This window comes from Bicyclus anynana, chromosome 11, assembly GCF_947172395.1.
Source record: "Bicyclus anynana chromosome 11, ilBicAnyn1.1, whole genome shotgun sequence".
NCBI classification, from domain to species: domain Eukaryota; kingdom Metazoa; phylum Arthropoda; class Insecta; order Lepidoptera; family Nymphalidae; genus Bicyclus; species Bicyclus anynana.
The window spans coordinates 5,425,961-5,570,139 of record NC_069093.1 but is presented as its reverse complement, the minus strand read 5'-3'; the positions used below and the strand labels follow the sequence as shown (position 1 = coordinate 5,570,139).

The 144,179-nt window shown below is 36.0% G+C and overlaps 1 protein-coding gene and 1 pseudogene across 1 annotated transcript in view; one reads left to right on the top strand and one right to left on the bottom strand.

The window, feature by feature from the left end:
- Positions 1-2,259, bottom strand: part of LOC112054062 (ubiquitin carboxyl-terminal hydrolase 7-like) — an 11,490-nt gene extending 9,231 nt beyond the window's left edge. The window contains exons 1-3 of the mRNA XM_052884428.1: positions 2,203-2,259; positions 1,029-1,357; positions 440-609 (exon numbers count right to left, since the gene is read on the bottom strand). Of these exons, the coding sequence (XP_052740388.1) occupies positions 440-609; positions 1,029-1,357; positions 2,203-2,259 (556 nt within the window). The remainder of the gene's footprint in view (positions 1-439; positions 610-1,028; positions 1,358-2,202) is intronic.
- A 73,336-nt stretch (positions 2,260-75,595) lies between these two features.
- On the top strand, positions 75,596-130,215 carry LOC112055194 (uncharacterized; annotated as a pseudogene).
- Positions 130,216-144,179: the final 13,964 nt, after the last annotated feature.

Sequence of the window (144,179 nt, the reverse complement as noted above, 5' to 3'; positions counted from 1 at the left end):
CCTTAAGGCATCGTCAGGAAATGTGTGTAATTTTGCTTTCAAGATTTGATCCACATAATTTTACTATCAGAACATGTTGACCTAAACTTTGTAATGACGGCCTTGGCCTTGGATCACCATGTCCTTGTAATAAAGGCTTTGACACTTTCTACGAATTTACACTGCAAATTTTTAATCTGGAGTTGGGAATTGGCAATGTTACACTCCGTGCCTCAGAAAGCTCTTTAGCCATCGGTCGGGGTATAATCATTATCATCTGATGGTGATCGGTAAATACTTAACCATCGCCCCAAGCTTTCTAATTCGCTTTGGAATAATGTGGTGGGTCTAAACTCCATAACCCCTTTCTTATAAGGAGAGGTCTAGCCCTGTACTTGGGGGGTAAAATTTGCTGAAAATGATGATGACTACCTACGTAGATTATTATGTGATGTCTAACCTACATATCCAGTGTGTTTCTTAGAATCCCAAGAAACTCCGTGAGGAGCTTCAGCGATGACGTGCGCTTCAATTGTGATGGAATCATCATCTTCGTTAACGAAACCATCATCGGGGTTCATCAAGTCTTTCCAGGAAATGAAATGTGCAAAGCCCCAATCGTTTTCTTTGCTGGCAAATATATAATTGATGTTTATAATTGATGTGGATATGACCTCTGCCTGCAATTCCGGAGTGTGTGTGTTCAAATCCGGTCCGAGGCATACACCACCAACTTTTCAGTTGAGTGCATTTTAAGAAATTAAATATCACGTGTCTCAAACGGTGAAGGACCTGCATACCTGAGAATTTTCTTAATTCTGTGTGTGTGAAGTCTGCCAATCCGCATTGGGCCAGCGCGGTGGACTATTGGCCTAACCCCTCTCATTCTGAGAGGAGGCTCGAGCTCGGCAGTGAGGTAACTCTGGTTACAAGAGGTAACTTGCGGGTCTGCACCAACCTACATCCTGGTGTAGCAAACAGCTTCATTTTACGTGCTTTTTTTGTACATTTGGTATTTAGATAATGAAAGGATAGCTAAGTGATCTTACCAGTGATACATGTGGTGGAGTTTCCGACAAAGGTGTTCACCGTCAGTTTTGTGTGAGAGTAGTTTCAATTCACCCATCCCATAGCAAGACCAGCCTGGCGCTTCGCTCCCATCGTTGCATTGAAGGAATATCCCAAGAGCCTTTTGCTGCTGGTGGTCTGGAGTCGAGGTGTTTCGTATGAGAATGAGTATCTTCCACGGCAGACATCTCACATAACAGGGAGGTGAGAGCACTTGCTCTTTCAGTTGACTTATATTTTGCACTGTAAAGCGAAAAGTCGCCTCCGAGCGGGCATGTTCTTCATCGTTTCTCGCTATGTCGTTTCGTTCCTTAAATGTGGATGTTTTGGTTGGATTGATTAAAAATTTCAATAATTTATCATTATAGTAGTGGGGACCATAGTTGTTTGTACTGTCCTCATCATTTTCAACCCATATTCGGCTCATTGCTGAGCTTGAGTCTCCTCTCAGAACTAGGGGTTAGGCCAATAGTCCACCACGCTGGTCTGCGGATTCGCAGATTCTCTGGTATGCAGGTTTCCTCACGGTGTTTTTTTTCCACCTTTTGAGACACGTATATTTAATTTCTTAAACTGTCTGCTCTTAAATTCCTGTCTGTACTGTCCTAATTTTGTAAAATATTTTTTTTTTTATGAAATCGTGAATCCCGATACTGTCGATACTGTTTAATAATTGTTTTAAAACCATAAAGAGACCCAGTTACAAAAACACAAAAATATATCCATATCGGTTCATAAAAATTAAAGATAGATTAGGCCTCGTGGCGCAGTGGGTAGTACTGCTTGCTACATCCACGGGCTTCGGTTCGATTCCCACAACGCCACACTGGAAAATGGAATGGGTGTTTTCCAGGTCTGGGTGTGTACACACTATAAGTATACTAATACTATACTATACTTAGATAGTTGTGATATCAGAACCTACGCTTCATTTGAGACTAGATAGTAATGTGTATTGTTCGAATATATTTATTTGTTATTATAACTCGTGCGCGTGAACTTGACACTAGGCTTTCAAACACAACCAAACAAACAAAGTACTAACGTCATTCGAACCAGGTGTCAAGTTAGTCCGCACGAACTGTATATTACTAGGTACCGGTATATCTATTGGTGCATATCGTTAACATTGGTCACAATAAAATAAAACCTTACTGCATTATTTTGTGGCGAATCGGCAGTTGCATTTTCCACGCTGCCAGTTTGAAGCATTTTTCAGTAGCAATCCAATAAAACTACGGAAGAAAATATTTTATTCCATTTCGATATATAAATCACGGTTCTTTATAGCAGTGTTGTGAACAAAAATAATATTTACCTCAATTTAAATTGTGATAATACATAATGGATGTAGGTAAGTATCAAAAAATATAAATTAATTTAACAAATGTTGGCCGATGACAAACGTCACAAATGAATTTTTGGTTTGACATTTATTTTTTTATACTAGTCTGAAAATAACTAATGAGGTTTTAAAGTACTTTCAATTCTAATTTTATCTATGGAGCACCGATTTATTGAATTCGAGGGTAGTTTCCGCCAATACTTATTTAAATGAAATTGATTATAAGGGTATTTTCTTCTTTATTCCAATACATTATCAGTATACATTCTAAAATAAACCAGACAAGTGAGAACAGAACTCGCCCACCGAGGGTTCCGTACGTAGGTTCATTATAAATAGTTAAGAAATAAATTGCGCAGTTTTTGCCGAGCTTTACCCGTATATCTGACGTCCACTTTTTTAATATTTCATTACAAATATATAAATTTGAGATTTTTCTTGCGATGTTACCTGCTCAAATATGAGTTTTGATTCCATTAAGAATGGAAAATGTGCGTTTTTTGCCGATTAAACGGCTTTTCTAAGTAAACTTAGAAATTTGATTTATCTACTTCATGGGACCGTAGATTAAATTATTATAAATTATAAATTTCAACCCAATACCTAAATAAAGGGTCTGGACAGACAGACAGACAACAAAGTGATTTTATAAGGGTTCCGTTTTCTTCAAATATTCCTTATCGTTACCCTTATGGGACCCTAAAAATAATCCCCGGGATTAGTGGAAAACTAAATTCCACAGTACTATATATTTTAATAAGTGTTACTTCACAGAGTGATACTGAAAACCCATCTGTAATTCTATAGATAGTTCGGTCCGTTTACCAGATATTAATTAAATCCTCGAGTCATCTTGCGACGACATTATTCAGTGTTTTGGGACTGACGGACAGATGCTGGGCCCTTAATTAAAATTTGTAAATGGCCTTCTATTAAAGACAAATTATGCAAACATATTAATTACAAAAGCTGACGTTTTAATAAGGCTTTCGAAACGGGACAAAGGGACAAAAACGTTCAGAGTAATATTAACTTAAAATTGGTTGAATTGTCCAGATTATCATATTATAATCTATGAGTAACATCGAGCGGCATTCGGCGCGAGACCTATCTATAATCTATGGATATTTTTACAGTACCTACCTAATTTATTGCAATACTAGCGGACGCCCGCGACTTCGTCCGCGTGGAATTTACTTTTTCACAAATCCCTCGGGATCCATGGATTTTATACGGATAAAAAGTAGCCTATGTGTTAATCCAGACTACATATTAGGTAGTAGACCAGGCGCTGTGAGGTATTGAGTGTGCATAATTCGAGAACCGCATTCTGTCTACAGTTTTGAAGTCAGAAAAGCATACATTACGATTTCAGGAGGTTTGTTGGTCCATTCTTTTGTTTTACCCTACCCTACTACTCTTTGGTTTCGAGTATACGGACTCAACGAATGTCTTGTATTAGTTTTATTGTCTGTTTTATTAAGAGCATTCTTTTTCTACTAAAAAGCTTCGTTATTTGTGAGTGTCACAGGCTACATTTTGTTCCCGTATTCTCACGGGAACGGAAACTATGCGGGTGAAATCGCGGGGCGTCGATTGTAGATATTAATTTCGATTTTCATAGCCACTGAGAGCGGTTTCAGACTAGCGGTTTATACGCACGTATGAGCTCTTTTTTGGAAACGCATGTAGGCGCGTTCCTAAGCGCCTTTTGGCACACGCTCAACTCGTACGAGCGTTGACGCGGCTTACGCGCTTCTAAACTCGTATATTAAGCGTGAGTCGCGAGAGATACCTCCCAGAGACACTGACACTACTCCGGTTCAAGCGAACACGTCCATATAAGCCGTTTACGCGAGTCTGGTTTTTCGAAGCGCGTAATGTAGCGCGCGTGTAAGCGCGTATGCATAAAATACGCTAGTGTGAAATCACATTAATCCAGACACTTCAATTCTAGCTCAAGTACTAGTAGCTATTTTACATAATTTGAAACATTTTGCGTGTAATTTTAGAGCAAAAGCACATTAACATCATTGTTCGATTACAATTAAACGGCGGTAATGATTCGTTGCGAATTGAATCGAAATTCGCCATCTATGTTAATTGTCGCTCCTCTAATGATCAAATCTATCGAATTCCGATAGCTTTTGTGCCTTAAATATTCGCAATTGTTACCTACTGTAATAACTTTTCAGATAGATATTTTGAGAATAATGGAATAATCAAAATGAAGTTTTAAATTTACTGAAGAAATTAAAATAAAGAGCTGTTTGTAGTCGAAAACCCATGGTGGGTCTTTGTCGGCATTGGTTACGTATACAATTGATACGAACTCTACACTGCGCATGGCCTGACATGAGCTTGGCCAGATTTTTTTTATAAACTACGTGGTTTACTATTTTATTCAACTTGGCTTAAAAAAACTACTTTGAGAGATGTCGAACAAGTTCAAACAAATAAATCTAGTTGCCCAAATCCCTCAACGGAAAAAAAAAAGGCACCGGACTCAAGATCGATAGGTTGTCGGTTCTATTCCTGTTCAAATACAGTCTTTTCCGACTGTTGGTAAATATCCCTAATCTATTTTTTTTAAATTCTACGAATCATTTCACCGCAGCTAGTTGCCTCGACCGGTGACAGAAGGGCTGGCTCATTTTTATTCCAAAGGATCAGCCTGTTTTTCTAGCACGGAAATGTAGCCAGTATTCTTGCCACCATTCCATGTGGGCATGATTTGTATAGTTATTAGGATAAGTTAGCTTAAGTTTCTTATTGTATTCTTTCTCAATAAGAATCATCATCATCATTATCAGCCGATGGACGTCCACTGCTGGACATTGCCATTTCAGCTTCGCTGAGCTATGTCAGTGACTTTTGGTTTGTCTGTGGATCTGATTTGATCACGCTCCATCGCCCGCTAAGTGACTTTGAGCAATCTAATAGTAATAGTATGACCTCTATGGTCCATAGCAACCAAGTCTCGGATCAGTAGATCATTACTGGCAACACGCAATGTTGGAAGACTTTCGTCTTCAGGCACTAAGGAATTTTGGACGTCACTACTTTACATATAGGTCGCATTTAAAAGATATAGCAAATATTTTTTGTAATCAAATAAAAAAAAATAACAGTTCAAATAAAAAAATAAGCTGAGCTCGCAAAAAATAAACAAAACAGTCGTTTCCCGTGAACGCCACTTAACTATATATAAAACGGTTATAAAAGGAAGCCGGAGAGACAGTAACAAGGCCCACTAATTAGCTCTCTCTATATTTCCCCCATTATTTTCACTTTGCGTATATGTACTGTGTACACTACACGTGCTGCGTGCAAGCTTTTGACTACTTTGTGCTAGCTTGTCCTTTGTTCTCGCCTTGATTATTACGTTCAGTGTTACTTTATTACTGTTTTTTTTTTCATTTTTATTAATTATAGCACACGCCCCCGGTTTCACACGCGTAATTCTTGTTCTCTAGCCAATATATGGATAAAATATAGCCTATGACATTTACAAAGAATTTTCAAAACTGGTTTAGTAAATACCCTACAACCTTCCAAACTTTACCTCCTTATATTATTAGTATAGATTATTATTTATTAGCCATTTTAAAGACAGTTTCTCTCACATATTACGTAATATTTTTGAACTTGCTCTTTATCACATTTACTTTCTTCTGTAACGTGTATGAAGCAACGGACGTGGCATGAAAAGTGAGTAAAAATTACGTTTCGAGACATAAGAACTGCACAAGCAATGTATACATACTAATATTATAAAGCTGAAGAGTTTGTTTGTTTGATTGAACGCGCTAATCTCAGGTCCGATTTGAAAAATTCTTTCAGGGTTAGATAGCTCATTTATCGGGGAAGGTTATAGGTTATATTTTATTCCGGTATTTATACGGGAACGGAAACAACGCGGGTGAAACCGCGTGGCGTCTACTAGTATTAGATAAGTAGGCGACTATGGAATTTTGGTAAAAAAAAAACGCCACAGACCACGGATTGCTTTAGCGTTTTCTATGTTCCCAGACCATCAATCATTCAAGTATAAAGCGTAGATTTATTTATATTTTTTCGGGATAAATGTGTAAGAAGAGGAAGTACGTAATGCTTGGTAACTTAATTATTTTAGCTTGTCGAAACATTACAAAGGCTCTGTATTGAATAGGAAAATGTAATAACCAGTACAAAGGACAAATTGGGATCACAGGTTATTGTGTATTGTGTTCTCTATAAATTATTGGAACTAGGATTAACAATGTGAAATGGATTATATATAACTAGAGCTTGCGATAGCTAGATCTTTCTAATTTTATATAAAAAAAAAATACCGACCGAATTGAGAACCTCCTTTTTGAAGTCGGTTAAAAAGCAGTTTTAGCTTCTTCTAAACTTTTAGTTGCGGTATGGAGTTTGGTTTGTTCGCAAAAAATAAGCAACTCTTTCAAAAATGTAACGTAACTACTCGCATGGGGTCACACCGCTCAAGAGCGCAGAGCTTCAGCTTTTCACTCCTGTGACTAAAGCTACTATTGAGCAGTTGCTACTTATTAGCATGTGTATCGCAACATTGCTAATAATGAGCATGCTAATTTCGAGCTTGCTCAAGAGTCAACAGTCGTGCGATTTATGAGCATGCTACTTGATGCGCGGGTGGAAGGGGGAGTGCTTTTAGCGCGACTGAATAGGTTTGCTTATTTAGTATGCTAGTTGATCAGAATCACCTTCATCTCTCCCTGTCTAACACGATACTATAGACAGAGAGCGATAGATACAAATTAGCATGTGTAATTGGAATGTTTGCTTTGAGCATGCTTATTCAGGAGCATACTTAAAAATAGCATGCTTATTGCTAGCAAATGTAAACTGATGATATGCTCGTATAGAGCATACTTATAGCTCGTTTTTTAGCATGTGTAACAGTACCTTGAATCACTGCTAGAATACTTCGACGCGAGTATGGAAGGTACTGGGGGCGCCGGGAAATTTGGGCTGCGGCAAGTGCTTAATTTTTCGTCCAATACCGATTTGACCCCATGCGAGTAATTAAGGGTTAAACCTCCAGACAGACAAAATCTCAAAAAAAAATTTAGTTTAATAACTCTGTTAACCATTTCATTGATCGTCAAACAGGATTAAATCTTGACTTCGCAGTAATTGAAACAAGGGCCTTTTCGAGATCCGATTAACTGTAAAAGGATGCTGACTCGCTCGACGACCCTCTTATTGGGAACATAATTTCCGATAGATACCTATCAAGAATGGCTCCATTTAGGAACTGGGGTGAAAATATGAATAACTAAGTAATTCATATCCACTGATCCTACTAATATTATAAACACGAAAGTTTGTATGGATGTATAATTGTTTGGATGTTTGTTACTCTTTAACGCCGCTTCTACTGGAGCAATTTGGAATGGAAATAGATTTTACTCTGGATTAACACATTGGCTACTTTTCGTCCCGGAGAAATCGATGGTTCCCGCGGGATTTGTGAAAAACTGAATTCCACACGGACGAAGTCGTGGGCGTCCGCTAGTACTCGTATAAAAGTGAATTTTCTAAACTTACTCGTATGTAGGTATATCATCATCATCATCAGCCTATTTTATCAGCACATAATCCAATGGGCGGGGATCGGACCATGACCTTTTAGTGATGAGTGCCGGTTTTTGCTGTGGAATGAGGCTTTGATAGGTACCTATCAAGTAGTAGTCTAAGTAAGTCTAAGTAATGTAAAGTACACTATTCATTTTCTTTTACTTTAATCTTACATTGCAGGTTGTCTGTCTAATAGCGATAAGATCGCCTTTGTGCATATTTCACCATACTTATTTTATTACATGATGTATATTATTTTATAATTTTCATGTGCAATAAAAAAATTATCTATCTATCTATCAAGTAAATAAGTAGTTAGGTACTCGTGTAACGCAAATTGACAAAAAGCCGAAGAAACCTGATATAGGTAGGTAGGTACCTCCCTAAAAATCTAGATCTCGCTTTGTTCGATCTAATCTTATCATATTGCGTCCAATATCTATTTATTAAAGAATCCAATACTTGAAATTTACGAGTACGTTCAATAATAATCGAACTTTCAAATTGCTAAAATTCAATTTCCTTTGAGAATTGTACAAAATAACTTGCTTGAAACACTGTACGAAAAACTTTTCTATATAGCTACGTCTGTGTTTGTTAAAACTATTGTAGACATATTATTATCTTTTAAAGTATATAATATATCTTAGAAAGTAAGTAGTATATATACATTACCCATTTGTTAAACTTTTTAACGTTAAATCATTTTCGATAAGGCAAGAGGCTCTGTAGTTAGACTGATATAAGTAAATAAATATTAATTTTAGTTAAATTAATTTAACGAGGAAATAAATAGGAGTCTTTTATTCTGGAAAATTTCACGGGAAAATTTGAAGTAAGTATAATAGAATTTCGTCTTAGAGTCTTCGACTTTAAGAGTCGCGAGCTATTAACATACCTACCTATATTTTGTAAATGTTTTTTTCGTCTGCTATATTTTTACATATATATTTCAGAGTACCATAGTAGATACTTACCTTAAACTTACTCCATTAATATACTAATCCAGGTTTACTATTTATAATATATTTACAAAAATAAAAATAATGTTTATTTTTGACCCAACCCTCAATCCAATAAGTTATCTATTAAGCTCACGTTATCTACCTATATCTATCTAACTACTAACGCGTAAATACAACAAAGTTCTGGGAAATTTTGTCCATTTCGTAAAACAGATTCCAATTTACGTGGCCAAGCAGACATGTCAAAAGCAAAGAATGTTATTTTCCGAATGAACACAATAAAACTGATCGTCATATCACGGTCCTTTTTGGGAAGCACTTACAAGGCCGTCGCCATCGAAAACCTTGTTCATTCCTTCCAAACAAGTCACTGCTATGTCACTTCCAGGAATTTGTGGAATAAGAGTGAAATGGAACGACACTTTTGTAAGGAATGCACGAGCTACTTTAAAAATGCCCAGCTAAATCACTTCCAGTGTGATTTCGTGTGCCCAGACGAAGATCATGACTAATGCTCATGTACCGCTCCACCTAGTTATTGTTGAGGACTCTGCGCTCGAAATTGTAGACGAATATATATACCTAGGACACACAGTCCAGTTACGTAGGTCCAATTTCGAGAAAGAGGTGAATCGCCGGATCCAGCTCAGCTGGGCAGCGTTCAGGAAACGCCGCGACATCGTTTCGTCCGAAATTCCTCAGTGCTTGACGAAAGTCTTCGACCAGCGCATGGTGCCAGTGATAACTTACGGATCCGAGACTTGGTCGCTGACTATGGGCCTTATTATAGAGCTCAAAGGCTGATAAGGTAAGGTAAGGTGCCCATTTAATTTTGAAGAGTTCTTTTGGTTTTTCCAAGCTCCTATCATCTTCTTTCAGAGAGAAGGTTAAACACATAATAAAACTAATGTTATGAAAGGTAGGCTTATGTGACTTGGCATTGTAGGGAGGAAAATGAAGAAGGTAGATTATGAAAAAAGATTCAGAAGGTGAGGGTAAATTTAAATTTTGGAAGGGAAAAGCAGTAGAGCTAACATTTCAGGACTAAATTCAGGGTGAGTATCAACACATTCTCAAAAATGGCAAGACCACTCTAAAACCCTGAAAAACAGGACTGATGGGAGCGGAAGAAGCAATTAGTATCCAATTGGAAGGATACTAATTGCGCTCTCTGCCTGCCCTAACGGAAATGATGCATGATGATTTCTTTTATATAGTAGAAAAACCTTCAAGGCTAGCGCGCTTTATCTTAGACCTCATCATTGCTTTTCATTAAGTATGATTATAGTCAAGCACAACCCATTACAACATAAAAAAATCGGTTGTCTGTAAAGACTAAGGGTTTAAGGTTTACTAACGATAGTTGAACGTGACAACGTCATAAGAAAATACTGATGGAATGGTTGCATTTTTCAAGAGAAAATGTTCGTTTTTTCTAAAATACTGTTCTAATCTTCATAGACCAGTATATACTTTATTTCTTGTAAAAAAGTTGGCAACCCTAGGGCGGGGGAACGACGCATGACGTCATCTTTTTCGAGCATGCAGCTGGCTTCATCGAATTATAAGACGTTGTCACGTCAAAAAATAAATGTAATTTGTTTGTGTACCTACCTACAAGTTAGGACAGTATAATTGTGAAACAAATACAAATAACGCTTGTGTGTAGGTATTTCGTACCATTTCTAGTAACGCTAACTCCGCAAAACGTGTTCAGTAACTCAATCCCGTGCAAATGGGTGCTCGCAGCCACGGTATTGCGTTACAGAGGCGACATCGGACGTCCATTTCTCGGGGCTGGGGCGCTAACTCAATCACTGCTATAGAATTTTTCCTCTCCGCTACGTGACCGGATAATTTTTATGGACTATACTAAAGGCGCGACTGCGAAGCTTTATGTGTTATGCACAGAGAAATATTCACTATTTTATTATATTTACCGGCTGAGCAGACTGAATACTACTTCTGATAACGGAGAAGCCGTAGCCTCAGAGCAGGTTCTAAGCTTTACGTGTCAAGGATGAAAGATACACAAAGCAAAACTAACAATCATTACTGGAACGAATGCTTAACTTATTAATACAGTTCTACCCTCTTTTTACAATATTGTTCAAGTACAGCGCCGATACTATCACATGTAAACCAGGATTAACTATCATAAGGCAGATCTCAGACTTGCAACTGATGTCAGTTGAATTGAGGGGTCCCTTTACGACATGTCAATGCTCCAAATCTCCGCTCGTGTTGGCTCCCAGCTATGTAACTAACAATGCAATACTAACCGCACTGGACGATAACTCGCTCACTCACAATATTCACTGACTCACTACTTAACTTATAAATCTCTATCACTATTTCACTATGCTTAACAAATGGAAGACGACTATCCATTTCTAAGACCGCGATTACAACTCAGCCGCTAAACTAGCAGACTACAGTGGGGGCAGGGTGCCCTCACTATGTCAAGCGTACCGGTCACCCGCCATTATGGTCGCAATGCTATTGGACCACGTGATCGATCTTTCACAGTCTTATTTATTTAAACAGTAAATAATTAAGTCTCAATTATATAATAACCTGATTCTAATATTATCGCAATAATTAACGTAGATTTTGCTAACCGATCAAATAACTCATTCGCCGACATATTCTCATTTTACCTTTATGTTTTCAACTGGCGATTACTGACGATACATTCTAAGGTAATATTGGGTTAAATTAACTCTTTTAAGTTAGAACACCGTCAGAGCAATAGGTAAAATAAATACAAGTGTATCTAGCTATTGCTACTGCATCATAACGGAAAGATAGGTTTTAAGGATCCTTTTAGAATGCATTAACATTCACCCTGCCCGACATGTTCTCCGTGCCCACAGTAAACAATTTAGGATCAATAATTACGTCACAAAACATTTTAATAAAAAAAATTCAACCAACTTCAAAAACATAAAACATACTGACTAAACTAAAAAGCGAAAAATAATATCATTTTAAATTCTATATATCATATCATGTACTACTTAAAAACATTACTGTACAAAATCATTAAAGCGACGAGCAGCGTGACAGGCTGCTTCTAAAGCTGCTGTTGCTGCATGCTGCTAAATAAATTCAAGTATAAATAAATATAAATATTTGGACAGTTATTTATTAATTTATTTGGTCCACCAGTGACTGTTGCAGCATTTACACAACTACAATATAAAAAAACAGACAAACACAAGGCTCTGCACAATCAAATGAAGGCAGACACGGCATGCACATTTCCGTAATATTAAAATAAATTAACGATTACATAAAATCATTTTACATAAGAAAAAAAATACATTTTACAGTAACAAGAAAAATAAACATTTTACAAATAGATATATATTTTTTTACATACATTTTTTACGCGCGGGCTTAAAGAGGATAAATAATTTGTGTGGTAAGGTGTAGGTACCGCTATTTCCCGTTCGCTTTGTTCGGATCCCACAATAGTTAGCAAAGGTAGCCATGTATACTAAGTGCCTGTGTTTGCCGCTCTTTGGTCCGTGACTACATTGTTGCAATGTTGATCTTTTACCCATTGTACAGGACAGGTTACAGTGGTGTGCACTTCATACAGCCATCAAAGCACTGCATATCCTTTATTAGTATTAACTATTATATTGTTATCGCCGTTTAGTGTTGGAAATAGTAGTCTGTGACGGATATGACGTCGCTCGATCTCGTGTTGGCTTTAGTGTGCTCGTGGCGTTCGAGCCGTCCACATCTCTTGTTGTGTAATTCTTTATGCGTTACTTGGGATAGTCGGGGAGAGTGACTTGAGTGGAAAAGGGGAGTGTTTGTATACAGTCAAAGGATCCTTTAACCCTACTCACATCGTTCACAAGTACGTGACTCCACTCAAGGTCATTCTCTGCCATTCTAGGGCCTTATTTTGGTTACAGTTTGATTTGTTAATTAAGTTGTCCTGACAAGTGTTGTGAATCATAACCTTTGTTCGACATTAGTTTTCTTATATTTGTAATCACTTTTGAGTCCTATAATAATATATGAATCAATAATATCATATGGATTGAGTAGTTATGGTCTTACGTATAAAAGTAATATTAATCAAATATATCAACTTCAACTAGGTACGCCTTTTAAAAACCATTGTACCTAGAAGAATAAAACAACAATATAGAAATGATTATCATGTCTTATTTAATTACTGTAAATTAATGCCAATAGACGTAAAAACAAAATATTCCATAATAACAGAGCAGTATCTTCAAATAAAACCTAAACTGAAGGAAATTACATACAATAAACAACTAAGAAGTTCAAAAAAATGTAAATTGTATGTACCGAACTTCATAAATGGGTATGGTAAGAGAAGGCTGGAATATATTGTTCCAAAAATCTTTAACGATTTTCCGGATGCGATAAAGAATCTTCTAAAAGATACCAATATACTCACGAATGTACATAAGCGGAAACTAAAGAATTATTTTTTGGGACAGCCTGTGTAGCGTCGCAGCACAGGTTCACTCACACTTTTATTTAACTACCTTATAATGATTTTTCTTGGTATTTATCCTCTTCTGTTTGTTAATAATGTTCTGTTTGTTCCTAAATATTGTATTTATTGTATGCAATAATAACCAGTGCACAGTAAAACTAACTGTGGTTTGTGTTGCACTATGGTTAGGCTTAATTTCAATGTGTTGTTTGTTGAATAATAAATAAATAAATAAATAAATAAATAACTAACTACGAGCCGTGATAGCTCAGTAGATATAAACTCTGCATCTGATTCCGGAGGGTTTGAGTTCGAATCCGGTCCGGGACATGCTCCTCCAACTTTAAAGTTGTGTGCATTTAAAGAAACTAAATATCACGTGTCACAAACGGTGAAGGAAAAACATCGTGAGGAAACCTGCATACCAGAGAATTTTCTTAATTCTCTGCGAGTGTGAAGTCTACCAATCTGCATTGGGCCAGTGTGGTGGACTATTGGCATAACCCCTGTCATTCTGAGAGGAGACTCGAGGTCAGCAGTGAGCCGAATATGAGTTGATAATGAATGAATAAATGAATGATATTATATAGTAGACACTATTGTAGTGGAAACAAGTTTTAGTGTGCTTGTTCGCTTTTCTATACATTAAATTAGTAAATCTAATTTCTACACCTAATTATTACAGCCAAAGCCATCATCACAGTCACTTATTGGCCTGCATCATACCATTTTGAAATGCACATAGCTGCAAAGTTAGAGGTGCATGCCCCGGACCGAATTCGAACCCACACCCTCCGGAATCCGAGGCAGAGGTCATATCCACTGGGCTATCACGGCTTTAATTTGTTTTATACTATGTAGTGATTCTCTATTAATTCAATTAACAAATACTTACCTTCTTCATTATCAGCCGATGGACGTCCACTGCAGGACGTAGGCCTTTTGTAGGGTCTTCCAAACATCACGATACTGAGCCACCTGCATCCAGCGAATCCCTGCTACTCGCTTGATGTCGTCTGTCCACCTGGTGGGGGATCGACCATCACTGCGCTTACTAGTACGGGGTCGCCATTCCAGCACTTTGGGACCCTAACGTCCATCGGCAATTCGAACTATGTGGACCGCCCATTGCCACTTCAGCGTCGCAACTCGTTGAGCTATGTCGGTGACTTTGGTTCTCCTGCGGATCTCCTCATTTCTGATTCGATCACGCAGAATACTTACCTAACAATCAATATAATAAATGTTTACAATTTAATGCTGTAATAGGTTAGCTTTCGAACAGTATGTAACCTAAAGGTAAGTAATTCAAACAAAAATGCAAAATGCTACGTTGCTGCAAAAATGCTTTCAGAAAGTGCAGGCGTCAGTTTTTCAAAGGTGGCTCGTGCGTTCACTGCATTTCCAATTAGCGGGCTCGGTTGTGGCCCATTACATAAATGACTGAGAAAATGTGCACTTTGTTAACGTACAGTGTCTACGGAAAATTTTGTTCGAATAGATACATCAGTCGAAGAGAAGGTAGTAGGTAATTGTAGGTCTCATCCTTAATGTATTTTATCGAATACTAGCGGACTTCGCCAGCATGAAATTTAGTTTTTCACAAATAGTTCGGGAACCATGGATTTTTCCGGGATGTAAAGTAGCTTAAGTGTTAATTTAGAGTAAAATCTATTTCCATTCCAAATTTCAGCCAAATCAGTTGAGTTGTAGAGGTGTATAAGACTAACAAACAAACATCCATACAAACTTTCGCGTTTATAAGATAAGTAAGGATTTTGAAGGACCATATTAAAGCTACTGTTACACATGCTCATTTCAAGCACAAAATCATGCCACTATTGAGCAGTTGCTACTTATTAGCATGTGTATCGCAACATTGCTAATAATAAGCATGCTTATTTCGAGCTTGCTCAAAAATCAACAGTCATGCGATTTATGAGCATGCTACTTGCTGCGCGGGTGGAAGGGTACGTGCTTTTAGCGCGTCTGAACAGGTTTGCTTATTGCGTATGCTAGTCGATCAGCATTGCTATTCTTCACCTTCATCTCTCCCTGTCTAACAAGATACTATAGACAGAGAGCGATAGATACAAATTAGCACGTGTAATTGGAATGTTTGCTTTGAGCATGCTTATTCAGGAGCATACTTAAAAATAGCATGCTTATTGCTAGCAAATGTAAACTGATGATTAGCATGTTATTTTAGAGCATGTGTAGCAGTACTTTAATGTTTTGATTGACGTTTATTATGGAATCAGACTGCGATAGATTTAGGTAAGCAGATAGATCGATAGATAAATTTTATAGAGAGGAACCGGGATAAAATTCAAGTGCTGTATTGTAGTATTGAAGAGAAAAGCCGTTATACTGAACGCAGATACTTAGGTATACTCTCTTATGAATGTGAAAGATATTTATTTGCATAGCTACGTATAACTTAAAAAATGGTTTAACTCTCATGTTTTTTTAATGATAAGGCCATCCAGGGAGGTCAGCCAGCGTGTTTTCTATAGTTACTAGTACGTCTCTATTACTACTAAACAACATGAACTCATCGAGTTAGGGCAGTGGTGGATTTACCAGTAGGCTAAGTAGGCTGGAGCCTAGGGCAGATTTTAGAGGGCGGCAAAAACTTTCTCTTCTATAAAAATAAAGAAAATGGAACGATAATTTCAATATTTTAGTACTGTATGTCCTGTACACCCGGTACAGTCCTACTAAAATATTAAAACTTACAATTTTATTGACACAATTTAAATAACTGTATTGATTCGATACCTATCGAATTTCAGAGTTCAGTAGGAGCTGCAAAAATTCAATAGCCTACTGGTGGCAATTTTGTAAATCCGACACTGAGTTTGAGCCCATTTTCGGATCTTTAAATGGGCAGTTTAAATAAAAAGTCAAGGTACCTACCATAAATGAATGTTATTTAAACGGATAAATACCACGATGAAAAGACGAGATTTTTAATGTCGATATTTCGACCCAGTTGCATGGATCGTGGTCACGACGGGACTGAAGAAAAACCAAGAGGGCGCCGCCGCATAATAACAAAAGTGATGTCGTGAGTGTGGTTTGCCTAAACAGCCAAAAACGCGAGGTTGTTGAAAAAAGAAAAAGAACAAGAAAGAGGGTAGATCGATTTTGTCCCTAACAGCTGACTTCACTTCTCATCTCGCAACTTCAGTCCCGTCGTGACCACGATCCATGCAACTGGGTCGAAATATCGACATTAAAAATCTCGTCTTTTCATCGTGGTATGTACCCGTTTAAATAACATTCATAATGAACAACCACGAAATCATTAACCTACCATAAAGCTTCAATAAACCTATTTACAAACATACATTTTTATTTAAACATAAAATACGAGGTACTCCACGGTAATATGTCATTCGTTTGTGTACTCCAGCATCTCAAAGCGTGTAACAAATGGAAACATTAATAATTTCGTGTCACAACGCTACAACGAAATATTTAAACGGAGCCTCGTTATATCCTAAATTGCCCCATTCATTTTCCAGTACAGCATATTAAATGCATGAATCATACCTTGATAATGGGGTGACTGATGCGGGATTAGTGCAGTGCGTTTTACACGCTGCACGAATAACCGACATAAGAAAAGGAGGTTCTGTAAAACTACAGCTATCCCATGTATGTTTAAAGTATCTACGTTTTATTTAGAAACACGCGCCCGCGACTTCGTCCGCGTGGAAATCAATGTAAACTTTCAAGCCCTACTTCACCACTTTAGAAAATATTTTCTAAGGAGTAAAAATTACCATAAATTCTGCTAGTGATTGTAAAAGATTTTAACATTATCTACTCATCAACCCGCATTGAAGCAACGTGGTGGGTCAAAGCTTCATATCCACTCTTCTAGGGAAGGAAACCTGGAACCACAATGTACCTACTTAATATAGGACCGTTAAATTATTCTGACAATGACGATGACTTCTAAAACACTTAGGCAAATTACATAAGTATACTTTGCAATAAAAGATTCATTACGAATCCTTATTTTTTAAGAAAAAAGACAGTTAAATTTGCAGAGAAAGGACAGTGTGTAAGTAAGTTAGCATTTTTACATGCATTTTCCTTCATGTTATATGATCTGATAGTTTCGGCTGGCCAAATTTGAAGTCTGACGAAGCGAATCGCGTAAAGAAAAAAGAGAAAAAACTTCCGAACAGAGAGAAATCGACGAGCGATGATTTTGCAAAAATTTAAAGCGGGCAGCCGGGAGAACGAACTTGCAGTGCAAGCACTTGGGAGATGTAAGTACTTTGTACGTGAACTTAGTAAGCACTTGGGCACTCAGGTAGATAGGTACTACCTGTAGCCTAGGTACCTATAGGTATCTTTGTACTACGTATGTACTCGTATCTACATAATAGGGAAAATAAGTATACTTATTAGGCAGGCAGGTATTGGCGATCCGCTAGATTCGGCTCAAAACCGTGTCCATTGGAAGTCTTTAAGAGACATGTTCAGCAGTGGACGTCCATCGGTTGATAATGATGAATGATAAGGTATTGAAATGAAATTTTATTTGCCCAATACACGTATACAAATGTTGTTTTACAAGTATAATCAAGTCAAAATGTATTACCAATAACATGGTGTGCAAATTTTACAATTTTATAAAGCACTGTTTAAGTAATTATTATTTACTTACAATGATATAATCGTTACAAAATAAAATAAATACAATCAAGATTGTCATTTAAATATACCTACAAATAATTGAAATTAGAAAGTTATTATCAATACCAGCTCACTGCTCTGCACTCGGTGGATCGCCGAGCTAGAAGGCTATTCGGTAACGAGGCGCGAGCGAAATTGCAATCGTAGGAGCATCGCCGAAAAGTTGCCTGTCTGTCTGTTTTCTACAGGATTTATTTCTTTTTCATCCATTCGTAGTTAATGTCCCTTGTACGCGTACGAAGCGTTTCGGTTCTTCGTTTCTGATCCGCACTGCGAAGTTATGGAATGCACTTGCAGCTTCCGGTTTTCGTACCACCTACAACATGGGTATATTCAAGTCAAGAGTAAAGATTTTAGGTAAGCGCGTTCCAAGACAGGCTGCATCATCGCTTACTGTCAAGCTTGACTGCAACCAAGCGTAGGCCTGTATAATTAAAAAAAATGGCCAGGAACGACGGCTTTTAACGTACTCTGCTATACTACCAACTTTTTCCAGAATAGTATTAATTATCTGAAAGAAAACAATAGTTTGACCATGATTACGCCGCTTTGTTGAACGACAAATCGAAAATATATTAAAGTATTTTTACCTTTCCTTTCTCAATAAAGCTTCATGTGATTTAAACAACACTGCTGGAAAAAAGAACAAAATATTAATATGCAGATTTGAGTTGGCAACGCAAAGAATAATTCAAATTGAAGGGGGAAACAGGAGGCATCCATTTCCCATGTAGGTATGGCTTGGTTAAATAGAAATTGCCAAGTTATCTAGGTACTTTAGGTAGATTTTTTTTATTTCATAATGAAAGACAAAACATAAACATAAAGATAAACATACTTACACACTTACAGACACACAAACTTTCGCCTTTATAATATTAGTGTATGTGATAGTGTGACTAGCCGATGCCCCGCGGTCTTACCCGCGTAATCCCGTTTCCTTGAGAATACAGGGAATAAAATATAGCCTGTGTCATTCACAGGTAACGTGGCTTTCTAGTGCTAAAAGAATTTTCAAAATCGGTTCAGTAGATCCAAAGATTACCCCCTACCAAAACGTATAGACAACTCAACTGAGATCGGTTTGGCTTGTATGATCCGACTAGCTGACGCCGCGCGGTTTCACCCACGTGGTTTCTGTTCCCGTTGAAATGCGGCGATAATATATAGCTCATTCGCAGACGCCCGCGACTTCGATCGCGTGGAATTTAGTTGTTCACAAATCCCTCGGGAACCATGAATTTTATCGGGATTAAAAGTAGCCTATGTGTTAAGCCAGGCTATAATATATTTTAATACCAAATTTCAGTTAATTCGGTTCAGTAGTCGAGCCGTGAAAGAGTAACAAACATTCATATCATCACAATCATCAGTTTTGCAATTTTCGGTAAACCATGGATTTTTTCGGGATAAAAATTAGCCTATCTGTTAATCTATTTCCATTCTAAATTTCAGCCAAATCGCTTCTGTAGTAGTGGCGTTAAAGAGTAACAAACATCCAAACAAACATACATCCAAACATCCATACAAACTTTCGCGTTTATAATATTAGTAGCCTTCCTCGATAAATGAGCTATCTAACACTGAAAGAGTTTTTCAAATTACACCAGTAGTTCCTGAGATTAGCACCTTCAAGCAAACAAACAAACCAACTCTCCAGCTTTATAATATTAGTTGTCCCACATGACGATTTCTGGCAGATATTTGGCAATTTCTATTAAACCGGGCCTTACCCGTACATTTCGGCAAAACCCCGCATCGCACTCACATGTAATTAGGAGATTAAAAGATCAGAGATGCGGGCGGTCTCGTTGGGTTTTTATGAATATATGTATACTTTTGTACCACAAAAATGTGGAAATAAAAAGCAACACGGCAAAATAATGCTGGCTTCATTTACCACTGGCGTGCTTTAAAAAGAGAGCTTGAGTTCCTAAACGATTTTGGATCTGTTGCTTTTAACTAGCCAGCGCCTTGGAATTGCAAACGCATAGTTTCGGTTCCCCTGAGGATACAGGGATATAATATAGCCTACTAGTAGACGCCCGCGACTTCTTCCGCGTAAGATTTAGTTTTTCACAAATACCTCGGGAACCATGGATTTTCCGGGAAGTAGCTAATGTGTTAATCTAGAGTAAAAACTATTTCCATTCCAAATTCCAACCAAATCGGGTTAGTAATTACGGCGTTAAAGAATAACAAACATCCAAAGAAACATCCAAACAAACATCCATATAAATATCATATTAATAGGATGAATGATGATGAACATCCATAAAAATATCATATTTATAGAATAATATAATATTAATAGGATGATACTCACAAATAAATCCCTCTCATTCTGAGAGGAGACTCGAGCTCAGCAGTGAGCCGAATATGGGTTGATGACGACGACTCACAAATAACGTGGTTTTCTAGTGGTAAACATATTTTTTAAAATCGGTTCAGTAGATCCAGAGATTACCCCCTACAATACCATAAATTTTACCTCTTTATAGTATTAGTATAGATATACCTATTATTGAAGTTTCAATTGCTCACATTCTCATCAACATTTAAAATATGCTGATGGTGATATTCTGCTAGGCCATAGTGTATATGTATAAACACATGATTGGAAGAGGAAATAATATTTGATGTTTAAAAAAAACTTGAATAAAGTTCCAATATGATATAGAAACGGTGATAGAGCGACGAATGTGAATTAATGGAAATTTTACAATGTCAAAGGTAGAGCCAACTTCAAAGGCATATCAAAAGGCTTTCAGAAAAAGACAATGTACGAACAACACGGTCGTAGTGTTCCGCGAACTACGTGATCTAACATGCGACAATACGACGTATCTCGTTATGATAAATAGACAAATGCCAACCAGCGGCAACACCGGAAAAATCTCTATTTCTTTTATTCCGTTGGGACGAATGAGATGGTACTGGGACTACTCCGCCGCCATTGGTTGAAATTTGGTCTATTTATCGTCACGTGTAATGTCGTGGGTCGCATGCTATTCTGTAGCGATGTATTGTATAAGAAGTGTGTTGAAGAAGTCCAATATCTCAATGCAATCTTCGCTAAAATAAAAATCTCACGTTTTTCTTTTACCGATGTATGCTATCATAATAAGTTCTGGTTCAACGGCACGTAAACTTTATTGCCTTGCAAGTATTAAAATACACTAAACTGATAAATTCTTCAAAAAAATCGGTTGTCTGTAAAGTCTGTTTACTGACGATAGTTAAACGTCATAAGATAATACTGATGGAATGGTTGCATTTTTCAAATTTCTTTTTCGTTCGTTTTTCTAAAATACTGTTTTATAATCTTTATAGACCAGAATATACTTTATTTCTTGTAAAAAAAAGTTGGCAACCCTAGAGCGAGGGAACGACGCATGACGCAGCCGGCTCCATCGAATTATAAGCCTATCCTATCCAGCCTAGGACATGAATCTAGGATCCGCAATCCAAAGCCACACAAGCTACTCACTGGACCTACAAGACAGTCGTCGTTATCGTCGTTATCAATCCATATTCGGCTCACTGCTGAGCTCGAGTCTCCTCTCAGAATGAGAGCGGTTAGGCCAATAGTCTACCACGCTGGCCCAATGCGGATTGGAAAACTTCACACACGCAGAGAATTAAGAAAATTCTCTAGTATGCAGGTTTCCTCACGATGTTTTCCTTAACCGTTTGAGACACGTGATATCTAATTTAATACAAGACAGTGCCGTTACATAATAATAAATCAATACCTACTTATATATGTTCAAAGAACTTACAAGCCGTGTGTATCACAGTCGGGGTAACTGACACAAACAAAAAGTGCAAAGCGCCGCGTCGTTGTAATACTGCTCTGAAAAGTGCATTCCCGAAGGTGGGGCTTTGTGCGTTCATTGCACTTCTAATTAGCAGCATACCTCTTGCATGCTTTGATCAGGGTAAATTTACTTGTCCAACGAGTTATCTAAATATATACATGCAAAACATCACGCAATATTGATGAATAATGTGTGTTCTGAAGAGATGTTTATTAGCTTGACAACTTCGTTCGTAACACTCCCGATAGACCGCGCGGGCCGGGGGGCCTGTAGCGATGAATGAAAAACCCACAAATGATGCACCTCATTTCTCCGCACAGTATTTCTCCCCGTCAGATTGTAAGTCTGTACCTGGCAATGTACATCGATGCTACTACCCTCTGTTTTCTAAACGTAAAACCCACCATGCAACGTAGAAATGTATGCAATTCTCACTATCTCCTACCACCTGGTGGCGTGCACAAAAATTTCAACTAGGGTATGCATTATACGTACAAATTGTAAACAATGAAAAGTTCTTTTCCAAATACAGGATCTCAATAAGTAGTCAATAGGCAGTCCATTTTTTCATTATAATGAAGAACACGCTTGTGCTAAAACCAATTTATCAAAACATTTTTTTCCATGACCTGCTAACTGTGAAAGTAACTCCAATTTTAGCTCTAAATCAATATAAAAACATTTTTAACTAATCAATTTGAAAATTTGTTCCGCTATTCAGGCTATACAAACATCGACTAGGTAATGTTTTCACAAATTCACTTTAAATTTTGTTGCCTAATGGACGCACATATTCTGTAGCTTTATTTGTTAGACATGAAGCTGTGGCAATTGAAACGCGACAGTTAATCTATGAAAAGCAATTTGTTTAGTTTATGACGACCTCTGTGGCACAGTGGTATGCGCGGTGGATTTACAAGACGGAGGGTTCGATCCCCGGCTGGGCCGATTGAGATTTTCTTAATTGGTCCAGGTCTGCCTGGTGGGAGGCTTCGGCCGTGGCTAGTTACCACCCTACCGGCAAAGACGTACTGCCAAGCGATTTAGCGTTTCGGTACGATGTCGTGTAGAAGCCAAAAGGGGTGTTGATTTTCATCCTCCTCCTAACAAGTTAGCCCGCTTCCATCTTAGATTGTATCATCATTTACCATCAGGTGGGATTGTAATCAAGGGCTAACTTGTAGAGGATAAATAAAAAAAAAACATTTCACGCGGACGACGTCGCGGGCGTCCGCTAGTATCTAATATAATAATATTATTTGTTCATTTCAAAAGCTTTTCATTTGCACAATGTTGAATGAACCGAATTATTATTGTGTACCTATTACTACATTGGAAACGAAAAGGGAACATTTCGCGAGCAATTTTTTGAAGTGTGTCGAATCCGCAACAAAAGGATAAACATTTTCATTCGAATTTTCCACAATAACTCGTACAATGGTGTGTTATTAGACATTAGGCTCCCTTTGTGCTTTGTATTGATAGTAATTCTGTTGGTATTGGAACTCCATTTATGAAATGAAATACACCCACGCAACAGAGTTTATGATTTTCGTTCCATTTACAAATTTTTAACCGACTTCAAAAAAAAAAGGAGGAGGTTCTTTTTTTTATTCTTTACAAGATTGTTTACGAGATTATAGTCAAGGGTTCAGTACATACGATTTTATTTTTTACTTTTAAGTTTTGTGATTTTGAAGTCGTTTTAAATTTTTTGATAAAAAGATTTTGTCTTGATTTAGATCACGTTTGTGTCAGAACTAGGTCAGAATAATAGAAAGCGTTATGAAATCACGTAGATAGAAAAGTAAATAGACTGATGCATTGCATTATGTAATCGCTTTACCTCATAAAAGAAAACATTTTATGCGTGGACTCTATAAAAGTGTATACGGTCGAATTGAGAAAACCTCCTCCATTTTTTGAAGATAGTTAAAATACGAAAAAAGGAGATTCACGAAGGCACGCTTAATGACACCAAATTGACGTTGGTGATGGTGACGTTAACTGTGCCAGTATTTCAGTCACAAATATGCAAATACTACGAAGAATAATCATAATAAGAGTATGAAATTACAGCCTCTTTATATTACAAATTATAAATAACAGTTCAGCGTAGTGTAGTATTTAGGATGCCATAATTGTTATATCTTTTGAGTTCGACGGCCCACCAATCATTGTCTATTGACTTCTCTGTCTACGGTTATCTGTGATATGTGTGACATATCCGCCTCAAGTATCATATATTATTTGTCATTCTAACGGGGTGTGTGACATTCAATGTGTCGGTACATTTATGCATGAGAACATAAAAAACAGACAGAGCTACATTTGCGTTATTTTAATATTCGCAGATAATAATGTTCCCAAATTGATACCCAATTGATACGACATCAAAACCAAAATACGTAAAACTGTTAAAATTGGAACCCTTCAAAAACAAACAGATAAAAAAACTGAGAGAAACAACGTTGGGTATAAGCAAAAGCCCTGTAGATTAATACTCTCATTAAAAAAGCGTCCCAGTAGAAAAAAAGGGAAAAATTAAAAAAAAATCCCGTCGTTATCTCTGTATTTTTGCTGCCATCGAATATCGCGGCTCCGCTGTAAGTATTTATCATTATTTTTTTGCGTCATTTGCAACGGCGGATGACATTGAAGCATGTGGAAGATTAATCTGGCTGTGGGCAGATGTCGGGGTGTCGAGGGAGTGTTATGGAAGGGTGCCTGCAAACACATCGACAAATTAGTCGTACAGTTTCGCATACTGACTGAGTGACTGAGTTTTTAGACAACTGTGTGCCTAGTGGGAGTTTTCAACGTTTACTATCGCGCTAACGTAAACGCGTTTTTATATGGAATTGAAACAGTTGTGCAGTAGTGCCATTAGATGGCGCTTTTTCAATTCCTTGCCTACAAACTGCCACTAGGCCCTCTGAACAATACTCGCTTCACGAATGTTCTAGGAAGGGACACTACGGAAGGAATGGCGACGGATAGTGAGGCTTGCAACCACACCTATACCGCCCACGACCACTCTGTCAAGAGTGTTAGCCACAAAGAAGAAGAACAAATATAGGTCTAAGTAACTGATAGTTACTTGTACATTTAATGTCAAAATATATTTTTTACCATCGTTCGTTATTCTCGCGATATAATAAACAGAAATATCTGTATAAAACTGTAGTAAATTTTGTGATACGATTACAACCGATTACAGTTTAATCTGTACAGCATAATTATAAATGTTTACAATAGCTTTAACCAAAGCTAACAGCCACAATTTTTCATCTTATATATTAAAACTAGCTATATTTCTCTAGTTGGGTTTCTTAACTGAAAATAATTTAGAAACTTCGATCGGTGGTACTAGTACGACACTCTCAGAGCCTTCAGTCTAGATTGTTATTTCTAACATCTAATATTTACAGAAACTATTATCATCCGGATCCTTACAAGCCATCCAATACGTTTTGACTCGGGTATTGGGTAGGTGGGTTGTTTGTATATCATTAGTAGTATTTTGACAAATAGCTCTATTATTTTTTTTCAAGTGTTATTAATTAATTTAGTTACGGTTTTCTTTACTGGGAGTTAAACAGCGATGTAAATAGTGTCGCACTACAATTTTGTCGTCCACTTGTAAGCAGCCTATTGATGTCCTCGTCATTTAGTGGAACATTATATCAAGCTTTCGCAGCGGCTGGCGTTCTTTTCAAATTAAATCAAGGAGCATTCAACTGATTCATTACAATCATTATACGTCCTACAAACCACGGTTGAAACTCTTAGGCAGTGTTCACACCTGATATATCTGTCACCATTCTCACTTTCAGCCCTAGTGATAAAATTTATTGTTCCCAATACGCAAAGCAATTATGCAGCAGCGAAAAGAAATTATATATCATACATGGCCACCTATATTCTGAGAACAGAACAAGAAACCCATTTCGATGAGTTTCTATTTGTGTAACCAGCATCGTAGTATATTTTTGGCTTGATATTAATTCTTTTTTTGTACAAGCGAAGTAAGTGTCACAAATATTGAGTTTACAATAGTTGCACATTTTTTCAAATAATATAAAAAATAAACATGACATACAAATATCCGTAACAAAAAAAAAGTAAATAATAAAATATATTATATGCATCACTGTGTTGGCCTTTCACCGCCTTTAAAGTGATCAGAATCTGATGGAGAAAAAAACATTTAAAAAAATATATAAACTGTAACTAACTAACTTTACCTCAGTGTGTATGCTTCCTTACATCACGTTAATTACTATCTTTTATGAGATAACTTCATTACGTACATTCGTACGACAAGAGCATAATGAAAGTTTTTAATTTACCTATTCAGACTTACGAGACGTGATAGTGGATTTGACCTTTGCCTTCGATTCGGAGGGCGTAGGTTCGAATCTGGTCTTTTCAGTTGTGTGCATTTTAAGAAATCAAATATCACGTGTCTCAAATGGTGAAGGAAAACATCGTGAAAACAAATCTTCATACCAGAGATTTTTTTTAATTCTCTGCGTGTGTGAACTCTGCTAATCCGTATTGGGCCAGCGTGGTGGACCAATGCCTCTCATTCTGGGAGGAGACTCGAGCTCCGCAGTGAGCCGAATATGGGTTCATAACCGATACTCTATACTCGTAGGATCCTTTCTATAGTCAAGTTTTGTTTGACGTGTTAGGTCATAATAAGTTTTTATCCAACAATATTTTCTAAACAAGCCCATTTCTTTTACAGAGTTAAGTATTTAATGAGTTACCAACTACTAGTAACAAAGTTACGCCGGAGTAGGAAATGCAGATAGCTTTGGACTAAATTCTAGTGCTTCTCTTAATTCTATTAACAAGTTTCTAGCTCCAACGAGTCCCTGACCGAAGTTCTAACAGGCCTTTGGTGTCCAGCTAACTTCGCTTTGTACTTTGCTAATGTAATTTATTAACTTGTTTAGAAGTGTAAGCTAAACAATTTAAAAATGGAATTGGTATTTAATAGAATGCTTGATTTTATCTATATGCAAAGTTGAGACACATGCATGCATGCAGTTGGAGGAGCATAGCATGAATTTTCTTAATTCTCTGCGTGTGTGTAGTGTGCCAATCCACATTGAGCCAGCATGATGGACTATTGGCCTAAACCCTCTCATTCTGAGTAAAGACTCGGGCTCAGCAGTTTGTCGAATACGGGTTGATAACGATTTATTTATAGTTTATTGTACACCAAAAATATGAACACAGGAAATAGAGACATATTATGAAGAAATATAATAGAGATTATGAGGTTCCTTAGAACCTCATAATCTCTATTATAGCTTAAAAATGGTTTTGAATGGGAAATGGGAAAACTGTATTTTTATGGAAGCTCCGTCAACCTATGAAAAATATAATGAGAATAAAAGAATCATCCATTGGTCGACAAGTCCACAAGACTCTTTTCATAATTATTATTTTTAATTATGAAGAGTCATATTAAATAGTATTAACAACTTAGTATAACTTAGTCATGTTTTTTTGAATATAAATTATAGTATCTGTAAACTCTAAAAACGGACGAGGAATCGAATTCAAACATCTGAAAATCTCGCTCTCCGTAGAATTAAAGAGATAAAATTTTATTTTTAAATACAATATTCGGTGTGTAAATATTTTTGTTTTATTTACCCACCCTAAAACTCAATTATGGCTCGTGTGTTGAAAAATATTGAGATTTTTAAGCGTGCAAAAAATGAAAAGCTATCAACATTTTTTCTAGTTCCGTTATTAAACTGACGGTGTGGCGGAATTTTTCGTGTTTTTTCATATTTGACGAGGATACTGCGGTCCCGAGCGGCTCTCGTTTCATTATAAATGTCTTTTTTCTCATCAGAAAGCGATGTTAATACAGACTAATTAGAAAATTAAGTACCTATCTATTATTTCCATTGTTGTGAATATTTAATTTAATTCTACTTTGTTGTTTTCATAGAATTATAAATACACTTGTACCGAATCGTAAATCTATGGTTGTTTTATTTTATTGTGTTCTGTTTTTGAAAGGAATTTTAGCAGCAGGTGAATTTACTTGTAACACCCTTAATTATATTATCTGCCTAACCATTAGTGTACCTACATAATAGTGTAGTGTAGTAGGTAGGGGTAGGTACCTACTGTATTTTAATTTTCTTGTTTCCAATAGAATTGCTTATTGTAAGTTTTCAGTATAATGATTCCATTCATAAAATATTTTGTCTAACGGACGCCTGCGACTTCGTCAGCGTGAAATTAGTTTTTCACAAATCCCTCGAGAACCACGTGATGAAAAGTAGCCTATGTATTAATCTTGAGTAAAATCTATTTCCATTCCAAATTTCAGCCAAATTGGTTCAGAAGTTGCAGCGTTAAAGAGTAACAAACATTCATACAAACTTTCGCGTTTATAATATTAGTATGATTCATCATAGCTGTTTGTCAGTATGTCTGGGATAATCTCTAGAATGGCTATACCGATTTTAATGGGATATTAGAGGAGGAAGATAGAGGAGGTTCTGAGCAAAATACAGGCTACTTTTTATCCTGAAAAATTCTATGGTTGTTTTGGTTCGTATTAAATGATATGATAATGACAGATATGTACATCTATAGCTTGGCAAGTTCGTTGACACTTCCATGATATGCGGGTGAAGGGGGGGAAAGACTGCGCGGGTGTGAAATCGTGCGCTCGGGGAAGTGAGGAGGTGAATCAGTCGTGGGGTTTTCATTCATCGCTACACGCCCCCCCGGCTAGCGCGGATCATCGGGAGTGTGACGAACGAATTTGCCAATCTAGAACATAAACGGCTTAATATAATTATGTCACATTGAAGTAATTGGATTTTAAAAGGACGCGCAATGTTGCCGGTGTAAAAGAGATTAATTACAGATCGTCGTTTTTAATTAGTTTGGTAATTGACAGCGCATGCCTTCCGCGCGAACTAAAATAAATTACTTTTTAATACAATCACGTGGCGGACTTTGATTAAATTGCTTCGGGATTGGGCCTGGGAGGATTTAGGATTTTGAGTGCTTCCCAAAGTTTCGAAATTGCCCATGTGTGGTCAATTCCGCCATACAACTTACAAGTGACCTGATGTTAATTGTTACTCGACTAACCGATGTTTATTTATTCGTCTATCTTAAGTTGTGCAATCGAAAAATACACTTTAATTTAATATGAACTATAGATTACCAGTTTCACATATTATCAATAACAAAGGTTTCAAATAATATTTCATCATGATTATCGTCATATTATTAGAATATTGGCATTTGTTATTTATTTTTAGTTTAATATTATTTAGTTTATTCTAAACGGACGCCCGTGACTTCGTCCGTGACATTTTTATTATACCACAAGCGTAGAAACCGAAGTGTTTTTATGGAATGTATCTATAGAAGGGAAAAAGTGAAAATTTTCAACAAACAAAATCGTCTGCGGCTTACACAGCGCTAACAATTAGTGGGTTTATTTACAAAAGTTTGGGAATTTCTGATTTAGGCCCTCGTTTATGAGAAGTTAAGTGAAAAAATTGCTTTATTACTGGTTTATTAGGCAAACGTCTATAAACAAAAAGTAATTACTCGAATCTTGAGTAGTCTCTAAGGCATTCCACTTGTTTGGTATAATATATTTTCTATAGTCTGTTGGAATGTCGACTTAATTCTATAAATTAGAGGGATTTTGAAATCATGATTATCAACCCATATTCGGCTCAGTGCTGAGCTTGAGTCTCCTCTCAGTTTGAGAACGGTAAGACTAATGGTCAACCACGCTGGCCTAATGCGGATTGGCAAACTTCACAGACGCAGAGAATTTAGAAAATTCTCTGTCTCACGATGTTTTTTCTTCTCCGTTTGACACGTGATATTTCTTTACCTCCTCCTCCATGTTGAGGAAAATCACCAACTTGTAAGATTATGCTGAAATTGCGATAAAATCGATACAGTCAGTTGAGTCAGCGAAATTGTTAGATTTTATCACTTCGCTTTATGCTTCAACTATATCGGGAATAATACAAAGGGTCTTGAAACAATGTAGATTAAGATTTACTACGGTAAGTAAACATTTTGATTCGATTCTGTAGGGTTATTGTCTACGTATTTTACGTGATGTCTCTCATAATATGAGCTTTTGTTTTGCTTAATTATCTGTCTGTCATAATAATTTGAGCTTCTCGATCGCCCTGGAACAAATATTAATCATTTGAAGGTGAAGAGAAATTTACAAAATGGCCAATGGCGGCAGAATTGTCTCAGTCCTATCTCTTTCATCCCAAGAGATGAAAGAAATAACGGTATTTCCGGTTGCATTGTCATTAGCTGACGTTTGTCTATTTCCATTCACTAGAATATCTCGTTGGTCGCGTGTTAGTGCAATTTCTGGTGACTAGAGATGACCAAAAGTAAACAGAACATTACATATAATTAAAATGTTATTTACATTCAGGCCAGGTCAGGCCTTTCTACCAGAGAGGATGTGGGACTTAGACCCATCTCGTTGCTCTAATGCGGGTTGGTAGGCTCATGGAAGACGACTATCCATTTCGAGAACTCAATTACAATTGAACTGCTCAACTAGCACATTACAGTGGGGGCAGGGTACCTCACCTGTCAAGCGTACCTACCGGCTACGCGCCATTTTGGACACAATGCTATTGGACCTATGTCCAATAGCATTGCATGAAACGATCACGTGACTATTCACGTGATCGTTTCTTATTGGTCGAGCGCCGCCACGTCCGGCATGGTGAAAACCTTTTACAGTGCTATTTATTTTAAACAGTAAATAATTAAAACCCAACTACACGAAAACCTAATTTTAATACTATCAAAATAATTAACGTAGATTTTGCTAACCGATCAAATAACTCACTCGCCGACAAATACATCAAAATGAGTACATACGAGTAATCAAAATTTTAATACGATAAAAAACATTGGGCACGCAGTGCAGACGGGGAAGCCTCGGGCGGTATGTTATTTTTTATTTGAAACGGCCCCGTATGTCGGCGATATAAAAAATCTAATTTTCTATATATTGAGGTGGTGCCCAAATGGAGGCAATATCGGAGTGCTGATTTGTCGGTCCACTGAATATTCCCTGGCGTTGATTCAAATCGGTACGAATTGTGGGAATTGACGTAGTCTACCTATCTGTAGGTCGATATATACCTATCTGTAGGTATCTGTAGGTAGACAGGGCAACGTAACTTTGTGTTATAATGTCAAACATTACTTACATATCTAGATATTTTCGGATTTTGATTAAAATTTTTGGAAATGTACTTATTACACCGAATAATTCCTAACTAATATTATAAGCCCTCATTCGAACGAGAGTTTTTTAACGTTTTTAATTACGAAAAATTCCTTTTCGTAATTCGCAGGTTTCCTCACGATGTTTTTCCTTCACCGTTTGAGACACGTGATACCATGTAATATTATCAACGCGTAACGCAGGCTATATTTTATGCCCGTATTGTCTAAAGTAGGTTAAGTAAGGTTTGTGTTTTATATGACGAGTTAGCCCTGGAGTGCAAGCTCACCTGATACTAAGTGTCGATTCATTTATGGAACTTACTTGGAAGACCTTAAAATTTATTTTACCAATGACGAGTTAGCCCTAGACTGCAAGCTCACCTGATACTAAGTGTCGATTAATTTATGGAACTTACTTGGAAGACCTTAACATTTATTTTACCAATGACGAGTTAGCCCTGGACTGCAAGCTCACCTGATACTAAGTGTCGATTCATTTATGGAACTTACTTGGAAGACCTTAAAATTTATTTTACCAATGACGAGTTAGCCCTGGACTGCAAGCTCACCTGATACTAAGTGTCGATTCATTTATGGAACTTAATTGGAAGACCTTAAAATTTATTTTACCATCTACCTCTTTTTACGCGGCTTTGTACCAGAACGCTAAATGTACGGTACGTCTTTGCCGTTAGGGTGGTAACTAGTCACGGCCGAAGCGTTGGGCTTCGACAATAAGTTATGAAACAGCGGAGCGTTGTTAGTATTACGAGTGTATAGGAAGTTAGAGTGACTTTTTGTACTTCTTTTTATTCTCTACAAGTTAGCCCTTGACTACAATATCACCTGATGATAAGTGATGATGCAATATAAGACGGAAGCGGACTAACTTGTTAGGAGGAGAATGAAAATCCACACCCCTTTCGGTTTCTACACGACATCGTACACTTGGCGGCACGTTTTTTCGATAGGGTGGTAACTAGCAATGGCCGAAGTCTCCCATAGGAGGAGAATGAAAATCCACACCCCTTTCGGTTTCTACACGACATCGTACCGGAACGCTAAATCGCTTGGTGGCACGATTTTTGGATGGTACCTAGCAATGGCCGAAGCCTCTCACCAGCCAGTTGAAACAGCGGAGCGTTTTTAGTATTTTATAAGATGTTAGAGTGACTTTTTTTGTATAATAATATGAAAAACACAGGCGGTAAAGGATTCTTTAAAAGCTTTTGACCTACATCCCGCTAAGTGCAATGAGGGTGTATTTACCGTTACTCATTTGTAACAAACATAATATTTTACGGAACGTATTATGAGCGCAGTTATATTTTAATATATTTTACTACAAAGAGCCTTTGAGATTTATTATAATGAACTCTCTGTTTTTAAATTTAAATTCAAGTACAAAACATATACGAACTGAGTAAACAAATTATAATTATAAAATACTATCCGACGTCCCACGTTTTTACTCGCGTATTTCTCGTTCCCCTGCGAATTCAAGGACAAAATATAGGCTACGTCACTTACAAATAACGTAGCTTTCTAGTGCTAAAAGAATCGGTTCAGTAGATCTAGAGATTACCCCCTACTACACCACAAACTTTACCTGCTTAGAATAATAGTACCTTAAGATTTAAGGCTTTCTATTACATTATAACCGTAATAGCCCAGATGATATGACCTCTGCCTCCAATTCCGGAGGGTGTAGGTTAGAATCTGGCCCGGGTCATGCACCTCCAACTTTTTAGTTGTGTGCATTTTAAGAAATAATATATCACGTGTTTTAAACGGTGAAGGAAAACATCGATTTAGCGTTCTGGTACTATGTCGTTTATAGAGACCGATTGGGGAGTAAATTTTCATCCTCTTTCTAACAAGTTAGCCCCCTTCCATCTTAAATTGCACCATCACTTATCATCAGGTGAGATTGTAGTCAAGGGCTTACGCTGACTTGTAAAGAATAAAAAAGTCCGCATTTTTGTATCCTACCTCTTATTTGTTTGTTATATTGTTTGTTTCCTAGTGGTGGTATACTAATGAAGTATATAAATAAATAAATAAATAAATAATAAATAAATATACTTTTATTTACTATAAAGTAATCTAAATATATAAAACTCAAAGATCTATTAACGCACAGCCCAAACAACAAGACGGATCGGGGTGAAATTTGGCATGCAGGTAGATGTTATGACGGAGGCATCCGCTAAGAAAGGATTTTGATCAATTCTACCCCCAAGGAGATAAAATAGGGGATGAAAGTTTGTATGAAACTTTGTCAATTATGCGGCGATTTGGCTGAAATTTGGAATGAAAATAGATTTTACTTTGGACTAACACATAGGCTAATTTTCATCCCGGAAAAATCTATGGTTACCGCGGGATTTGTGAAAAACTGATATCCACGTGGACGAAGTCGCGGGCATCCGCTAGTATATCGTTAAAAGGTTACACGTGTATTCTTAACTACCAAGTCAATCTTTGTTAACTAATTAGTAACTGATACGAGATAACGATCTCATATCGTTCCACGAAGAGGAGGAAATAAAATAATGCGTAAGTGTGATGTTGGTGTTGTACCTACACATGGATTGGATTATGGCAGGAAATATAAGTGTTAAATATATTTGTTTTTAACCGACTTCAAAAAGGAGGAGGTTCTCAAAGGAGGTCCGATGATGTATTAATTTATTTTAAACTAGCTGACGTCGTGCGGTTTTACCTGCGTGGTTCCCGTTCTCGTAGGAAAACGGGGATAATATATAGCATATAGCCTTTCTCGATAAATGGGCTATCTAACACTGAAAGAATTTTTCAAATCGGACCAGTAGTAGTTCCTGAGATTAGCGCGTTCAATCAAACAAACAAAAAAACAATCTCTTCAGCTTTATATATTAGTATAGATATAGATTAAGAATATTGAAAATTTTTATTTATTTCAGACAGTGCTCTTTCATGTGGTTCTTTCAGGAAAGTTAATACGACACCGGCTTAGCATCGTCTTCAAACTGATCAGGAGGTAGAACATAATAATATTATGATCTTATTTTTCGCTGTTTAGTTTAGTGGGTACGTTTTTAGGTTTTGAAGTCGGTTTTTTTTTATTTGACGGTATAGGTTACTTAATCGATATCGTACTACCTAAACGAGCTTATTGTTTCATGGTTAAATACCGAATAATATTTAATTATTTTCTATTGCTTAAAAGTTTTATTGTTTAGTTTATTAACTCTTTTAGAACAGCGAATGTATATAAAAAAATCGGTTGTCTGTAAAGTCGGTTTACTAACGATAGTTGAACGTGACAATGTCAGAAAATACTGATGGAATGGTTGCATTTTTCAAAAGAAAGAGCGAGATATACTTTATTTCTTGTAAAAAAAGTTGGCAACCCTAGAGTGAGGGAACGACGCATGACGTCATCTTTTTTCAAGTTTGCATCTGGTTTCATCGTATTATAAGACGTTGTCACGTCAAAAACATTCATAGAACTTCCTCCATTTTGAAATCGGTTAAATATACAATCTGTTTCGATTAAAGATTGTATTAAAAACATTGATTAATAACCGTTATCTGATGCACGCACTCTTTGTATATTCTGTGCAAGAAATAAAATACAGCGAGAGGGTTATATAGTTAGCAAATGCCAATTCGGTATAATGAACACCCAAAAGTTGGCTGTTTAATCACAGGATTACCCGGCCAAGTTGTAAAGGCGTTGGTACGGCAAAAGCTCAACTTTCCACTCGGCGGTAATTGTAATCGTCCACTTTGGTCCATTAGCTGCTCGGTAATGGACCGCACTTTGTTCCAGCCACGGTTCGGATTGCCTTTGTCCGTGGCCCTGTTATTAGCTAAACTGCCCTTTTACTAATATAAGTGGATATTATGTTATTATTAAACATGTCCTTCTTGCTTTGCTATGGTTGAGATAAAACTAGAGATCACAATTTTTTTTAATTATTACTGACTTAGTACGCACGGAACGTAGTAGGTAGGTTCCGGTACGATGTCGTGTATAAACTGAAAGGAGTGTGGATTTCATCCTACTCCTAACAAGTTAGCCCGTTTCCATCATATATTGCATCATCACTTACCATCAGGTAAGATTGTATTCAAGGGCTAACTTGTAGAGAATAAAAAAAAATAAAAAAAATATTAGTATTCAAATCTTCTAGGTTAACGCTACAATCTAGTATGGGTACATCTGTGCCTCCTAAATATAAGACATATGAGTAGGTAGGTATTTGGTAGATAGAAATTGGAAATGAAAATAATATCGCTTAAAGAAGTAAAAGCAGACAACGTAACGAACACTAAAGCTATATAAAATACATAAATTAAGTAAGAGTGGAAATTTTAAAAATTTTATTACTCACGTCAAAAAGCGGCGAAATATTAAAAAAGTTAGACAATGGATTAGCTTTTCCTTTCACTTGTTCTTGATAAGTAATTCTGCGACGTGAAAAATCGCAAAAGGGTTTTAAACTGCTACGTAAAGAGGGGGTGGGTGGGGATTAAATGATTTGGGGGTAAGAGAAGGGGGGGATGAAGCTCGTTAGCGACAATTTTTCTCAAAGCTCCCCCTGGAGAATTGTCACAATTCCGATTGTGACGAATTACGCTAGTAACAGAGCGTCTCGTTCTTTTTGTTCAATTAAACATGAAATTTCTGCACGGAGATAAAAAGATTTGAAACATTTTACGTTTAATTAAGTCTAAATATTTGTTTTCGACAAATAGTCGAGATCTGTTCAATTGAGATAATTGGGTGGGCGATTGTAATCGTTTCTTTTCCAAATAATTTTGTATAAGAATTTATTATTTCTTTTCGTTTATAGAGTCGCCGCCTTCAAACTGATCAGAAGGTAGCACATATATAAGATGTTATTTATTGCTTTTTAGTTTAATTTAATTTTTGAATTGGAAGTTGGTAGTTTTTTTTAATACCTTCTTTTTCCATACTTTGTTTCAATTGAAGTTATATTAAAGAAACATGTGAGAAATTCTGAATATCATTTTATTTGTCCCATTAACACTTCTTTTTCGATTTAATTTTCTATAGTTATTGAATTTCTCATTTTTTCAGACCCAATGTCGTAGCAATTTAATCAACGCTCAGCGCGCGTTTGTATAAAGTAATTCATTTTAGTTCGCGCGCGGCATGCGCTGTTAATTATGAAACTAATTAAAAACGACCATCTGTAATTATTTTCTTTTGCATCGAGAACATTGTTCTTCCTTTTAAAATACAGTTTAACTTGGTTATAATAATGCAATATTTTGCAGACCAATAGGTATTTTAAATGAAAAATTTATAACACAATAGTTGTTTTCGGCATGCATTGAAATCATAAAAAATAAAATCTAGGGCAGGGGTATGGTAGGGGTAGGGTAAGTTTAAGCGAAGCTTGACTGGGTCCTTTAGTTTTTTTTTAATTTTTTTTTTACATATTTTTAAACATATGAAATTGAGCATATTTAGATGTTTATTTAAAGAAGGAATGCAATAAGCTATTATTTTATACATATAAAACTAGCAGATACCTCGTGATTTCACCCGTGTAGTTCCCGTTCGCCTGTAATACTGGGATAAAATGTCGCCTAAGTTACTAGGTAAAAATGTAGTTTTCTAATTACGTAAGAGTTTATAAAATCAGACGAGGTGTTATCTAACTACTCTATTTTCAACTAATACGAAAACACCTTTGTTGTACTTGTAAATAATTATAATTTAAAACAATATAGTCAGGGATCAGTAGAACATTTTTTTACAATTCATTATTAACAAGTTAATTTTTCGTGAGCTTCATCTCGATGAGACGATGAACTCTTTTATTTACGAAAATTCTTGATTTTAGTAGCTAAATGATGATTCAGTTCAAAAAGTTGATCGTCTCATCGAGATGAAGCTACTTATCGTCATCATCATCATCATCATCATCATCATCATCATATCAGCCGATGGACGTCCACTGCAGGACATAGGCCTGTTGTAGCTAACTTCTAAACATCACGATACTGAGCCACCTGCATCCAGCGAATCCCTGCGACTCGCTTGATGTCGTCAGTCCACCTGGTAGGGGGGTCATACAACACTGCCCTTTTCTGGTGCGGGGCCGCCATTCTATCACCTTAGGATCCCAACGGCCATCGGCTCTTCGAACTATGTGCCCCGCCCATTGCCACTTCAGCTTCGCGACACTTTGAGCTATGACGGTGACTTTAGTTCTTCTGCGGATCTCCTCATTTCTGATTTTATCACGCAGAGATACTCCTAGCATACTAACTTTGTAAATGAACCTACTCACGAAAAATTAACTTGTTAGTAATCAGTTGTAAAAAATGTTCTACGGATCCCTGACTATACTGATATAGTGATGAAAATCTAGACGCTCATAATGTCTAATTTACCTTTATAAAGTTATACAAAGTACTGCTTTACACAGGTCGTAAATAAATTAATAAGTGCTCTTTGTAATCGCGGTTAGCTGTTTGCTACACTGGTGTGGGTTTAGTGAAACAATGAAGCTTTATGAACAAGGTATAAATAAGACCTTGGCTATTGTTATTTAAAAGTACCTGCCCCCCTAGCCAAGTGACACGTTGATTCTCTGAAAAATGAATGGAAATGACATTTGCTATCGACAGGTCACGTGATCAAGATCTGTCTGTGATCTGTTTTCGAAGCGTTAGCGATCGTAGAAAGAGAATCGACGTGTCACCTGGCTACAGGGGCTGATTCAGTTATTTTTCAGAAAATGCGCGTTAGTTTTTAATCTATAGGTACTATGTTATTTCTGAGTCTCTCAGGTTATATTTTATCCCAGTACTCTCACGGGAATAGGAACTACGTGGGTGAAACCGCGGGGCGTCAGCTAGTTAAATATATCATCATCATGAACGGACGGATAGACGTCCACTGTAGGATATAAACCTTCCAAACATTGATATTGAGTCGCCTGCAGCCAGTGAATCCCGCACGAATTCGAATCAGCGAAAGAAAAATCAGGTAAATTATATTTTATAACACATTTTTTCGTAAAGTATCGTTTATTTTATTTCACCAATTTCAATATCGTAATGTATTATTAAGCCGTAATGTAAAAAAAACTGCACATGTGCCGTAACCTTTATCATCCGTCTAAAAACGAACGGTACTTTTTAAATCTTGGCAAAGAGTTTTTATGTCAGAAAAGTGCTCAACATTTTATGAATAAAATTAACTTTGTGAGCTAAAATATAATAAAGAAACATTTAATTCTTTAATTTTAATAATTTTGACAATAAATGTCAACTATTTATTTATCTGTATCAGAAACACAAAAATATTAATTTACTTTATTAGTAATGCTGGCTGTTTTGATGCATGCATGCAAACGCTGGCTTCGTTATCTGTGCAAAAATGACAAGCGTATCAAAATGTCATCATATGGAAAATAGGCAAAGATGAAAATTAATTTTCAGAAAGTGTGTTCAAAGTGCGTTTCCTCGCAAATGTGTTATAAAACGTCGTATGACATACTTGCGCTTTGATAATAATATCAGTCTCTGCTTCCTTAATATATTGCAGCTCTCACCTTTGGCTAGAGCTGCAATATCGCCTCGGGTGTAATTTTCAACTTACTGCATTTATATCATATTGTACTATTATGCTTTGGCCGAGTTTTTGCTGTGCCGAGTTGTGGTCCTCCTCGTATTCTAGTCTACAGCAAATACATATAGTCTTAAAAGAAAAATTATGCCTGTTATCTCGATAAAACTAGCTGTTTTAATAAAAAAAAAAAACTGATGAGCACATCCTGAGTAGTACCGCTTGAAATAATGTTGCATCTTTTCATCTTTTGATATTAAAAAACCAATAAAGCACCCACGGTACTTTCGTTCGGTTCATTGTTTATAGGCACAGTACTCGAGCGGCGATGTATACGTCGCAATAATTACGTTATGGTGGCATCATGGAAATTATAATATTGGTAGAGCGTAACACAGTTTTCGAATGCAGTGTTCTGTAGTATCTATAATTATAATAAAATTTAACGGACGCCAGCGCCGTCTAGAACACAATACAATTGTACATTCTGTACATTGAAGATATTTTGTAAATGGTTTAGGTAAATGATTTAAGACCATAATGCGGAAAAGGTTATAGGATATTTTATATTGCGAAAATATAAAGTATCTCATAACCTTTTCCGAAAAAGAAATGGGTGAAATAGGGATTGAAAGTTTGTATGGAAAGTCTACATTTTTAGAGTTACAGTTTAAAAATTTGTTCATAATTCATGAAATTTCATAAAAGAAAAATACGAAATATCATGGGATTCAAAGATTTTTAAAACTTATAACTTATTTCCCTGCGGATGAAGTCGCGGGTGTCCGCTAGTATTTTATAAAGTTAAAGTTGTTATAGCTGTTATCTTGGCTGAGTGTGTTGTGGGCCCTTCTCGGACCAAGGCGCATTTGGAGCCCTCGTAACTATTATTTTAAGTTTAAGACTTTTGTTACCACCATTGAATCATGCCATAAAGTTCAAAAATGTTAAGTAAAGTAAGCCTGCACCGCTTTCAAACTGATCAGAAGGTAGCACATAGGCAAGATGTTATTTATTGCTTTTTAGTTTAGGTTATTTTTTGGGTTGGAAGTCGGTTGAATTTTTTTTATTATTTATTTTTTTAAGTTAAAATCCCAATATAATTTTCAAACCACATTTTTTACTTGTAGCCTTCACTTCTGTTTGGCCCATTGGATGGTTTTCTAACTTCGATTGTGGAACCATGAACATAGTTTACTAAAGCTTCCTCAATATCCATTACTGAGCGACAGGTATCGTTGCAGTGCTGTGCCAACAACAGCGCAGTCAGTTAATATGTGGTATAAGTCACAAACTTACAATCTAGTTCCTCCATCTCCATTTATTTAATTATTCAGGAAAATCAACCGCTTATACATTAAGTCCATGCCTACATTTATGTGTATTATTAGGTTAAGTGGTAGTCTTAAGTCTGTAAGTCTGTAAGTAAGTCTATGTAAGACAAAATATTAATTTGTACAAACGAAAAGGAGATTTAAACCCACGTCTTACTTGGCACAGGCATAAGTTAATTATTTCTGCATATCGTCTCCAAAGAGTAAAAAAATCCTTTGGTAGTTTTGTTTGTACTCTTCTATAACAAGATCTCCCAAGACTATGATGGACCTGCCAATGCATAGCTTTAAGCAATGTGGTAAAAGCATTTACTTAGTCGAGGTTACTACTACACCATTGATGAGTTCCTTAAAGATAAGGGCGCTTGGAGGCCAATAAATCAGCTTCCACCTTCACACAGAAAGTAAAACTATAAGAAATTGTAATGTTGTCATCAATTGTAAATTATAAACCTATATGATTTTTTAAAAAGAGCAACGGTTGAGTTTCTTGCCCGTTTCTCCTCAACAGAACCTGCCTTCCGAACCTGTGGTAGAATCTTTACAAATAGTCAACTGACGTGACAAAAGTGCTTGTAAACTGAGCCTTCTAGAAATAAATGATTTTTGATTTGATTGGGAATGCTTAGCTACTAAGAGATTTTCACAACGTTCACAATTTTACCATAGAACAAATAAACGACGTAAAAATTGGCATCGTTTTGTTGTTGATATCTAGAACATAGTTTTTTCTATCGTCCGCTTTCGCATGAGGCCCATAGTTAGTGATTATAATTTTAAGCCGTAAGTCATCCGTGGCAATATCCATTCATCTTCAGGCATTGAGGAATTTAAGGATGTATGTGTGTTTGTATGTGAGAGCCGTGATAGCTCATTATATACTCATATTACCCACACTCTCTGATTTTGGAGGGTGTGGGTTCGAATCCGGTCCGGGGCATGCACATCCAACTTTTCAGTTGTGTGCATTTTAAGAAATTAAATATCACGTGTCTCAAACGGCTCAAACATCGTGAGTAAACCTGCATACCAGAGAATGAAGAAAATTCTCTGCGTGTGTGAAGTCTGCTAATCCGCATTGGGCCAGCGTGGTGGACTATTTCCTCTCATTCTGAGATTAGACTCGAGCTCAGCAGCGAGCCGAATATGGGTTGTTATTGATGATGATGATGATGTGTGCTTCCCATTAGCTGCCCAGCCGCGTTATGTCAGGCTGTTGATCCTAGCAAGATGAGTGTTTCTAAATTGAGTGTACTTTTACTTTAACCCTGCACGTTAAAGTCCGCTATATCGTTTGAACATGACGCTATTAACTTGTACCAAACCCTTAATTTAATGACACTGCAACATCATATTACTGAAACAAAATCATTTTATTATTTTTGTTTTAGTCAAACGACTTTCGTTTGACGGTTTTTACCCGACTGCGTCAGAAGGAGGGTAATGTTTTTCGAGCTTATGTATGTGTGTGTTATGTGTATGTATGCCCAAATTTTCTTAATTGGTCTGGCTGGTGGGAGGCTTCGGCCGTGGCTAGTTAACACCCTACCGACAAAGACGTACCGCCAAGCGATTTAGCGTTCCGTTACGATGTCGTGTAAAAACCGAAAGGAGTGTGGATTTCATCTTACTTCTAACAGTGAATTTCATCTTACTACAAGTAAGCCCGTTTTCATCTTAGATTGCATCATCACGTACCACCCGGTAAGATTGTAGTCAAGGGCTAACTTGTAGAGAAAAAAAAAAAAAACGTGTTTTGATTGAATAATCTCACAAAGATAAGATAAGATTAGGTGGTACTCGTATATACACATGAACTTTCAAATATATGTATGTACCAACAATGTACGAGTAGGTACGTACCTTGTTTATTGTGGAATCAATTTAGGAAATTGAAAAACTTAATAAACTTTGTGTTTATTAAAATATAGAAGTAAATATTATTTCTGACATGTTATTCCATCACATTACTATAAAATTTAGTAATTTGTCAACGCTATAATACAATTATTGAAAGACTGTGTTAGCTAGATCTTCGTGATTTTTACGTGATGACAAGTGGAAAAATTGTTATTCCATTACTATAGGTAACTACCGTAAAACAAAGCGCTTAAGTACCTAAGTGGTATATATTTTAGGCAACTACGGAGTTAACACCCTGGTGGCTTTGGGAGTTAGGTATCAGGAGTTAGGTATCAAGGATCAAAGAAATTTAATTACATTATCTGTATTTTTTATATTTCCCCCCAGCATCTTATCCCTAGTTGCCAGCTAAACAACGCGGTTAAGCCGGTGAAACCCATAAAAACCAAACGTCACGCGTCTCCTTGACATCCGCACAAAAATGCTCCATCTTATTTCTTTAGTTTATATTAACAGTTTTTAAAATATTTTGAAAGAAGAAGCCATTTTTCATTCATGAATAATGTTGAAAATTACTGATGCGACGCTTCGTGTCGTACTGACTCGAGAATGTATTCGTTTTTGAATTTTATATTCGGAGCGGCTATGACACTGTCGTGTTCCGAGCGCTCTATCTGCATATTCTTCTTTAATGTGTGTTATCAACATTTAGGCGAGGGGTCACCACGAAACTGAGTGGCTGGAGACTGGGGATTTTTTATGATATCCCGTTGAAAATATAATAAAACTACACTTGATGGACTTGGGAAACTGAGGGTGAGGAACCTAGTAGCTCCCAAAATCATCACGGTTCAAGGCAAGTTTGTTGATGACACTCTCATGATATTCGGGCGACCGGGGGAAAGTTTACGCGGGCGTGAAATAGTGCGTGCGGGGAAGTGAGGTGCGTCAGCCGTGGGTTTTTCATTCATCGCTACACGCCCTCCGGCCCACTCCCGCATCGGGAGTGTTACGAACAAAGTTGCCGAGCTATAATCAAAAATCAAAAATCAAAATTCATTTATTTCAATTAGGCTTAGTTTACAAGCACTTTTGAAAGGTAAGCTATCTATCAAAATTTAATTTAATTTAATGGTGGTAATAATAGACGAAAACTTAAAATTAAAGTTACGAGGGTTCCAAACGCGCCTTGATCCGAGAAGTGCCCACATCAAACTCAGCCATGGTTTATTTTTTTTGTTTACCACCATTTTACAAACTTATTTAAAACTAAGCACACAGTCGTATAATACAGTTTAACACCAAGCTTTTTTATATTTATATACTCATTAACACTATAATAAGACTTTACTAATAGCTTGCGTTTAATAAACTTTGATGTTTTATAGAACAAAGGTCTGGACACGACAGGCTCTAAGTTCACTATAACTTGCACTTAACATTATTCATTAATGAATTTCAGTAATCAAATAAAAGACATTAGTTATTGTTACCACATCATTTGGTTTCCGTAACTCCGTAAGTCAGTACCTTTGAGATTATTGTGAAAAATGAAAAACAAAGTTCTAAAATTAGTGGTATTTACCAGCAATATTTTGTGTGTTTATAGAAATTATTTCTCATTTTCATTCATCGGCCGATGTTTGATATGGTTGAGAGTGTTTATCGAATTCACTGCGATATTAATCTGTAAAACAGCATTTGTTTATTATTATGGAGGCCAAAACAAACAACTGACATATTTGTTTATGAGTTCCTTCAGCTCTGTTTGTTTTATTCTACTATCATTATATCACAGTAAGAATTTCGACAGTCTTATAAAGTTTATCGAGGTCACACACGCCTATTTCATCAATGATAAGGTGTACAACGAAAGTTTGAATAAACAATTCAAGAAAATCATCACCATCATGATAATTTATATGAATGTAATACTTGGTGTTGTAATATATATCCATATTTCGTACATTAGTAGCATAAATAACATAATATCGTATACATTGGTCACTATAAGTTCATATTTGTGCAATCTGCGTTATTCGTTTGAATGCATCGCTATTTGCTGTCTCCTGTTCATTTTGTATGAGCAATTGAATTGTATTACGCGAAGAATTAAAAAGGAGAGACATGTCAATTTGATGGCGAATAGACGTAATGGTATACCACAGTATATTAGCACAAGTTTGCATACAAATAATGACATAATACAGGAAGTAACCAGCTTTGAAGATTTAACGTCTTTATATATGAATATCAAACAATGTTCAAATTTAATTAATACGATTTTCGGTGTGGAGGTCAGTATCAATTCACCCGCGTTTAATTATAAGATAAGTATATTGTTATGTGTGGATTCGAGGATTTGAAAAAATAGCACCAGATGGCTGATGACGCTCATGAGACTAGTTACCAGTAAGTACTCATAATGCCGGCTCCACATTAGTGCCTTGGAGCTCAGTGAACAGGCGCGAACGTGAATGTGGACGGTTTTCGTGGGGTGCTCGTTCACGCCTGTTCACAGATCAACAGATCAACAATTATGTAACTCGGTGTACCGTTCAAGTAATCAGTCATTACATCGCTTTCCATCGTATTTCAGTTTAAACTGATATTTACGTTATTTTGTTGAAATATTCATGTCAGACGATTGTTAAAACAAAACATCATTGCCACTTGTTGTAAAATGGCGTAGTAGTAATTTCGTAGAAAGAACTATATTAGATGATCACAAAAACGAAAATTCGACGAAAATCGATGTAGTGACTCATTGTTTGAATGGTACACTGAGATACATATTAAGGCCCCAGAGTCGCTATTTTGTCAGGCGACAAAGGGTTCGCGCTTCTTTCGCGTGGCATTCACGCATACACATCCACATTTACGGCCCATTTAAATAGTGGTATAATGACACATCAAACAAAGTTACTGCTGCAGCAGATTCTACGTCCAGTTCGCGGCAGATTTCAAACGAGTGTGAGAATCCCGTGAAAGTGGAGGGTATGGACTGGCACTAATGTGGATCCGGCATAACATCAGAGCGCTTCAATCTAAAGCTGACTGTGAGTGGTCCCTAATGTCAGCCACTGACGATCAAGTAATCTCACATGCCCGCAGCGTTATAATAGGTATAAGAGACATAAGGTCGCGTATTTGTATCGGCTCGCAAACAAAATAAATGATCGAGAATTTCTTTAGAAGTAAATTTAAATAATTTTATTATAACGTTCTAAGGTTCACTTAACACACTAAAACGGGCTTAACCTTAAAAAAGCATCATCGTCATCATGGAAATCTTTAGTCTTTTAAAAAACACTAAAAATTAGTTAACTGTGAGATTAATTAATAATAATTAATTAGCCGACGCCGAGCGGCTTCATTCACAGAGTTCCCGTTCCCGTGAGAATACGGGAATAAAATATAACTATGACGCTCACAAATAACGTGGCTTTCCAGTAATAAAACAATTCTCAAAATAGGTTCCGTATTAGGAGATTACCCCCTACAACACCTCAAACTTTACCTGTTTTAATATTAGTATTAGTAGAATAATTATTAGTATTAATGAATCACAAAAATTATTATTTCCAGATTACCATAATTCTCACAACTTTGGTGTTATACCTTATAATGTTTTTGTATGAACTTACATATATTTCTGTCAAAGTAAGTAAAAAAACAAAGTAAGTATATAGTTAACTTAAATTTTATTTTATTAATTTCGATATTCTTGTTCGAATCCGGTCTGAGGCATGCACCTACAACTTTTCAGTTGTGTGCATTTTAAGAAAGAAAAAAATCGTGAGGAAACCTGCACACCAGAGAATTTTTTAATTCTCTGCGTGTGTGAAGTCTGCCAATCCTAAATGGGTCTAACCCCTCTCATTCTGAGAGAAGACTCGAGCTCAGCAGTGAGCCGAATATGGGTTGATATGATTTAACATAGACATAAATGCGTGTATATTTTGCAGGGTATGGGTGTGCGAGTCGATTTTATGTCGTACATAATTAGAATCGTAGCATTTTTGCTGGCGTTGTACATATTATCTTGGAGTGCACAAGCTGTGCAAAATCAAGTAGACGACTTGAAACGTTGCCTTGGAAAGCTTTTGATTCATTCTACTGAAGGTAAAATACATTTATATCGAACTAGTAGACGCCGCGCGGTTTCACCCGCGTGGTTCCCGTTGTCGTAAGAATACGAAGATAAAATATATACATAGCTTTCATCGATAAATGAGCTATCTAACACTAAAAGAATTTTTCAAATCCGACCAGTAGTTCCTGAGATTAGCGCGTTCAATCAATCAAACAAATAAACTCTTCAGCTTTATAATATTAAGTATAGATTTGTAACAAACTCCGTCCGATTAAAATTCGGGTGACGACTAATTTATATTGCTTCTCGTATCTTACGAGGTACTAAAAACCGTGTTTCATAATTATATTAATATGAATAACACACACGATAGTTTAAATTCTAAAATGATGAAAACTGCATGAGAATCCATTCTGTACTTTTTGAATCATGAACAGACAGAACTATCTATAGGTAGATGATGATATCTTTATTTTTCATGATTTGAATCTACAGATTTTTATAAATTATAGCTGTGTTTTTATTTCAGATATTGTCTGTTACAAGGAGACAAAAAACCTTTTACATTTAATATCAAGCCACCCGATCAGGACTCAAGCGTTTGGTTCCATTTGCGTCAACATGACACTTCTGCCTAAATTTGTGATGTTCTTCACCTCGTATACTGTAATAGCTCTTCAATTCAATAATGTGGTTTAGTTAATTACCATATTCATATTGGTTGTATAGTCCTTTTCATGAAAGAAGTCCCCCAGACGCGGCGCTAATGTCTTAATGGCGCTTATTGTCATTTGGTAATGGCGGTTTTATTGTCATTTGTGTAAGGCGCTATCAATTTTAGTTGAGGTTTTACCCGCGGGACTTCTTTCACGAAAATAATTTTACCCAAAGATAATAAATAATTGGTTGTACTATAGACAAAAGAGTATTTATCACTATTATTGAAAAAATAAGCACCGCACTTAATTAATTACAGTCCACTTTTTTATATTTTTTTTATTCTTTACAAGTTAGCCCTTGACTACAATCACACCTGATGGTAAGTGATGATGCAATCTAAGATGGAAGCGGGCTAACTTGTTATGAGGAGGATGAAAATCCACACCCCTTTCGGTTTCTACACGACATCGTACCGAAACGCTAAATCGCTTGGCGGTACGTCTTTGTCGGTAGGGTGGTAACTAGCCACGGCCGAAGCCTCTCACCAGCCAGACCTGGACCAATTAAGAAAACCTCAATCGGCCCAGCCGGGGATCGAACCCAGGACCTCCGTCTTGTAAATCCACCGCGCATACCACTGCGCCACGGAGGCCGTCAAACTTGTTAGCTGCTTGATATTTTATGATAATTGTAAGCCGCTATACCTGTTGAATTATTTATCCCGATTTCCGCAAGACGAAGCCTAATAAAAATTGTCTTGAAAATGTATAGACATTTCTAATTAGAACGGCTAAGATGTGGAATGCCCTTCCGGCGTCTGTGTTTCCTGACACCTACAATTTATGCTCCTTCAAGGCAAGAGTGAATTATCATCTTCTAGACAAGCGCCTTTCATCTTAGACCTCATCATTGCTCACCATTAGACATGATTGTAGTCAAGCGCAAGCCTATCCAAGATAAAAAAGACGCATTTCCACTAACAGGTCCCGCCATTTAGCTTTATTGGCTCCCCTACTATCATATTCGATAAAGATACCTAGTTAATTCTTGCAAGGTATTCCCCTTTATGTTCTTCGAATCTGTTTTCATCAGACACAACTTTAACAATTGTTTGTGTATGTGTGGTTTAAAGCTTCCGTCATGTGACGATTTCTATCAGTTTGCTTTACAGTAAACTGCATAAAACTAATTCATTATAAAAAAATACTTGAATATATACAATTAATATTAATACATATAGATAGGTACAAAGTGATTGATTGATGTAAAGATTAACGATATATAAAAAGTATATCCATTCAATCCATTTTATAGATTAACTGATTGTATCTCATTCATTGTTATTACAGTACTTGAATATAGTTCTATCAAATACATTGGAACGTCACAAACATCAAGTCGTCTTGGCATTTGAAGCTGATTAAGTATAAAAATGGCGAATAAAATCATGAAACTCATTGTGAATATTGAAAATATATTATGTATATATAGAAATTATTGTTCATATTCAAGAAAAAGTCAAATCATTATATGTCTGAGAATTATTCTTGAATTTATAATGTATGTTATTTGTACCATTAGAACTGGTAGCAGTGTAACTAAAACTGTGGTAACTTTTTCCATGAGTATTTCATTTTTTATATCCATGCTCGCTATATATAGCTCTAAGGCATTCGGAACACTTTTTACTAATATTGATAGTATACATACCTATTTTAACAAAGACAAAGAATACACAAAGGCGATAGATCAAAATTATAAACATTTATATTTTCTCTTTATCGTTTTATCATGTATAACATTTATTGTTTTGCTGTTTAACGGCAACAATATATATTTAGTTTATGGTGAGACTTTTTATGTATGTATATATTGTTTTTGTTCATTTATGAGTAGGTGTAAATATGTTTCTGAATATATTGAGTTGTACAGTATTCTAAAGGTTATATCTGAACAAATTAAATGTATATCACGAGCTATTTACAAGAAGGAATCAGTAAGTCTTATGCTAAGAGGAGAAATAGATGAACTAAATAATGATATTATAAACGATTTTGATGAATTGAGCGCAACCTACGTAAATATTAACGAAAGCTGCAATTTATTTACCTCTGTATTTGGATTGGAGGTGAGACCCTTTTTATATTACTATTTTTAATTATTGTAGTTTTAGCAGACTCAGAAGTGGTTTACAAATACTAAGAAAATCAATGTCGAACAAAGGTTACAACATTTTGTCAAGACCACTTAATTAACAAATGAAACTGTATCCAAGACCCTAGTATGGCAGAGAATGACCTTGAGTGACGTCACGCACTTGTGAACATTGTGTGTAGGGTTAAGGGCGCCCTTGACAGTTAACCAACACTCCCCTTTTCCACTCAAGTCACTCTCCCCGCCTGTCCCAAGTAACCCATAAAGAATTACACGACAAGAAATGTGGACGTCTTGAACGCCACGAGAATACAGAAGCCGATCACCCAACGAGCGCCTTATATCGCAAGTCGTTCCCGCTAACTGATGGCTATCCCTCTCTAAATCCCTACTCTTTAAGCGCCACCTAGCATCGGTACGAGCCAACACGAGATCGAGCGACGTCATATCCGTCGCAGACAACTATTTCAACAGTAGGTAATATTTTGATGAAACACACCGCCTTTCAATCGTACACTAAAATTTATTTATCTCGGTGTACGATTCTAAACATGATATAGACTCCGCGCCACGAAAGAAGTCCCGCAGCTAAAACCTGAGTTAAAATTGACAGCGCCTTACATAAATTACAATAAGACCGCCATTATCAAATGACAGTGAGCGCCATAACTACATTAGCGCCGCGTCTACGGGACTTGTTTCGTGGAGTCTACTACATTCTCTCACGAATATCGCAATATCGAGAACGAAAAACGAAAACAACGAACGAGTAGTTAGTGTTTTGATCATCATGATTTGATCGGTACACTGAGTGACTGAGATACATAATCTATCTCCTATGGCTTATAGTTACTAGCTAGAGTTATTAGAGATTACTACTAGCTAGTTTTATACTCAATACTGAGAAGCCAATATTCGTAATTCAAGGCCCACCCGTATGACTATTAACATACGTCTCTACGATACACACAGCGTCGGCCCGAAGCAAATTTTAAAATGGAGCGAGATCCAATTATGGCGCCTCTCCTGTTTGCTCCTAATAATATGTCGATATGTGACCTATACCAAATTATGAGTGTAAAGTAAAAATGGAACGCGTAGATCTCGATCAACTCTTGGATCAATAAGATCTCGATCATACTCTGGCCAATTAAAAAATAGTCGCAGTACCGTATATGGTTGACTAGGATTATCATTTAGGCGCTCTTTAGGATTTGGCGCCTGGAGCAATTGCTCCGTTCGCCGTATGGACGGGTCGGTTCTGGATACACAATCCTACTAGTGGGAGTAGTAAATATATCCTTAAAAAAAATTAAAGGAAGTTCTTATGTTACAGATTACCTTGACGCTCAGCGTATTGATTTATTTGATTATATATTTTTTATATGCGATAACAAATACCATCGTTCACGTAAGTCCACCAATTATCACCTTAAGCATATAAATATAGAAAACCCTAGTTTACACTAATTACTAGGGCTTTCATAAAAACCGCTCTAGGATGCCTGACCTTGTAGTGTGCCGTTAGGCTTAATGAAGACGATGAAAAAACTATATTCGAGTTTTAAAAACGCATAATGCAATATAAATAAATATTACTAAAGGTGACTGATTGACTGACATAGTGATCTATCAACGCACAGCTCAAACCACTGGACGGATCAGGCTGAGGCATGCAGCTGCTGATGTTATAACGTAGGCATCCGCAGATAGGGTTTTGATCAATTCTACCCCTAAAGGGATAAAATAGGGGATGGAAGTTTGTGTATAACTATGTCAATTTTAAGCCGATCAGGTTGAGACTTTCAGGTTGAGCATGCATAAAACTATACGTACGTAGGCATCCTCTAAGAAAGGATTTTGATAAAAGTCCCCTAAAGGGATAAAAACCGGGATGAAAGTTTGTATAATTCTTCTTAGATTTTCTATTTCGATTATAGAATTTGAAGATTGGAGCTACTCTGATGAAATTTTGGGAAATGGGCATCCTTTTGTTGTCGATGTCCAGTCGAATCGCACACAACGTTTCGCATCGACGTTTCTAATAAGAACAGCGAAGATGTGGAATGCCCTTCCAGCTTCTGTGTTTCCTAACACTTATGATTTGTGCACCTTCAAGACAAGCGTGAAAAGGCATTTTCTAGGGAAGCGCGCTCCAACCTAGACCTCATCATTGCTTTCCACCAGGCATGATTGTAGTCAAGCGCAAATCTATTATGAATAAAAAAAAAACATTCGCTTAAATAGGATTTTGATAAATTCAACCCCTATGGGGATAAAATAAGGGTATACTGGAGAATCTCCTTTGTGTTGCGGCTACTGAAGCGATTTAGCTAAAATTTGGAATAGAAGTAGATTTTACTCTGGATTACACATGGACACATAAGCTACTTTTCATTATTTATAATCATTACAATTTCAGGGTATCGTAATTTGGATTGCTTTGACTCTACATGTAACCGTGTTATTGACTTTGCTATCGGCTTTATATGCGGTATGCCGAGGCGCTCAATTGGTTCTGAACAGTAGAGAAGATTTGAGAAGGTGTCTTGGAAAACTTTTAATCCACTCGACTTCAAGTGAGTACAATATTCGATGGGCATGCATTATTATCAAGAGACTAGCTGACGCCGCGCGGTTTCACCCGCGTGGTTAGCGTCCCCGTAGGAATATGGGGATAAAATATAGTCTGTAGCCTTCCTCAATAAATGGGCTATCTTACACTGAAAGAATTTTTCAAATCGGACCAGTAGTTCCTGAGATTAGCGCGTTCAATCAAACAAACAAACAAACTCTTCAGCTTTATAATTATAATATATTATTAGTATAGATAAGTTTATAATTGGAAAATTAGGTGCAGTAGAAAGCGCACCCACTGCATCAATCGTTCATCGCCCGAGTTTAAAAGAAAACATGTATATTGGAACGAAGTTCCTTTTCGCGCGTTGCGAATGGGGACTAGACAGAAAAAAGTAAGACCAAAAGTTGTAACGACACTTTTTGCTATAGTTGTAAACCGTGCAGCGTGCGCGTGTTTCTCTGTCTGTCTCTCTCATAGAAAGCAAGCAAGTTATTTACGTTTCGTCTTTCTATTTCGCATTGAACAATGTGGTGTCGCGACGATTATTTTTGCAATGGGATGGAATGGGATGGAATGGTATGCGATGGGATTGGTTGGGACGGGATGAGATGGAATGTGATGGGATGGGTTGAGATGGGATGGGATGGGAATAGGATGTGATAGCGATAGTGATATCTAAGAGTTTAGTGATATCGATAGCTATTGTAGCTAGCTATAACGATAGGAATAACTTTGTTCTATGCGGGTGTCCCTTGTTGACACCTTTCAAGTTTATTTTTATTTATCTTTGTCGGGAATAAACATTTTTATTCATCTAATAGGTAACTGACGCTTGAGATATACGACAATTAATACTTACAAAATCGGATTTTAGGATTTTTAATTTTTCAAGTTTTGTTTTTTCTTTCAGATATTAATGTCTACAAGCAGATTAAGAGCTTTTTACACTTGGTATCCAGTGGAAAGAAGATTCAAGCTTTCGGTGGCATTGATATTAACATGCAGCTTTTGCCAAAGTTTATTATGTTCTTTACTTCTTACACTGTCATCGCTTTGCAGTTCAATAATGTGTTATAATTTGTTAATTTTTTTTAGTGTCTGTAGGTATTAAATTGAAAAAAAAACCAAGATTTCAGGGTGCCCCGTAATTAATGGATAAAACGTAAGTGAGAGATACGCCACACCACCTAATTAGCTAAAACTAATTTGGTTAGATCATAAAAAATATTGCTTACAACTGTTACAGCTTATTTTTCTAAAGACTCGAGTCTTTTAGCTCTTATTCAAGGCTAAAAGCCGAAAGTGCTCTGAGCCCTCGTGCAAAGTTTAGATTTTTTTTATAGTGAAGAAATTTTGTACTCACGTTTAGTATGGTTGATAATGCATGGTTAGCTGTGTGACGTCATTCTAAAACAATATGGCAAATACCCAAGATGGTGGACATTACGAGTAGCCTTAATGTATTCCTACAATATGGGTATCAAATAAAAGATTTTGCCAAGAATAACTCGAAAATTTATGTGACATCACTTTAAATCCAATATAGCGGCTTTCTAAATATTGCGGACTTATGTTCAATATGGGTATCTAACCTCCTCCTAACAAGTTAGCCCGCTTCCATCTTAGATTGCATCATCACTTACCATCAGGTGAAATTGTAGTCAAGGGCTAACTTGTAAAGAATAAATGAATAAAAACAAACTCGTAAATTAAAATGACGTCACTCTTGAGTTTGAATTTTTTTTACAGAATTTGTTTTCGCACTTTCATGCAATGCCCAGATATTTTGAACGAAATCGGTGCAGGAATAAGAAATATAAAAATACACACCAATTTACGGGTATTGGGTACATAATTAGATACCGATTTCTGGCAATTGACTGAAAAAGACATAAAAGAACTTCGTTCCAATAAAAAAGCTAGTGTTAATGTAAAAAATAGTGCTAATGTTAATTAAGACTAAAGTCGAATCTTTTAAAGCACTAGCTACAGCGTTAAAAAAACTGATTCAAGAACAAAAAATCTGAAAAAAAAAATACTTGGTCACCCTACGGAATTTTTCATAACTAACCAAATTAGTTTTAGATAATTAGATGGTGTATGTATCCACTTAGGTACGTTTTATCCAATAATTACGAGACACCCTGTTTATACCCTTCGTTTTTTTTTTCAATTTAAAACCCGCAGAGGCAATCTTTTCAATGTAATAATCCTTTCAGTGTGGCTTTATCGGCTTATATCCTTGAACTACGAGTAAGTAATAAATTGATAATATTGTAAGTCTATAAATTATAAACTTGTGTGTGGCGTTATTAACTTATGTACCATCGAGCTAAGTATTATTATTAATGTTAAAAGATTTTATAAACGTTACTTTGTGGCATCATAAATAATTATTATTTACCTACGCTAAGTATTACCTACATTGATAGTATCGTAAAACTATATTAAGTTTAATGTAGCATCGACTTGTGTACATTTTAGTTAAGTATGACACTGATGAGCCGTTATAATCCAGTGGATATGATCTCTGGCTCCGATTCCGGAGGGTGTGGGTTCGTATTTGACATGCACCTCCAACTTTCCAGTTGTGTGAATCTTAAGAAATTAAATATCACGTCTTTCAAACGGTGAAGGAAAAACATCGTGAGGAAACCTGCATTTATATCAGATAATTTTCTTAATTATCTGCGTGTGTGAATTCTGCCAATCCGCATTGGGCCAGCGTGGTGGATTATTAGCCTAATTCCTCATACTGAGAGGAGACTCGAGCTCAGCAGTGAGCCAAATATGGGTTGATAATGATGTTGATGATATAAACTTCGGTGTGTGACATTACCTACTTGTACACCATTGAGATAAGTACGAGTATATATTAATAATATAATACAATACAATACAATCCTTTATTTGCTGATACAGTTTACAAGGTCTTAACAAATAAATATAATCTGTTCTGTATCACGCCCGATTGGCATGCAAAATATTATATTAGTTACATTTACAGTAAATATTATGTCATTCCAGAAATATTGTAAGATTATATCATAAACATAGGTGAGTAGCATTTTCTTGTGTACCATTGAGCTATGTATTACATTGATAATATTGTAAAACTATGTAAACTTCGATGTGTAATAATATTGTGAGATAATGTAAACTTTGGCGTGTGTTATTGTAAACAACGCGTTTTAGCACACTAGAATTATTGTAATTTTATTTTTAGTGTTTTTGTCGAGTGTGTTTTATTAGTGTGATAGGGGCACATGAAGTATACATATATACTCGTATTTTTTTAGATTTATTAAGTAAATCACGGTTGGTATAATAAACACTTGTTTTTTTTTAACCCGCTAGTGATATCCTGCGTAGAATATATTACCATTGAATTAAAGGGATAAATTATTACGTACTTACAAGAACCGTGATCGCCCAATGGATATTACCTCTGTCTTCAATTCAGAGGGTGTAGATTGTAAACTGGTCAGGGGCATGTACTTCCAACGTTTCAGTTATGTGCGTTTTATGAAATTAAATATGGTGTCTCAAACCTTAAAGGTTAAACATCGTGAGGAAACCTGCATACCCGAGAATTTACTTTTATTCTGTATTGAGCTACGTGGACTATAACCCTCTCATAAACCTAACCCCACTCATTCTGTTCGTGTTGTTAGTGATGATGTACTCGCTTATGTATAAGGTTCAGAGAATTAGTTAAATACAGTAGAACCCGTTTAATACGACTTCGCAGGGACCCAACTAAAAACGCGTCTTAGACGGGAAAGCGTATTAAACGGGATATGGGTGGGGGATAGTGACAAATATAACGACTAATCTACACATACATTATACACATATATTATTACAGTTATAAAAATTAGTGTATTTGATGTAAAGACTACCTAATAATGGTACTTAAAATAATCACTTATATCTGGTATGGTAATTATAAAGTATCAAAAAATTTTGATGCATTAGCAATTACGAAAATTTCAATTAATCAAAATTTTCAGTTTGGAATCGCATCATGTCAAGGGTCGTTTGCTGTCAGGGTATTTCAGTTCCTTAAGTTATCATGTATTAGTCTTGTCCTGGCAACCTTGTTTAGGGACCTTTATGATGTCCTGATCTATCTGTTGTAATTTATTTGTCGCATTTGGAATTACACGCGTGTGACATGTAGGCGTATTTAACGGAATGACGAATCGTATTAAGCGTTAAGAAATGTATGAAAACTTGTCTCAAGTTGTAGGGACTGGTGTAAAATGACATCGTTTTAAGCATGATCGTCTTAAGCGGGTTCTACTGTATTTTTTCTAAGGTATTCTTCTAAGGTATTTTTTCTTTTCGATTTAACTGTGCAATCATCACAACCCCGTATTGTGTCGTTAATTTAATACTATAAAAAAATATATATATTGATGCCTCACAAGTCAGAAGGTTGACGCTATAAAAATGACATCACCATTTTCACATTCAACATTGTACTATGGCGGATGTAAAGCTGTGTGTTCTTTTCCTGCCCATTGTTATTTTTATTTCAGGACTCCCTTGTCGACGGGTTTACAGACGACCTTCCTGTGTACTCACATACATACACTCTCATTTAACTTCTAAACATAAATATACTCAATACACGATCTTGAAGTAGATACAATCTTTGTCCTCAATATGCGTATTTTTTTTTAAATTATTTACAAGTTAGCCCTTGACTGCAATCTCACCTGATGATAAGTGATGATGCAATCTAAGATGGAAGCGGGGTAACTAGTTAGGAGGAAGATGAAAATCCACACCCCTTTCGGTTTCTACACGACATCGTACCGGAACGCAAAATCGCTTAGCGGTACGTCTTTGTCGGTAGGGTGGTAACTGGAGAAGTTCTACGGACAGTTATTCACGTCTACTCAGCAGCCTGTTGCCAATTTGGCTAAATACACCAGAGCCAAGTTAACCCGAAACTATACCGAAGATATCCCGGACGTCAGCCTATACGAGATTAGTGTGGCTCTCAAACACCTGAATAACAATAAGGCGCCAGGCGAAGACGGAATCACAGCAGAACTCCTGAAAGCGTGTGGAAAACCGATACCTAGTCCTTCAGCGATTTTTCAATTCCCTCATTAACGAGGGCACGACGCCTGAGGCGTGGCATAGGAGCGTGGTGGTTTTGTTCTTCAAAAAACGTGAAAACACCTTGCTGAAGAATTACATCTTGGGACCCCAACGACCATCGGCTTTTCGAACTATGTGGCCTGCCCATTGCCAAATCAGCTTCGCGATCTATATCAGTGACTTTTGTTCTTCTGCGGATCTCCTCATTTCTGATTCGATCACGCAAATAAACCCCAAGCATAGCACGCTTCATCGCCCGCTGAGTGACTTTAAGCCTTTTTATGAGGGCCACTGGCCAGGTCTCAGATCCTACAATAATCAGATCGGTATAATAATACAAAGTTAAGTTAAATAATGTTTGTACATCAAAATGTATCGCTATTTAAGAATATCGTAATTCATTATTGGTGTTTTTAATTCAGAAGGATCAGCTTGGAATTATATCGATCTGTTTTCGCTCCAAAAACGCGGGCTCAAAGAGAAAAAAAGCGTAAATAGTGGAGGTAGAGCCGAGCCCGATAAAATGAAAATGAGGGGGCGAGAGGCTCGTTAGTCCGCGACTCACAGCGCCCTCTGCCGATTGTCACAGTCTCAATATTTACATTTGCCTCCAACGCAAAAGGGACTCTATAATTAACGCGTTTAAGTATAAATTAAATATAACAACGCACGTTGGAAATACTCACGGAACAAAGAACGCATAAAAATCTGCAATACAAAGGATTTTCAGAACTGTAACTGACATAATGTCTAATTAGATGATTCGTTCCTGCTTTGAGGATCGAAGAGAAACTTTTTGAAATTTAATTGGGATGAGGATTTTGTCGTGCTGTTTTTATTTTTTTTTTTCCAATTAATACTTGTGTGGTTTCTTATTTCATAAGTTACAAGTTACTTATTTCTACAATTAAATCTAATAACTAACCTGATTTCGTCCAATTAGTGTTTATCTAGTATAAAAAACCCTAAGGGAGGTACTAAATAATTGTTAACCAAACTTATGAATAAGTTTGGTTTACAATTAATATTATTTTTTATAATTACTCGTACAAACTAACAAAGATAGTTTACGCAATAGCTATATTTTATTAACATTAATTAATATTCTCCCTTAATTATATTCTCACATTGAGGGAGAAACATTTAAATATGGCCTTTTACCAATGATTTTCTGAAAAAAAATCAACATTCAGCACAATGTTTCAGGCGTGTTAACCCGTCAGAGCAAATTAGGTTATACGATGATAAGCTGCTTTACACCACGACGACACGATATCGATTTGACGCTTTCTGATCTAGGGATGATAATAGTTTTTTAAATCACACTAATCACATCACACTATCACACTAATATCACACTTCACACTATCACACCAATATTATAAAGATTATTTTTTTATTCTTTACAAGTTAGCCGTTGACTACAATCTCAACTGATGATAAGTGATAATGCAATCTAAGATAAAAGCGGGCGGGCTTGTTAGGAGGAGGATGAAAATCCACGCCCCTTTCAGTTTCTACACGACATTGTACCGTAACGCTAAGTCGCTTGGCGGTACGTCTTTGTTGGTAGGGTGGTAACTAGCCACGGCCAAAGCCTCCCACCAGCCAGACCTGGACAAATTAAGAGAACCTCAATCGGCCCAGCCGGGGATTGAACCCAGGACCTCCGTCTTGTAAGTCCACTGCGCATACCACTGCGCCACGGAGGCCTTCAAAAATTCTGACTAATTTCTTTGTAGTGCTGCAGACAAATAATACTTTCTAATGGGCAAGGAATGAAATACCAATGTTTGTCACCACACGCGGCAACATAAAGAAATTAGTCAGAACTTTATTTAGATCAAATTGTAAACAAGTATCTGTACACGGTAAATGATACTTGTTTTTCTCTTTTCAGTTCATTACGCTTAAGCAGTCGGGTTTTTGTTTTTATAATAATACTAGCTGACACCGCGCGGTTTCACCCGCGTATTTCTACGGGAACGGGATCCCGTTCCCGTAGAAATACGGGGATAATATATAGCTTATATCCTTTCTCGATAAATGGGCTATCTAACACTGAAAAAAATTTTCAAATCGGACCAGTAGTTCCTGAGATTAGTGCGTTCAAACAAACTCTACAGCTTTATAATATTAGTATAGATTTTTTCAATTTCGAATCAGTAGTAATGTAGAGTTACATTCAATCGAACACACAAAAACATTTTTGATTTTGTATAAATTTTATATTAATATGTTTTTAGTATTATTATTTTACTTTTGTTCGAGAGAAAGAAGATTTTATTGGAGGAATGGGGGACAGGGGTACTGCACCTTCACCACCGATCACTAGTGACGTCAACAAATCGTCGTCCCATATAAACGACTGATTCCGTGAACGAGTTATGCAAATCGAATCATCCGTTTCCCAGCGTCCAGTTAATACAGTTCTTTCTTTCAGTACGTGGCAGCGGAAAATTGTGCTGTTTTGCATTTTGATGAAATATTTCGCAAGTTTCTCCCCACCAATACCGTTGCATTTCTGAAGTTGAATTGCATATCATTTTATGGACCCTTTTATTTACTGCGACTAACTGGATAAAAACAGTGTTTATATGATTTCATACAATTAGCATCATAATCATAAGCCTATTTTTCTCCCATTAGAGAGTCGATAAGTTTCTATACAATAAAAGCTTTATTCTATAACAACGTTTTAAAACTAGACAGTATGAGTTTTCAATTCATCTGTATCTCTTTCTCTCTCTACGTTGTTAAATGTTGTACAAAAAGAAATAGAGATGACGTCGAAACTCAAATTGTCGAGTACAGCGGTACAGAAAGAATTTGTAGTTTCAACTCACTACACTGTCGATTTCAGACCGGCCGCATAAACGTCTTGTTTTCCGTATTCGTTTTTCTAATGTGTTATTTTGATTTGGAATTCCGTGAGACTACCGCAGACCGTTGTTCTTCATTCGGAATGTTTAAAATCGCAAGGGCTCGCATTCGTTATGTACGCGCAGAAGGTGTTCCATTTGAAAAAAACGAACATGTGCGTCAGTTAATATAATTATTTTATATTGATTTGCATTGCATGCATTCGGTTTTCTGTACACGGTAAATGGATATGGATAAAAATGAAATGTATGTGGCCTTCCTACAATGTTTGACTTTTAGGGGCACGCTCTTTGAGGCATGGGATAATAATATCAGGAACTTTAGAATTCCGGGACGCTGTTGAGAATTCTTTGGAATAAACTAAATCTCAATCTACATTAATATTATAAAGGCGAGAGTTTGTGTGTGTGTGTGTCCTTGTTCCTCCTTTGTGTTGCGGGTACTGAAGCGATTTGGCTGAAATTAGATTTTACTCTGATTTAACACATGTGCTACTTTTCATCCCGGAGAAATCCATGGTTCCCGCGGGATTTGTGTAAAACTGCATTCCACGCGGATGAAGTTGCGGGCGTCCGCTAGTTTTTCATAATCCGATCCAAATTTCGAACCGGGATCTCATGATCCGAAGACACATTACATTGAACCAACGAGGCCTGATTATGGGTACACCCATAACATCCAACTAAATTCATAATCATATCTTGTTTATTGACATCAAGAAACCTGACACAAACAAAAAAAGATAAAGTTAATCTAAATAGTTTAGCACTTAATTCCTAATTGGACAAAATTACTTAATTGAACAAAATTTTAGTTAAGTCTTTAATAACTTGATGCTGTACTTCGTGAATTATCTTAATATTTTGTTGACTCATTAATATATCACGAACTTTATTACCTCTTTACAATATCATTAACACGTCCATAAGGAAAGAAAGAAATCTTTAACTGGTTCTTTATTGAGTTTTGCCATGCCAATAGTTATTCTAAATTATACTAACTCATACAATAATTTTTATTTTGGTAGACACACAGGTGGATTTTATATTACAATACAAAATTTAAGTGTAATGTTTCAATTTGCTGATGATACTTGCTTAGTGTCCGCTCATCACGACATCCACGAAGCTTTGTTCCAGCTTCAATCAGATTTTGATTCACTATTAAAATGGTCGCATGACGTTGGCCTAGTTATTAATGTTGATAAAACTAAAATGATGTACATTAGTTCGAGTCATAACAGATACAATGGTATTACAAAGCTTATAGCACATAGTCATCAATGTATGCATAAAAACGAGCAACATTTTACAAAACGGACATCTAATATTTGTAGTTGTGCTTCCGTTGAGACGGTCTCCAGTCAACGATACCTAGGATTAATTATCGATGATCGTCTTTAATGGAAAGAACACATTAATTATGTGTGCGATAAGCTTCGTGCTCTCCTGGCTAAACTATCATTGATCAATAACAAAGTTCCATTTTCCACCTTACTAATGATGTACAAAGCACTAGGTGAATCAATAATATCATATGGATTGAGTAGTTATGGTCTTACGTATAAAAGTAATATTAATCAAATATATCAACTTCAACTACGCCTTTTAAAAACCATTGTACCTAGAAAAATAAAACAACAATATAGAAATGATTATCATGTCTTATTTAATTACTGTAAATTAATGCCAATACACGTAAAAACAAAATATTCCATAATAACAGAGCAGTATCTTCAAATAAAACCTAAACTGAAGGAAATTACATACAATAAACAACTAAGAAGTTCAAAAAAATGTAAATTGTATGTACCGAACTTCATAAATGGGTATGGTAAGAGAAGGCTGGAATATATTGTTCCAACAATCTTTAACGATTTTCCGGATGCGGTAAAGAATCTTCTAAAAGATACCAATATACTCACGAACGTACATAAGCGGAAACTAAAGAATTATTTTTTGGGACAGCCTGTGTAGCGTCGCAGCACCGGTTCACTCACACTTTTTTTTTAACTACCCTATAATGTTTATTCTTGGTATTTATCCTCTTCTGTTTGTTAATCTGTTTATTTATCCTCTTCTGTTTGTTAATAATGTTCTGTTTGTTCCTAAATATTGTATTTATTGTATGCAATAATAACCAGTGCACAGTAAAACTAACTGTGGTTTGTGTTGCACTATGGTTAGGCTTAATTTCAATGTGTTGTTTGTTAAATAATAATAAATAAATAAATAAAATAAGTATTCCAGTTTTCTTTAATTTTGATATACATATTAATGTAGTTATGTATGTGTGTTGTTGTAATTAATCTAACTAACAAAGAATACCGTTCGCAAGTAAAACAGGTAAGGAAAATTTAAAACATCGTATTTTCCGCCAGAACCCTGCCACACCGTAGCAATAAAATGGCTCTCATAAAGCCAGGCCGGCGCACATTACTCCGCAGATGTTATCACAACATAAAACACCAAAATTAAAACCTATAAAATATCGAGGACATGATTTATATCATACATTAATGGGGACAAATTGTGCCCATGTTACTATGTCGTAAAAGTCGTTCCCGCTAACAATGTCTAAATCATTCGCAATATGCCCTTTGCTTGGCCCTTATTCCCAATCCATATAATACTATCTTTATTGTGATAGGGATCGTAGTATTCAAACAAAATTGGGATCTATAGATCCGACTAAATTAGGATAAATTTTAGCTAATTATTCGAGTTGTTTGTATCAACCCAAACACTTTTTATAAACGTATCAGTTAATTTTATGACTTCCAAATTAATAACCAAGATTTTCACGATCACGAATTAATTAATTAATCTTCTATACTTATAATAAAACTGGTCGATATATTCTATACATTTATTTGCAATTTGAGATTTTACTTATACCATTTGTAACACCAAACGTTACCGTGGCATAGAGTACTACTAGCGCCATCTAGTATCTGTACTTATAATACGAATTCTGTACATTTTGTACATAAATCAAATCTCAAATTGCAAATAAATGTATAGAATTCGACCAGTTTTATTATAAGTATTGATTGATAGATAGATTAGCCTGCTGGACTCTCCTCGGTGGTGGCAAACGCACGTAACTTACATGACGACTATTCTAACACTTTAGAACATAACTCTAGATGTTCCTTTTACTCGTATTTAGGCGAGATGGTTACAATTAAAGCCCAAAGATTACCTGGTATAAAGCTGAAGAGTTTGTTTTATTGAACGCACCTAATCTCAGGAACTACTGGTCCGATTTGAAAAATTCTTTCAGTGTTAGATAGCCCATTTAACAAGGAAGGCTATAAGTTATATATTATCCCCGTATTCTTACGGGAACGGGAACCGCGCAAGTGAAACTGCGCGGCGTCAGCTAGTATGCCTATAAAATGCGACGTTATAAAAGGTTCCAATACAAATCTAATAAGCATACCTAATATTATGATACGCTACGTTTTTTAAGCCACTTCATCCAAACTTGTAACTGTTTGCGTAACTTTACTATAAGAAAATATAAAACTAAATTTAACTTCGCTGTTTTCTTTCGATTTACTAAACTGATAAAACAGCTTTGGGATAAGTACTTCATCTTCTCTTTATTTTACTTTAGTTATATGCCTACAGTTTTATATCTTTATTTTAGCGCTAGCTATCTTGAAAGATGCTATGTGCTTTCTAAGTTTTTCACGAGTTTCGTAAAACGAGTAAAATCTAATTAAGTTGATGGAACTTATGATTTATATGTTTACTAACGGACCCGGTCAAGCTTCGCATTGACAGTGCACTTCTTCCCTATCCCTACCCTACACTACCCTACTCCTACCCCTACCCTAACCCTACCCTCAAATCCAATAAATCAAAAACCATGCAAATCGGTCCAGCAGATCTCGAGTTATAAGTGTTGTAACAAACCCGACTTTCTTTTATATATATAAATACAATGGAAAAGAGTGTTATAAGAGTATCTATTATCTACTAGCGGACGCCGGTGACTTCGTCTGCATGTTTTTCTCAAAATCCCGCGGGAACCATAGATTTTTCCGAGATAAAAATAGACTATGTGTTAATCCAGAGTAAAATCTATTTTCATTCCAAATTTCAGCCAAATCGCTTAGATAGCCGCAGCGTAAAAGAGGAACAAACCTACTTACACACTTTCACACTTCATACACTCAAAATTTCGCCTTTATAATATTAGTGTGATTAACGGAGGAATAGATAAGAAAGATAAGCCTTAAAGATTGATCTATGACACCACATACTTTTTTGTAGGTCTTTAAAAGAACAATTATACCTCGAAGGGATTAGGCGGCTTGACTTTTTTAAAGTTTTTTCATAGTGCCGTTTTTACTTTGTCTGTAGTTTGTACTTGTAATTTATTACAAACAACCTGACTTTTCGGTTGGTTATATTAGTAGGGATGGTTCTCTTTAACAACATTCCATCCATTACCTGAATTACCTAGCAAGCCACGAAACGTTAATTTCCCTAAGTATAGGCCCAAACTGAAAGCCACGTGTCGCTTGTTCGCTTTTCTAAGCCTATACATCTGTTGGTATAAAATTTTCATTCTACCCATCGTATTATATGACAAAGTTGTAACTTAAAGTTAGACTAAGTCACTTAGTCTTTAACTTTACGATGCTCTATTACGATGAGAGCTGTGGTAGCCCAGAGGATATGACCTCTGCCCCGGATTCCGGAGGGTGTGGGTTTGAATCCAGTCCCAGGCATGCACTTGCAACTTTTCTGTTGTGTGCATTTTTTAAGAAATTAAATATCACAATCTCAAAAGGTGAAGGAAATACATCGTGAGGAAACCTGCGCTCCAGAGAATTTTCTTAATTCTCTGCATCTGCCAATCTGCATTGGGCCAGTGTGGTGGACTATTGGCCTAACCCACTCCATTCTGAGAGGAGACCTGAGCTTAGCTGTGAGCCGAATATGGGTTGATGATGATGATGATTATGACGGTGATGATGATGATGATGATGATGATGATGATGATGATGATGATGATGATGATGATGATGATGATGATGATGATAATGATGATGATGATGATGATGATGATGATGATGATGATGATGATGAGTCAGTTATTAAATCAGAGTTATCAAGATTTAAGTTTTTTTTTTTGTAAAAAGAATACTTGCCATATCTTTTAAATATGACCAATATTCCCATTCCCCACCAACTAGTCGGGAAAGACTATTAGGAGTGGGTACGACAATGACTTGACCAACGGGGCGGGGATCGAAATACCACTCCTCGGTGATGAGTCCGACCGCTCTTACCGTTGAGCTATTGAGGCTATAAAAGTTAATCGCCGGGTGTAGTAGGTAGACCTGGGCCGGGGATGGAAATATTTCGTAGAGAAACAACTGTCAAAACGTCAAAATTTCCAAGATACGTAGGTAATTAGACGTTTAGAAATTCAGCTTTAAATATTATATTTTGTAGATTGTTTATAAGAACACTAGTTCGCCGATGTAAACAACTTTATTTACAAATTGCTTACGCCGGTTGAGTTATTAAATTGTAATTGATTATTACTCAGCTTCACTTAACTAATTAGACGTTGATGATAAAAACAGTAAGTAATTTATTATGCTTTTAGCTTTATGAATAGAAAATATACTAGTAATATTACATTAAACCAAGGTCATATAAGAATTAAATGAAACTTATTAGATTTGATTAATAATTGAATATGTAAATAATAGAATTGACTGTTGAATAATTGAATAATGTAACAATTTAAGTAACATGGGAAAAAACAATTGGTTAAATATGTTTGCGTGCGTAAATTAAGTCACACCAATATTCGTATTATAAATGTGAAAATGAGTTTGTTTGTTTGTCTAAATCACTAAAATGATTTAAAAAATTCTTTCGCTAATGAAAATGTACTAGTCAATGAATTGAAAACTACGCGTTTCAAACCGTGGTGTGTACATTAGTATATTATAATACCAAGGACTGTCAATGATAGTATGTACGAGTATGACTATTAAAATAGTGGTAAATATAATTTTGTTTAATTTTGTACAAAACATTCAGATAGCTACGAATCGCGTAGAGTTCCAGTAGCCGATTCGTAGCATTATATTTTTTATTATGATAGACCATCCTTTAATACGAAACGCCGGTAAGTAGTATATAAAATTGTATGACTGATAAACTAGTGTCAAATGAATCTTAAGAGCGCGCAGCGCGTCGGTACGATATGGATAAAATTCGAAGCGCAAACGAGACGCCGAATTATGACTTTCAAGTGAGTGAAAAGCACGGAGCGATTGACGCGCGACGCAAATTTTATGACGTGAGCGCCAAAACCATTTTTACCTAATTGCAAGTAAATTAAACAACATAACGAAAAACAAAATGGCCATGTTCAAGATATATACCTAATTTTCTATACAAAACAAAAATTTAAGAAAATAAGTTTGCTTTTCCTGAGATTGAAAGTAAAATGTGAGCAAAACATGTATTTTTCAAAAAAATAAACTATCGAGAAAAGTTTTACAAATTGTGTATTTTGTATAGTCATAACGAAGCTAACAATTTAAAATATCATTTACCCAAATATCAGGCTCCTAACTTTTCCAGAATCTGAGATCCAGAACCATTTGTAACCACTAAATTACATATTGCGCACTCTTAACTTCTTACAAATATACACAAAAATGCTATGTAGCGCGTAGCATGTTCGTAGTTCGTAGCATTTTCGTAGCTTAGCTACAATAAAGTGACAGCAAAGAACTATGTACATCCAAAATTGGTCTCCTGACAGATTGAATGATTCATATACGCACAGTCAAACTACATAAAATAAACATTTATATTTATAAGTAAACTAGCATATGCTCTGCGATTTCACCCGCGTAGTTCTCATTCCTTTGTGAATACGTAGATAAAATATAACTAGCGGACGCCCGCGACTTTGTCCGCGTGAAAATTAGTTTTTCACTAATCTCATGGGAACCATGGCTTTTTCCGGGATAAAAAGCCTATGTTTTTTTTTTCTTTTACTCTTTACAAGTTAGCCCTTGACTACAATCTCACCTGATGGTAAGTGATGATGTAATCTAAGATGGAAGCGGGCTAACTTGTTAGGAGGAGGATGAAAATCCACACTCCTTTCGGTTTCTACACGACATCGTACCGGAACGCTAAATCGCTTGGCGGTACGTCTTTGTCAGTAGGGTGGTAACTAGCCACGGCCGAAGCCTCCCACCAGCTAGACCTGGACCAAACCTCAATCGGCCCAGCCGGGGATCGAACCCACCTCTCACCTTCAATGACCTCCGTCATTAAATCCACCGCGCATACCACTGCGCCACGGAGGCCGTCAAAAATCCAGATTATTGTTGATGTGTTAATAAAATCTATTTCCATTACAAATTTAAGCCAAATAGCTTTAGTAGTAGAGGCGTTAAAGAGTAACAAACATCCAAACAATCAATTCAAACTATCGCGTTTATAATATTAGTAGGATATTACTCGATAAAGCCTCCTCAATAGCTCATCTACTAATCAGCGAAAGGTGGTGGTTCTATCTCCGTCCTGTTGTCCTATTGGTGTACCCACTCCTAATACAGTCTTTTACGGCTATTTGTAGGGGAACCGGAATATTAATAATATTTAAAAGATTTTAATAAGCAAATATTGATTTAAATAAACAAACAAATCAAATCTTCCTTTATAATATTAGTATGAACAGAAGTATCTACATCAAAAATAAATTTAGACTATTAAATTTTAAAGGTGTGAAACGGGAAGGGAAACTTTACATGAAAGTCTTTGATCTTTTAAGGAAACTCCAATGACGGATAATATTGGACTATCAATTTTGTACAGAATCTGTCTTTTAATGAAATTCGAGATCTGACAGGTTGTTAGGGTCGCCGCACACGGGCCACACGTGACAGCCACAAACGCCGCTATAAGAAGCAAGAAAGGGCCACAAAAGTAGCTGAAGCACGCGACAGCCACTTGTGGCCGGTGATCGACACTTGTGGTCGGTGGCTGCTACTTTTTTAACCCACACATAACGTTATCAACCCATATTCGGCTCACAGCTGAGCTCGAGTCTCCTCTCAGAATGACAGGGGTAAGGCCAATAGTCTACCACGCTGGCCCAATGCGGATTGGCAGACTTCACACACGCAGAGAATTAAGATAATTCTCTGGTATAGGTCTTTCCTCACGATGTTTTCCTTCACCGATTGAGACACGTGATATTTAATTTCTTAAAATCCATTCATGCAGTACCGTAATCGCGCGAGTTGTGTGTGGCGGCGTTAACTGGAGAGTGCGGGCCACAAAAAGCGAGCAGCGACGATTGTACGTGTGGCGGCCATCGGCGTCAACTATGTGCGGCGAGTCCATTAAAAATGTATGAAAACTACAGGAAAAATGCCGGTAGCGGCGTTTTGTGGTTGTGGCCGGTGGCCCGTGTGCGGGAGCCCTTAGTTAGCTCCGTCCCCAATTGAAGGGATCCGGGTGGCTATTAGACCGCGCTCAGATTAAATGGCTGGGCTGCAACATGTGGCCGGACTATAAAAGCGTTATATAAATTGCGCACTGCAGCGTTTTCAGACTGTCGAGGTAAGTTTTAGGGTTTTATTGGTGCGACGTTGGGTCTAATAATAATCTGGATATTTGTTATTATTGCGAGATCTACCTTTGTTTGGTACGAGAAGCACATTATCAGTCTGAATCATTAAGGTGAAATTGTTACTATTATTTTTCGTAAGTAATATCAAGCGTTATAATTTACATGTTTTTTGCAGGTGTTTACTTTACTGCCTATAAACTATACTATACTTACAACTAGCGGACGCCCGCGACTATGTCTGCCTCTTTAATCCAGCCCAATAGCAAAATTCGTTATTAGTGAATACCTACTAAATATAAACTACCTATCCTGCCAAATTTCAACTTTGTATCTCAAGTGGTTTTCGAGATTTCGTGATGAATTGACTTTTCGTATTTATATATTAAGATATGGGTATCTTTAAGTGAAGAGTGAATTATCTTCTAAGCAGAGGGCCAAGTGGCAGTTTGAATTTCTAAGGAATTGAAACAGCAGCATCTAGTGAAACTACAGCACAACTGTTTCAATTGCATATAAATTCGCGTTTACGTTAACGCGATAGTAACAGTATGAACATATTGAAAACTCCTACTAGGCGCACAGAATACCATAAACTGTACCATTGCATGATTGCAGTGAAGCGCCTGCCCCCCTAGCCAAGTGGCACGTCGATTCTCTTTCTACGATCGCTAACGCTTCGAAAACTCGAAAAATGTATGGGAATGACAGATCTTGATCACGTGACCTGTCGATAGCAAATGCCATTCCCATACCTACATCTTTCTAGTTTTTGAAGCGTTAGCGATCGTAGAAAGAGAATCGACGTGGCACTTGGCTAGGGGGAGCTGGTTACAAAAAACCAAAGAATGCAAAGTGACGTGAAAGTCATTGTGGCGAATCATGGTAAAATTGTTGTTACCTATGAACGGAGGACAGACGGACAGACAAATGGACAACAAAGTGATCTTTTAAGGGTTCCATTTTTTCTTTTTGAGTCACGGAACCCTAAAAATCATGCCGCTCTGAGCTTAACTTTCATGCGCGGTAGAATTTTACATTGTTACTTATTATTGTCCGCTGCAGTTACTTATTATAACTAAGCGAGTGGATTATGGGATTAGTTTTTTTATAGTATAAGTTAATGATACAAACAATGTCCCAAATGTACCTGTTGGCCTATTCACTAACCTATTAAAATAAACATCAAATCAACAGAGAAATGTCGTCTACCTACGGTATGCTGTACACGAAGTGTTGTCAGTAGGCTCCGGATGACGTTTGTTACATAGAATGTCACTTTTGTGTATGTCAACAAATATACGTTAAAGTTAGTGAATTAGCCTGTTGATGTTAAATGAAAACCATCGCCTTTAAGGCACATCGCGTAGTAGGTTTATTTATTTATTTATTTAATATCAAGCAATACCACACATTACATTATACAATATAATAATAATTATACAAGTTAAATTTTATTACATAATGCAAGTTATGGATACCCAGTTTGGGCGTAGTCTTTTGTCGAATGAGTGATAGGGAGACCTATTTTATTTTTTGTTTTATTTATCATTCAAGTAGTCATTTACCGTGTAATAGCACTTTTCGACTAGAAAGTCCCTTAATTTCTTTTTGAAAGCAATATCTTTCTCCTCATTACGTATACGGTCTGGAAGGTTACTACTGCTAGAAATTGATTCTAAAAACCGGTGAACATATGCCTTAGAAGAGTCGAAAAAAATATATTTTTCTTTAAGAATCATACTCTTGTTAGACCATTTAACCAGATCCTTATTTATACATCATACTATCATCTCCATATACGGGGGTATACGTAGGTTCTTTGGGCCGACGTCGTATGGGCCGGTGGGCATTCAACTTTATACATAGCGGTTTAACTGTATTCCATAAAAAAACATTCTACAAAAAGCCTGATAAAGCTTATCATCTCCAGATTGTGCTCCGAAAACAAGTACTATAAATATATTACCACCCATAAGAGGTTTGTATGTAAATTTTATTCCAAAATCTTGATAGAAAATGGTCGCTTCGAGTGTTATCGATCCAACCCAAAGGAAGTTTAGGGTAGAATTGATAGAACGTATATGTATCGAGTACAAAATATATCGATTATATTATAATATAATCGTATTTTTTTTCAAGAAGATAATTGTCCTTAACAAGATCCTCAATAACTCTGGTAAAAAGCTAGACTCATCCCCGAGGAGTGGTGGTTCCATCCCCGCCCCGTTGACTATTGTCATATCCACTCTAAATTGGAAGGCGCAGTGTTGGTCGACCCCACTAGGTGGACCGAAGACATCAAGCGGGTTGCAAGGAGCTGCTGGATGCTGGCGGCTCGAGACCGTTTTGCTTGGAAGGCCATTCAAGAGGCCTATGTCCAGCAGTAGACGTCCATCGGCTGACAATGATGAAGCCGCATTTCGACAAGTTTCAAACGGTGAAGGAAAACATCGTGAGGAAATCTGCATACCAGAGAATTTTTTTAATTCTCTGCGTGTGTGAAGTCTGCCAATCCGCATTGGGCCAGCGTGGTGGAAATTTGGCCTAACCCCTCTCATTCTAAGAGGAGACTCGAGCTCAGCAGTGAGTCGAATATGGGTTGATAATGATGAAACCGCATTTAAATTTCGATTATGGGTCGATTTAAATCGAAATAGAACGTTACCCGGTTCTCTGGATTTTATCTGTCTTCAAAGGGATTTAGGTGGAATGGAAAACAATCAGACAGAGTGGACGTTAAAGGACGGAAATCCGATCGTTTACATAAAACGCTTAACGCTCACGAGAGCTGCGCTCTACTGTAAAAGTATAATGGATTCGATCGAAATAAATTTGCATCAATAAATTTTACATCAATAAAGCATTTTAACAGAGCCACGATTGGTTTATTTGAAAAAGTTTTTATATAATAATAAATTAAGTGTTGAAACAAATTAAGAAACGCACTGGCCCACCCTCCGATTTTCATTATTTTTCTTTTTATTTAATCCTACTATAAACGCGAAAGTTTGTATGGATAATTGTTACTTTTTAACGCCACTACTTCTGAAGCGATTTGGCTGAAATTTGGAATGGAAATAGATTTTACTCTGGATTAACATATGCTTTTTATACCGAAAAAATCCTTGGTTTCCCGAGAATTACGTAAACTGATGATTTTAATGATATGAATGATTGTTACTCTTTCAGGCCTCGACTACTGAACCGAATTAGCAGAAATTTGGTATTGAGATATATTACAGCATGGATTAACACGTAGGCTACTTTTTATCCCGAAAAAATCCATGGTTCCTGAGGGATTTGTGAAAAACTAAATTCCACGCGAACGAAGTCGCGGACGTCCGCTAGTATTATAAACGCGAAAGTTTTTATGGATAATTGTTACTTTTTAACGCCACAACTACTGAACCGATTTTGCTAAAAATTGGTCTGGAAATAGATTTTACTCCGGATTAGCAAATATGCCACTTTTCATCCCGGAAAAATCCATGGTTCCCGAGGTATTTGTGAAAAACTAAATTTCACGCGGACGTAGTCGCAGGCGTCCATTACATTTATTAACCGACTTCCAAAAAGGAGGAGGTTCTACGTTCGGCTGTATGTATGTTTTTTTTTGCAACACATGTAGAGTAGCGAAACATATTTTTTACAAATAATATATTTATTATTCACTGTAAATGACTAATAGCATCTGCAACACCTATATTACTTAAGAATCTTTTCATTTAATCTAAGGTAAAAAAAAATTTATTAACGGTTAATTAACAGATGTTATATTCACGTATTAAATCTTATTCCTTTTCAGTGATTTATAATCATTACTGTGTTTAAAAAAAAACCTCAATTAACGTTTTTGACACCTACCGTGTTACTACGAAAATCTACATGGCTACGTTCGGGTATTAAAAATATTTGTTTTAAATGTCTGTACGAATCAGAAGATCAGCAATATGATAAGAAGTGTTAGTGTGCCTTCTTTAGGGACAATTACTGAGTTAGTATTGTTTATTTATATAAAAATGAAAATGAAATGAAAATGAAAAAATCTTTATTCGTCAACTAAGTCTTACAAACAAGTAGCAAGGGCCCCTGTACTAAGTGGAAAACCCGTATCACTAGGTGCCCCGCTCATTCACCACATAGAACAAACGTTAACAAATAACAGAATTATAAGTTATAATATATATAGTGTGTGTGTATGTGCGTGTGTGTATTATCAGTTTGTGTTTTATTTGAAATAATTGCGTCCGTATTTAAGAAAAGTTATCTTTAAGTAAAAGTTCAGTTTGTTCATAGTCTAGGGCCAGCAAGGTATCAGTTACCACCCGTTTCAATTTATTACGAGTCAAAGTAAAAATATAATCAGGCTAAATAGTTCGACAAGTAGAAGACGTTGGGGTCCCAAGGTGCTGGAATGGTGACCCCGTACCGAAAAGCGTGTTGGTCGACCCCCCATGAGGTGGACCCAGGACATCAAGCGGGTGGCAGGGAGCTGCTAGATGCTGGCTCGAGACCGTTGTGTTTCAAAGCCTTTGCATGAGGCCTTCGTCCAGCACTGGACGTCCATCGGCTGTTAATGAAAATGATTATTAGCAGGCTAAATTTAAATTATATGTCTATATTTTATAAAGTAAAATTTGGCAGGGATGTAGTTTAAAGTTAGTAGAGGTCCACAATGAACGGATTTTGCGACAGGGCTGGATTCAGAAGTCTAAGGGCTGGCAAAGTCGAGGTCGTCTACTAGTTTACTAATAACACTTTAGAAAGTCTAACATGAGAAAGTATAGATGATAAGAGCAGAGGCAAAACTTTCGGCCTTAATAAAATTACGAAGACCAGAACAATGACTAACTTTTAGATTATTATATTATTTTGTAAATTCAGTAATTCTATTTGAAACTCTTTTATAACTGAGTTAGTTAATATAAAAGTATTAATACATTTTAGGACGCTAGCCACATCTGCAACGACGCGAGGCAATCTAGCAACTAGAAATAAAAAGCAGCGTTTTAGAGGCCAGAGGCTATGGGAGGGGCGAATTGGGAACATCACTCGAATTGTTATGAAGGGACCGTGGAGTACCTTGTGGCAGGTTTGTGGGAATTCAAGCCGAGGGTCTAGTGGCAGTTTGATACTGTGACGATCACGTTAACGTAAACGCGAATTTCTAAGGAATTGAAGCAGCGCTATCTGGTGGCACTACTGCACAACTGTTTTAACTGAATATAATTTCTCGTTTACGTTAACGCGACAGTAACAGTATGAAAATATTGAAAACTGCCACTAGGCACACTGTATCTTCATATATTTTTTTTGGCACTTTGAGTGATTCACACATCTTAGTAGAGTTTGGCTAAAAAAAATCATTTATACAAATTAAAAATTTGACGGCCTCCGTGGCGCAGTGGTATGCGCGGTGGATTTACAAGCCGCAGGTCCTGGGTTCGATCCACGGCTGGGCTTCGACTGTGGCTAGTTACCACCCTACCGACAAAGACGTGCCGCCAAGAGATTTAGCATTCCGGTACGATATCGTGTAGAAACCGAAAGGGGTGTGGATTTTCATCCTCCTCCTAAGAAGTTAGGACGCTTCCATCTTAGATTGTATCATCATTTACCATCAGGTGAGTTTGTAATCAAGGGCTAACTTGTAATATAAAAAACATGCGTTTTCATAATTTGTTCAAATTATTTTTTTGTATGTGAATACATTACTACCTATACTGTAAGTAATAAACTCAGTTATTCCAATATGATGATGAAAAAGATCATCATCATCATAAACCCATATTTGGCTTACCGATGACCTCGAGTCACCTCTTCGAATGAGAGGGGGTAGGCCAAAAAGTACACCATGGGTGTGTAAATAAAGGATTTCTGTCTTTAATTTTTTATTAAATTTATAAACATACTTGATGCGTTTAGTAGTCTCACAAGAACAATTTTGTATATTTCAGAGTTTTACAGTTTCGATAATAATCTACAAATACGTAATACATTTACTAATCGCTTATTACTTGGAAGAAGTAAACCCTATCTTAGAAGCGACGGCAATTCTCGGCGAAATATGCTTCCTATTCGACGTATTGCTTCACTTGTTGCACATGTTCTGGCCAATCGTACGATTGTATATGAGAGCGTATAGACGGAGCTACATACTGTTGATCTATGACGTCATTAGTCTCTTGCCATTGAGTATTATATGTGAGTAAGCTACGATATCTATGCTTATAATAAATCTGTAGAGAGGTCAATTCTGTACATGAAATATATTTCCAAAATATATCAGGGGGTGATAAGTGATCGATACTGATGCCAGAAATACATCCAGCAAAGTTTTCGTCTGTCTGTATGTTCGTTATAGAACAGAATATATTCTTCATATTCCTGGGCAGGTTACAGTATACTATTTATCACGCAACGATTAATATAAGCAGAGCAGTGAAGGGAAATCTTGGGAAAGCGGGAGAAGATACTACATTTTTACAGCGATACTACTGTAAGAGCTCGATTAAAGAGGTCTAATGGCGGACGAAGTCGCGGGCGTCCGCTAGTAATTAGTATTATATCATCAGCATTAACAACATCATTGTCTCACTGTTGAGCACGAGTCTACTTTGAGAATGATCTCTCATTCTCAAAGTAGACTCGTGCTCGGCTCGTGTTAGGCTTATATTCCACCACGCTAGCCCAATGCGGATTGGAGGACTTCACACAATTAGAGTATTAAGAAAATTCTCAGGTATGCTGGTTTCCTCTTGATGTTTTGCCTTCACCGTTTGAGACACGTGATATTTAATTTCTTAAAATGCACATAACTGAAAGATGCATGCCTCGGATTTAAAACTACGCCTCAGAATCGAAGGCAGAGATCATATCCCCTAGGTTAATAAATAAAAATAAAAAAGATCTTTTTACAGTCAAGTATAACAAAGGGTACAAGATATGGCTACTCATAGGAAGATGCTTAGCAATAGGACGAGTTTACAGATTAATTCAATTTTTTAAAAGCCTGAATGAAACGGTGAGTTTAATACTAAGACCTCATTCGCATGACAGTTTTTGTAGCTAAGTATGAAGTGGTCTGTGATGACTTATGTTTCCAAGCGGGCCCATAATTAACGACTTGGTCGCTAACTATGGGCCTCATATGAAGGGGTAGAGTCACGTAGAACGAGCTTTGTTCGGAGTGATCGAATCAGAAATGAGGAGATCCGCAGAAGAACCAAAGTCACCGACATAGATCAACGAGTCGCGGAGCTGAAGAGGCAATAGGCTGGGTACACAGTTCGAAGAGCCGTTTTTTAATTTTGTACTAAAATGAAAATAACTCAAAATACGTCTTTGAAGTCAGTTCCACTTTTATGTTAAAAAGATTATTTGAATTTAGAATTTAAATTTAAATTACAGATGAGGAGTACTCGCAAGAAAATGTATGTCCTGCAACACTTACTGTTGGTAGGACTGACGTTACACGGAGCTGCGTGTCTATGGTACTCATACCATAGACCTTCACGTAAAAGTAGAGATCCGCATGGATTGGGATTTAATATACCCACCAAAACTATTAAGTTTGACAAGTAAGAGATTATTCCACTTTTTACCTTACCTCATATTTATTTAGATTTTTTCTATTTTTACTTTTTAACGAGAATGGTATACTTCGATGGTTTGGTCTTTTAAAGAGAATGAATGAAAGATGAGTACCAAACGAGTTTTACGAGATAATGGTAAATCGAAAAGTTGGATGCTGTAAGGTTCTTAAATCAAATTCAGGGCATTTTAAATAAAGACCAAAGAGCATTTGACGGAGTTCTATGAAAGGGTGGTGGGTGGAGTTCACGAAAGTGGAAAAAGCATAGGAAATATGCCAGGATCGTAGCAAGAGGTGGGATGTAGTCTTCTTGGAGCATGTAAAAAAAGCTTGTTTAAAAAATGTTATTAAGGTCAAGTCTGATTAGGCGCCAAGTGGGTCCAGTTTAAACTATAAATTTAAACTTAAGGGCTCTTGCACACGGGCCACCGGCTACAACCACAGAATGCCGCTACCGGCATATTTCCTGTAGTTTTCATACATTTTATATGGACTCGCCGCACATGGTTGACACCAGTGGCCGCCACACGCTGCTCGTTTGTGCCCTCCACCTACCACTGAACGCCAATACAGAACGCTACTCCACTCCCGCGATTATTATACTGCATGTATGGGTTAAAGTAGCAGCACCGACCACAAGTATCGACCAACAGCCATAAGTGGCTGTCGCGCGCTTTAGCTACTTTAGTGGCCACTTCTTGCTTCTTGTAGCGGCGTTTGTAGCTGTCGCGTGTGGCTCGTGTGCGGCGACACTTAGATGACTTTTATGTTACAGTTACATGGCGTGTTGGTATTATTGCGCTTGCCGGTTTTTCAACACAATATTTGGAGACAGTTTCCCTTTGGTAACGATAATATTCAGTATAAACTGCTTAATTGGTACCATGTTTATCTTATGTAGTAAGGAATATAAGTAAGAGGTCCTAAGTTTAACTCTGGTAATGAAATCTTGGACTTTATTTTCTTTTAAGAAATTCTTATTACATCCGGACTTAGATCTTTTTAATTTTTCTTAAAACATTTCCTGGGTTTCCTTTTTCCTTAACCACCCATGTATTTTAAAGTGATTAAATAACGCCTTAGTTTTAGGGAGTTTCTTAGGTTTTAAATTCTTTACATATAACCAATTTTGTTGAACTTCATGGTAATTTATGTTTTATATTATTAAGAGCCGTGATAACCCAGTGGATATGACCTCTGCCTCTGAATCCAAAGGATGTGGGTTTGAATCCAGTCCAGGGCATCCAATCCAATCAACACAACTAAAAAGTTGGAGGTGCATCCTCCAACTTTTCAGTTGTGTGCATTAAAAAAAATTTAAAATCACGTGTCTCAAAACGGTGAAGAATAAACATTGTGAGGAAACCTGCATACCAGAGAATTTTCTTAATTTTTTGCGTGTGTGATGTCTGCCAATCCGCACTATGCCAGCGTGGTGAACTAATGGCCTAACCCCTCTTATTCTGAGAGGAGTCTCGAGCTCAGCAGTGAGCCAAATATGGGTTGATAATGATGATGATGATTGCAGGATAATACACAGAAATGGTTGACGTCATCGTTGATGGTATTCGGGTATGTTTGCATGCGCTACCGGTTTATTGGAGACTTGACTTGGGAGATGGTTTTGGAAAATAAGAGATGGTCCATTTTTGTAGAACAGGTGGGCACATAGATACTAGATGTACGAGAAGGTACATATATATATGTTTTTATTCTTTACAAGTTAGCCCTTGACTACAATCTTCTACTACCTAATGGTAAGTGATGATGCAATCTAAGATGGAAGCGGGCTAACTTGGCAGGAGGAGGATGAAAATCCACACCCCTTTCGGTTTCTAAACGACATCGTACCGGAAAGTTAAATCGCTTGGCGGTACGTCTTTGTCGGTAGGGTGGTAACTAGCAACGACCTCAATGAACAAGCCTCCCACCCATTAAGAAAATCTCAATCGGCCAAACGGGAATCTCAGTTTTGTAAACCCATGGCGCATACCACTGCGCCACGGAGGCCAAAACCTTCTATTAATAAACAGCTTTTCACATTTTATACGTTTTTACCCTGGATGAATCGCTGGTCCGTTAAAACTATGATAAAGACAATTAATTTAAATCAAATACATCTACTTTTAATCTCACACTTCGTATTACCTAAAACTCCACATGCAAAATTACCACTTTTCGAAATTTTTGATATTTCATGGGGATTTTCTGATATTATATTTTAATTAAAAGTGTAAAAGAGATAATTAAAAGTGAGAAGGAGTTTTGACAAGACTATAGGACAACATTACGTATTTAGATTTAACATTAACTGTAAGTTCTTTCTAAACCTGGGGTCTGACTGAGAAAAATATTATGAAACTGAAAACATGCCAAAATAATCTAGAAAGAAGCATGCTTCATATAAAAAAACAAGACAAAGTCAGACTCTCTACTATCCGAAGCAAGACCAAGGTCAGAGATGTGGCAGTAACAATTAAGAACCTTAAGTGGAAGTGGACAGGACACTTCATGCGGGATAAAAGGGATAAGTGGACCAGGGATGTGACAGAGTGGTATCCTAGGATAGGAAAAAGGAAAAGAGGTCGTCCCTGCCAAAGATGGGAGGATGACCTCAGACAGACAACAGGAGACACATGGAGAAGGAAAGCAAGAGATAGAGAACTATGGAAGTGTCTGGAGGAGGCCTATGCCCGAGGGCAAGCTGAAGAAAAGAATCAGTGTCCATGATATATTACAATAATATTATGTATATAAAATTCAGTAAATAAAGGCTTTTATTATTATTATTATTATTATTATTTAAGTTCTTTCAGTATCACCACATGATTCAGCATCTGAAGTTTCGAAGAGCTCCATCAGCATTGATACAGCAGGCGATGTTGTACAAGCAACAGCTTTGGAGAATGAAGGACGGGATTTTGACGACGCATCGGGACGGGATTTTGAAGGAACTGCCTGTGCCTTTACAAATGGAACTTATATTCGATATAAATGTTGGACATTTCCACGATTCCTTCCTTTTGGGTGATACCGGTAACTGTTTTTTTACTTTAAAATACGAAATAATGAATAATTACGATTTGTAGGTTTTGTATTTTTTTTTAATTTTTTACAAGTTAACCCTTGACTACAATCTCACTTGATGGTAAGTAATAATGCAATCTGAGATGGAAGCGGGTTAAATTGTTTGGGGGAGGATGAAAATCCACACCCCTTTCGGTTTCTACATGACATTGTTCCGGCGCGCTAAACGGCGGGGTGACTAGCCACGGCTTCCCATCAGTCAGGCCTGGACCAATTAGGAAAACCTTAATCCTGAATTTTTGTTGCTAATTACATGGAACTATTAAAAAATTAAAAAAAAACATTGTAGCAAGGTTTACTCGTGTGGTAATGAACATTACCAAACGACCTGTAGGAATGAATAGCTTTAAAATATGGTTTGAGGTTTTATTTTGAGTACGTTACGAAATGGGACTAGAAAAAGTATTTGGTTTTAAAACATGATCAAAATCTAGATTACACTGGTCTCGATCCCCAAAATATCTATAAGCTATAGATCGGTTACGTCCCTACAAAATCACCGCAAACAGAGATCCGAGCTACAACAGCGCACACAAGCATAATTTTTTATTTAATTCCATTATATATTTACGTATATATAGTTTTTACACTTCCTGAACACACAACTCAACATTGAAGACGATATTTAGGTATTATTTGTTTATATAACGTTCGTTGTTGACCACAACTAACATTAAGTTGTGTATAAATTTCCCCTTTTAAGCGTCTCATTTTTCATAACATATCTAATAATATTTAATATCATTGTGTATAAGTCTTGAATAATATACCAATTGGATGGTATTATAACTATTAATTAATTCATTGATTTGGCAATTTCAACGATATCCATTTAATGGTGACCGTAATTATGTATTATTATACAATAGGTTTAATTCAATAGGTTGTTTCACGTCAATACATTGCATATTGTTAACTAGGTATATTGTATTAAATTGGATAGTATATTTCATTATGGATACTACGCCATGATTATCCGAAAATTGTGATAATAATATTAATAATAAATAACTACTTTACCTACTTTAAATAACATGGATGGAAAATCTAATTCATAGCCGATTGATTAATTGATTAATTGACTAATATCACACTAATCACACTATCACACTAATATTATAAAGGCGAAAGTTTGTGTGTAAGTGTGAAAGTGTGTAAGTATGTTTGTTCCTTTTTTACGCTGCGGCTACTGAAGCGATTTAGCTGAAATTTGGAATGGAAATAGATTTTACTCTGGATTAACACATAGGCTACTTTTCATCCCGGAAAAATCCATGGTTCCCGCGGGATTTGTGAAAAACTGAATTCCACGCGGACGAAGCCGCGGGCGTCCGCTAGTTATTAATTAAATTAAGGTGGTGTCTGAAAATCAGCACTGATATTGCTATTTGCTATTGCTATATGCTATTTGCTTGGTTTATGCAACACAATGCTGAGCTGAGTACCTTTTCCAAGGTCGTGTCTTAGATTTGACTGGTGTTTTGATGTTTCTATTCAATTAGTGAGTTAGTTTTAATTTAATGTCCAAACGGTTAGAGAATCGGAAACAACAACAGTGTAAAGTATTTTTTAATGAGAATTTTTATTTTTTTTAATGTATAAAAAATTTACTAGCTGTCCCTAAACACCAAAAAGATCCATTTCTGTGGGATAACTGTAATAAATGTAAGCGGGTTATAGTGGTTATCGTCGGCTACTGCAAGCTATTATTTAATGTATGTACCAAACATCCAACCACAACCAGAACCGTGGATTCATGTGAAGATCTTATCATCAATAACAACCTATAATCGACTCACTGTTGATCACAAGTCTCCTCTCAGAATGGAAGGGGTTTGGTTGGTTGTGAAGGGAAAACATCGTGAGTAAACCTGTATAAGAGTTTTACTTACGAATAACTTAACCTACGAATTTTAATAATAATAGTACGAATTTTAATTAATAGTTTAACCTACGAATTTTCTTAATTGTGCGAATTAACGTGTGCGAATTCTGCAATTTGGCTAGCGTGGTGGCTTAACCCTTCTCATTCTGAGAGGAGAATCGAGCTCAGCAGTGAGCCGAAAATTATAAAGCTTTGGTTTTTTCAGAGGAATCCTTCATGAGACATATATCACTTCTGATGACACATGAGCTGTATCTTGCTGGACAGTATATTTGGAACCAGGGTGTCGTGAAGAATGGCATGCTCTTCATCAAACGAGGAGTTTTGGAAATGCTGTCTGATGAAGACGACGAAAGTCCAATGATTGCGTTCAGAGAAGGAACTGTTAGTAAAACTGGTGTTTTACTCCCTTATAGAAGTACTAGTAGACGCCACGTGGTTTTACCCTCGTACATACCATTCTTGTGGGAATACTGTGATATAATATAACCTATATCACCCGGGGGTAGAGTAGAGGGGGGTAGCTTCCCATAAGTGAAAGAATTTTTAAAATCGGTTCAGAAGTTTCGGAGCCTATTCAATGCAAACAAATCTTTTCTCTTTATAACATAAGTACCTATAGATTAATAGTTTTTGGGCTCAGGAATAAAATATTTATTCACTAGCAGATGCCCTGCGGTTTCACCCGCATAGTTTTTGTTCCCGTGGGAATAAAGGAATAAAATATAGCGTTTTTGTGATAACAAATAAAAATTGTCTGACAAGGTTCCGTGATTTTAAATTTATTTAATTTTTTTTTTAATTTATTTTTTACGTATTCTGCAAAAAAATACTCTGATTGTTGGGTTACTTATATAATAAATATTTTTTGATTTTAAATTAATGTCTGTTTAAGGTATTAGGGGAAATAAGTCTGTTCTATTCGATACCGTCGAAGGTTACAGTTAAAGCGGCTACTTACGTGGAGTTGCAGGTTGGTACGGGGGTTTTTCTTAATTTTTTTTTAATCTTCATTGAAGAAGTATATTAGTATAGACCCACAACCATGCAACAATGCGTGTTACAAGCTTAACGTGTTATATATTATCTGTATAATATGTTAATGACTGGGATTATTCGCTGTACGTGTTTCTGGCTGGTAAGGCTTCGGCCGTTGCTAGTTACCACACCCTTCCGGCAAAGACGTACCGGCAAGCGATTACGATGTCGTGTCGATGATTCTTAATTGGTCCAGGTCTGGCTAGTGGGAGGCTTTGGCGGTGGCTACTTACTACCCTACCGGCAAAGACATACCGCCAAGCGATTTAGCGTTCCTTTACGATGCCGTGTAGCAACCGAAAGGAGTGTGAATTTTCATCCTCCTAACAAGTTAGCCCGCTTCCATCTAAGACTACATCATCACTTACCATCAGGTGAGATTATAGTCAAGGGCTTACTTGTAATAAATAAAAAAAAATTATGCTGACCCGCTCCGCAGAATAAGATCGGGTGGTAGAAGGCGCCGATATGCGTACCTCCTCCCACCCTTAAAGACACCACTGAGAACGATGGGTGTGTCGGGATGTGAGTGCCTGTTTTCGTGATCATTTCACATACAAAATGGGACGCAGGTGGGTTTTAATGGGTATTCTGCTGTCAGCAATAGTCCCACATACTCTGTCTACTGCCCAGTTCTGCCTGTGCATTTTGCGGCCGTGTTGCGTAAAAGCATGTCCCAGGGAAAAAAGGCAGATATTGGAGACCTTTATTGTACAATTGTAATCTACGTATATGGGAAACGGTTTTAGGTATTACGAAGAACAGATTTTATGCGAGCAATGACTGAAAGCCCCCACATGTTACAAATGATTCGGAATAAAGTCAATTTAAGAATATTAAATTCTAAACAAAAACAGGTAATAATTTTCTAATTATTAGATAGTAAAATTAAATGTATTATATACTACATGGTTTCAATAATTAGGAAGGGAGACGATAAAAATACCTAGAGTAAAGAACGCATAGTTCTTTACTCTAGGTATTTTCATCGTCTCCCTTCCTAATTATTTTATTTATAAAAAGAATATTTACTATGTGTTTTAGGTAAATATGATCTATATATTAGGTATGTCATATAGATTGTTCTAGGAGTACGACACGACTATACATAGTCCAACGGGCGGGGATCGAACCCATGACCTCTCATCAACCACTCCGGCCTCTTGACCGGTTTCAAAAAAGTCGTTAATTCGACGCGTATATTTTTTCATGTATCTCTTTTTTCTTGGTCCGATTTTATAAATTCTCATTTTATTAGAAAGGGTAGGTATAACATCGAAGTTGGTCCCATATAAATTAAAAAAAAAATTTCAACCTATACTACCACCTTACCGCCTGTAGAAAATATATTTCGTTTTAAGTTTCGTGGGTAGGTTTATATCTTTGAAGACGGATGTTTTTGTGTTTTAATATTTATTATAGACATTAACTTCATCAAATTTTCATTAGATGTGTGTGTTATAGTCACGATGATATAGTGTGATTTCAGAGCGCGATAGCCAAATATGATCAAAATGACTCACGACTCATTAGAACACGTTATAGACCGATGAAATTATTCAAAAACCATTTGGCCGGAATCGAAGAAGAAGATCCAACGTTTGTTGATGATTCCCATATGTATTACAAAGGTAATGACATCTAGACTCGCTCGGGACTTACTCCGCGTAAGATTAAACTCTTTACTAAACCCGTGGGAGTCTTGAATATTTTAAGTACACAAAATGTAGCCGATGTTCTATTTAGGTCCAATATCTCTGTACCAAAATTCATTCAAAATCGGTTCAACAGACAGACGGACTTTCGTATTTATAATATTGGAATGGACGTGGATTATTAGATGTAAGAAGATGTACTTAAGACAATTTACCCCCAGAGGTATAGAAATTCAATTACTACCTTCAAATTTTCCGTTTATAACACAAATTACACGTTTTCACACAATTTTTATCGAATTTCAAGTTAGTCACATCTATTTACTTTATTATAAACTATCAAACGCCCGCGACTTCGTCCGCGTAAAACCCTACCTCCTACCGTCCCTACTCCATCCGTCTCCTGGTTCTAAGCTACGTCTCCACAAATTTTCAGCCAAATCGTAACAAAATAGTGTAACTTGACTATCTAGCCTGGACTACGAACTTTACCTGAGTGTTTTGACGAAATGTATTATTTTTATATGGTTTATAGTGTTAGTAGATGGTTGTTTCCAGTCAACCTGAGGATATAATCCTGTATGATTTTTGAAAGATCAACTGTGGAGTTTCTTGCCGGCTCTTTTTAGCAGAACCTGCCTTCCGAACCCATGGTCTTTGCCTACCTAATAGCCAACCTTGGCATTTTTAAAAGTGCTTGTAAACTAAGCCTACATGAAATAAATGATTTTTGTTTTGGTTTTGGATATTGATTGATTGGATTGGATATGTGAATGGATTGGATATATGGATGGATAGGATATATGGATTGGATTTATTTCTCCTTAACTTTTTTGTTTAAGATGAAAACAATATCAGTCATCAGAAATTTACCACCGAATATCTAGATTTGTATAAAATGGCCAGTAATATTTCAACAATTGAAGAGCCTCGAATTTGTCTCCGCGCTAATTTCCCTTGGATATTGGAACCGAATACAGACTTCGTACGTAACTAGAATAAAATCGGCAATTCATGATAATTATGATGAAAATTCTCCTTAATTCGATGATTTTTATTTACAATTGAATACTTAGTACTTTTCTGCATTCCCTTCCACTATTGAAAGAATGGAAGTAAAAAATGTTTTAACGTAAAATAGAAATCCCTACAATCGAACAAAATATTAATCTTTGGCATATTGGTAGGAAAGCCATGATGCTTTTACTATAGCGTGGTGGGAACTTATTAGATTTGGTAGATAAGATAATAGGAAAAATAGGTAGGTACTCTAAATGATTGTCGTTTTTGTATTTCTTTAAATTAAATACTTTTTTAATTAAAATATTAAAAGTTAATATTTTGCATCAAAAAGGGCTTACCCATAAGACAAGAGGATTAGTCTAAGGTTACACATAAAACTTATAACTACTTAAAAATCAATGCAATTTTTACAACAAACATAATTGGTAATTTTTTTAAAGAAATACCGTAACTCGCAAGAATAGAATAACCCGCAATCAATGTGTTCTGACTCCATGTAAGCGTTATACACAGATTAATCAATTGTCGGTATCGTAGCCCCATCAAATACAAAATTCAAAAACGAATACATTCTCCAGTCAGTACGACACGAAGCGTCGCATCAGTAACTTCCAATATTATTCAAGAAAAATGGCGTCTTATGTTTTAAATATTTTAAAAATTCTTCAGAAAAGTAAAGAAATAAGATAGAGTATTATTTAATTATTATATTAATGTACGTAATTGTTGTAATGTCTTAAATTAATATTTTCAGACAAATATGCTCGACATGGCTCACTTCCTACTGGTGTTGTATGTCTGTGTGATGTGCCCACACTCGGCAATCGTCTCGTCTGTGTCTGATTGGGAGAGGGTTCTGGGCGCTATTGTGTTTGCTGGATTGCTGCTGAACATTTACATACAGCTCACTACGGCTATAGTTGAGAAGGTGAACAGTTGTGATCATATTTGAAAGAAGCTCATATTTGGCAAAGACGTGCCGCCAAGCGATTTAGCGTTCCGGTACGAGGCCGTGTAGAAACCGAAAGGGGTGTGGATTTTCATCCTCCTCCTAACAAGTTAGCCCGCTTCCATCTTAGACTGCATCATCACTTACCATCAGGTGAGATTGTAGTCAAGGGCTAACTTGTAAAGAATAAAAAAACAAAAAAAAAAAGAAGCAGATAGTCGCGACTACATCCACGTCAAATTCACATTTTTATAAATCCCGTACCCTGGATTTTATTGATATAAAAAAAAAAGATTGGTCCATGTTCCGTGATAGCCCAGTGGATATGACCTTTGCCTCCGATTCCGGAGTGTATGGTCCTCTATCTTCCATTGAAAGTCCCTTTAAAAACGGTTTAGCCGTGCCAAAGGTTAGCCCAGACAAATAAAAAGACAGACAGAGATACAAAAATTATAAAAAAAGCTAGTTTTGGGTTTGGTATTGTGTAAATAGCTATAAGCAATAAGCAAATGAGGGTATGTCAGTTAACTTGAAGTCGCAAGCACTAGTTACAAGCACTTACATTTTTTATGTACCTTGTAATGATTAGGAAGAAGAAGAAGACTTCATCCACGCAAAACAAAACAGTTTAAATAACAGGCAGTATTGAGTCTTTGCGACTTAATCAGTGCGGATTTTTAAGTTTTGAACTAAAACTACTTTTGCTCACCGGGCTTTTTATTTTTTTTAATAATCAATTACACCCGTTCAGCGCCAAGGTAGAGCGCTAGCTTAAGATAACAATCTTCATTTTACAAAGTATTACATAACAGAATCTTAAATAATAGTTTATATCTAAACAATCTTTGCTCTCAGTACTAATTATACTGAAGTCGAGAAAAGGGCGAAAAATTGCGCTTTTCACTGAAACATTTTACAATTTAAAATTCTCAAAGATACTTCTACCATTTCATTGTTCACTTTTAATATGCAAATTATTCCTAGTTATGATATAGTAGGCTAATTTGAATTGCAGAATGTTAGAAAAGAAACAGTGCGGGAGATAGCGGAGGAGAAAATGTCTGCACTTGGTTTTTACCTCGATGTTGTATCAGTTTTCCCTATATATATATTTACGGATACACTGGACCCACAGGGCGAATCAATAGCTACGCAAATAGCAATCATGTTTCCTACGATACAAATATGGCATATTTGGGATTATATGCACAAATGGCAAAGGAATTTCAGTGACAATGCAAATGTAAGTTTTAAAATAAATACAAATATGTTCCTTGCTCATAAAATGGGAAATAAATTTAATAGTCTACGCAGCGCAGTGGTATGCGCGGTTTATTCTCAATACCGAGGTTCCTAGGTTCGATCCCCGGCTGGGCCGATAAAGGTTTTTATAATTGGTGCAGGTCTGGCTGGTGGGAGGCTTCGGCCGGTTACCCTACCGGCAAAGACGTACCGCCAAGCGGTTTAGCGTTCTGGTACAATGTCGTGTAGAAACCGAAAGGAGTTTGGATTTTCCTACCAAGTTAGCCCGCTTCCAGCTTCCAGCATTATATTGCATCAGGTGAGATTGTAATCAAGGGTTGCCTTGCAAAGAAATAAAAAAATATTATGTATCATTGATTTTGTTTTGTATTTAATTTTAATATCTTCCTGAAAGTTTGTTTTAAGTTTTTATATTTACTATATTTAAAAGTTATTAAATAAACAAACCATGGAGTATACTATGCAGTATTTACGTCGTATAATTTATCATTCATTGAAATTTTGTAGCAAAACTGTGATTTTTAATATAAACGTTATCTATTTCAGTTTTTATGTTGTACGAAATATTGTCTACTTTCATTGATATTCTGCTATTGGTCAGGATGCATTTTATACCTTAGTGCTTGCCCGAAAAACTTATGTGGAGAGGTATAATTTATTCATAATATGAAAATTAAATAACATCCATTCATGTTTTCTTATTGTTTACTAGCAAACGCGGTTACACTCGCATACTTTCTGTTACCATGAAAATACGGGGATAACATAGACCCTATGATACTCACAAATAACATGGCTTTCAAGTTGTAAAGGATTTTTCAAAATCGGTTCGTTTGATCCAGTGATGACCCCCTACAATACAACAAACTCTTTATAATATTAGTATAGATTTCCATATTTTTTAGTATATCTTACAGTTTATAAATGAAACGGAAGCATAAATAGGTAGTTCAAAATAGTAAATAGTGATTATATGTTTGAACTAGCGGACGCCCGCGATTTCGTCCGCGTAAAAATTGGTTAAATTGGTGTAAATTTTCTTTACTTTTTCCTTTTCTTTTCTTTTTCTTTGTATGCATTTTCATATTAGTCCGTTAACTCTTTTACAACTTGACCTTCTTAATCCGGCCCTGTCCCAAAATTAGTTTGTAACGGACGTCTTCCAACTATAAACCACCTCCTTACCACAAGTTAGTAGCATGAAAATTTGAGGACTTTCATATAAACTTGCGAGAGCATTTAGACCTCTTTAATCCGGCCCTATCGCAAAATCCCTTCTTAACGGATACGTACTAACTATTAGACTCCCTTGCAAAATTTCATCTTTGTAAGTCATGCTGTTTTTGAGATAAATGCGAGAGATGACCTTTCGCATTTATATATTAAGATTTATCACATCTTTTTAGAATTCATGGATGTCCTTACTTATCTACTGGGAGACGAAAATATTTGTCACAAACGATGCTAAGCATGAAAGGCCAATGACTTCTTCATTATTTTTTGGTACTTCGGTGTTCACTGGCAGTGGAACATCCGAAATATCACCAGGAACTGAGGATTTGATATTGGTACGTTTTCATTAGAATTATAGTGTGGCAAGTTCGTTGATGACACTACCATGATATGCGGGCGACGGGGGGAAAGCCTGTGCGTGTGGGAAATCATGCGTGCGAAGAAGGGAGGTGATGCACCTCACTTCTTCGCACGCATAGTCGTGGGTTTTTCATTCATCGATAAACGCCCCCCGGCCCGCGCGGACTATTGGGACTGCTACGAACAAAGTTGCTAAGGTTTAGTATTCAAGTATTATCTCGAAATATGATAGTAGCCCACTAATTGAAGTTTGACATTATTATTTTTGAGGTACGTTTTATTTTTAACATTTTTTTTACTCACATACTTTATTTTGCTTACTTGTGTTAGGTGTTTTTTGAATCTATTGATAGTGATACACAATTAAACCCTAAATTGGTGTAGCAACACATTTGCTAAACTCTTATAAATTCGTTAAGTATATTTTAAAGCATGAGTTAACACTAAAAACGCTCGACAGCTAGGACACTTTTAACTTTTAAATATATTGAATAAATATTTTATCGATTCCTTTGATCTCCATTAAAAATAGCTAAGAACCCGGAATGGTTCTTACGTTACTTTTAAACTAAAATCCGTGCCTTAATAATCCATTAAGTCCATTCGTGTAGAAGCTACAGAGGTAGACACGTCAACCTAATTACACCTCTCTTTTTTAAGTTGGGTCTTAAAAAATAACCATAGATTTACGAGACGGTACAAAAAATAACCAACATATTTTGTTCAAATTCTAATTTATTTTGTAAGTTGTTAATTAAAACTATTTTAATAGTATTTTAATAATTTTTATTTATTTACTTTTTCAGATTGTGTTCATTTTAATATTGGGAGCTTATTTGTCATTTTTCTACATCGCCAAGATTTGCTCAATATACGTATTATCAACGAAACGGAAATTAAAATTCAAGGTAAGTACCTATAAAGTTAGATATAAGTAACTTTAAAAGTACGTATATAATGTCTTGTGTTTTTTTTTATTCTTTGCAAGTTAGCCCCTTACTACAATCTCACCTGATGGTAAGTGATTACTGAAATTAGCTATAATTATTTTAAAGTTCTAATGACCTAGGATGCATAAACAACATTTTGAGACGGATAGTGTGCGCAAGACAAATTTTACGCTTGAATTAATATAAAAGTAATTAATTTTATAATCTATTTCACCCCAGGAGTCTATGAGGGAGCTCTTTTATTTCCTCTCAGTGAATCACGTCAGTGTGAAAATCAAGGCACGGGTGAGTTCTTTTGCGTTCAATGGTGAGCTCACTTTACTGCTGACTTCACGAGAATTATTTAAATAGGTCAGTCCTTGTATAAAAAGGATTCTGTTTTATAAAAGTGTTCGTTGTTAAAGAAAAATGTTTCATGAATTGAAAAATTATAATGTCTGTTTCTATGGTTATTATACAGTATTTATTATTATTTCTTATGGACTTTGTCAGTTGGTTCTTAACAGTCCTTAAGTTTAAAAACAAAATATTTATTCATGACCATACTGCTTAAATTTTGTCCATGTGATATTAATAGATAGTCGAACAAAACTATGAATGTAGTAAACCATGGTTTTCCTTTCAAATTATCTTCCAGATTTTTATGCGTCCAATTTAACAAATAAGGCCCTGAAAGTTATCCAACAAGGTCATCACAAGATTTTAAATATCCAATCCAGTTAAAATGGACGTTCTTTTTGGACGGAAAACGCCTTACCGCCATAGTTTGTTACTTTAATAATTTTCTCCGACTCGCACATACTCTTACATGAATATTATATACTCGTCCATAAAATTTGAGCACTATTATGGTATGAATAAATATTTTTCAGGGTTCAAGAACTACCTACTACTTCTATTATCGATATACATTATATTAATATTGGTTTTGCCGCATGAAAATCAGTTATTTACAAATTACGCGGTTATCATGGGCTTTTATGGGATAAAAATTAGCTTGTGTGTTAATCCAGATCAGATTCTTACTATCTCCATTCCAATTTTCAGCCAAATCGGTATAGTAGTGGTGTAAAAAGTAATAATTATACACACAGGCACAAACTTTTGCTTTTTAAAATATTAGTGTTATAATTCTTTGCAAGGTACTACAATAACGCAGTTTCAAATGACGAAATATTCAAAGATATGTCCAGTAACATACAACAAGAAATCCTATCTTTGGAGATGATAGAAACACTATTGTGCTGTCCACTGTTTCAGGTAAATTATTATAAATTGTGACGTAAAGAGTAGCTGCGACAGTGTGACTGTACCATTATTTTGTGGTAGAGGAAACACCTCAAGTAGCTCCCAGGACTTGTGACCCTGGGAATAGGTTCAAGGGATACCTAAAATGCATAAACACTCACCACTCTGCGTGCCGACACTAAACAATTTATGATCGATAATTACAACATTATATATATTTACAGCACGAACATCTTTAATAATTACAACAAACATTATTTCACAAAATCACTAACGTGGCTAGCAGCGTGACGGTGTCCACGCTGCCTAACAAACAACTGAGCATGTCATCAAATACGCTCTTATTTATGGAATGTATAAGAGGGTATTTGAGTAATGTTAGACTGATACCTTCCCTCCACAATAACACATAAATAATGAATGCATGTTAATTGTCAAATTCATTAAGTCAAATCCATTGATTTGAAATCGGCTCGTTTTGAGTAACGTCGCAAACAGTTACGCTGGGTTGCTTGCGTATTTACTCTTATAACATTGTTATATTTTTTTAATCTAAGATGGGTCACTCAGGATTTTTGTGTTTTGAAATCCCTGCAAAATATTCGGCTCATATTAAGATAGAGTTTAGTTCCTATGGTTGAAGATAAACCTGATAGTTGAAACTAATCAAAATCAAAATTTTATAATAATATTTACCATACCTTACATATATGACCAAAATTCCTGTTCCCCTCAAAATGGTCGGACAGAATGTGTTGTTCAGTTTGTGGTTACGACGGTCCAGAGGGTAATCGAACCCGTAACCTCTCATGAACCTCGATAGTGATCAGTCCGGCCGCTTTGCCATTGAGCTTTAAAAGTTTTCTTTAAAACATCAACAAAATAAGAATAAGTTTTAATTTTTAATCTTTTTTTCCATTAAGGATTGTAGTCGGGATTTTCTGCAAACACTAGCCTCCAAATCTAAAACAATAGTATTGCCAGATAATGAGATTGTTCAACACGCAGCGGACATTGGCCGAGACATGTATATTTTGAAAATGGTATTTTTTTTGATTCATAATTTTTCGATTTTAAACTGGTTGCTCTCATTTATAATTACGTTTTTCTTCAATCATGCCTGCATTTCGTTTCATGTATGATGGTGCGTTGATAATAGTACGTATTATGAACGTCGTACAGGCGAATGTCACCGTACCCATACTATCTGATAAACACTTCAGTAAGTTACGAGATCTAAATAGTAGCGCGCTTGACTAGTAGATATCTCTAACTCCTGAAAGTGTTTGAATTAAAGATGGCAAGAAACAACCACTGCAAATTCACGCTTTAGCTGTTTAAATTAAAAATATAAAATGTCTTGTACATCTTGCTGTTAAACGCTAAATATTAATTCGTAATTTTTGTTTCGAATCTGAAAATATCTGTTATCGGACAGCTTTGATAATTGTCATACAAAATGGTTTTTTTTAATTCTTTACAAGTGCGTCCTTGACTACAATAAGTGATGATGCAATGTAGGATGAAAATCCACACCCATTTTGGTTTATACAAGACATCGTACCGGAACGCTAAATTACGTTACGTTTGGCGGTACGTTTTTGCCGGTAGGGTGGTAACAAGCCACGGCCGAAGCCTTCCACCAGCCAGACCTGGACCAATTAAGAAAACCTCAATCGGCTCAGCTGGGGATATTCATCCTCCTCCTAACAAGTTAGCCCGCTTCCAACTTAGACTGCATCATCACTTACCACCAGGTGAGACTGTGGGCTAACTTGTAAAGAATAAAAAAAATATATAAAGATAAATATAATTTTAGGGATATTGTAACAAACTAAATAATCTCGGGAAGGTTGAATCATCTCTTGGACCTGGCAGTGATGTAGGTGTTATCGAAATGTTGTATGGGCTTCCTAAGGTAACTTGTTTTTATTACATTACAATTAAACATTTTGACAAACCCCGAAAGTCATTTCAGGTTTCTATGATAATAGAAAAACGCTCATACATTCGAATCTATCTAATAAATCTAGATCTATCGAATCTGCATCGTATTTAGTCATAATCAAACAATCATGCAATTTTTTTAGTTTTAATTTTTTTTGTTTTATATTTTATTAGTTTTGTTTTTTTGTATACAATAAAGTATTTCTTCTTCTTCATAATCATGCCATCTTTCAAACAAAACGTAGTTTGATAATTAATCATATCAAATATAAGTTTGACTCTCTGTTTTATTTGTCTGTCTGTCAGTTTGCCTGTGGTACCATAGCTCCCGAGTTTGTTTTGTATGAAAGGTAACCTATGCGCGAGTGTTCTTAGACATATTTAATGAAAATCGGTTGAGCCGTTTAAAATTCTGGGGGTGAAAGTGGGGAAGAATAACCGAATGTCTGCAAACATACTCGAGTGGTGTCTCAAATGAAAGCACGGTGAAATAGAATATTGATGACTTGATCGAGAGTGCAATTAATAATTTCATGACCTTCGGGGGTTTTTAAAAATTTTCAATTTTATTTTATTAGTCGATTTCGAAGACCCCGCACTACAAAGCGTAGTGTTGGTCGACTCCCCACTAGGTGGACTGACGACATCAAGCGAATCGCAGGGATTCGCTGGATGCAGGGTCAGGATTGTGATGTTTGGAAATATGATGACGGCTGTTATGATGATGATGATGAGTTGATTTTGAGAATTTGAAAGTCTTTTATATAGAAAACTACAGTTAATAAACTCAATTTTTGCATAATCAGTGTACACAAATGAAAAATAAATTCACTGTTAATTTCTGATTATAATCTATATTGTAGGTATACACGGTGGTGACTACAACAAATTGTATTCTTCTTCATATAGAATACTCTGTTTTGATGCAATGTTGGAGCACTTTTCCCGATATTTGTGAACCCATACGACAGGTATCTTTCATTCATTCATTCATTATCAACCCATAGGCGGGTCGCTCAGCTCAGCTCAGCTCAACCCGTCTCATTGCTGAGAGGAAGCTCAGCTCGAGTCTGCTCTCTTTTGAGAATTTTCTTAATTCTCTGTGTGCGTGAAGTCTGCCAATCCTCATTGGGCCAGCGTGGTGGACTATTAGTCTTACCCCTCTCATTTTGAGAAAATGTTTTCCTTTAAAATTACATTTTTTTATTGAAAATACTTTAACCCCCATTATGTATTTTTTATATTCAAATTATTTTTTTATAATTCTACTATTTTAATTAAATTTATTATTTCTAAACAAAGAACAAATTAAAATTCCTAGTTAAATGTTATTTTTCAGTCAATAAATGATTCTGAAATTCGTCAACATGCTTTACGTTATGAAGAAGGCAAACCTTTAACGGGAAAACTAGACGCAAAGATGAATAAAATAACGGTAAGTGAAATTCAATTTTAATTTCTTTAAAATTATTTTGAAATGTGTATGTGCTATAAATAAGTTTTAATTTTAGCAAGAAATAAAAGAGAGTTTTGTGGTAATAAGTGGCAGAAGAGATAAAATGCAATACCTAAAAGTTTTTGATAAATTGGGTATTATGAGGTAAGTAATTATAAAAAAGTCCAACAAGTGAGGAAAACATTAGAACCATAATATTATTGATTTAAATAGTAGGAAAAAAACATTTAGCAAATGTTTGTTTTTCTATAATAGTATAATCATCACAAAGCTGAATCCCTTTGTTCTATTTTTGGAGTTTACTCTTTAAGAATATTTTTTTCTTAAATAGCCCCCGGTATGAAAAAAATGTGGGCAGTAAAATTCGATGAACGAATGACAGCATTACGCTTTTTGTGCGCAACCTATTCTGCGCGCCTTTCAGGCGTAGGTATTGAGACGAACATAGTGTATGCTGCGGGGCGACATACATCTATTTAGACAGTCGATCTGAAAGAGTAAACTCCATTCGTGCGTCGGAGCTGACACACTTTTTTTTTCAATAAAATCCAATTTTGCTTAAATAGGATATATTATCTAGATCTAAATGGACTGTCTAATGAAAGATTATAGACACACAGTCAGTTCTCATAACTGTAAATTTCACAGATACTTCAGATACATATTCCTGCCTGGATGTATAACCCCGCATGGTGTGTTTTTAAAACTCTGGTGTTTAGTAAGATTTGTATTGGCAATATACTACGTTGTTGTTATACCTTATAATATCGCAGTAAGTTCAATCATGCGTTTCTTAGCTTATTTTTTTTATAAGGTAACTCAGATTTTATTGTACTCTTCAATATCTTTTTTTAAGAAAATTTGCCATATCTTTTTTTTAATACGATCAATATTCCCATTCCCCTCTTACTAGTCGGGAAATACTGTATTAGGAGTGGGTACGACAATAAACCAACGGGGCGGGGATGGAACCACCACCCCTCGGTGATGAGTCCGACCGCTCTTACCGTTGATCTATTGAGGCAATTACTAAATAATCCATCTAAATTGTTACTCTTCTTGACAAACCGACGAATTCAAGTGGCACCGCCACTTACACTGGACGTAATTAAAGTAAGTTTAACCTTGCAAAAACTTACTTAAATAGGTACATGCAAAAATTACATCAATACCGGTCTAGCCGTATTTTAGTAACAATACTCATCGACCAAGTACCCCACCCACCGGATAGTAAGTGAAACACCGTCGCTTATAAACAGAGCAGCATTACGCAGAGAAAGAAAATACTATTATTAATTTTTAGTGTCACAAACGTCAGATTTTACATAAATGACTGTTTCATTTATTAAATTATTATGTAAATAAATTTTTTTTTTAGACAAAACAATACCGACTGGGCAGCACCTACCCCTGGACGGATATAGTGCTGTACATAGATATTGTAGTGATGGCCTACGTAGCATATTACGACGAGAGATCGCTATTGGTCACTCATCCACTGTTGACAGTGACACGTTATGTCAAACATGCCTTTGTTTTGGACTTCCTCAGCATATTCCCTTTTGAAGAACTGGTACTTTTGTTGATTTTGTTACATTTTTATCTAATACTATTTAAGACTCCTGCGATATCTCCTGCGTAGGTCCTATGCCCAGTATAAGCGTATAAAATATAGCATATGTTACTTGCTATATTACTATCACACAATTATTAATACACATTATATACTTAATAAGATTGCTTAAAGCGCTTGCTCTTAGAATCACATGCCTTGTTACTTCAGCTTCGTGACTCGCTGAGCTATGTTAGTGACTTTGGCTCTTCTACGGATCTCTTCATTTCTGATTCGATCACGCAGAGACACTTCAAATATAGCTCTATCGCCCGCTGAGTGACTTTAAGCCTGCTTATGAGGCCCACGGTGAGCGAAAAAGTCTTGGAACCGTCAGCGAATTCTCTGCTCGAGATTCTTGACATCCCTTTGCCCACTGTTACCGTAACGGCTGCCAGAGCCAGGAATACCGAGATTGCCAGGGACTACGGGCTGTAGCTGTTGTGTTGTAGTATACATTGCAAGGTATTAGGCATAAATGACCACCCTGGGTATGCGGGTTGGTTATCATCCTTTTGGTGTTATTCAAAGAATCAAATCGAAAAGAAGATAAAGAAAACTCTTTCTTTCTTCGAAAGATAGAAAAGAAGATGCGAGAAGTCTGCTCCTTCTGTTTTAATCCTTTACTTGTGAACTTGTTAAATGAAGGATTTTCCATGCAAACTTTCAACCCCTATATGACTTACAATTATTTTTATTTTCGCAACAAATGTTTAATTTTCCTTTGACCTTTTTCGTAGTATGAACTCAGATAGTCCCAAGTTTTCTAATTTTTTTTTCATTTTTATAGTTTACTAGTGGACACCCACGACTTCGCCGATGTGTTATTCTGTTTTTCACTAACAGAAAGACAGACAGACCGACACACAGATCAACAAAACTTTTAAAATCATGTTTGTGTTTAGGTGTACTTAAGAACACAGTACACAGTTATATTAAAATCATAGACAGACAGTTTTATTTATATAATGTTTAAATGTATTGATGATTAGTAAAGCTTACATAACATGTTTTTCAGTTCAAATTTGTAAATGATCACGCTGACACAGATCTGTACAGGATTAATCGCATTCTATTAGTAAGTCTACAATTATTATCTTTATTCCATCACATTTTACCAAATTAGTCGCATTTTACATTTTAAAGTGTACTAGTCAGGGATCCGTAGAACATTTTTTACACCTGATACTAACAAGTTAACTTTTTGTGAGTAGCTTCATCTCGATTAGACGATCAACTTTTTTATTTACGATAATTTTTGATTCTGGTAGCTAACTGAGGTACCAGGAAATGAAAATATCAGAGCATCGGAACGAGATAATGTACCACGCAATTTGTAGGAGATTGTGGCTGTTATTTGTGTAATCAGGTGTAAAAAATGTTCTACGGATCCCTGAGTAGAATGTTTGTTATTCAATATAGTTCAGTTTAAGTGTTTAAGTGATTAATTCGATTTTCTCGGTGGACTCTATCAAAAGATTTTGTAAGGTTGCTTTCGCCTTTTTTTTGTTTTTTTTGTTTTGTTGCAGGTGTTCAGAATAAACGGTGCTTTCTCATTCTGGGAGAGCGATATAATGCAAGTCAATCAGGCTGTTATTTTATTGAAGTTTTTTCCAATTGCATTGACTATTGTCAACTCTGCAACGGCATTTGTCTTTATGAACTCATGCACGCCTTGTATATTAGCTAAAACCAACTACATCATGGTGAATTGTACGAACATTATGGTTTTAAATAATGAGAAAATTGAATTGAAGTGTAAGATAATTTGGCTTAATATTTTTAAAAATAATACAATATATGATCATATTTCCGAATTTCGCGATAAACTCAAGTGGCCTTCAATTCGCCTTCGCAGGAATACTCACATTCTTTTTATTTTATATAACGTCCTTTTTAACCCTGCTACTCCCCCATATCTAAAGGAGCGATTTAACTTTCTCAGTGATTCTCATTGTCGCTCACTTCGATCTGAGGATAATTTCATTCTAAAAATTCCTTCCCATAATACTTCCTATTATTCTAAATCATTCTCTGTAAAAGCTGCTCGCCTCTGGAATTCCTTACCTCTCGAGGCTCGGCGTGCGCAATCTCTAGCTTCTTTCAAACAACTGGTAAATATGCACTTCTTTCCTCCTTGACCTTTTTATCATTCCGTATTTATTTTCGTTTAAATGATTTTATTTATTTGTTCATGTTTAAATAATTGTTGATGTTGTCTTGTTTCTTACTTTTTACATCTAAATTATTTAAATAAAATTTTCGTATGTATGCTTATGTTATATATATATATATATATATTTATTTGTAAGTATCCTTATTTATGTAGGAATATATGTAATTGTTGGTAGGTATGTATGTATATTTGTATGTGTTCATATATATATATAAATATATTGATTTTGATTTTATATATTATTATCTAAGTGTAATATATCTTCTACTTCTCTTTTTATGTGTACACCCGTCATTATGCATTATTCCTTGTATTTATTTTCTCTTTTTTCGATTGGTTGTCTGGAAGAGATCGCTCATTAGCGATAAGGCCGCCAATTGTACATTAGTTTTTAAGTTAATTTCTTGCCTGTTATTATTATTTTTGGTGTACAATAAAGTATATTTCATTCATTCATTCATACAATGATAAATAGCTAATTGATCCTATTTATTTCATCATCATCATCATTATCAACCCATATTCGGCTCACTGCTGAGCTCGAATCTTAGAATGAGAGGGATTAGGCCATTAGTCCACTACGCTGGCCCAATGCGGATTGGATTGGAAATTCGTCACGTATGTTTATTTTTTCGTGATCTGTTTGAGGGCTTTGTCAAAAACCAAATGAAACTTTAAGAGCCTATTTGGCTTAGCACCGCTTTGAAACCAATCAAAAGGAAGGACATAAATAGGTATACAATGTTGTTTTTTTTGCTTTTTAGTGTTTTTGAAGTCGGTTCAATGTTTTTTGTAAAAAACATTTTTTTTATTTTGTTATTTATTATGTAACTTGTTAAATGAAATAAATAAAAGTTAAGAACTTAATTTTTTTTAACTTAGCCTGGTGAAACGATGCAAAGAATTTTTGCGTAGAACATTTTTTACAAGTGATTAAATGAAGAATGTAATTATTAATTAAGAAACAGTAAAAAAACCGTTTGACACAAGTTGGGAGGAGGGTAATTTACCAAAAGTTGTTACTGACCAGATTTATTTACTGTTGCTTAATTATTAGTTATATAACTTAACAGCCACAATGTCCTACAAATTGCGTGGTACATTATCTCGTTCCAACGCTCAGAATTTTTTATTTCCTGGTGAATCAGTAAGCTACCAGAATCAAGAATTTTCGTAAAAAGAAATTTGTTGGTATCATCGAGATAAATAGTAATCAGTTGTAAAAAAAAGTTCTACGGATTCCTGACTAATAAATATAATTTTATTATTCAATTTAACATATTTTTTTCAGCCGCTGTATCACAATATATCCACACTTTCTACTGGGTTTTTGAAATATTTGTTGGTAAATAACTTTATCAAAATTGTACCTACTATTTTTAAGTTTATTGCCTGGAACTCTAACCATGTGACTCTTTCTACAAACGCTAACGCTTCAAAAACTAACAAAATGTATGTGAATAACAGATACGATCGACTACTTGTTCACGTGACCTATCGGTCATAAATATCATTCCCATACATTTTTTTAACTTTCGAAGCGTTAGCGTTTGTAGAAAAATAATCGACGAGCTACATGGCGACAAAGTTTAAAGTATTTTTTGATATTTCTTAGCCTTTACTTCTTTATAGCCTTTAGCCTTTTTGATAGTAATTCTTTTTTTTCCCAGGTTGTGGATGTACACCAGCGTTTTTCTCAAATCCTCGAGACGTTTGGTTGACGATGGCGTTGCAGATCACTGGGATGCTGTATTTTGCGTTCATGTTTGGTTACATTTCGTCTACTCGCACTGCGTCATCGCACGCTTTGCTGAGTCACAATGTAAGGAAACTCTTCACTACAATTTTGCAAGCCGTAGATCTGAATGCACTTTAAGATGTTTGTCTTACTAGAACGTGGATATCTTCCCATCTAGAATGAATAGGGACATTCGAGATAAGCGCGTTTTACCGTAGGCTATATTTCTGCTTACTATCAGGCAAAATTGTGGCTCAGTGATAGCACACCTATATACAGGGTGTTTAAGTAGTAGTATAACTTCCGGGTCTCCCACGATTTCTCCCACCTTTTACCTCGGAATACGAAGATAAAATATTTACTAGCGGACGCTCGCAACTTCGTACCCGTGGAAGTCAATGAAAACTTTTAAACCCTATTTCACCATTTTTGGGGTTGAATTAAAAAAAATCTTGAATCACATTATATTTCGTTTTTATGATAAATGTTCAAGACCTTAAGTAACTCTAAAAATGAAGGACTTTTCATATTCTCATATTCGAATTTTTAACCCCTCACGCAAATGGAGGGGTGTTATAAGGCACCTGTCTGTCTGTCTGTCAGTCTGTCTGTGTCACCATAGCTGCCGAACGTATGAAGCGATTTCAATTTTTGTTTTGTATTAAAGGTTACTTTTGTGCGAGTGTGTGTTTTGATGAAAATCGGTTGAGCCGCTTAAAATATGTGGTGGGTGAAAGTAGGTAAGAACAATCGAATGTCTGCAAATATACTGTAATGAAAGCGAATATTGATGACTTGATCGAGAGTGTCAACAATTTCATGATCTTCGGGCGTTTTTCAAAATTTTCAATATTATGTTATTTAATTAAGTATATTTTAAAGTTAACAATAATTTGCCAACGCTTAGTTTACTGTTTGTATTTGACTTCGGGTTCTTTGCATGAGTATATACAATTGTTACAAGTTAGCAAGTTACAACTGCAACTGACTAAATAACTAAGTTACAACTGGGTATTCAAATCAGAAAAATCTTCTGTATTATACGTATGTATACTCGTACTTACTAAATTAGTCTTAACAGTAGCATTATACAGACTCAAAAGTCTTCTTTACTCGAATGTAAGAGGATTCATTAAAAAGTTACAATGTTGGGAAATAGGAATTACGAAAAACCACAGTAAAAAAACAATAAGCCATTCTGAGCCAGATCAAATTTCCCTGCAAAAATGCTTTTTCTTATCCAAATATTAAAAATTAAGTGCGTTGTACAACTTCCTTTATTTTAGTGATTCTAAAAGCTTTATTAAAAGCACTTTTCAGACTTCAATATTTATTCAGGTTATTTTTGCTGGGCCGTTTGCCTACCTCCATTCAATTCAAATATTGTTTGGAAAACATTTTAAATAATATTTTCCTAGTTTGTTTTCAAAAATAATTTTCATAACAGAAATTTTTATACGTACACATAGAAAAATTTAGTTCAGAAAAATAATAATCTATCGATTAAAGTGTCTTGATTCTAAGATACATGTTATAACAGGTATAATAATAATTTGATATAATAAGATATTGCGGTAAAAGCTTCGACCAACACCTTATGAAGCTTTCACTTAACTGTTGGATCAAGAGTCGGATTCTTGAGACGGTGCGTATTGTGAGGAGGTTCCTCACTCTGGAGCCCTGACCACCGGTTGCTTGGGCACTAAAATGTCCCGCAGCGGGAGGGTTGATTTATTTTATAAATTTTTAATAGTGTTTTGTATATTATTTTTATATGAACATTGTTAAAAATTTAAAAATAATGACTAATAAATAAATGAGAGTTATAAGATTGATATTGTGGTTACCGAAGTTAGAAGATTTGGGCTATCATATTGGGTCACTTCCCCCCGGACCTCCGTCTAGTGTGGACGTATCACATCACGTCAGTAACAATTCACAAAGTTTTAATAACTAAGTTAATAGTATATACGTAAATTAATCCTAAAACAAAGTTAAGTTGAAGTGAAATATTTGGACGTTAAAACCGCGAAGAGGTTATCCAGTAAACAAATAAATCACGCAGCGTAACAAGTGCGCAAGTAAGTGACGAGTTACAGTTATAAACCTAATACTCCGCGCTGAGGCCAAGCGCCGATCACGGCTACGCAAACGCGCCATTTATTGAAACTACCCACTTGCTAACTATTTATCAACGACTCGGTCGTACGAAATGGATCCACCTGCGCTACAACATAAGGTTCATTTTGCATCGGACTCTAATATCTCTTTCTTAACACCGGCGCAAGATACAACTCAGACTCATACTAAACGAGCGAAGCGACTAAACGATGAAGAGCCGGGCGATGTTTTTACCTTGTTCCGAAGCGAAATTAAGGATATGTTCAGTACCTTTATGGATAGACAAAACACGCGCCTTGATTCACTTGAAAAACACATCACCGAGATTAAAAGACAAAACGATTGCATCACATCTACTAACAAGGATATTGAGAAATCACTAGGCTTTATCGCCGACCAGGTACTAGATTTACAGTCAAAAATTAAAGTGCTGGAAAAGGATCAAAATCAGTTGACAGATTCATGTAATTTTTTGCAAAATAAAATAGAATTAATCGAGCGCAACTCTGTTAAATACCTCGTTGAAGTGAGATGCGTCCCTAAGCGTAAGGCCGAAACAAAACGCGACCTATTCTCAATGATACAGAAGTTGTCGGCTCATCTCAATGTTAAACTAAACTCAAGCGACCTACGGGACGTTTACCGAATTCCAAATAAGCGCGATCCGACAAGTTCGACATTGATGTTGGAGTTCTCTAACACTCTAATCAAGACAGACTTCCTTAACGCCACAAAAATATATATAAAAAATAAATTGGGCCCCGCTCTCAGCACAGCCGACCTTGGCATAATCGGGAATAATAAACTCATTTATGTTTCCGATAGCCTGACGAGCAAGACAAGGAAGCTTTTCTATTTATGTAGGGAAGCTGCTAAATCAAGGAACTATGAGTTCTGCTGGACTGCTTATGACAGAGTCTACATGAGAAGAAAAGAAGGAGAACCACATATTCATATTAGGTCCGAAGAACAACTGGCGAAGCTCGACAGTGCCGCTGTGAAGTCATCCCAATCTCAGGCAGCGTGACTGTTTGGTTTTTCTATCTGTTCCTGGATTCATAATGCTATATACCGTATTACTACATACTTTTCAAAATCTACTACCGACCTAAAGTGTTATCTAAGCCTTATTCAAATATTGCAAACAGTGAGTGATAGCCTTATAACTATTGTAAGATATAATTCTTTTTTAATAACCTACGATCTATTTGAAAATGTTTGCCTAGTTATATTTACTTTTAATATGCCTATACTGCTAATAATTTTAAGAGAAACACATTTATTTACTGTTTTAACCATGTACTCTAAAACTTTTTACCATTGCACATGTCGTACACTATTTATACACACAAAAAAAATTAAATTAACTTTGTACATTACTATTAACTCCCATAACTACTCACAAATTATACTCATTTATATATTTACATACCGTGTTATCACATACCCTCTACGTGTAGTGTGTAAAATTAATAATAACAGCTGTTTTATAATATTACTAAAGAGAATCCATGTTTCAAGTTACATTTTAAGAGAAATACATTTATTTACTGTTTTAAACATGTACTCAAAAACTATTTACCGTTGCACAAGTCTTACACTATTTATATACACAAAAATAATTAAATTAACTTTATACATAACTATTAACTCCCATAACTATTTACAATTTACATTCATTTATATATTTACATTCCGTGTTATTACATACCCTCTGCGTGTAGTGTGTAAAATTAATAATAACAGCTATTTTATAATATTACTAAAGAGAATCCATGTTTCAAGTTACATTTTCACAACGAAAAAATTATTCAACCTACACATATCTACACAGACTTTGAATTACTTTAATAATAACTATACTACAAGCTCATGTCACTCATTCACTAAACATACGTGCACCTATGAACATACAACCAGCAATATTTACAATACCATAATTACACTTAACTCAAACAAAAATACATATTCCAAGTCAGCCTTCAGAAATATAAAATCTTCAGCTAGTCTGCATATTACTTACTATGTACCTGTACTTAAATTATACCATAAAACTGCACCTCAAATAATAGTTGATGCCTACTCTAACTATCACGGGTTCTAACACATTATTGATAAATGAATTAGATAATAATATTTCTGCTGCGACAAGTACATATGTAGACGAACCCAACTTGTGTATCCGATATCTAGGCGACACTAATCATCAAATAACAGTTCTATCTCAGAATATACGAAGTATTCGCAAAAATTTGGATTATTTAATTATCTTCATCAAAGACCTGAATTTTCAGCCAGATTTAATTATTCTGACAGAGTGTTGGCTATCAGATAGCGATAACATACACACACTTAATAACTATGAACAACTTAACTCTAAAAAATATCTCAATCAAAATGATGGCATAGTAATATACTTTAAAAAATATCTTAAAATTAATTTGACAGAGCCTACATTCATAGATGCAAACTGTCTACTCTTGGAACTAAATTCCTGTACATCAATAGTATGCATTTACAGATCACCGTCTTTTAAAAATATTGACAACTTTTTAAGCTCCTTAGAAGTAGTAATAAAAAATTCCAAATCCGAAAGTTGTTTTATCGTTGGTGATATTAATATAGATATTAAAAAGGACGTAAATGATACAAAATCAGAGGAGTACTTGAACTTAACGGCCCAGTACGGCTTCACACCTGGTCATACATTTCCAACAAGAGGCCCAAACTGTCTGGACCATGTTCTGATTAAGTCACGGTTACCAATTAATATTGTGGTCTGTAGATCAGACATTAGTGATCACGATTCTGTGCTGTTTTCAATCGGAAAACCTAAACACAGTACTCCAGCTCAAGTAAAATACTCAAAAAAGGTAAACTATGACCAAATATTAAAAGACCTTCAAGAAACAGACTGGTCTCAGTTCTTCAAACACACAGACATCAATGAGGCGACTGATGAATTCCTTAGTACAGTAAACGCGACTGTAGCCAAAAACACAGAGTTGCGCACTGTTCATCGTTCCCAATGTATACTCAAACCCTGGATGACTTTAGGTCTCCTGAAATGTATAGAGAAGCGTGATCGTCTCCATGCATCGTTACGAAAAAACCCTAAAGATCAAAAATTAAATGACCAGTACAAAAAATACAGGAATACTTGTAACAACATTATCCAAAACCTCAAAGATACACACGAAAGGAATAAATTATTAAATAGTAAAGGTGACCGTAAACGGACTTGGGATGTACTCAAAGATATTTGTAACTTAAATAATAAGAAAAGTAATCAACAATTAATTCTAAATAGCTCACAACCAAAATGTGTACTCGATGAAGCCAATAAATATTTTTCGAGTATAGGTGAAAAACTTGCTAATAAAATCTTAAGCGATTCCGGGAAAACTGAATCTGAACTGTCAAATAACTGCTTGACACACATGATTATCACAAATAAAAGCCAGCATTCTTTCTTCTTCACTCCGACCGATGAAATCGAAATTTTAAAAATAATTAGTAATTTAAAAAACAAGTCAGCATCTGGCTTAGACAATATATCAAACGTGCTTTTGAAAAAATGTAAACTCCAACTAGCTAGTCCCATCGCCTTCTTATGTAATCTCAGCTTATCTAGTGGGATTGTTCCAAAAAAGTTCAAGATAGCTAACGTATGTCCCATATTAAAAAACGGTGACCCTGGTGATTTATCTAATTATAGACCCATCTCTCTTCTCTCAAGCGTATCCAAAATTGTTGAAAAAATCGTTAATAAAAGACTTTTAAGCTATTTAGAACTGAATGGTCTTCTTTCAACCAATCAATATGGATTTAGGGCTAATAGATCGACAGAGGATGCCGTCACAGAACTTACAGACTACGTAACTAAGAAACTGGATGGCGGAAACAAATGTATAGGCTTATTTCTCGATCTAGCTAAAGCGTTTGATACCATATCTCGGAAAATACTGATTGCTAAATTAGAGGCCCTCGGAATACGCGGTGTAACGCTACAATGGTTTCAATCTTATTTAACTGACCGCAAACAAAAAGTTACTATTGATGAGTTATCTAGTGATCAAACAGAAATTCACTTCGGAGTTCCTCAAGGTAGTGTGCTTGGCCCTACCTTATTTTTGACCTACATAAACGACCTCTGTGCACTTAGCCTTAATCAAGCACGATTGTTCAGCTTTGCGGACGACACTGCAATAATATTCCACGGTGATAGTTGGGATTCAGTAAGACATCTATGTCAACAAGGCTTACAGGATGTTTCTTCATGGCTTGGAGACCATCTTCTTACGCTTAATGGTAACAAAACCAAATTCATTGCTTTCAGAATGTCAACTCGAACGGATCCAAAAGAACAACTACATATTAAACTACACTCATGCAAATATAATCCTGATAAAACCTGTCAATGTCCTACACTGGAACATGTCAGAGACATAAAATATCTAGGAGTTATACTAGATGAAGGGTTGAGATGGGATAAACATATATACGCATTAAGTGGTAGATTAAGAAAGCTCATATTCATATTTAAAAAACTTCGTAATGTGGCCAACGAAGAGGTTGTTGGGCTTTTGTATGAGTCATTTTGCCAGTCTATTTTAAGCTATTGCCTGCCCGCCTGGGGGGGAGCCTGCAAAAGCTACTTCATGAAATTAGAGCGAGCCCAGCGAGCAGTTTTGAAAGCTGCCTACAAAAAGCCATTCCGATATCCAACTGATACTCTGTACCGCGAACTTGGTTATCTGCGTGTTAGACAACTTTACATCAAAAGTGTCGTTTTGAGGTTTCACAAAACGGCGGCTTTGACAGTAAACAAGCGCTTTCGTCTTCAAAGGTGGATATGTCCTGTGTTACGCACCCAGTTTGCACGTAAATCTTTCGCCTTCTCCGGACCATTCATATACACTAAAGCCAACAGAGCACTTAAAATCACACACGTGTCGAGGTATAAATGCAAACAACTCTTAAATAAATGGTTTGAGGAAATTAATTATGAAGAAACCGAAAAATTGCTGAAATTAAATTAAACTATGTGATTAACGCATGGATTAATTTATTGACATACACACACTCACACATTCCCCCACACACACCACAAACACACAACACACACATACACACCCAACACCACACACGCATATTCACATAATATATATTGTAATTATTCTGAATTATATAAACTTAGCATTAAGAACTTACCACCTAACTTAACTTTACTACCTAACTTAACTTGTTTGTCACACACTTCATAAACTGTTATATTCTTGTTTCACTACTGTGGAAGAAAGTGATTACCACAATACAGGGAATCCTAGTGTGGAGATCACAGACTTATGTAAATTATTTTTATGTGTACTAGTGAATCAATAAATATTATTATTATTATTATTATTATTGGGTATTTTTTCCTTCTAAAAAATTCTGAACAATAGTACCTACCTATTGAACAGTGGTATTTTCAGAGTTGAGAAGATGATAGTGTTACTACTCCGTGTCTCAGAGATATTAAGGCTTAAGGCACACGATGCGTTGCGGCGCCGCATCGCAAAGATTTCACCGTATCAGCGGGCACACGAGCGGTGCGGCGCCGCAACGTTATTATGTCGCAGCATATAACACAGTTGGACAGTGTGTAAATCCTTGTGACGCATAAACAACTGAGCGGTGCCGCTCTGACATCGCAGCGCATCATCATCTTTGCAACCACCAAGACGAAGCGGGAAGGGGTAAATGCGTTGCGACGTCGGAGCGGCACCGCTCATTTTTTCAGCTCAGGAACCATGGATTTTTCCGGGATAAAAGAAAGTAAAAAGGAAAAAACGGAAAAAGTAGCCAATGTGTTGATCCATGCTATAATATATCTCAATACCAAATTTCAGCTAATTCGGTTAAGTAGTCGAGGCGTGAAAGAGTAACAAACATTCATATCATCAAAATCATCAGTTTTCGCAAATCTCGGGAAACCATGGATTTTTTCGGGATAAAAAGTAGCCTATGTGTAATCCAGAGTAAAATCAATTTCCATCTAAACTTTAGCCAAATCGCTTCAGTAGTAGCAGCGTTAAAGAGTAACAAACTTCCAAACATCCATACAAACTTTCGCGTTTATAATATTAGTAGGAAGTAGGATAGGATTGTCCAACGCTGCTACGGCGCCGCTGTGAGATAACAACGTTGCGGCGCCGCACCGCTCGTTAGCCCGTTGACACGGTGAAATATTCGCGATGCGGCGCCGCAACGCATCGTGTGCCCCCGCTCTAAGACGACTCTAAGCCGTCGATCCCAGTCACGTGGTCACGTTAACGTGACCACCCTTATTCTGCCAGCCCACATAAGAGTAGCGTGGTGGTTCTAAAGGTGGGTACAGATTGGTGCAATGCAACATGTAATGTAATATTCTGCCTTACATTGCATGTTCCCTGCTGCCTTGGACGTGTGGCGCGCGCGGTACGCGCATTGACTACGAATCAGTCGGCTCAGTCCTGCGCACACTGCGCGCCCCTTTATGTTCGTACCAAAAACCGACAAATCTCGGATCGAAACGCGCACGAGTTGTAACGCTCGGAGCGTGCGCGACCCAGGTGCAGTTCGTGCGCGCGAGGCGTCCAAACCACGAGCATTCGTGATACATTGCAGCAATGTGGACGTCAAATTCTTGCATTGCATGCTGCATTGCACCAATCTGTATCCACCTTTAAGCTTCGAATGCAAAGATGAATTAAAAATAGATGAAATGTTATTATGAACATTATGAACATTACACTTCCATATTCAAACACAAAATTAACATCGTTAAGGTACAACACTCAACTACGTAAATTAGGTGCTCAGAACTTTACTGTGAGGCCTCTTATTTTTCGTATGAGAAATGTTTTCGGTGCCCTTAAATATTATATTTATGAATGTTTTAATATTCAACGTTAGAGGGGCGGGAAACGGGCGACAACGTAACTTTCGTCATTAAGGAAAGTACAAAAGTGGCACTTTTTAATGAGCTCATTTCGGACTTTTAGGAAAAAACGAGAGACTTGGCAGATTTTTTATACCGGGAGAATGTGGATATATTGCTACAGGTGAAAACTTTGAAATATTTTGAATACGTGTGGAAAAGAACTCACGGCAGCGACCCTCAGGTATTTAAATATTATATACCCGGTATAGGAAAACGGGGATAATATATAGCCGATAACAAATATAACTTTAGACAACTCAGTTTAGATTTTTTTTAATATTAAATACTATATTTAAAATATTTAAAATTGGTTATCAATAGCCAATGTCGACTTTTCAAATTTGATTTAGGGAACTCAACACGTTATTATTGCGGCATATTCCGATTAATAAGTTTGCGCTAAGTTGACACTGGCTGTTTAGAAACTCACATGGCCGTAGCCTTTTTTTTATGATAACTTTATTTTTTACTTAAAACTTTTCCTCAAGAACTTCATTGACGTCTGAACAGGCTGCATGGTCAACGATCTTTGCCTGTCCCCAAATTTAGTTGGGGACAAATTAAAAAAAAAAACATAAAACTCTTCACAGCTAATGACAGCAGTTCTATTTTTAAAGTTCATTTCGGCCCTTAGGTGGGAAGTAATTTGTATGGAGGGAAGTAGCATTTTCCACCCAATACTCAGATCAAACAACACTACTTTCCGAGTGTGAGAAATGAAAAATATATTTACATCAAGATTGCGTACAGTTTCATACTGTGATTACAGAAAATTTGTCGCGGCCTTAACTCCGCGCTAATGGAAGACACGCTCGTATTCATGTACGAGAGGGCGCTGCGAGAGGTCCCGTTGTTCGGCAAAGTGGAGCGCTCTTTCATCAGGGTCATTACCCAGCATCTACACGAAATGTATTTCCTCAAAGGCGACACCGTTGTGTTGTATAAAGACTTGCAGACCAATATTTATATCATTTATAATGGCAAGGTATGGAAAGTGTTTTAGTTTTGCTTTATGAATAAACTAGCGGACGCCCGCGACTTCGTTCGCGTGGAATTTAGTTTTTCACAAATCCCTCGGGAACCATGAATTTTTTTGGGATAAAAAGTAGTCGATGGGTTAATCCAGGCTATAATATATCTTAATACCAAATTTCAGCTAATTCGGTTCAGTAGTTGAGGCGTGAAAGAGTCACAAACATTCATATCATCAAAATCACCAGTTTTCGCAAATCTCGGGAAACCATGGATTTTTTCGGGATAAAAAGTAGCCTATGTGTTAATTCAGAGTAAAATCTATTTCCTTTCCAAATTTCAGCTAAATCGGTTCAGTAGTATCGGCGTTATAGAGTAACAAACATCCAAACATCCATACAAACTTTCGCGTTTATAATAATAGTAGGATAGGATATGCCACAAATGGAAGCTTACTTTGCAAATAATTTACAACGAGAAATGATTTAACAAATCGGATTTTGTAATCACTTTAAACTTGAAAAATTCTCATATTAGTACGTTATCCATACAAACTTTCGCGTTTATAATATTAGTAAGATAGGATGATCAATGACTTCAATGAAAAATTGTTATTACAATATTTTTTTCAGGTTGATGTTTTGACTTCATACAATGAAATGATTACGTGTATGGGACCCGGTGGGATGTTTGGTAATTTTACTGGAGTGAGTGTGTTTACCTTCTAAATATTAATTATCTTAAGACACAAAATTCGTTCATTATTTTTACACAGTCAATATTTTATTCTCAACTAGCTGACGCCGCGTGGTTTCATATATATGGCCTATAGCTTTCCACGATAAATAAGCTACCTAACACTGAAAGAATTTCAAATCGGACCTTTAGTTCCTGAGATTAGCGTAAACAAACAAACTCTTCAGCTTTATAATATTAGTCTAGATTTTATGGGTACACTTTTTATTCTAGTTCATCCACAAAAACATTAGTAGGGAGTCTATAGGAAAATGGTAGATATACATTGTGATGTCCGTTGCCTTCAAAACGTGTATTATTATAAAAATTTTAATAAAAAAATTCAACCGACTTCCAACTCAAACTTAAACTAAAAAGCAAAAATTAACATCTTACCTATGTGCTACCTTCTGATCAGTTTGAAGGCGGTGCCAAGTCAGTGATGTTTTAATTAAACCAGTTCATACTACAAAATTTCTGTGATTCTTTCAGAAACAGCTTTAATTAAAACACGACACTGGCTTGGCACCGCCTTCAAACTGATCAGAAGGTAGCACATAGGTAAGATGTTATTTTTTGCTTTTTAGTTTAAGTTTGAGTTGGAAGTCGGTTGAATTTTTTTATTAAAATTTTTATTTTTTTATTTTTAGTGTTAGCATACCTACTGCGTGTGAATTAAAAAAAATAATAAGAAATTAGCTAAAACGTTATTTTCTTATGATAAGTACCTAAGTACTACAATCCCAATTTTGAAAATACTAATTAACTCATTACAAAATTTCACTCCCCCTTTATCCACACGTAATATGAATATCCAGAAAAACGTGAAAGGTATCATAACCAATAAGGAATTATCTTAACTGTCCTCCGTCTTTACCACCAGACCCCTTATGCAGTCACAACCCATATGTGTGGAAAGTTCTCATCAACATAAAATTAATCAAGTCCAAAAACAAGGAAGCTACTGTGAACCGTCGAGGAGTTCTCTTCACTGTCCTTCATCTTCATCACCAGACCCTTAATACAGTCACAACCCATCTAGGTGGAAAGTTCTCATCAATACAAAATTAACAAGTTCAAACACAAGGTAGCTACTGTAAACCGTCGAGGAGTTCTCTTCACTGTCCTTCATCTTCATCACCAGACCCTTAATACAGTCACAACCCATCTAGGTGGAAAGTTCTCATCAATACAAAATTAACAAGTCCAAACACAAGGTAGCTACTGTGAACCGTCGAGAAGTTCTATTCACTGTCCTTCGTCTTCATCACCAGACCCTTAATAACATAACCAGACACTTAGTCATAACCCATGTAGGTGGAAAGTTCTCATCAATACAAATTAATCAAGCCCAAACAAAAGGTAACTGCTGTAAATCGTTGACGAGTTCCATCGTCTGTGTTTCGGCTCCATCATCAGACCAACTCCAAACCTTCATAAAATTGTAGTGGTTTAAAATACTTTATGGAAATACTAACAAACATACTAGCCGCCTCTACAATTTTCGAAAGTTTCCCTCGATTTCTCCAGGATGCCATCATCAGATCCTGACAAAAAAAATGGGACCACCCTGGAATCAAACCCTTCAAAACAAAAAAAAGAATTTTTAAAATCGGTCTATAAATGACGGAATTATCGCTGGACATAAAAAAAAAAAAACATACATACAGCCGAACGTAGAACCTCCTCCTTTTTGGAAGTCGGTTAATTAACATAATGATGTTTTGAAAGCGTACCTACAAACTGACATTTGCATTTAAAATAAACTAGCTGATGACCGCGTTCGTGAGAAGTTCAATATTGTTCATAAATCCAATGATTTTTAATTAGACCAGTAAATAATATAACTCCAGGCTGAATTTCAGCCACATCGAATTAGTAATTTAAACAATGTGAAGGAACAATACACACACTTACACACACACATAAATTTTCGTCTTTGTAATTTTCCTCGCTGTGCTATGATGAAAAGTTGTATTTTACGCACTGCCTTTTTGAAATTTGTGCTCTAGAATCTCCAACTATTGAATCTTTCGTTTGTTAAACATTCATAAACCCGCTTACAGTAAAAACTAATTTATCAGCCTAGCAAATTAAATAGCTGTTTAATATCTAAAAATATTTATTTCTACAGCAACCAGTATCAACATCTGGAGTAGCGATATATGCAAGCAGAAACTTGGACTTACTAGTGTTGCCTTCACAAACGTTCTTCAACCTCGTCAAATATTACCCCAAAATACAGGAGCCTCTGAAAAAGGCATTCGAAATGTCCAAAGATTACATTTTACCCATCTCTATGGATAACTTGGACGAGGATTCATCAGGTGAAAAATTCGAATCAAAGTTTCCTTGCAACCTTGTTAAAAGTTGTGGAGAATCCAATCTACAGTATACGCTACCTAGATTGAAAAGCATAGACTGTAGTGTAACTTTGGAAGCAAATTAAATCTTATGTTTTGAACAACTTTTCACTTTATCTACTTTTCTATACCTACGTATTTTTTCTGAGAGTTTGCTATTCATCATCATCAATCATCATATCAGCTGATGGACGTCCACAGCAGAATATAGGCCTTTTGTAGAGACTTCCAAACATCACGATACTGAGCCACCTGCATCCAGCAAATCCCTGCGATTCGCTTGATGTCGTCAGTCCACCTGGTGGGAGGTCGGCCAACACTGCGCTTACTAGTGCGGGGTCGCCATTCCAGCACTTTGGGACCCCAACGTCCATCGGCTCTGCGGATTATGTGCCCCCCTCATTGCCACTTCAGCTTAAGGTAGTTTGCTATTATTATTTTCTTTTCTTTATATTATTTTGTCGAATGTCTCATTTTTTTTAATTGGTGATTTAGTTTAGCCATTTTTTAAAAAAAAAAGGATATTTGCCATATTTTCTCAATATCGTCAATATTCTCATTCCCCTCCAACTAGTTGGGATAGACTATTAAGAGTGGGTACGACAATAGACCAACGGGGCGGGGATCGAACCACCACCCCTCGGTGATAAGTCCGACTGCTCTTACCGTTGAGCTATTGAGGGTCTCTATTTGGTTTTATCATGTGGTCTTGCGTTCTACTACCTCCACTTGAATTATGTTTACTAATGCCAATTTACGTGCAATGCGGATTATTATGTAACTAGCTGACGCGGCGCGGTTTCACCCACGTGGTTCCCGTTCCCGTAAGAATACGGGAATAATATAGCCTATAGCCTTCCTCGATAAATGGGCTATCTAATACTGAAAGAATTATTGAAATCGGACCAGTAATACCTGAGATTAGCGCGTTCAATCAAACAAACAAACAAACAAACTGTTCAGCTTTATAATATTAGTATAGATATACTAATATTGACGTGACAACGTCTTATAATTCAATGGAGCCGGATGCACACTCGAAATAAGATGACGTCATGCGTCGTTCCCTCGCTTTAGGGTTGCCAACTTTTTTTACAAGAAATAAAGTATATTCTGATTTTTGAGATTATTAAACAGTATTTTAGAAAAACGAACATTTTCTTTTGAAAAATGCAACCATTCCATTAGTATTTTTATAAGACGTTGTCACGTTCAACTATCGTCAGTAAACCGACTTTACAGAAAACCGATTTTTTTTAAAGAGGTAAAGTTTTGAAGGGGTAATCTCTGTTCCTACTAAACCAATTTTGAAAATTCTTATGCCAGTAGAAAGCCAGGTCGTTTGTGAGTGTCATAGGCTATATCCTCTTATTCTCACGGGAACGTGAACTACGCTGGGGAAACCACGGGACATCGTCTAGTATCCTATAATGAGAGACGCCTGCCCTAGCCAAGTGGCACGTCGATTCTCTTTCTACGATCGCTAACGCTTCGAAAACTAGAAAGGTGTATGGGAATGGCACTTGCTATCGACAGGTCACGTGATCAAGATCTGTCATTCCCATACATTTTTCGAGTTTTCGAAGCGTTAGCGATTGTAGAAAGAAAATCGACGTGTCACTTGGCTAGGGGGGCTGGCTCTGTAGCCATTTAAATAGGCTGATAATAACCAATTATGAATTGTTTTAGGTATGTTATTTATGTTATTGTAAATATTTTATATTCTATGTTATTTTCAGCTGATTCAGATTTAGATCTGTTTTCGCAGGATTCAAGATTTGATTCAAGAAGTGGATCCAGCCGATATGAATCATTAGGTAATTTACTATTTGCAGATGATTAAATAATTTACATTTAAAATTACATAATACAGAGAATCCAACCAATCAAGGATTGGCTGTATTATATAATTTTAATTTTTTTCTATATATCTATACTAATAATATAAAGAGGTAAAGTTTGTAACATTCTTTAAATGGGGTAATCTTCGGAACTACTGGTCCGATTTCAAAAATTATTTCACCAGTAGAATGCTACGTTATCGAGGAGGCTACTGGTATACATATATCAGCAGAGTTATCGCAATTTTTGTCATACAGGTCGGACCGAAACTCCTCTTAAACAGACTAATCACATGCGCTGCCTTAACCATTGTGTAAAATTGAAATCAACCGAGTCATTTGTCCTCTAGTATCTAATAATATTATTACCTTGCGTTTCGATAATGCTTGTAAACCAAGGCTAATTGAAATAAATGAATTTTGATTTTAGCTCTGATGATATTATACCTAGTATTTTTGGAATTTATTGGTGTTACTCCATATAAATTGATTTTTCATAAATAACCCCCGGTATAAAAAAATATGGGCACTAAAATTCGATGAACGAATGACAGCGTTACGTCTTTTGTGCGCAACCTATTCTGCGCACCTGTCACACGCATGTGCACGCTGTTAGTAGCGCGCACGCCACGGCCGGCTGCTCCTCGGTTGCGCACCTTTCACCTTTCAGGCGTAGCTATTGAGACGTATATAGTGTATGCTGCGGGGCAACATACACCTATTTAGACAGTCGATCTGAAAGAGTAAACTCCATTCGAGCGTCGGAGCTGACACATACTTTTTTTTATTCGGTTTACCTTTAGAAGTGAGTCAGGTTTTTTTTCTTTTTAAGGGGACCATTTCCCGATGCACAGCGCCCAATCATCGAGCAATATGAGCCAATCGAAATCTTCGACCAGCGTGATAACTTATCAAAGCTACATGCATATTAACAACTTGTTGAGACCAGGCTCTGGGTTGTATCAGGTATAATTATAAATTTTAATAGTGTACTTATTATATTTTGTTGTTCTAAACAATGTTAAAAAAAGTAGTATCTTTATATTAAAGAACCGGCCAAGTGCGTGTCCGGTTATAGTCCAGTCTAGTTACCACCCTACCAGCAAAGATGTACCGCCAAGCGGTTTTGCGTTCCGGTACGATAGCCTGTAGAAACCGAAAAAGGGGTGTGGATTTTTATCTTCCTCCTAACAAGTTAGCCCGCTTCCATCTTAGACTGCATCATCACTTACTATCAGGTGAGATTGTAGTCAAGGGCTAACTTGTAAAGAATAAAAAAAACATACCAGTTCCAAGTAAGAACTGCACGAGTCGAATTGGTTGAATGCTGGATGGCTCTAATGAACTATAACCTTTATTCAAGTAAACTGTCATCTTTAAATCTATTTTTAGGTATTTGGATACTTATCTTGCATAATGGCAACTATGAATTACGTTCTTACTTTGTATGAATTGGTGACTTTAAATGATTGCTATGTAATTTTCTGGGCTCAATCGATTTTTGATATATACTTTTACATCAAAATATACATAACTATGCATCAGGTGGGTGGTTATAAATAATACTCTTATTTGTACTTAAATTTTATATGCAAAGTTAAGTGAGTGCCTATTTCAGTACCAATTAACATTTATTTTTCTTTTTTATTTACCGTTTATTTTTACAAAAACTTACAGGATCTTACAGGCGCATCACCTTAGCATCCTGAAACCTAGAGTTTAAAAACAAATTCAATCGGAAATTAAATTTTATTTTATATATGTACCTGTAATTTCGTACCCAATTTATAAAGTCCGATCAAAACCTAACCAAAACCTGGACTGGGAGCGCCATAAATATTTTTAACCGTGTGCTATGCTAATAGGAAAATGTCGTTTAATTATTACTCGCAAAATGGCTAGGTTTTTTTATTTATTTTATCAAAATTATCAAGAGTCATTATTGTATAAATAGTACATTACATATATAATAAAAAAAACATAACATAACAGTTTAATAGACTTTACTTATAAAGTGTACATATATATATACAACCGTGATAGCCCAGTGGATATGACCTCTACCTCCGATTCCGGAGAGCGTAAGTTCGAATCCAATCCGGGGCATGCACCTCCTCTTTTCAGATATGTGCATTTTAAGAAATTAATTATCTCGTGTCTCAAACGGTGAAGGAAAAACATCGTGAGGAAACCTGCATACCTGATAATTTGTTACGTCTGTCAAGTCAGCCAATTCGCATTGGCTAGCATGGTGTACTAAGAAAGGTATGGATAAATTTCTATAACTTAAATGAGTATTTAAATTACAAATTTTAATGAAATTCTTTTTTTTTGACGTATGATAAATATTTTGACATAATTTTAATTGACATGTGTGTTTGAACGCATTTTAACATTTAATTGGTAATAATTACTTAACTTTGCACTAAATTTAACATGGTTCAATAATTTTGACAGTATATATTATGACTATTATTTTATTTTATCTGTCACAGTAGTTTTGAGTTAGATTTGTCGTAATCATTGAATCATAAAATGTTAAATTGTATAAGCTATTACATATGTTTTCTTTTTTATCTGTTTGCTTTTAAATTAGGATACATAGTCTATTTAAATTTTTCATACACCAAATTATTATGGTAGAAAGTATCAGTCTTATTATATTTAAGCAATCTTTGTAAACCTGCATTCTGATGAATAAATAAATTATTATTAAGGCCTAACCCCTCTCATTCTGAGAGGAGACTCGTGCTGAGATGATTATGAGAAAGGTAAATTAGAAAAAAAAAAAAAAAAACATACATACAGCCGAACGTAGAACCTCCTCCTTTTTGGAAGTCGGTTAAAAATGGATCATAACATTGCAGGGCTACCTCAATCGGCACGGCACTCTAGTATTGGACGCTACGAAGTGCCGCGCCAGGTATTACAGACATAAAGTGTGGGTTTGGTCTGACATCCTCTGCAATTTCCCCTTCGAGCTGTTCGGCTTCTGTTGTCCGTACGTTATTACTTAGTTAACCACAGTGGTGTGCACATAGTTTTTAACTAGGGTAAGGCTATATACGAGTACGTACGTAATGAGTATATTTCTAAATTCTATGATGTGCACACAACTAATACTTATAGAACATGCATAATTTGAAATTATTAAGATAAGAAACTCCCTGAAATTCAAATAAAAACACGATTGCGAATACATTTTGACGACCTCCGTGGCGCAGTGGTATGATGGAGGTCCTGAGTTCGGGCCCCGGCTGGGCCGATTGTGGTTTTCTTCATTGGTCCAGGTCTGGCTGGTGGGAGGCTTCGGCCGTGGCTAGTTACCACCCTACCGAAAAAGACATCCCGCCAAGCGATTTAGCATTCATTCTCTCATTTTCATCGTCCTCCTAACAAGTTAGCTCGTTTCCATCTTAGACTGCATCATCACTTACCATCATGTGAGATTGTAGTCAAGGGCTAACTTGTAAAGAATAAAAAAAACAAGAGTTTGATCTCATTTAATGTTAAATGACGATGCAATTTAAAATGGTAGCAAAATGACTTGAAAGAGTATTTCCAAGTTGGTTTCAGTAATCCATAAACCCATACCTGTCACGGTTTCTATATTATATAGAAGATACAAAATAAAATGAATTGGCTCAAGCTAGGAATTGAACTCACTGACTCTATTGAAAACCACGTCTTGCACCTTGCACCAGATGCAGCAGAGTGGTCGTCCAAATAAACATCTAACCAGAGATCGCCAATAAGCTAGAATTATCTTTTGTTCTATGTTTCTACACACAGCTGTTCCTTATTTTAGTGGTTATATTTATTTTATTTTACTCATGGTAGTGCTTAAATAAAACATAGCTGTAAACACAGATTAAAGAATAATAGGCAGATAGAGCACACAAAACACAACAGTGTCGTAGCCGTTCCAAATGCAACATTCATAAAAGAATACATTCTCAACTCAGTACGACACGAAGCAACGCATCAGTAGTTTTCAATATTATTCACGAAAAATGGCGTCTTTTGTTTTAAAATATCTTAAAAACTGTTCAAAAAAAAAAGATATAGTGGAAAAGATAAGATGGAGTATTTTTTATTGGTAGTTATTGATTATTATATTAATTTACGTAATTTTTGTTATTGTTAAATTTTGAAATACAAATTATGAAAAAAATTGTATATGCAAAAAAATTGTATATAAATTGTCAAGGAGACGCTTGACTTTTTTATGGGTTTGCCGGCTTCACCACGCTACTTGTATAGACTCTTTCTGGATTAATCTTTATTCTGTGGCTATAAATAAAAATAGTTCTTCTTAAAAAACAGCAAGGCCTGACCCAGTTACGAGTATTTCGTTTTATTTCCAGAAAGCCATTAACAGCGGTGCATTATTTTCGTGCAAACAAATTGCTTAGACTAAAATACCTGGTCGAGTTCTATCGCAGGACTTCAGCTGAGCTTACAAATAATTTAACAATACTGCAGGTAATACACAGTGTTTAACTTGTACACATAATAGTAGAAGAGCCGGAGAGCGGATTTTTGGATTTACTCGAGCATGGCAGATGGACATAAGGGATCTTGCTCGTTGTTGAGTAGTTCCACCAAGTATAAGGCCTAAATATCAGTAGTGATTTAGTGTACCGGTATGATGTCGCGTAGAAACCGAAAGGAGTGTGGATTCACATCCTACTCCTAACAAATTAGCCCGCTTCTATCTTAGATTGAATAATAAGAATAATAAATAAAAGAAACGTTTAGAGTAACTAAAAAATTAAATCAAAAAATAAAACTTAAGAACACTCAACCAGCACGTCAGTTGATAACTACCTTAGTAATTAGTTAATAGCTAACGGGTATTACAAATTCCTAACGATTTGAGAGCAAAGTAAGGGAATGGAAGGGTTCCCAAGTTACCTTGTATTTCTGTTCTCGAGCCACGAGCGCGGTGATTTTTTATATTAAAGGAAATAATACCTCAAATAATCACTAGGTTATATTTTTTTTTTTTAATAATTAATTAATTTTTGAAGCCATTATTTTTCTTCCTATCATCTAAATTAAAATAATACGTAATCTAATCGGTCCCGATGACGCCTTTGACAGTTACTAAGGCGTCATGGGGACCGATTATTTTTTATTTTTATATAATAATAAAATAAAAATAATCGATCTCTTAGTAACTGTGAGTTTAGTATCCCGGGCTCCCTTACTATATTACGGTAATTACGAATAAGCAAGTTTCTAGTGTTCATTCATTTGTGCAAACGACGCTATTTTGCTTTATGCTGTAACGACGCCCGTATTAATACTTTAGAAGATAAGAACTCTAATGTTTATCAAATATAAGGACCTGGGGCTATATGAGAGTAATTTTATGCAAGCTTACACATAACTATACTAATATTATAAAGCTGAAGAGTTTGTTTGTTCGTTTGATTGATTTGATTTTTAAATGTCTTTATTATATAATATATTGTAACAGTGTAGTTAGAACAATAGACTTATAAATATTTCTTATTGCTAACATGCTATGGTCATTTGTTTGTACAGGCTTACACACCTTTATAAACATTTAGCATAATGGCAGGAAAAACAATTAGGACATCATTTACAAAGTAATAAACTATTATTAACTTAAGACATGTAGGTGCCAACCTACCACTGCTAAGCGCCCGTTTGTTGCAAGCACTTATGATAATACATGTAGATACATTACTATTAATTATATTATTACACAGAAGTAATTTTACAGATGGTAACTTATTCTACTATGGTATTTATTGTATATTATTGAAATGAACTTGATTTTTTTTATTTTTTTTTTGCGGGTAACGCACAAATATATTGAGCGAACGGATCGGTGACGAGCGCGCCACCGGTCGCTTGTTATTACTTATTGCTATGAATCACCGAGAAAATAGTGATGGGGCAGTCTATATTTATTGTATGTCGATGCGTACGATAAAGTTTTGAGTCTACTACGACCTATTGGCGAAACCAAAATGTTAGGATGAATGGGGTTATTATGTACATAAAAATTACGAGACAATTTAAGGATGTAATCTTTTAGCAACGGATATTTTAACTGATAATGTAGTTTTTTTAAATTAGTTCTAAATGTAGTTTTTTTAAATTAGTTTGATTGAACGCGCTAATCTCAGGAACTGAGATACTGGTCCGATTTGAAAAATTTCTTCACTGTTAGATAGCCCATTTATCGAGGAAGGCTATATATTATCCCCGTATTCCCACTGGAACGGGAACCACGGGGTGAAACCGCGCGGCGTCAGCTAGATAAATATAAGGACCTGGCTATATGCGAGTAATTTTATGCAAGCTTACACTTATTATGTATCTTACTTACACTTATTATGTACTAGCGGACGCCCGCGACTTCGTCCGCGTGGAAATCAATTTAAAAATTGAGCTTAGGTGCGGATAAAAGGTAAATGCCTCGGAAATTAAGCCTTCGGTCCCAGTCAATATCATTAATTAATTTAACATTATCACACTAAGCCTGCCAACCTGCTTTAGAGGAGTGTGGTGGGTCTAAACTCCATATTCCCTTTCTTATACATAGAAAGGCCAGACACTGTAGTGGGTGGTTAAAGTATACTGTTAATGATGATGAATGTATACTATTACTAGCGGACGCCCGCTATTCAGTTTTTCACAAATCCCGCGAGAACCATGGATTTTACCGGGATGAAAAGTAGCCTATGTGTTAATCCAGAGTAAAATCTATATTCATTCCAAATTTCAGCCAAATCGCTTCAGTACATACTTACACACTTACACACAAACTTTCACCTTTATAAATTAGTGTTATGTGATAATTAGAACTATATAAGCAAACGGTATATTGTACGTAGATATCACAAATTCTTACCACGCTGGTTAACCGAATTCCCGCTGCGGTTAGGGGACGTATCCCAGTACAACCTCACGCTAAATTACATATTACGTTTGCCTATATATCAACGTTGAATCTCTATCAAAATAAATTCGCTAATTAATATCCTCTGACAATTTTCTTGTGCGATAATTATCATCATTCGCAACCCATTCGACTTACTGTTGAGCGCGGGTCTCCTCTCAGAATGAGAGGGGTTAAGCGAATAGTCCACTACGCTGGCATAATGCGAACTGGCAGGCTTCATATACGTAGAGAATCCTCTACTTATGTCATCCACAGATATAGCTATGAAGATCTTTAGTCAAAAATTATATTCAACAAAAAACAAAGTTTAAAAACTGTAACCCGATTACGTAAAAAGGGGTCTAAAAATAACGAAACAAGAAAATATTTCAGATTGAAATAGAGAAATGCATAGGTACAAAAATGATCACGGTAGAGCCGTGGTCTTTACGTATAATATACGTAATTACGTATAAACAGGCTCACAGGTGCAGTGCAGTGCTATTATTACGTATACGTTTAACTCGACAGCATAAGGACTTAATTTCGTCTGTTTCTCTCATCATCATCATATCAGCCGATGGACGTCCACTGCAGGACATAGGCCTTTTGTAGAGACTTCAAAACATCACGATATTATTGTTGGTATTGGTTTATTTGTTGGGTCCATACAAAGTTTTGCCCGATACTGACCACGCTGGGTATGCGGGTTAGTCAGCGCAGTGCTAGATTACTCGCGCCGATGTCCGCTGCTGCCCGACACCGGCCTGAGGCATTTCGTAATCTAGCATGTGGGAATAGATATACCGCCATTCGTCGGTCGCCAGAGCCTCGTCGGTCCATCTACAGGGTGCATCACGAGCAGGTGAGGTTAGCAGTTGGTGAGACTGACTGGTACTAGCCTCCCCCTTACACCCTAGGCATGATTTGTGTAGTTTTTAGGATAAGTTGGCTTAAGATTCTTATTGTATTCTTTCTCAATTAAAAAAAAAAATAGAAAAACAATATCTAGGATTAATGATTTAACTTTGCTTATTTCAGACGGCAATGACGATATTTATTGTTGTGCTGTTGGTACACACATTTACTTGTGTTTGGCTTCTGACGCTGATAGCCATAGCGCCGTACAATAAAATTCGAACGTTGAAACAGCATTTGCTAGATGAGTAAGTTTCAGAATTTTTACCCTTCCAATAGTAATAGGTACTTTATTCCAAAGTTTTAGTTCTAACAGGCAGACGATAGTCTAAACGTAGTATTTATCAGGATAACTAATCTTAATTTTGGTTCTAACACGCAGACGATAATCTAAACGTAGCATAACACAGGATAACTACTCTTATACGGCATAGGTACTCAAACTTATTTTATTCATCAGTTCATATAAGAATATTATTTTATAGGAAGAGCAAAATTTCTTATGCTCTAATTACTTCAATTTGTATCAGAGGGTATAGTTTTTGATAACACCATATTGTAATTGTTAAATCTTTCAAATAAAATTTACATTTCAATTCTATATAACAAAATAAGCGGTTAGGTGTTTCCTAAAGGTTGGAAAACGAAATAGTCAGTAAGTGTAACGTTGCGTAAGTAGTCCCTAAAATTTTGAAAACGTTGGTAAAAACGGGCATAGAGTACTATATCATTTTAACCTACTTATGGAATGCAAAATGGAATGCCTATGGAATGCATATGGAATGAAAAATTTCAATGCCCTCTTTTTTATCTGGCTCTCCTTTTATATTTTTCTACAAGTAAGCCCTTAACTACAATCTCACCTGAAGGTAAGTGATGATGCAATCTAAGATAGAAGCGGGCTAACTTGTTAGGAGTAGGATGAAATATACACCCTTATCGGTTTCTACACGACATGGCGACACGCTTGGTAGTACTTCTTTGCCAGTAAGGTGGTAACTAACCACGGCCGCAGCCTCCCACCAGCCAAACTGCACCAACAGCCAGCTACTGCTCCTTTTTAAGACTCAAACGCCCATAAGTGACCACTATTGAGAACCTATGCTTTTCAATAATCAATTTACAATGGAATTCATAAACGTTTCAGAGGCACCCCTAGGGGACCATTCACCCGCTGAGTGTCGAATTTTCAAAAAGTTTCTTTTCGGACTAAGGCGCATTTGGAACCCTCGTAACTTTAATTTTTAGTTTTCAACAATTATTACCATTTAGATTAAATTAAATTATGACAATCCTGACATTTCTAAAGTGCTTGTATACTAAGCCTAATTGAAATAAATGAATTTTGAATTTTAATTTCGACACTTAGCAGGTGAACGATCCCCTTGGGGCGCCCCCACAACTATGAATTGCACTGTTAATCTTCCAGTGACACGCCGATGCGTCTATGGGACTATACAACCTCATTCTACGTTGTCGTCGCAGTACTTACATCCACGGGTGGCGACGAATTCCTCATAGACTGTGTATTCTCCAAGGTCATCCTCGCTGTTTGCCTCATATGTGGACAAATGTTGGCAGCGACCGTCATTGCTACGGCTATACAAATCGCGTACTCCACTAGATTCGCTTTGAACACATATGAGAAAGCCACGTGGGAGCTCATCCATGTATTGAAAAATCAGGGGTTATCAAGTAAATAAATTTTTAGTAAATATTAAATACTAAAAATAATTTTAAAATAATCAAATGTATTTACTATTAGGATTGCATAATAATGATTAATACTTATAACCTGCAACTTTTCAGTTGTGTGCATTTTAAGAAATGAAATATCACGTGTCACAAACGGTGAAGGAAAACATCGTGAGGAAACCTGCATACCAGAGAGTATGTTGTCTGCTAATCCTAATCTAAATCCTATGTCTATTGGCCTAACCCCTCTTATTTTGAGAGGAGATTCGAGCTCAGCAGTGTGCCGAATATGGGTTGATAACGAATGAACGAATAACTATTAGCTCCCTTGGTGTGTCAAAAAAAATGCTATTAGTAACAAGCTTATTTCTCTTGGTACCATTTCACTAGCGCTATGTTGTAGCTAATAAGAGTCAACGCCCACATGTTTACTCGAGCCGTCCAATATTTCTTGTATGGAACTCGTTACGCGCACTAATTCGTCTACGGACCGTTTGCTTCGGGACAAAGGTGAGGCGATATGGTAACGATACCTTTCCGAGTTGATATGTGTGCTTTGACCTTAAGTTGTTACAGCAGGGTTATTATGTATCTCGGTGTACCATACAAATAATGAGTACATAATTTTCATCGTATTTTCGTTTATCCAATAATTTAACATCGTATGTTCAACGGAAAGACATATGTATCTTTATTTTACGTAATGTGGTAGTAATATAGAAGTGGTGGTAACAAGTAAGATTATTACGAACAACCGTTATTTACGTAATTTCGTTGAGATAATTTAATTTAATTAATTAATTTATTTATTTATTTCATCCATACACTTACAGACTAATACAAGAGCTTAGCATGCATGTCACATGGGGCCCTATCAGGGCATTGCTAATAATAATAGTATTGCATTCTAATAATAGGAGATAATTGGACAAAATTAAAATAAAAATAAAATTAAAGTAGAAATTTGAGCAGAAACCTGAGTGGAACATTTATAAAATTAAATTAGATTGTTCGAAGTTTTAATAAATAATATAAATGTCAGGTACTCATATAGTAATGTCATAATAATTTATTAATTAAAGCTAATAAAATTAAACAAACATATCCAGTCAATTACAATAATCAAGAATAGATAATCATGTTAGATGATCGGATGAAGTAAAATGACGTAGTCAAGATCATATCGTTAAAAGAACTATGTTAGATGATCACAATTACGAAAATACGGTAAAAAACGATGTATTGACTGATTGGTTGAATGTTACACCGAGTTACATAATAACCCTGCTGAGCGTAACAAACAAAGTCATACTTACCCAGTTTGTATTCAAATGACATTGCTAAAAGAATCTTCAAAAGGCGCCCACAACATTTGTCTTTTTGTGGATCATTAACAGTGACGTTTTCTGTATAGTAATATAGACGTATGTTTCAAGGTTACCAACTAATAAAATTTTGGGAATACGTTCGATTGCTGTGGATTACTGAAAGAGGGCGCCAGGTAAGACTCAGTATCATAGTAAAGCTACTGTTACACATGCTCATTTCAAGCACGAAAGCATGCTACTATTGAGCAGTTCCTACTTATTAGCATGTGTATCGCAACATTACTTATAATGAGAATGCTTATTTCGAGCTTGCTCAGCAACAGTAATGCAATTTATGAGTATACTAATTGCTGCGCGAGTGGAAGCCGCACGTTAGCACGTTTTTAGCATTCTATTTTAGAGTATGGTGTAACAGTACCTTTATACTAGAAAATTATTTATTTATTTTCCTTCATCTTTGCTTATCTATACAAGTCTATAAAATTGTTTCTCGCTGAAAAAACCATCCTGGAACTTCAACGAACATTTTAAAAAAAGAATTGGCCAAATTGGTCTAGGCGTTGTTGAGTTATGCGCTTACCAACGCACTTTGCGATTTATTTTTATATTATAGATTTGATTGCTTTATCAACGTCTTTGCGAAAAACTCTCGTGCGAATGGGGGCTTACATCCGTTTAAAGCACACGTTAGAACGAGACAGACATACACTCTACAACGTAAACCTTTTTGCCACCCATGTAAAAAAAGACTAATGAAAATATATTTTTATGTAAAGTTGCCAGATTTGGTCGCAAAAACACCGTACGTGCTGCGATGCGATTTGATGTCGGCCATGTTTGGCCAGCATTTGCGCAATTGTTTTATTTTCTCCGAAACCGGCGAGGCTTTCCTACGTCAGCTTAGCGCGCTGTTGGATTACTCCATCCATTTCCCAGGTAAAATGTTTGCTCGATACATTAGCTGCGTAATGTTTATAAATAACTGTACTGTGGAAACCTCTTAACTTAATGTTACTTTCCTTTACTAATACACTTATCGTATGTGTAATATACTTTCGTGGATTCTGTGACTTATTGATGGTGTTATGCATGAGAAAGCCATACAGAAGAAAATTAAACAAATCATTTAGTTGCTCGATTTGTATATCGAAATGCAAAAACCTGTTCATCTAAATATATAAAACGCAAAGACTGACATAGTGATCTATCAACGCACAGCCCAAACCACTAGACAGATCGGGCTGAAATTTGGCATGCAGGTAGATGTTATAACGTAAGCACCCGCTAAGAAAGGATTTTGATCAATTCTACCCCCAATTAGATAAAATAGGGGATGAAAGTTTGTATGAAACTTTGTCATTACTGAAGCGATTTAGCTTTAATTTGGAATGGATATAGATTTTTCTCTGGATTAACACATAGGTTACTTTTCATCCCGTAAAAATCCGCGCTTCCCGCGGGGTTTTTAAGAAACTGAATTTCACGCGGACGAAGTCGCTGGCATCCGCTAGTTTAATGATACAGCTATATCACTACATTTTTGTAGAATGAGAGTTTGTATTTGTATTAATTCAAATACAAACTTTCATTCTCTTCTTAAAAAAAAAATCTAAACCATTTACTGCACTACCTGCATGAAGAGTGGTCGAAACAAATATCATATATACAGGCAATCATGGTAAAAATGAATTACAGTAATGTGTTGATCACAATTATAAACGAATAATTTAATGCTTTCTAAATTCATCATTATTAGTTTAGCCATTTTCGCTGATGATTTTGTAACTAACATTCATATTATAACACTAGCTGACGCCGCGCGGTATCACCCCCGTGGTCCCCGTTCCCTTAGGAATACGGGATAATATATAGCCTATAGCCTTCCTCGATAAATGGGCTATCTAACACTGAAAGAATTTTTCAAATCGGACTAGTAGTTCCTGAGATTAGCGCGTTCCATCGAACAAACAAACAAATAAACAAACTCTTCAGCTTTATAATATTAGTACAGATACCTACAAACGTTCACATTTACCAGCTTTTGTAGGTACTTGTTTTAATTTAAATATCAAAAGAATATTGAACTTACTAGGTAATCAACCTTTTGATTGCGAAATCCATAGAAAATATTTTTAAAAGCATCAAAATCTGATGACAAGGGTTTTTAACGTTCTTACAGTGCAATATAAGATAGGAATATTTTTCCATTTATTAGCGCTAAAGTCACGCTATAGTACGTTCAATCTTGATACTTTGTCATGAAGTTGATAAATAGAGAAAAATGTGTTAGTTAATTGAGCCATACGTCTTTGTCAACGAAGAGGAGATACGGCAACAGGTGTAGGTATAAGTTTGTACGGTGTATTTAAGTCTCAAAGTTGCTACTTACTTCGTTTAAGCGCAATCCTTATTAACGTTTTTGAAAGAAAGAAAGAAAAAGAAAAATGCGTTTATTTCGAAATTATGCCACACATCACAATATCTCCAGTACACCATGACATCCAGGCTCAGACCAATTATTGTATAGGACCTGCCTCGCTAGACGTTATTTTTCTGTCAAAGTATATGATCAACGATCTAATGCGATTATAAAAACTGTCTTTATAGAATCGATGTTAAATAGTTGTAATCGTGTTCGTCGGTTAAAGAGCTCCGTAAAAATACCTTTTTGTGTAATTCAATTGTGTAAAAAAACTGGCAAAAACTTCTAGTTTAGTATAAGATATATACCAAATCTAAGCTCGTTTTCCTCAGAAAACGACAGACAATTTTGTTCGTGACTATGATTGCGATACAGGTCCTTCTATAATTGGTCTGAGCATCCAGGACAATACCCTGCGATGTGTGGCATAACCCAGAAAATGGCCCCAGCTCAGCATAATGCTACATGACCATTTGAATTTGGACACGTTTAGGTGTACCTTAGGTATGTCTACGACATGACATTTGTATCTATCATTTATCAAACAAAGCTTACAAAAATACAATCAAGACCATCGACTTGAAGTACTATTGGTAGAATGACTCTATAAACATTGAAATTATTCACATCACCATAGAATATTTACTATAAAATCTTCGAGAGTCGAGCTAATTTAAAAATAACGATATCCCAATTGATCTGAGTTTGAAATAGAGTGTTGCATTGTAATTGACGTAATTGATGAGTTAGAATTGATTCCGGAGGGTGTAGGTTCGAATTCGGTCCGGGGCATGCACCTCCCAACTTTTCAGTTATGTGCAATATAAGAAATTAAATATCACGCGTGTCAAACGGTGAAGGTGTTTTCCTTCACCGTTTGACACGCGTGATATTTAAAACTGAACCGTGAGGAAACCTGCATACCAGAGAATTTTTTTAATTCTCTGCGTGTGTGAAGTCTGCCAATCCGCATATAGCTAGCGTGGTGGACTATTGGCCTAACCCCTCTCATTCTGAGAGGAGACTCGAGCTCAGCAGTAAGCCGATAAGTTAAATAAATAATTACAGTATTCTGAACTCAACACATGGCCTTAATTCACTTAATTTGTGAGAATAGCTCCGACTAGTTTCAGACCCACTCTTAATCATGAACAAACAGTACTTGTCAGGAATCCTCCTAATACAAAGAACTCCAAAAGGAGATTGTCCATTTCAGGTCCACTCTGGTACCCCGTACCATTAAAATTTTAAAGATACAAGGATTTTATTAAAATTTATCAAAGTGAATAAATCTAACTAAATAAAAAGAAATAAATTAAATAAAAACCCAAGTTTTGATTTATATCAAGATGGCGCCCATAGAGCAACTATGACAATTCGATCAAATCGATTACTGCATTGAAAACGTCATTTATCCGCCATTATTACGCATACTATTTTTGCATTTTTTGTGATATAATGAATATTATTTCGAAATAATTAAAGTAAATTCATAGATTTGGATAATCACAAAAAGTTAAAAAATATATCTTCTTTTATTTCCGCTAGGGTACAATGACTGATCCTGGACTCCATACAATTTTGGACCATCTTCTTTCACATAATTAAAACTGTTTTCTTATTTAGTATTATGGCAAACAACCACGTTAATTTGAATTCCAAAATCTTTACAGGGAATTACATCCTAGTGGCTGGTGAAAGCGAGGCCCGGATGCACTGGGTGGCCTCTGGCAATGTCGCGGTGGTGTCTGTGAGACCCGACCTGACTGAGACCACCCACGAGCTGCTGGGTCCTGGAGACGTCTTCGGTATCATGCAAGGGTTGAACCGTGGAGTGTCCCATTGCTTCTCTTACAGAGCTGAAAATAAGGTTTATTTTGCCATAAAACTTAGTAGTGTAAGCGGCTTCCTTAACTTATAGGTCTTGAATTAAAGTCCAACTTCTCTTGTATACATTTTAATTCCACCAATAATTCTCGACATTGACAGTATCATGAAATCTCGTGAACATTATTTGTCGTGTATTTTCCGCGAACTAGACGTGTTTATAAATAAGTAGTAATTAAATCGATAATCTAATTTCGTCGTCTACCATTTTCTATCTCACATCCCGCGTCACCATTCCTCCTTCTTTTTTCGTATGCAAAAAAGGCAAAGGCATTACACGGTACAGCCATAGAATACTTAATTTATTAAAATTAAATACTCGGCCATACTACGTGTCAATATTGTTGTGATCTAGGACTCGGACAGACTGGAAGCTATATTTTTTTTTCAATTTACTGTCTCTATTATTTTATTAAAATGTTGAAACAATGATCAAAAATCTCATATTAGATATTTTTAATATTTAGTCACAATTTAGTTTTAATTTTCATTTTATTTCTCAGGTAGCTATCCTAACGTTGAGCTTAGATTCTTGGATCAACATTCTGCCGTTCTTCCCAGATGCTAAGAGAATCATTGCCGAGAAATCTGAAATTCTATTTACTCAGATATGAGGGACAAGTTTTATGATACTGTTGAGGATATAAAAATACATAAGATTTCTCATTAAGTAAAGATTTGTTTGATTTTGTTTGATAAAAATAATAATGATTTTTCTCAATTCAGTGTAATTACAGGCACATAAGAGCCATGATAGCTTAGTGGATATGACCTCTGCCTCTGATTCTGGAGGGCGTAGGTTCATATCTGATCCGAAGCATCCACCTCAAACTTTTTAGTTACCTATATGTGTCCAGACTCAAAATACACTGCCTACCTAGGACTCTATTTGAACCTTTATGCGGGAAGAATTCTCCTTCGTAAAGGTACGTATAGTGCCCTACTCCGGTTAGAAACCTCCTGCACACCGTTGGGTGTTACTTAAAAAATGGAAAATTGATGAAAATCATTTTTGAAAAAAAAGAACAGCCCAGCAGTTCCAATTTTAAGTACAATCTCGAAACTCAATCAAAAACGTCAATGCATTAATCAATACGTGAATGACATTTGTTTCGGTTTAACCTGGATTTCAACGTAAGCCGCTTATAGTTTCGATAGCGGAGCTTCGATGTGAAAGCGAAGCGTTTCACGAGTAGCGGCTAAATACTATCGATCCTATTACAGCCTATATTTGGACATCTGAATGTGGAACTACCATTCCATATAGCAAAGTCTTTGTTATTATATTAATTAAAAAAAAGAACCAAAGCTACCACCTCAGGGATATCGTTTACTGTGTTTTGTGAAAGGGTTACCTGTAATGTAAACTTTCAACTCACATTTCACCACTCTAGGGGTTGAATTTTAAAAATTCTTGAATCACATTATATTTCGTATTTTTTATAATTTATGTATTATTTTATTAAAACTGTAACTCTATAAATGTAGAACTTTCCACACAACCTGTTTCAACCGCTATGTCACCCTCTTCTATTTTTATTTAAGGGTCAAAAAGTACTCTATGTTTTGCTCCAAGGTCCCATTTACCATACCAAAATTCATCTTGATCGGATCAGCCGTTTAGCCGTGAAAAGGTAAGAGACAGACAGACTTATTTTCGCATTTATAATATTAGTATATATTATGCCGGGGAAGTATAAAAAGGTTGGAGGTTTTGACTCTTGAAACCTGTTACCTCCCAAAGCCAGCAATATCCGATGCACACTGCAAAGTTGGCTACATTACATAAGGTAGGTACATAGCAACGGCTGAGACACCTAGCTTTTATAAAATTACAAGGATTTAGCTACGCCAGGACGTTTTCTGTAACGATGTTTTTAAAACTCTGTGAGTTGGTTCGTCTCGTGTTTTGTTAAAAAGAGAGAGAGATTAATATGACTTTCATAATAGTCCCATGTAGGCGTAGCGGTGACGGTCCAGCTCTAGCTAGCTCCAGCACAAGACTACTTATCTGATTGAATTAATGATTACTGGTCGGAGCATCAAGAATTTGATGCCCAGGATCGCTCCAACTCCTCAACAGGAGAAGACCAGGAAAATAAGTAGTATCCAAACTCATTGGGGAAAAAGGAACTCCTCAAGACCAGTAGTCCTACACGACTAGGTAGGTAAATTTTACCTTTACCGACTACGAAGTCACTCTGAGATCGATGTTCGAATTTATTTGTCTCTTACTGACTTCTTTTCGAACTCGGATAAAATAGAAACTGCTTGGAATTACAGCGTAGTGTCCATTTCTTCCAAAAACAGAGCCAATTTTGTCAAGATCACTCCCCTAACTACGCAACTCATATAAATACAATTCTTAATCCCATGCGAAAAAAGGTTACACGGAGAACTTTGCCCAAAATACGGATCCCTTTTTATATTGTCTTGTGTTTGTTTAGGTCTGAAAGAATTATGTGTGCTAAGGTAACATATAGGCATACATGGAATGTTAATATTTTTTATATATTACTTTTGTGAACTTTATATCTCTAGGAATTATTATATTTATCCATATACACAAGTGATTGATCGTATTTTTATGATAAACCAACGCGTGACTAAGACTTGATGGAGTTGATTTTATATTTCTGTCAACAGATATACATAATTTCTGAAGAAGGATTATGTTTTGCTTATGTATATTTGTGTGCGTCTAAATTTATATATGTGTATAGTTTAGAGCTGTACCTACTTTTTCTGACATTATTTAACTACTAGCGGACGCCCGCGACTTCGTTCGCACTTAGATCTCTTTAATCCGGCCCTATAGCAATATCCGTTATTAGTAGATACCTACTAACTATAAACTACCTTTATAGTTAGTTAGTTACCTATTTCAGCTTTATACATCAAGCGGTTTTCGAGATTTCGTGATGTATGACATTGCGCACTTATATATTATTAAGAATTAAGATTCTTAAGACAGACTCAATTTTATTTATAATTTATAATATTAGTATAGATGTTCGATCCAGTAAAGTTCAACTTATCTACTTGTAGTAAAAGGAACTTTTAAATTTAATAATCTAGCCAATGGACGTCCATTGCTGAAAGGAAGCTTTCTATATCTGGTATCTAGTGAATGGTATCTAGTGAAATTTACTACTAACTTTAATGTCTACTAAGTTATCACTATTTATGTATTTCCTACTAATATGTAGTGTACCATTCTCTTTCTTTTCTTCCTCAATACAGTTTGCCACCGAGACTAGGTATCCTGGATATCAGTTTATTAACTTTTTTTAAAGAAGGATTTTTTTTTAATTGTATCAGGCTGAAGGAAACATACACAATGAGGGATAGTTACGTGACTATAATTATATTACAAATTTCAATGAATAAAAATATATTTTACCTACAGTACCAATAATAATTAGTAGGTAGATATATAGCATAAATGAAGTTATCGTTTAAGTCATATAGGAATAACGAAACTATTAAAGGTTTCAATTATGTAATTGAAGTAACTGGTCCCAGATATACAGTAACAACATAAATGTATACATCGATGGGTATATTTCTCTGTCACTTACTCCTCAAGTCTCCTTGAAGTCGGTTATCATCAGGCTTTGAAATTGAAGTTAATAACCCCTTGCAGATAGCAAGTCCGCCCATCAGTAGTTAAAGTGAACTGGGCATCGACTTAGTGGTCTTTTCCCATCAGATCGAAAGTTTCAAACTTTGTCCGAGCGGTTCGCCAACTCACTACATTGAGGCGTATTTGAAACATTTCAGTACTTGCACGAGTAATTTTGTATACTCGTAACCACAGAACAGATAGCGCTAAAAGCTAACGCTTTTTGCAATATAAGTAGTAAGGGATCGTGGCCTTAAACCGTGGTGTGCGGAACTTCGCAAGCGTATCCGCGCATGTACTGGCAGTTTTGTTTGTTTACTGACATTGTATTTTGTTCTGTGACAAAAGGAATAAATGACATACAACTCTAAAGTAAGGGTAACATTTCTTTTTTCACTAAATATTAAACAGCCAATTACGTGAAGAGTTTATCAGTGTGATAAGTAATATTACACTATATATGTGTTTGTTTAGGCCACGCCCCCGGGTACGCTGGTTCATATACAGGGAATTGGCACTTTATTAATGTAGTTAGCTCTTATATCTGTTCAACGTTCGTCATAGTCGTGGATTTCAAATTACCTTGTTCCCTGCAAATTATATATTTTTTTCTTTTATGTGAACCTTCTCCTAACACTGAAAATAACAAATTTATATAAAAATTACGAAACGATTAATCAAATTGAATCGAATCGGTTTATGATGGTCGAGTCACAGTGTTATATTATTGAGCGTTCAAACAAAGCACAGAGTGCAGATGCCGTAGTCAATTGTGCGGCGACTAAACTCCACGGTCCATAAGCAACTTTGCGATATAGTTGACTGTCGAAATGTATTAAGCCATTAATGTTTCAGCTACGTTCATAAGCTGTATGAGCTCTTTGAAAGCGTAATCTGTTCCATCAGTATAAACAGGACTTTAAATTAACAACCAAACTACTGCCATTAGCTGGACTATTTGCTTCTGCAATAATATTAATTGAGTGGTGCAACAAACCGGTGGTACAGTACTCTAGGAATAGTCAAACTTGACACAAAACAAGTGCTTGTAAACTAAACCTTTTTCAAATAAATTAAATTTGATTTTGATTTTATTACACGCTATTATTAGCTTCACTTGTATGTAACAAAATCTTGAAATCTCAATTTGACCCATTTCCTTCGTGTAGGATGAAATTCTGCACACGCTCTGAGTTCTGATGATAATACATGACTAGCTAAGAAACGTTATTACAAATACAATATGGCGGCCTCCCCAAGATGGCGGACAGGCTGTTTGAAATCCACTCCCATGATATGGCTATCTAATGAAAGGGTTTGCTGTCAGGAATTCGAAAAAAGTAGTCACGTGACATAAATCCAATATTTGTAATTTTTAGTGCGTGCTAAATGCGTGTTTTTTAGTTTTTTAAAGTTATTAAAGTTTAGCTTTGCCAACCTTCAAATAAAAAAATATGCGTCGTGTTAAGTTTTATTCTTAGTTTTTCCACAGAGCAACATTTTATTTAGAGAGAATGCGAAGAGCACGCCCTACAATGCATAGATTTTACATGATACTAAAACATAGTCAAACTTTTTAAAAATATTTTTAAAATTTTTGTTTATCTGTTTATTTGGAACGGCTGAACGGATTTTAATGGGACTTTCATTGGAAGATAGAGAAGGATATTGAGCAACATATAAGCTACTTTTATACACCGAAAAATACATGGTTCCCGCGGAATATGTGAAAAACGCAGATTCTGGAACGGCTGAATGGATTTTAATGGGACTTTCAGTGGAAGATAGAGAAGGTCAAGCAACATAAAGGCTACTTTTTATCCCGAAAATACATGATTCCCGCAGAGTATGTGAAACACAGAATTTAACGCGTACGAAGTCGTGGCCATCCACTAGTCTTAAATATAAATGAATTTCGTTATACATTGCTGGCTTATTTTTCGGGTCGCTGACTTCGTAATTTACTTGCATAATATATTACAGTGTACGTTCAAGAGAGGTATTCCGTGTAAGTAAAGAGCTTCTGTATTATTTATATAAATGCTTTTATGAATTACTAATTATATCCCAGTACCTCGGGGATTAGGTAAGAAAATAATAAGAGTGTTTTTTTTTTTTTTTTTTTTTTTTTATTCTTTACAAGTTAGCCCTTGACTACAATCTCACCTGATGGTAAGTGATGATGCAGTCTAAGATGGAAGCGGGCTAACTTGTTAGGAGGAGGATGAAAATCCACACCCCATTCGGTTTCTACACGGCATCGTACCGGAACGCTAAATCGCTTGGCGGTACGTCTTTGTCGAATCCGGTCCGGGGCATGCACCTCCAAATTTCAGTTGTGTGCATTTTAAGAAATTAAATATCACGTGTCTCAATCGGTGAAGGAAAACATCGTGAGGAAACCTGTAAACCAGAGAATTATCTTAATTCTCTGCGTGTGTGAAGTCTGCCAATTCGCATTGGGCCAGCGTGGTGGGCTATTGGCCTTACCCCTCTCATTCTGAGAGGAGACTCGAGCTCAGCAGTGAGCGAATATGGGTTGATGATGACGACGAATCTGAATGTAATGAAATTGATTAGGCTGTTTTTGAATACTAAAGCATAAAATATTAGGATTTGTAGATTAATAGAATAGTTAGATTCTGACTAAGGGTTCATTTACACGAGAAGCAACTGCTTCTTATATAAACCTACTTAACCCTAGATTACTAAACTACCATACAAGTGACGTTGTTACTAAACATTCATAAAAAATACGACAGGCAAATAAAAGAATATTAGCGAAAAAAATTACAAATCACATCCGACCACAATGAAAGCGCGTAGCAATCTGACAAATGAAGTTAGGAAGGTATAGTGAAGCTGGGGACGAGGAAATGACGTATTTTTTACGATAGTTTAGTAAATCTAGGGTTAACATTTTTAAGATTATTATTTTGTGAACTTTGTGAAAAACTATAAAAAGTTGAACATTTACTAAGAATCTTTAACTACGAGTAGCTCAAAAACTACAAAACTGTAGGTATTGAGATAAACTGTAAAAGCTATCGGTTTACCGAAACTTATAAATATCTGTGCATAACATCTAGATACATTTATCACACTTTTTAACAGATAATATAGCTCAATTGACATAACAGGACAACTGACTGATTGACTAACACAACAACGCCTAACCAAGAAAACCCTTCTGAAAAGAAAAAAAAGAAAGATTAATTAATTTATTTTTAAGTAATGCAACATACCACATGATTAAATTCTAAAGTATATTATGGCTTAACACTGTCCACTCAAACAGTAGAGCTATAAAAGAATGCGAACGAAGTCGCGGGCATCTATTAATTATTTCATAATGCGTTCTCAAAATGTGCATCAAACGAGTACAACTGCTTTTATATGCAATGGCATTGTCGAAAATCAAACCTAGCCCGGGTATTATAAATATTTCATCAAAATGCAAAACAGCGCAATTTTCCTGCAACCACGTCCTAGAGAAAGAACTATGTCAAACTATTTGCGGACTAATTCGAGAACCGCAAGCGACCGCGTTTTTTACGCATTTTCCTTCAAGACATGGAACGTGTATATTATTATGGTAAGAATTAAATATATAGAACAATATTGTAGAAGTCTCGAAACCAAAGTGTTAACTACAGTATTCTATTCTCTACTTTATCTAACTCAACAGAAAATCAACTCTTTATGATCAATAATAAAACTTTTGAACACAAGAAAACAAATTGCCAAGGGTTTGTCACGAAAAGAAATTTAACTTGAAAATCTATAAAATATACTAAATAAAAAGCAATAATTATAAAATATAATTAAGCAGTTTTGAAATGTCAGGTTCGTCTTTTTGTAGTGGCTAACTTTACGCCGGTTCGAAAGGCATTGATGTGAATTACAATTTCTTTTACTCCCTGTGTATATGTGGGAAGCTGCATTGGCCTTCAAGCATTTTTGTTATAAGGAATACATTTTTAAAACTCACCGTTGTGAATGAAGAGATAGTTTCTTCAAATCAAATCTTCAGCGGCAATTCATCAGTCGCTTTCAGCAGGCCTTACGGTAGTCTGCGACAAACTCAAACCGGACGTTGGAAAATGGATGATTCAATTTGCATAACTCGTTGACAATATCACTTTTTAGATTATATGACGCAATTTTATGAAAAGCGCGATAGGAATTTCATTCTGAACTAAAAAAGGACAGGAAGAGTTGCTGGCGTACGAACGTAATTTTGGATTATAATCAGATTGTTATTTCTGGTTTAGGTAGCCACAGAAATTTTGTTCCAGCACTAAAGTTTCATTGTACATTAATGGTGCATTTGAAATACAAATTACGAGTGTGTTATTTTATTTAACAAGTTGTTACCCGAAATACAATTTCGTGCTCAGAACAAATTAAATTTTTGCGTATATACATTTTAATTCAGAATATTTGTTTGTCAAAGCTGCTTAGAGAAGGCTGCTTCAGCTATTATTTCTGTCATCAAGTAGGTATATTGTTATTTTAGTTTAAGGTATATTTTTATTACGATAAATGAATAGGACTCGGTTTTTTTTGAAGATGATCAAGCTATAATTTATAGACCAAGCAGACAGTCTATAGGTAGGTATAGATAGCCTAGATGTATAGATATATCTAGATCTATATTTGATTTGACGGCCTCCGTGGCGCAGTGGTGTATGCGCGGTGAATTTTCAAAACGGAGGTCCTGGGTTCGATCCCCGGCTGGGTCGATTGAGATTTTCTTAATTGCTCCGGGTCTGGCTGGTGGGAGGTTTTGGCCGTGGCTAGTGATCACCCTACCGACAAAGACGTACCGCCAAGCGATTTCGCGTTCCGGTACGATGTCGTGTAGAAACCGAAAAACGGTGTGGATTCTCATTCTCCTCCTAACATGTTAGTCCGCTTCCATCTTAGACTGCATCATCACTTACCATCAGGTGAGATTGTAGTCAAGGGATAACTTGTAAAGAATAAAAAAAAAATATATTATGTTACACTAGTATGAATATTTTAAATGTTTTCCTGATATAATAAAGATAAGAATTGATTGTTTCTCTGAAACATATTTTCACCATTACAATTCTATATTAACTCTGATCATAGGCTACATTTTATATTCGTACAGGGAATACGGGAACTATGCGGGTGATGCCGCGAGGTATCTGCTATTAACGAAAAACACTTGGAAAAATTAGTATTAAAAATGAAAAGTGGAAATGAAAGTGCGAACGAAAAGTGAATAATTATGATTGTGTTCGGCAAAAAACGCCATGTGATTACTTTTTAAAAAATTACCTGTTGCCATTGTTCCGCATAACCTTTGTTTGTCAGCTAAACTGCCATCCTCATTTTTCATTCAGACGCGGGAGCGAGCAGTTGCCATTAAAAGGTCCGACGTTTGCCCCTGGAGAGCTCTTTCATCGAGCTGAGACTGTATGTGTAATACGAGTACTTTGTCTTGGATGCACGAAATAATAATTGGAGGTGACAAATATTTTCTATTTCTTCCCAAACAGCACTACCATAACGCTAAACTTACTCGGTATTCTTGTTGATTTCTTGAATCAATGTTTTACCATTTGTAAAGTTATTATTAACATACCTTGGGTGAATAATAATCAAAGGTATTTTTCTCTAAGCAAAAATGCAAGTGAAAAAATAACTGAAAACCGCTAAAACAAGCACACATTGCGGGTTATACTTAATTTTATATCAATAACATTCATAATTTCTGACGAGTGGGATGTCATCAAAATATAGAAAATATACAAAACGCCCCCGCCATAAAACCTTACCCCGGTCCTGTTACGTACATTAATAATATTTATAGTCTGTGTAATTGTCAATGTCAATGTTATGTTACAAGTCTGTCTAATTGTCTTGTCTATTGTCTACTGTCAGGTTTACAGGTCCAACGCTGCGTTATAAAAACCACCTTACAGAATAGCGTTACTGATCGGTGTTTTTCTTTATGCCACACGATGGCCCCGGAATCTATAAGAAATCCATGAAATGAAATGCTAATTCCTCTCTTGTAAAATGTAAACTTTCACACAAAGAACACTTTTTATGAAAACTGAAATAATAACGCCTCTAAAATTTCGTAGCTCGCTGTATCACTCCCCTCGGCGCAACGTGTATACGCGTCTCACGACACCTGAGCAAAGATATCTCAGCCTGTTTGTACACTTTGGCCATTCACCGCAGATCGCGTACAGATAGAGCCGTCTCGCGCCGTTTACAGTGGGATTAAATCCTGCACTCAAAGAAAAAATACATCCCGCTACGCTCGCAAAAGTTCGCATAAACAAAGGATGCCAAATTGCGTTGCTTACAAAGATATTTATTCTTTTTGGTTGTGATAGATGGGACAAAATGTTGATAAATTATGCAAAAGATTACTACATACTGTATGGGCATGACAGATCTAATCTTGATCACGTGATCTGTCGATAGGGAATGTCATTCCCATACATTTTTTAATTTGCGATGTGTTAGCGTTTGTAGAAAGAGAATCGACGTGCCACAAGGCTAGACTTATTTGCCATACATGCATAGCAATGACATAACATATATAAGGGCGGTAGTACAACCTTGGACGAGCTATGTTATAACAAGCTCTACTACTTTTTAAACTTTCAAGGCATACATTTGCGAAAGGAAGAAATCTACAAGCGCACCTTATAGTAATGTAATTTTTATTGCGAATAATTACTAAATATAACTTTTTATTCTATATCTACTCTCAGATCTCAAATGAACTATTACTTCTGTTCACTAATATCGAAATAAGAAATAACTAAATTAGTACAGTACTGGACTTTATCTGCATATTATACATTTATTTAGATTCAAACAAACACCAGCCTCTCTGATCATTAGTAAATCTCTATAATTGTAAGCGAAACATGTAATTACGTCACGGTGTCATTTAATCATTTATCTTTCTGTAAATTTCTTTTGTCTTGAGCTTAGAAATTTTCTGAGACGTACCCACTCAGTTTCAGGGAGTTGGTATAATTTTATTAAGCCTATTCTTTCCTTTTTAATTTTGTAAGTAATAAGCTCGATGTCTGTGTGTGTTTAAATAGGTATCCTCAACGTTTTTAATTAATATAAATGAAATTTGCTTAATATTCTCATAAATTAGTCTTTATGATATGACTACAGCTATTACCCGCGGTTTCTCTACCTTTATTCTGAATATTTTTTTTTTATTTCATAATTTTTTCCTGTACATCATATACAAAATTTCAGAACGTGAAATCACAATAAACAAACAATTTACTAGTGTTGATAACTCCAGAAAAAAAAACAATTTTTCTGTTGGCTTGGCCTGAATCGAAGTACGGACCTTAAAACCATTTTATAGTTAACCAAGTTTATAAATCCAGTCATCTTTAAAGGTAGGTCATTTGTATACCTAATTATTAGTGTAACCGAGGTTTAAATAAATAAATAGCTTAAAAATAAATCGAGTTCACACAGAAGTTAAGGAACAGTGTCATTATGATAATCTACATGGCAATTTGAATAAATATGAGCACTTAGCATATCGCAGTCTGTGAACTCATTAAAAATTCATAGTTTTACGTACTACCCTCGGAACAGAGATGTTATTACGCTCCAAGTCAAAGCGGACGTGATAAATAACCTTATTACTTACTAGTAGACGCCTCCGCGGTTTCACCCGCGTGGTTCTCGTTCCCTTAGGAATACGGGGATAAAATATAGCCTATAGCCTTCCTCGATAAATAGGCTATCTAACACTGAAACAATTTTTCAAATCAGACCAGTAGTTCCTGAGATTAGCGCGTTCAATCAAACAAACAAACAAACTCTTCAGCTTTATAATACTAGTATAGATACTCATACATTTAATACCTAGATTCGTTATCGTGTTAATGTTAAAGCTTGTTTCGTTACTGTCCAGAATTCGTATTCAGATAACGCGAAAGGCCGAAAAAGGGCCTATATTTTGAAAGTTTTCGATAGATGTCTAATAATTTCACAACCGCTATTTGTGTCGACTGGTGACTGAAGGACTGGCTGATTTTTTTTTACTTATAGAATCAGCCTGGCTGTTTGTTCAACGCCGAAGTGTAGTTAGTATACTTGACACGGCGCAGTGTTGGTCGACCCCCCACCAGATGGACTGACGATTCGCTGGATGCAGGTGGCTCAGTATCGTGATCTTTGGAAGTCCCTACAAAAGGCCCTTTGTCCTGCAGTGGACGTCCATCGGCTGATATGATGATGATGATGATACTTGACTCCATTTTACGTCTCGGCTTGACGTCCGATAAAACTAATCGGGTTGGTTGGTTAATTGGTGTTGGTCGCGACGTGCATGCCATTATGCCGAGCGCGACCAACACACGATCAGTTTCATCGGACATCAAGCCGTTAGCGTTGCAGGCATGTGAGTTTACTTGATCGTTAGTGGCTGACATTAGGGTATCTTCTATGAGACTCAGATCTCGACATACACAACAGTGGTGAAAAACCACGTAAATAAGAAATCGTGCATACACTTATGCTGCCACGAACAATAAGTTGCGAAATCTTTATTTACAAAGTTGAATATATCAAAGAGACTGAGATATTCCTTGTTTAACTATATCCTATACGCGTGGCAGTCCCATGTTGGCTATTCAGGACTACACATATTTACCGTAGCCCTAAATAAATATAAGACTCAATATAAAAAGGATCGGTGTTCTGGAAAACTTACAGGGATAATTCGTCGGGGCTCTCGTTAAGTCCAAGATCTCTCTGACTATTTATATACGAGCATCTCTATGTGTATGTCCCTAATTTCCTTTAATTATCTATATTAAGTACAGAGCCGTGATAGCCCAGTGGTTAATACCTCTTCCTTTGTTTCGATGACGTGCATTTAAGAAATTAAATATCTCGTGTCTCAAACGGTGAAGGAAAAACATCGTGAGGAAACATGTATACCTGAGAATTTTCGTGTGCAGTCTGCTAATACACCAAAGTATAATTTTAACCCTTCTCTTTATGAAAGGAGACTCGTACTCAATAGTGAATACCGAATATAGGTTGTTTCAAAAGTTATCTGTAGCAGTAGCGTTGAAAATGAATAACTTACAACGGCATACATCGTTCATCAGACCTGGATCTACCAATCAGATTTCGTTAGGCATGATTCAAACTAATAGCGAGTCTAATGAGATTAATTGAAGATATACGTACATATAATATTAACACGAGTAAGTACTGATACATAACTAAAGATGGGGTATTTCTATGTATATCTATTTAATGCTTTGTTTTCTCGTGTAAGCACAGACGCACATACAGCGCTGGGTATTGTGATACCTTAAACTCCGATGTCACTTGAAACTTACTATCTTCCAAACTGTAGTCCTAACTCCATAATTGGCAATTTTCAGTGGCATGCACAGAACTTTAACCCAGGGTGGTTAGTATTTGTGCAAAATAAAAACATCAGTTTAACGCAGATAAAGGTCTTCTCACGCCGAAAATTATAAGAACCCAAACTTAATAAGATCTATTTCCAGGTACGTTTCCAGCTTCGTTTTCTCGTGTAAGCATAGACACACTGTGTTATTGTGATACCTTAATCCCCGATGTCACGTTTGCAGGCACGTGTTTGTCACTAGTTGGGCTTATTACTGCGTTATTTTCGCGTTCTACGTGTCACTTGTTACGTGAAATTATATATTTATCAGTTAAAAGATTTTTATTTAATCGTTCACTATATTATCATAAAACGATAGAAGCTAAGTTGAATATACCGTTCACCTGGAGAATATACTTTTTTTGACGTGACAACGTCTTATAATTCGATGAAGGCGGCTGCACACTCGAAAAAAGATGACGTCATGCGTCGTTCACTCGCTCTAGGGTTGCCAACTTTTTTTTACAGGAAATAAAGTATATTCTGGTCTATGAAGATTATTAAAAAATAATTTAGAAAAACTAACACTTTTTTTTTAAATACAACCATTCCTTCAGTATTTTCTTATGACGTTATCACATTCAAATATCGTCTGTAAACCGACTTTACGGACAACCGATTTTTTTTGTTATAAATAAAAGAGCAAGCCGATGGTAACTGAAAAACCATCGCCTTTACTCGTAGGCAGAGTGATTTCGCTTACGATGACAGAATACACAACGATTCTCGGGCAATAAATCACAAGCATCACAGCATCTGTGCTGGTGGCGACGAGGTCTCCGATTTCTTACGTCACCCTGACGAGTGACGTAAGTTCCATTCGTGGTCAAGGGGGCGTCAGGACTGATATACTCAAGCCACACACCCTTCCCGGACAGCTCTCTATACCGAGGTTCGAGTATCACAGGAGACGCCCTTAAAGAGTCGTTCCGCCCATTTTCTAATTTTGCCCAAACCCCCAGCGAATCCATTGGAGTCCTAAGATGAAGCTTGGCAATGACACAATAGGCTGGTAAAAAATATTTTTTAAATGGTCTTAAATTGTTCATTATCGTTTACTAGATTATTTTTTTTTTTTTGTCAATACGAGCCAAAACGCTGCCGGTAATGATGGTCTATATTTTAACTTTTTCATAACGTCACATTAATAAATCCTTTACATACCAAACGGAGCGTTTGACAAAAATATTAAAGTATATTAATTAATATTGTGACGTCACAAAATGGACGACAGCCTTTTTCGACATGATTTATTTAAATTAAGTTTTTTATGAAATCCTTAAATTAAATTAATTAACATCGATAAATTTCGGACCCTTATTGCTACCATGTACTATACGAAAACTACCCTATTAGAAAAATAGGGCGCGTTGTATTTCAGTTTAATTTTCAGCGATCTCTCAACAAATCCTTAATTAATCTAACCACTTATCGGTGAATCTAATTATTTATAATTTCGATATAAATCAATTAAGTTATATAATTAAACCGTTCACGTGTAATTAATTAATCTAGAT